This window comes from Bubalus kerabau, chromosome 8 (genome assembly GCF_029407905.1).
Source record: "Bubalus kerabau isolate K-KA32 ecotype Philippines breed swamp buffalo chromosome 8, PCC_UOA_SB_1v2, whole genome shotgun sequence".
NCBI lineage: Eukaryota > Metazoa > Chordata > Mammalia > Artiodactyla > Bovidae > Bubalus > Bubalus kerabau.
Window position 1 is genome coordinate 31,929,599 of NC_073631.1, and position 144,179 is coordinate 32,073,777.

Sequence of the window (144,179 nt, forward strand, 5' to 3'; positions counted from 1 at the left end):
TTACTTTTGTTTTTATTTCCATTACACTAGGAGATGGATCCAAAAAGATACTCTGTGTTTTATATCAGATTGTTCCGCCTATGTTTTCCTCTAGGAGTTTTATAGTATCCAGTCTTACACTCATGTCTTTAATCCATTTTGCATTTATTTTTGTATATGGTGTTAGGGAGTATGCTACTTTCATTATTTTACACATAGTAGTCTAGTTTACCCAGCACAAGTCATTGAAGTCTTTTCTCCATTGTATATTCTTGCGTCCTTTGTCACAGATTAATTGATCAAAGGTATGTGAGTTTATTTGGGGGCTTTCTGTTCTGTTCCATTGATAAATATGTCTATTTTTGTGTCAGTACCATACTGTTTTGATGACTGTAGTTTTATAGAATAGTATGAAGTCAGGAAGCCCGATTCTTCCAGTTCCATTTTCCACGCAAATGGAAGTCAAGATAGCTGGAGTAGCAATACTTACATCAGACAAAATAGACTTTAAAATAAAGTCTGTTATAAGAGACAAAGAAGGACATGACATCATGATCAAGGGATCAATCCAAGGGGAAGATATATTTAACAACAATAACATAATTATAAATATATATGCACCCAACATAGGAGCACCTCAATATGTAAGACAAATACTAACACCATAAAATGAGAAATTGACAGTAACACAATCACAGTGGGAAACCTTAATACCCCACTTGTCAAGAAGCATTTAACAGGAGGCTTCCTGTGTGCTGTTTTGGATCTGTCAGGAATCCTCCGTTCCTTATTAATTCCTGAATATTCAGGAATTAAGAGGAGAGGCAAGCCTCTCCCGGGGCTGAGGAATCCAGGCATTTCCTTCGTTAGTTTTTCAATACGGTGATAAGCACCCTCTTCCTTCTTATGAACCATACGGCAAGGTGATTGTTTACAAATCTCTCTCTTTAATATGGATCTCCTATGTTTTGTAAGTCTGGAATTTTAATCTTTATCTTTGCTGAGAATAACTACCTTGTAAGACAGTATATATGCCCACACCATGTTGATTAAAACACCTTTGCTCCATCAAAGCTTTGGTCCCCGTGTCTTGCTTTCATTCTCTCTCTCTCTCAGGCTAATCCTTTGGAGTGCAGAGACCTGTAGTGCTCATTCTCCTGCCCAGGCTTCTAAGACCCTCTCGAGAAGGCACCAATGCACCTTCACCCCATCAAGAGGGCGCCAGGTGCCTCCGTGAGCAACACAAGCCCTGTGTCAAAGGACTTAATGGGTTTTCTGTGTAAACCAAGGAATATCAGCCTCTCTTTCTCTCTCCTTTACTTATTGTCGACTCTGGACCACCAGTTTCCGGTCCATTAAAGGACCTCAACGCCCACTTACATCAATGGAGAGATCATCCGGACAGAAAATTAATCAGGAAACACAAGTCTTAAATAACACATTATACCAGATAGACGTAACTGATATTTACAGGACATTCCATCCAAAAGCAGCAGAATACACATTCTTTTCAAGTGCACATGAAACATTCTTCAGGATATATCACATGCTGGGCCATAAAACAAGCCTCAGGAAACTTAAAAAAGCTGACATCATTTCAACCATCTTTTCTAACCACAATGCTATGGGTTTAGAAATTAACTACAAGAAAAAAAGCTTTAAAAAAACACCACAAACATGGGGTGGCTAAGCCATATGCTACTGAACGACCAATGGATCTATGAACATAAATCAAAGAGGAAATCTGCTACTGAACGACCAATGGATCAATGAATATAAATCAAAGAGGAAATAAAAAAATACCTAGTGATAAAATGACAATGAAAAGACAATCCCAAACCTATGGGATGCAAGAAAAGCAGTCTAAGATGGAAGTTTATAGCAATAAAACCTTTCCTTGGGAAACAAGGAAAACCCCAAATGAACAATCTAATTTTACATCTAAAGCAACTAGAGAAAGAAGAACAAACAAAACCCAAAGTTAGAATAAGGAAAAAAAAAATCACAAAGATCAAAGCAGAAAGAAATAAAATTGACACCAAAAAATGAAAGAGATAAATGAAATTAAAAGCTAGTTCTCTGAAAAGATAAACAAAATTGAAACCTTTAGCCAGACTCTTCAGGGGAAAAAGAGCTCAAATCAATAAAATCAGAAATGAAAAAGAGAAGTTACAACTGATATCACAGAAATACAAAGAACCATAAGCATCTGTGCTAAGCAACTGTATGCCAATAAAATGAACAACCTAGAAGTAATGAACAAATTCTTAGAGAGGTACGATCTCCCAAGATCGAACCAGGAAGAAGTAGAAAATACAAACAGAGCCAACTACAAGTACTGAATTTGAACCTGTGCTTAAAAAGTTCCCAATAAACAAAAGTCCAGGACCAGATAGCTTCACAGGCAAATCATAACAAACATTTAGGCAAGAATTATGCCTATCCTTCTGAAACTATGTCAAAAAATTGCAGAGGAAGAAACACTTCTGAACTCATCCTATGAGACCACCATCACCCTGATATCAAAACTAGACACAGATATAAAAAAAAGAAAATTATAGACTGATATCATTGATGAACATAGGTGCAAAAATCCCCCACTAAATACTAGCAAACTGAGCCTAAACAATGCATTAAAAGTACCATACACCATGGTCAAGTGGGATTTATTCAAGGATGGAAAGATTTTTCAATATCCACAAATCAGTGTGATACACCACATTATCAAGTTGAAGAATAAAAACCAAATGATCATCTCAATATATGCAGAAAAAAGCTTTCGATAAAATTCAACATTCATTTATGATAAAAATTCTCCAAAAAAATTCTCCAGAGCACAGAGGAAACACACCTCAACATAATAAAGACCATATATGACAAGCCAAGAGCTAACATCATACTCAGTGATTATAAGCTGAAAGTATTTCCTCTAGTTTCAGGAACAAGACAAGGATGACCACTCTAGCCACTTTTATTCAACATAGTTTTGGAAGTTCTAGCCACAGTAACCAGATAATAAAAAAAAAAGAAGAAAAAGAAAGAAATGGAATCCAAATGGAAAAGAAGAAGTAAAACTATCACTGCTGGCAGATGACATGATACTAAACACAGAAGATCCCAAAGATTCTTCCAGGAAACTACTAGAATTCATCAATTAATTCAATAAAGTTTTAGGATACAAAATTAACATACAGAAACTGGTTACATTTCTATATACTAATAACAAAAATCAGAAAGAGAAATTAAGGAAACAGTCCCATTTACCACTGCATCAAAAAGAATAAAATACTGAGGAATAAACCTACCTAAGGATGCAAGAACCCTGTACATAGAAGACTAAAAGACACTGAGGAAAGAAATTGAAGATGACACAATCAGATGGAAAGATATGCTATGTGCTTGGATTGGAAGAAACAATATTGTTAAAATAACTATACTATCCAAAACAATCTACAGATTCAACACAATCCCTATCAAATTACCAATGGCATTTTCACAGAACTAGAACAAAAAATCTTAAAATTTGTATGGAAACACAAAGAACCCCAAATAGTCAAAGCAATCTTGAGTTTAGATTTGTATTTTTGAAGGAAAACTCTCATAGCACTGTGGGGATGAGATGGCTGGGAGTTCAAGAGAAAGATGAGAAAAACCTGAACTAAGGCAGCAATAAAGGAATTACACAGGAAGGAAAAGACTGCAGGAACTTCACTAAAGTGGGATTAATAAAATTTGTTAACTAATGGAAGACAGGTGTTATTCAACATATATTTCTGAGAGAACAGTAATATCTAGGGCATGCATAAAACACGTGATACTCTTCTTTGCTGCTTTAGCTTTGAAAAGGGTTCTTTTAGTGAGTGAAAAACAGTTTGCATTTTGTTGTTGTTGTGATTTATGTCATATTGAAATGTCCATCTTTATAAAAAACTTTATTTATGAATCTTTCAGTTCAGTTCAGTTCAGTTGCTCAGTCGTGTCCAACTCTTTGCGACCCCATGAATCTCAGCACGCCAGGCCTCCCTGTCTATCACCAACTCTCGGAGTTCACTCAGACTCACGTCCATCGAGTCAGTGATGCCATCCAGCCATCTCATCCTCTGTCGTCCCCTTCTCCTCCTGACCCCAATCCCTCCCAGCATCAGAGTCTTTTCCAATGAGTCAACTCTTTGCATGAGGTGGCCAAAGTACTGGAGCTTCAGCTTTAGCATCAGTCCTTCCAAAGAAATCCCAGGGCTGATCTCCTTCACAATGGACTGGTTGGATCTCCTTGCAGTCCAAGGGACTCTCAAGAGTCTTCTCCAACACCACACTTCAAAAGCATCAATTCTTCGGCACTCAGCCTTCTTCACAGTCCAACTCTCACATCCATACATGACCACTGGAAAAACCATAGCCTTGACTAGACGAACCTTTGTTGACAAAGTAATGTCTCTGCTTTTGAATATGCTATCTAGGTTGGTCATAACTTTTCTTTCAAGGAGTAGGAGGCAAATTTTCCAGATAGAAATTAATGTTTCAGATATTTTATCTCCAGGGGATCTTCCCGACCCAGAGATTGAACCTTGCTTTGTCTCCTGCATTGCAGGCAGATTCTTTCCCATCTGAGCCAGATTTTATTCAGTTCAGTTCAGTTGCTCAGTCGTGTCCAACTCTTTGCGACCCCATGGACCATAGCACTCCAGGCCTCCCTGTCCATCACCAACTCCCGGAGTTTACCCAGTCTCATGTCCATTGAGTCGGTGATTCCATCCAACCATCTCATCCTGTCGTCCCCTTCTCCTCCTGCCTTCAATCTTTCCCAGCATCAGGGTCTTTTCAAATGAGTCAGCTCTTTGCCAGATTTTATTACACGTTGTCAACTAATTGCAAGAAAATTCTAGCCAATTTACCATTCTAACATTAATGAGTTCCTATTTCAACCTTCTACTGTTAGACTAATGTCATTTAAACATTCTTTGAGCATTCAATGGGAAAAAATGGCATCTGTTTTTTCATTAATAATTTTTGGATAACAGATAACCCTGAACCTTCCCCCATGTTTTTAAGCATTTGTATTCCCTATCCTTAAAACATATGCTGATGCTTTTTTGCATATATGTCTATTGTAGACTACATATTTTCTTATCCATTTGTATGAACATATTCTGTGTTAAGTATTTTTACCCTTTTTTGAAATATTTATAAACACCTAAGTTTTAAAGAATCATCATCAAATTTATTGATTTGTTCTTTTGAAATTGGATACACTATTTCTACATTTAGAGATAACTTTTGGTACCAATGCCAGAAAAAAAAAATATATATGTATGTATATATTGTCTTAAAAGTTTTACACTAAGCTCTTTAACCCATCATGAATGCATTTTGGTATAAAGTAAGTTTCTAGTATAAAATAGGTAAGCAACAGGATATATTCTACAGAACATGGAAATTTAGCCATTATTTTATAATAACTTTTTTTTTTTTTTAAATCACTCAGTAAGGTCTGACTCTTTGCGACTCCATGGACTATACAGTCCATGGAATTCTCCAGGCCAGAATACTGGAGTGAGTAGCCTTTTTCTTCTCCAGGGTATCTTCCCAACCCAGGGATCGAACCCAGGTCTCCTGCATTGCAGGCAGTAGAGTTTAATACATAAAATATTGAATCACTATGGTGTACACCTGAAACTAATATAATACTGTAAATCAACTATACTTCAATAAAAAAAGAAAGAAAAGGCTTAGTTTCAGATGGAAAAATTAAAATTAAAAAATGCAATGTTTACAAATCCATGTTGGTTTTTTTCGAATTAACACAATTGTCCCAAAGCTATTTATTTTTTATTCTCTCTGCATTGATATTCCAAGCAGATTTTGTGTTATATTACATTATCATGGATATTAGATCCTATTTCTAAGCTATTCTATTTACCAACTCAGTCATCTTTTTTTTATTTTTGCATATCACTTCCAAATCAGGTTCTAATATCTTCTAGAAAAGGAACTGGGTTTTACTAATGCTTGTATTTTCCATAGGCCCTATCACTTTACATGTAGTAAATGTTCAATAAATATTAACATATTTATTACATAAATGTTTAAATTGAATATCCTGCATGCAATTTGCAAAGAATTTCCTCACCACTGTAAAAGGCTACATTCTTCAAGGTGAAACATGAAGTAATTTTGAAAGTGGAGAAGGGGGATGAAAATGGAAGCATTCCAAGTTTTAAAATGCCATGTGAATTTGATTAGAATAATTTAAATTTTGTAGTGACTTCATTCTCCAGAGGCGATGTGATCATGAGAAAATACTGAGAGAGAGAATTTTAGTCGTGGGCTTACTCTGAATTACCAAAGCTCAGAAAAGCTTTAAGCTGTGTAATGATGTGCAAATCAGTCCACATACCATTGTGGCTCAACAGATGAACTATGTCAATGGTGAAATGTTGTCTTTACAATGTCTGCTGATACCTTTATTTGGGAGAACCAGCTGTGAATCCTTAACACTGCTATACATTTAGAGTATTAAGCAATAAAGCAATAAGATTTAAAATATATATTCATTTCTCCTCTTGACTGCATTTGAGTTTAAATGTGCTAAATGTTAAATAAAATCAGTATTAAGTATGTTGTCCCTGTCATGTACAAATATGTGAAGTTTTCACATAGTTATTATATCAAATTGTACAGGATGACTTCAGGCTGAAAAGACTGCGAAACAATCTGTTTGATTAAGAAGACATTAAACTAGGCCATCATAAAGAATGCTAGGATTACAAACTTCTATATAAAGACATGCTCACTACATCTATTAATGTGGGTAAAGAACTGTATAGTTCCAGAAAAGGAAAGTTATGTATTCAGTAAAGCCAAAGATATTTGATGTTATTTTTATGACAATATGCAAGTCTTGAAATAAGTATTTATGTATTTTCAATGTTGTTTACATTGTAAAATTAAAACAACCTAAATTACCATTACAAAAACTCTTGGGATAATATGTGATGGATTCTAACATGTTTCATTCCCCTTTGATTCTCTTTTTAGAGTAGTTTTAGGTTCCCAGCAAAACTGAATGATAAAGTACAGAGGGTTCCCTTTTGCTCCATACCCTCCCATATTTTGCTTCCCCGACTATTGACATTCCATTTCACAGCAGTACAACGGATGAACCTACAGTGACATACCAGTATCACCCGAAGTCCAAGGTTTACATTAGAGTTCACTCTTGCTGTATTTTATGTGGAATGTACAATGAAGACATCCACCACTGTAGCATTATACAAAGAAGTTTCACTGCTCTAAAAATCTCCCATGTTCCATCAATTTACCCTTCCCTCCCCTTTTAACCTGGCAACCATCTTTTTCCTGTCTCCATACTTCTGCTTTTTCCAAAGCATATTGTATGGTTGGAATCATAGAGTATGTAGCCTTTTCACATTGCCTTCTTTTACTCAAGAACATGCATTTAAGGTTTCCTCATGTCTTTTCATGGGTGGATAACTCAGTTCTTTTTAGTGCTGTATAATATTTCATCATCTGGATATACATTGTGTATTTATCCATTCATCTGAAGGATATTCTGGTTGCTTCTGACTTTTAACAATTAAATAAAGCTGCTATAAATGTCTCATGTGCAGGTTTTTGTGTGGAGATAAGTTTCCAACTCCTTTTGATAAATAGCAAAGAGTACAAGTGATGGATAATGTGAGCAGGGTGTGGTTTAGTTTTGTAAGAAATCACCAAACTGTTCCAAAATGGCTCTGCCATTTTGCATCCCCACCAGTAGTGAATGAAGGTTTCTGTTGCTCTACAGCCTTATAAGCATTTGGTGTTGCCAGTGTCTTAGATTTGGGACATTTTAATAGAAGTGTAATTGCAATTTTGATAGCTATTTTAATTTCATCAGTGCATAAATGAATAAATTCAGTCTCAAGGAAATTAAATAATTTGCCCAAGATTCTACAGCTACTAAGTAGCAGATTAAAAATTGTTTTTTTAACAGATTTCAAAGCCCTTGTGCTTTTTATTCTGCAGGTTGCCTGTTAACTAGACAAGAATAAAATTCAAATTCACATATGGAGAATACCACAGAGTAGTTTCCAGACTGATTATTACTTGTTTTAGTTTAGGTTCCTCTAGAAGAGGACCCTGAGATAAGGAAATATCAGGGAACAGTGGAGAAAGGAAGGAGGGAAAGGCAGTGAATGAAGGATGTTTGAATACACTTATCTCTATGGGCAACTGCAGCTTAGTCCTACAGGGAATCTAGGGAAACAGTGCTCAGTATTACTCAAAATACAGTGTGTGACAGTACCCGTGTTTGAACACATCCAGGAAAAATTATATATATAAACTATAAGCAATAACTTAGAAACTTTGATAACAACTTGACATTTTTATAACATCCATTTTTCTAATAATTCATTTTACTTTTTTTCCAATCCATGATAGATTGAAAATGAAAAACTGGTCCCAAAATCGTTTGAGAAGCACTAATATGAAACACAAGGCCCAGCGTGACTCCTTTCAAGAAACAAGGGAGCCGGGGTATTTACATGTCACTTCCCATCAGGTCAGGCCTTGAGACAGTGTTCAGAAGTGCCCGTTTCCCAGCACTTCTGGTGGGATGAAGCGATATGCCTGCGGTGGCACAGGAATGTCATTAACAATGGGGTCTGCTACAAACTTGGTCAATAAAAAATTTCACAAAGCTAATAAATTAATTAAAACATCACATCTCTATAGTCATCCTGAAAATGAATTAAAGGCTAAATATGCTTCAATTTGCTACATGCTACATAGAGAAAGATAATAGGAAGCTAGAATTTGACTTTGCACAGATAAAATATTTCATTCAAAAGCACCCATGAAAATAAACAACACTGCCAACCAAAGCATTGGTTAGTGGGTAGGGTAGCTAAATTAAAGCCATACCATGAACAAAATCCAACTGTAGTGTAAAGGAGCAGTCCATGGAATTCAGGCTATCTGAGTAATGAGTATTTGTCACTTTACAGGGCTTCCTTCAGCAACCTAAGATAATTTTGTTATCAGCTTGTTGAAATATTTTATTTTCCACTAAGGAAGCCAAAGGCAAGAGTTATTCCTTCCTTCTCTCCACTCTCAGAAAGCCAGAGGACTGGCATGTGAATAAAGACCTCAAAAATTAGATATTCTCACCAGGATTCTGAACCTCGAGCAAGTGGTCCAAAGACGAATGGATGAAAACAAAGCATTCTTATTTTTTGGATACTTAACTGCTACTAGTTACACCTTCCCTGGTTTCTGGCCTATTTAATCCTAGGCTCTCAGTCTTCTGCTGATTCTGTGAGCTCTGAATTTCCTTACAATAATTTCCTTTTTTTAACTTATGACAGTCTGACTCTCTTACTTGAAACCAAAAGTCATCACTGATATGAGGTGGTGGTGAAGAGTCAGAGCTCTGACTCATGCCGGCTCAGTAATTCTCTTGAAGAAGTGAAATCAGTCTCATCACCAAGTTGTTTTTCAGTTTCCACATTTCTACAATCGTTTCAGTTCAGCAGTGTTCTTTACATAAAATTAGTCTGTGAGATGTTCCCTGAATAAAGGATTCTTCCTTTGGAGAATCTATTTGCATGTTGGCCTATTTAGTGATAGTTGCTCAGTTATGTCTGACTCTGCCACCCTAGGGACTGTAGCCTGCCAGGCTCCTTTGTCCATGGAATTCTCCAGGCAAGGATACTGGAGTGGGTAGCCATTCCCTTCTCCAGTGTTTCTTCCTGACCCAGGAATTGAACCTGGGTCTCCTGAATTGCTGCTGACAGATTCTTTACCATCTGAGCCACCAGGGAAGCCTATTTAAGTTCCTGAAAATTTTTCCAGCAGAGGATTTAAATTTAACCCAGCATCTCCTTAAACTCAACAATGGAAGTCTTATTTCCAAAAATATTAACATCTCATACAATTAATATCCATAATATCCAAGGTATTTTCATCCATAAACTACCTTGGAAAGAGACACTGGCTCCAGCAGTTCATTTTTCTTTGTCTTTGTGTCTGACACTGGAGTTTATCAATAAGCACACATAAGTCCTTTGAGGAGTCTATGCATTAGTCTATTATGTTAGGGGCTCTTAAACCACAGTATATAAAGCACTATTTGAGAAGTTAGTAACAATGCATATTGCTGGGCATCACACCACATCTACGAATTCAGTATCTCCTGAAATAGTAAAGAATCACTCTACAGGTGATTATGTTATAGGCAATCTTCAGTTCACAGCATGAGGAACACTGCTTTCTGTAACATTTCAGTGAAAAGTACTTCTTGATGGCTTCTATTCTTTATTATTGGAAGAATCTAGAAATCATAGTCATAATAATATATCCCACTAGCTCAATCATTCATCTCTGAAAAGTTGTAGATGAAACAAGTTCACAGACAACTTGAGAACATGAACTTAAAACCTTTGAATAAAACTTCGAATATCTTTGATCTCGACTTCAGAAAGATACAATATTAAAATGTGAATGTGGCTTTGGCTGTAACTATGGGGTCAATGGGCTTCCCCAGTGGCTCAGTGGTAAAGAACCCACCTGCAATGCAGGAGCCAGAGGAGACACGAGTTAGATCCCTGGGTTAGGAAGATCCCCTGGAGGAGGGCATGGTAACCCACCCCATATTCCTGCCTGGAGAATCCTAAGGACAGAGAAGCCTGGTGGGCTACAGTCCATAAGATTGCAGAGTCAGACACGACTGAAGCAACTTAGCAGAAGCAGCAATATCCAGTTAAAGGCTGAACACAGACTAAAAGGAGTAGTCTCTCAGATGTCTCTCTCACCCCTATTAACTGTCTGCAGCATATTCATTTCTCACCATAAACTGAGATATCAAGGTTAAAGGAGTAGGTTAGAAACTTAAATCACCCAGTCGTATGACTTATTACTACTAAATGATTCTGATTATAGGAAGCCCAAAATGAATAGCTAAAATGTTTTTAGACTATACGTGAATTTCATTTGCTTTCATTAACATAAATAATGAAATATCAGCTGTCAGAAATTTCAAAGACAGCAGAACATGATAGAAACAAAAATTACTCAGGTAACTATCTTCTTAAGCATTGTTTTCTTTGTTAGAATTCTTCAGGTAATATATGAAAAGGACAATACTGCATTTATTCACAATAAATACTGTGCATTTTTCTTACAGGAAAAAGGTGAGTTGTGGTGACAGTCTTTTGTTGTAAACAAGCAAACTTTGCCCCAAGCGACTAGTTATATTTGGTCTTAGAATATGGGGAGGGAGGAGGGTTCAGGATGGGGAACACATGTATACCTGTGGCGGATTCATTTTGATATATGGCAAAACCAATACAATATTGTAAAGTTAAAAAATACAATGAAATTAAAAAAAAAAAACAAGAAAGAAGTGAACTGTAGTGTTTGCTGATTTGCAAGATTTGGGAGAATTCACTTTTGTCTTTGTAGCCCCAAATGTACATATAATTTGTTAGTAAATAGCTTGCAAGGATCACAGTCTTGCAGCTGGAATATTCACTTATTTTGATAACCAGAATTATGACCTCTTCGCAATTGGGGAGTGATGATATATGGAGTTGTGCTTATTCTTCCATGTCTCCATAAAACTGGCATCTTGACATATATTTGCATGAGCTCCATATAACACAATATGAAACTCTTTCCAAAGGGCTTCAAATTTACAGCCTTACAGATTTATATGTTTGTTTTATTCCTCTTGCTACACAGTTGTGTTGACTTAGTATAGAGCATAGAGACATCTAACAATACAGAGTTTAAAAATTTGTACATACCTTCTCAATTTCACATTCTCATTATTATTTGCATAAATTTATCTTATTTAATATGTAACTTCCATTTACATTTCTAGCACTAAGAGTTAGACTTTAAAATGTTATGAAACTTTGATGTGATAGTCACTCAACAACGCAGTGTACTTATATTAACACATCCTTACAGAGTTTATGGATTGACCTTTTTGTTTTATTGTAGCACTGAACTGTCTCAAAGGTGGCTGCATTTCTTAGAATTCCAAAGAACTAATCTCTGGAAAATACACATGCTGCTTCACCAAAGAGTCACTAATCCGAGCTTGAGTATGTTCCTTTTGTGCTCCAATTTCAAATCTTCATCCCCATTCCAGCTGTTTCTCAGGATCTGTCCTTTAGGACCACCAAAAGCAAAACTATAGTTGTTCAAACTTGGAAGTGAGGAAAGAAAAAATGAAGCTAGGCTGAATATAATTTTATCTACTTAGAGTTCATTTCCAATAGTGGAATTATATTTATAAGTATCATTTTTTTTTTCAAGTTTGGGTCATTCATTCAGTCTCTCAAAAGGGCTTGCTTTGTAGATCCAGAGCACTTGTAATTAATTTTCGAACTAGGTTCCTGGCTTGCTTAGCTAACTAATACTGTGGGCCCCAGTGTACAGTCCACACCTGAAAAGGGGGAGTTTTTAACGTCGTGGTTTATTAACCAGGTACTTTCCATTCACTCAGTTAACAATTAGAAAAGAGAAAGAACAAAAAGAGAGAGAGAGCGAGAAACCCTCCTACTTGTTTTTTTACTCCAAATATGGAGATGGAAACTATTAAACAAATAAGAAGGAGGGAAACTCCCGCATATTTCACCTTGACCTGGCTGGAATGCTGATGCTTGTAAGAGGTGGTGCTCTATAAAAAAGATCGGGCTGCTAGTGGACAAATGAGAGGTCAGACTTTACCACAGGGAACCTCTCCTGCCCCTAGAGGAAAAAGAGAACCATCAGACTGTCTCAAATTGGAAACAGCGCCTTGTTTTCAATCAGGGGGACTGGGTTCCCTCCCTCGGCCTAACGTCGTAGTAATGCGACCCAAAGAAGCGCGCGGCTTTCCTGACAGTTGCCGGGCATAACACCGCCTCCCGGCTTGTACCTAAATCTCTGAGCTGTAAACAGGCAGAAAGGTCCTCCCACCTCCTCTCCTTAGCCTCACCCTTCTGCTTCGCCGCCCTTTGTAATTTCTTTGTTCCGTTTATTCCGAAGGTGACGCTTAAGGTCAAAAGATCCATTGTGACTAGCAAAAGCCCAGGGCCACCACGAGACTGTGGGAAGAACAGGGCTGTCCAGCTCAGGGCTGAGGCTCCAAGTAGAGAAGGAGCCGTGAGAAATTTCAGCCGCAACTCCGGGTACAGCCCCTGCGGACCGGCCCAACTCTCCAAGAGTTGGGAAGACGCTCGACAATCTTGCGGTGGGGCAAAGGGTGAGCTACTAATTCTGCAAGCAAAATGGGCAGCGCGCACCATCGGAACAGAGGGTGTTGGGGGCAGGGAGAGGCCTCTAGACTCCACTTAGTCTGTGGTAGCGGCCGAGCAGTGAGTATCTCCCAACAAAGAGGCGCGCAGCGTCGGGGTCAGAGGCTGGGACTTTCGCGCAGCTGCCATTCTTGCTGAGCGTGTCTCCGCGCTTGCTAGGCGAGCATTGGGGTGCAAGGATTCCGGGAGGAGGGGGAAAGAGAACGGGCTGTGCGATTCCTGCTGCGCGGCTACGCATCAGGAGCTCTAATGAACGATGGGAATGGCAACTATCAGAGCCAAGGGGGAGAAAAAGAGCTGGAGTGAGCAAAACAAAGAGCGAGTGTGGGCCGTGGTGACTTCATGCCTCACCAATGTCCCGCCCACGCTGCTCCGAGCTGTTGCTGCCGCCGGAGCCGCTGCCGCCGCGCCTGCGGGCGGCCGGGGCAAGGAGCTCTGTAGCGTGGGGCGGTTTCCTAGCAACTCGCCGCCCTAACGCTCCTAGCTATCCACACTTTAGGAGCCCCAACCCCCCTCACCCCAGACGGGGGCCGGGACAGGACCATTCCTCCCCTCCCCTCGCCAGCTTCGCCTCTCCGGAGTGCACCCCAGAGCGCGACAGCTGTCCGGGCTCTGGACGGCGGCACGCCTGAGCCGCACACTGGGGCCAAGAGAACCAGGGCACGAAGCTCCCGCCCCGTGAAACCAGGCTCCTGCGCCCCCGCGGAACCTCCCCTCCTGAGCTCTCCGTCGGTCGTGCGCTTCACTTCGGGTCAAGCAGGGAGCTGCGATGCCTCGCACTGTGTCCGCCGACGCCGGCGGGGGCTTCTAGAGCGCTGGGGGCCGCCTCCCCTGGTTGCTGGCACCTCAAGCTTCCTCCCTCGCTAACCAGGACGCTGTCGTTTCGACTTTGCCCGCTGCTCAGCTGACGAGGCTGCAAAGCTACAACTAACTGAAGTTGGCCTCCCTACCCACCTGTGGAAGAAGCTCGAGCTGATTGATGCGCCATCGACTTTTTTCCCCTTCGGCCTCGCCAACGTCCCCTCCCACAGATGCAGCATCACCCACTGAATGTACATTAGGCTGGTTTTTCCCCCAGCTTCGGGCTTTGTTTGGGTTTGATTGTGTTTGGCTCTTCGCTAAGCTGATTTATGCAGCAGAAGCCCCATCGGCTGGGGAGAGACAAAAGCTCTTTTCTTTGTCCCAGAGCGGGCTGCGGAGCCTTTGCTGGCGTCGCCGCCTCCGGCCATTGGCCGTCGGCGGAGCTGCTTCTCGCGGAGCTCTTGGGACCCGCAACATTGCCGAGCTGGGAGGGCCGCCGGGGCCCTGAGATGCCGAGCTGTGACCAGGCCGGCGTACCTGCAACGTTTGCTCCGAGCCGCGGGGTCCGCCTGCTGGGCCTGCTGGAAACGTCCTAGCAACACTTGGCACTTCGCGCCGCGAAGCGCGAGCGCGCATCCGGTTAGCAGCCAGGCGGCGGGCGCGGTGTGGTGCGGGCTGCTTTGCATTATGTGCCGCTCGGCCCTGGTTTTTTTTACTGCCACATTAGTCTGCCTGCAAAACTGCAGGCCAGGTCCTGTCCCGTTCCTCCGGGCGGCCTGGATGTTTTCAGTTGTTCTTGGACTGGGCCAAAGTGGTAAGTTGTTTTGTTTTCTTTTGTTTTCTTCCTTTTCTCAAAGGTCTTGGGCTGTCAAAAAGAGCATCCCAACCAGGTAAGTGGCCGGGTGACAGCCTCCAACTGCGGAGAACTTAAGAAGGGCGGGTGTGTGGCAGCATTCTCCATCGCAGGCAGCCCAAGGGAGGCCAGGTGTCAAGCAAGCATTTCCTCCCTGGAGTGACGGCAGTAACTACTTGTATCAGGAGACACTATGAGTTGCTCAAGGAGGCAGTAGTAACAGAATGAAAGTTTGGAAAGGTGGTGGATATTTACAGAAGCCAGTTTAGCTGTTCCACTTCATCTTTGAAGGTGTCCTCCTTGAAGGCATCCTTGAAGATGCTCCCACATGTTTCTAGCATTTGGGGTCCACTACCCACTAGCTTGCATTTGATTCAAGCCTGAGAATCAACTGGTATAATGAGAGTGATGGTCCTGTTTTTGAGTCCCTGAAGGAAAAGGATAGCAGCATACGTTTATTCTACCATAGTGCTTAGCCTGAATGAACTGAACACATATGAAGAATATTCCTGCTTTAAGTCACTGTTTTTTTCAGCTCAAAAACCAATTCCCAGCTAAGTGATCCCTCAGTGAGATCAATGCCTGAGACTGAGACTCTGAGACAGAAGCCTAGAGCAAGATTGCCAGCTTTCATTCCAGGCAAGCCACTTTTGTCAGAACGACCTGATTTGGAAAGGATACTGCTTTATAAAGGATATCATCTTCATTTTATGAATCACAAAGAAAAGCTCAAGTCAAATAGCGTATGAAAAGGTGTTTTGGCACTTCTGAATTATATACAAATTTAAGGTGGTAGTACTGGATTGTTAACAAACAGTAAGACAAAGTAAGTAATAGCAATAATCATGAATTTAGGATAAGTTCTTACTGGCATTAAATATAAGGCAAATATTTATTTTTACCAATGCAGTGATCATTGCCATACTTTTTAGAAAATGTTACTTTATCTGTGTTTGGTCATTGAACCTTTAAATTCTATTAGAGCCTTTCTCTCACCTCTCCTGTTCAAGGAGACTTGTAATTGTTTTGTAGACTAAACTGTTCCTCTATGCTTTGAATAGTCAAATTTCTATATGATTAAATAGAAATTAAAACCATCAAGTCATAACCATATAAATAAGAGTCTATAATGGAAAAATGCTATCAATTGGTTGCATATATAGCTGTCTGACATTTGTTTCAAAAGATTTACCCAGCTATGTGAAATAAGAGCAATTAGAATTAATTTTTAACTTGTGGTTGTTTTTTTGGCTTGTAAGTTAATTTTAAGTGAAACTTAAGGCAAAGGGAAATGTAACATCATTAATTGTCTCAAGTAAAATACTTATTTGTTGCAAATTTCCCACTGACTATAACTCCATCCTATGTTAATAAGTAACAAAGTATTTTTCTGGCTTTTGTAAATACACACACACATACATATACATTAGTAAAACGATCAAAACTTGTGTCAACAAAGTATATTTTGTCCCCAGTAGGTAGACAAAAGAAAAAGCCATACTTGCCCCCAGATTCTGCTAGTAATAGTGAGTTTTTTAAAAAATATTCATTGTGTTTGTTAAGATTAGTCAGGTTCACCTCTAATAGCTGTATTTCCATCCAGTGACTGTAGCTGATTTGAAGCAAATATTATGAATGGGCTCCCTTGCACCTGCAGTTGTGAAAAGGGAATGCTTATCTGAAATCAGAACAAGGCATCCTTTTCCCAGTCTCTGTCAATATACAAAGGTTTCTGATGTATACTGGTTTGCACTACAGTTACAAACATGCAAAAAATTTAAATTATAGCCAGGACAAGTCAGAAAATTAGAGATCAGCGTAAACTGTTGTACTTTTGTGATATAGCTACAAGTCTCAAATTATATGTCTTCACAGTACAAATTAGATGCTTAAAGCAGAATAGAAATTTAGGTATCAGTTACAAAGGAAATCTTGTTCCCCTGCTTGGTAGTTTACACCAAGGAAATGTTGAGGGCAATAAAGCTAAACAACAACAACCAAAGAAACCAACTGCACAACTCTGGGTTTAATTTTCGAAGTAGAACTTACAAGTCCCAAATATAATGAATATAGTGAGCAAGGGGGATGTTATTAGTAAAATCTGAACATTATTCTGATCTAGAAAAAAAATTATTGGAGTTTGTTTTTCAACTTTCGTTGGTGGAAATTACCGACAATCAGAGAAACAATAACACCATAAAATGGTTAATGAGTAACTGGAAAACACTAAAGAATACCTAATGGTTAATATTTGAAGAGTTAATGTAGGAACACTGCTTTTTCTACATTTGTTAGTTTTGAAAGGCTAAAAATCATTTTAACCTAAATTTCCATATAACAATATGAGTAAAAAATTTCAGAAATTACCATTTCTTTTTAAAAAGTGGTAGCTATTACAATGAGATTTCATATTCTGTGTATAATCAACTATTCTTTTACATAAAAATCAACTGGATTACCATTGTTTTGTAAATGTAGTATTATTTTTACCTCAGAACATATTTTATAGAATAAGTCTTTTCAGAATTCTTTATGCTTACCTAAAGTGAAAGGATATTTAAAAGAACTGATGCTTAATTTTTAAAAATCCAGTTTTCCAGATTATTTACACAATAAGCATGCAAAGTGCTTCTGTCTTAAAGTAACTGAGATACTTTTTGATAAAAAGCTTATGCTATATATGAAAAGGGCTTCCCAGGTGGCTCAGTGGGTAAAGAATCCACCTGCAATGCAGGAGATATAAGCAGACATGAATTCTATCCCCGGGTCAGGAAGACCTGGAGGACAGCATGGCAACCATGCCAGCATTCTTGCCTGGAGAATTCTATGGACAGAGGAGCCTGGTGGGCTACAGTCCACGGGGTTGCAAAGAGTCGGACACAACTGAAGTGACTGAGCATGTACAAACACACGTATATTAAAAGGCAATGTTTGTGCTGTATATTTTCAAATTATATAAGTAGCTGTTATGATTTGGATAATGCCATACAATTTCTGAGCCCTCAAACTTTGTTCACCTATTATCAAATTATCAGAAATTTCACCATTTAATGGATTCGTTTGGATTAAGCATGGTATTGACACTCTGTTTCTTCTAATTTTTAACTATATTATGGAAATTTTCAAACAAGCACAAGAAGAAAGAAAGGTGTAAGGAATCACCATAGGTCCATAACCCAGCTTCATCAACTATCAACTCAAGCCAAACTTCTTTCATGTCTTCCTCCCACTCATTTTCTTTTCCCAACAAGACTCTTTTGAAGCAAATACCTCATATCATTTTGTCCTAAAATATTTCAGTAAATCAAAATACTACTAGAGGAGAAGCACACATTTAATCACCACAACATGAATTTTTTGGGCTGAAATTTAGGGCCACAAGAACATCCACTATCTTCAAAGGGAAGAATGTAGAAGTGAGGGAGGCAAGCAAAGACAAAGACAGTTTTAAGCATTTATTTTGCAGTGGTTCTATTATATAGTTCCACTAAAAATATTTGTTAAAGTATCCATGTATGTGAAAAAAAATGTAATTACTTTATTCTAATTGAATCACAGCAGGTATACCTTGCTTGAGTTTCAGTTTTAAAGACTGTTCCCCTCTCTCTTGAATTGTCATTTTTCTCCTCTAGATCATTTATAGCATATGCATATCCATACATGCTGTAATAACTCTCATCTTTAATCTCAGTCTCCTTCATAGTAAAAATTCTTGAAAGAGTTGTCCCATACTTGCCATCTCCAATTTTCCTCACCTTCTCTATTAAACCACTGCATTTAGGATTTCTTTATCATCTCTGACGTTATGCCACTCTGTTATGATTACAGTGACCTTCCTGTTGTCAGATCTGATGATCAGTTCATCGTTTTCATTTTTCTTGACCTGTCATTGGTCATCGAGTTGATACTGTTGATCACTCCCACCTTTGAGGCACTCTCCTTGACTTCCTGGACCCACATTCTCTTGGTTTAAGCTCCTTATCCATTCCTGATGCTGCTTCTTTCTCATGTTCCAGCCTCCAAATACAGGAGTGGCCCAGGATTCAGCCCTCAAATGTTCTTTTCTAGATATATACTGGGTCTCAGGTGGAGCAATCCAGTCTTGGGTCTTAAATATCATTTCTATACTGACAGCTCCAGTCCTGCCCTCTTATCTAATCTCCAAAGGGTCTAGCAAACTGCCTATTCAATACCTCCACTGTAGGTCTAGGGCTTCCCTTGTAGATCAGCTGGTAAAGAATCTGCCTGTAATGTGGAAGACCTGGGTTTGATCCCTGGATTGGGAAGATCCCCTGGAGAAGGGAATGGCTACCCACTCCAGTATTCTGGTCTGGAGAATCCCAAGGACTATGTAGTCCATGGGGTCACAAAGAGTTGGACATGACTGAGTGACTTTCACTTCACTTCACTGTAGGTCTAAAGATAACCTTAAGATATTCAAAACTAAACTTCCCATTTTCTGCTTCAAGCTTGCTCCTTTTACAGTCTTCTTCATCTCAGTAAGTGATGTCAGTCTCCCAGTAGTTCAGGATAATACTTTGGCAGTGCCCTTGGCTTCTCTAACACCTTCACTGTCGATCCCTGGGTTGGGTTGATTCCTCTGTTTCTCCCATATTCAACAGTCAGTTCACCACTTCAACTGCCTAAAAAGCTGACTTTGCGGTCATTTTTTTTTTTTTTTGGCCCATTCAGAGTTGATGAAAGTTGAATTAATACTGTAAACTTTTTTTTTTTAAATATAGGATATCTTCAAATGGTAGAATGATATATAACACTCTATAAAGAATAAGAGGACTGACCAGGTAGAAAAAGTTCTTAGAATATTACCAGCAGATAATTTTTTAAAATATATTTTTAAAAGTATGTTTAAGTCTTAAAGATATATTATTTATTCATGAATATATATGTGTACTAAGCTAATTAAATCTTGATTGGACTGAAAACATAATTAGTTAATAACAATAAAACAAGGGAAGTAAGAGGATATAGTTTAGAAGAGAAAGGGACATTGTTAAATGGGATTTAATGTAGACAATAAGATAATCAGTTTCCATTCCAATTTGATATTTTTATGATATGTAAAAGTATATGATATATATGATATAGCAATACTATATTGCCTTTTCAGTTTTCCTGTACTCCATTTTGAATGATCCTTCCTTGAAGCAACAAAGTATTTGAGATAATCTGGTTTGTGTTTAACAGTTTAGAGCCTTTTCTGTCCCACCTGTTAAATTTCATTTATCCAGGTATAGTTTATGTTAAATTTCTTACTTTGTTCACCATGCCTTTCCCCAGGGCCATTCTGTTGACCACTAGATGGATGTCAGAGGGTACAGTTTTTATCTAAAGTTCTTTAAACTTTAATAAATGGGGCCTTATATGCAGAGACAATCCAGCTTTCTTTAAAAATGTAATAAACTATTTGCCTTGTGATACAGTCTTCCTCTTGTTTGTACTTATTAAGCAAAGATGCTCAAAGCTTCCTCCTTGAAAGTGCCTGTTGTATAGCAGTCTCCATTATTTACCTGACATCTTTTCACAGGTTTGATAAGTCTGTGTGGAACTTACATAAAAAAAATATTTTTTATACTATTGAATCTTACCTTACCAAACTGACACAAGGAAATAGTCTTTTTAATATGTTCACTGAATGACCTGAAAACAGTCATAACCAATCCTGTATTGTTTATGCTCAGTCCTCCTTTGTCCTCAAAACTCTAGTCCAAGTCTATACATTTAGAGAAGTTTTGCCAGCATGAGGACTGTGAGGCCCTAAGTATCTTCTCCAGTTCTATATGAGATATATTCTGTAAGCTATTTATTGATTATAAAAGAAGCTATAGAAAAAAAAATAATATTTTATGCTTATGCATATTGCATTTTATTAAACTGAACAATCAGTGAGCTTAATAAGTAGGTGATCTAATTGTTAACCTCTAAAAATGTAACTTTTCCATTTGTATCCAAAAGATGTCATGTTAAGTATGGCTTCTATATGTAGTGGAAAGAAAGTGTAATGCTTATGTAATTTCACAAACAACTGGGTACTCTCTCTCTGTACTATGCACTGATATAAATGATTTAAATGACATTAATTTAATCTTCATAATATATCACTGTGAGAGAGGTAGATTTGTTATTCCTGTTAAAGAAATGAGAAAACTGCTGAAACATAGAAGAGATAAGTAACTCATTCAAAATCACCTAGCTAGTAAGAAGAAAAGATGGGATTTGAACTCAGTCAGGCGGCCTCATAATTAATTTTAAAAAAGTTTCTAGATGTTGCTTAAAGTTATACCTTCAGTGTGACTATCAGATAGAGGGCATTGTAAGGAGGCCCATGGCATATTTGGAAAAAGGTCTTTCATTCATCCCTTCTCAACTGTTGGTGTGCAAAGGGAATTGTGGTGGAAATCTGGGTGTTTTAGGGTTGTCCAGGAGGCAAGAAAGTGATGGCCATAGGTGAGGGCACATGTGAGAGCACAGAAGCCTAGAAACAGAGACTAGGACTCCTTCTCTGGAGACTGCTGGATGCTCTATAATGCTGTTGCCCTCACAAAATAACTGAAGAGAGGAGGATAAAGACTGGAGAATCGGGGTGTGGTCAAAATATACTTTCAGTGGAAGCCCTCGAATGCTCCCCACTCAACCCTAAATGCTTCTCACTAAGGTTGTTTTCATATGGGAGCAAGAAAGGGAGAACACAAGTGGCCTTATGAGAGTAATCTGGAATGAAACTCTGCCTCCCGAAGGATTTCCAATATATTAAAGATGTGTATGACTTGTTATGAGACAGAAAGGAAAAGGGAAAGTTCAAAGAAACAAAATCATGATGCAAGGCATCACATAATTGACCAACATAGGGCTTATCACATTCCTAGCCACTTGGAGCCATGCTATTATAGAGCTTGATACTCTATATTGTTTAAAATATTCGTATTAGTTTTTCCTCCCTGCATTTTTACAAAGTAGGTGTCCCTTCAGCTGTTAAATATTTGCAGTGATTAGTCACAACCAACAGTCTAACAGTATTGGTCATTTAGAGCATGGCATTTCTGGTGTGTGCCAGGCTCAAGGCATCTGCTGCTATACTTTCTTCAGGCAGAAGTTTTTGCTGTTTTTGTGTCTTTATGTATTTGAGTGTTTTCAGTTTTATAACTATTAGACAATCAGCAGTTAGTTCACATCTATGTTGACTGCCTACAGATTTCTGACAGTGGTGACAGGTGATCAACATGTAGAGCTTGTTTAGTGAAACTTCACCCTTGTTTCCTGGACAACCACATAGGAATATGGTATGGGACACTCCTTATTTTTTTGGTTCAGTCAGCTTTGTTAAATCTGGTATCAATGCAGATGTCTAGCGTTCCCACCTCCTTCATGGCAAATTTCCAGATATCTTTGAATGTCCAAAGGTCATGCTTCTTTTAAAGCCTACTTCATATATGCACAGGATGCTGATGGTTTATTTTCTGGTCACCACCCCACTGATGGCAGAATTGCCCTCTTGCTCACCAGTCTTTTCCATGGGAGTCATCCAAAAAGAGCAAGATATTGTGACTCTTCAGGCATAAGTTTAATGCTGAGACATCGAAAGCTCTATTTAAGCACTAAGAATACAATGATGCTTACATTCTAATTGAAGAGGACAAATACATGTTATATATCATGCATATATATGCATGATATATTAATATAATTACAATTTATAATATAGAATATATATCATACATACATGTATATGTGTGTGTATATATATATGTGCATGTATATATATATATATATTTGTGTGTGTGTGTGTGTATGGTAAAATGAAGAAAAAATAAAGCAGAGTGAAGAAAGTGTTCTGAGAATGACTGGACAGACTATTATATACAAGACAGAGTAGGCCATTCTAATAAGGTAACATTACATTTCTTGAATGTTTTTCTTTCTATGGTAAACTTAATATATTTTACAATCTTTCTTATGGTTTAGCTCCTTCTTGAAAATGGGAGGCAAAAAGATATGCTAGATTTCTAAGCTGTTAACAGTAATAGGAATTTTTTCTCTTTTGCTATTAAAGGGGATCAAATTTTCACTTATGGCTAGGAAGAAGAGAGTTCAAAGGTCATGAGGGGGTGACAAGATGATAAATAAGTGGGTGATTTTAAGATGACTAAAGGAAAATGGAGGTTTTTGGTTTTTAGCATCAATTCTTTGTTCATAATGGCTTATCAAATCTATCCCCTCCTTTTAATACAATGCCACTAGGGTAGAGAAAGCCTGAAATAGCCTTCATTCCAGGAGGCAAATCTTTTGGCAAATTCTATGCGTGTCCTAACCAGTCTCCATTATTTCAAACCTTTGTCCACATTTTATCTCCCTACTCAGAACCTTCCATGGTTTCCATTGTCTTCAGGCTCCTCTGTATGGTATGCAAAGCTCTTCCGGAACATCCCATGCCTAACATTGTGGCTCCTTGTTCATACCCTGTCTCCTGATCAACCTGTGACCTCCTTGAGAGGAGAAATTGTTCCTGTTGATTCTGTGTTTTCAATGCCTGGCACGCAACAGGCCCTAATAAATTATTTGAAGTAAATGACTCAATGAATGAGGTGAGGATAATAGTGATCAGTTTTAAATCGGGTAGGTAAGCAAATAAGCCATATTTAGCTCTAATTCTCACTAGAATTTGATTTTTAAGAAATATACTTTTCTTTTAAAAGTGAGTTCTACTATGAAAGGTTTAATACTATAAAAGATGTTTGTTTCTGCATTCCCAGTCCACTCTGAAAAAAAGTCTCTTGACTTGATAGGCAAATCTTTAGCAAAGATCAAAACAGAGACTTGGTACTTTTTAATCTACTTTTTACAAATCTGTTTTGTTTTTCAAATTTCTGTGATTATTTTCATTGTTTTTAATTAAATATGAAAAGTAACCCTCATCCCTTATCCTCAATGTATATTTTTAAATTGATAACTGTTTAGATGATAGAAACTGAAATTTGTAGTCATTTTAACCAAATACTAAAAAAAAAAAATGTAATAAAAGACTAGCTATTCTAATAACTTTAATCATTATTCATCCAGATTTTCTTAAAGCATCTATAGCTTATAGTTAATATTTGCAAAGTATATTCTGTATGCAAGACACACTCCTATATATGTGGTATGAAAATATATTCTTTAATGCCCACAACCCTCTGAAGTATAAACTCTGATAATTGCCATTTTATAGGTAAGCAAACTAAAGAGTCACTGGGTAACTTGTTCAAAATCTCTCACTTAATAAGTAATGGAGCCAGAATTCAGACCTGCATGCGTTTGACTCTGCACTCTAAATCATCACTACAGACTATTTTCCAGGAGTAAGAAGAATCTGTATCATGGGCCTTTGGGGCCCTGCTCTGGATTCCTGGATTCCCCAAGGAATCCATGGGGCATGCCTATCCAAAGTCTTCAGTTCCCTTCTAGATCATCTTTAGAATTCTCTGCCCAAACAGCCCCAAACTACTTTCTTTAGACTGTGCCATCCATATGCCAATCCCTAGGAGAGGGGAAATAAATAGAACTTGGACATGCAGGCTTGAGTATCCATGCAGGTAAGTTATAGGCTATTTGTAATGCAGAATAAAGCTAGAAGTGAGAGAAAAGAGGAGAAGATTGAGGGCTGGAGAAATAACACACTGCCAAGTTCCCAACCAGAAATCTTAAAGAGTTCAAAATTCTAAATTGAGACCTAGCCTTCGAGGTCATTATCAATGCATGCTTATCAATGTAGGAAAACAGAACTTATTTTACTTAACAGTTTCTTAGCCTGGGTTTAAACTGTTAAATATTTAATCCTGTTATGCCTGCCATCATTTGTGCTCTGGTTCCTGGCCTAAAATAAGTTAGGGACAGGTCTGTCTAGTATATTAAATATTACTGGGGTGAGGATGACAGACAACGAATACACCATACATCACTGAATAAAGAGAACTACTTTATGTCAAGGTAGTTTTGGTAAAATTCTTAAAATGTGTACAGATTACACTGAAATTTATTTTCTTATAATTAGTATCATAGAGTCTAGTGTATGTAGATTTTTAATTTAGTTTTACTTTTTTATTTCCCCTTATTAATTTAAAACATTATAGAAAAGAACATTTTACTGACATGAATTAGCCAATTTGGTTGAATTATTTAGTTGGCATATATATATATATATTTAATATCTATAAGTAAATTAATGTGTACAAAAAATACTGCCATATTGCCTTTATGGACTAAAAGTGCTAGTTTTCAATTTAAAAATCAGTTTTAATGTGACTTTCTGTTTTTACATTAAGTAAGTTAGTATAATTTACATATCAAAGGAAAATGTATTAAAAGTCAAAACGGTTTCCACTGGGATTTTATAATTTAATTAAATACTGTTCTACCTTTCAACATAAGGACGAAGATCAATCCTGGTACTGCTGCTGCTGCTTAGTCGCTTCAATCATGTTCAACTCTTTGAGAACCCATGGACTGCAACCTGCCAGGCTCCTCTGTCCATGGGATTCTCCAGAAAAGAGTACTTGAGAGGGTTGCCATGCCCTCCTCCAGATCTTCCCAACCCAGGGATTGAACCTGGGTTTCCCGCATTGCAGGCAGAGTCTCTACCACTGAGCCACCAGGAAGCCCAAATTCTTGTGAGGAAACTGCTAACATTAAACAAAAATGTATTAAAATGATCTTCTCTGACATTTTAAAAGATTCCCAACTGAAATTAGTTCAGGAAATAAGCATAAGATCATTAAATTAAAACTGCAGTGTTAAAGTATAATGGTCTTATTGGATATATACTCTTCAGATGATTCTAAAAGACACTTTTATTTTGAATACTATTATTCAAAGTATTAGCAGTTCATATTTTAAAACAGCACACAAAGTCTTAAAAAGTGGTCTTTCATGCTGACCTTATCAATGAGCCAAATATCATTACTAATGTTGTTTTGGAAAGAGTTGTTGCTCTCTTTCCTAGGTGTTTTCGTTGATGCTTCATTTTAATCTACATATACTGTTACATTTGTCAGAGTCGGTTGCCATTCCAGATCAGCAGTGGTACATTTTGATTATTCTAGAGAACTTCCCCAATAATCACAGCCTCTACGTGGTATAGAATGAGAAATCCAGAACAGTGACCAAAGGCTATTTCAAGCTATAGTCCATGGGAGACACTGAATTTGGAAGGGCTGAAAATGGGAAAGGCTGGCAATGAAGACAGAAGAACAGGAGACTAGAAATATGTTAGCCCTGAAGAAATGTGACAAATACTTATTAGATATGTGAGGTGTGCAGTGGCTTTTGGTCAGGAATGTTTTGATGTTTTGGACTCAGCCTCCTTTTGGGATTGAAAGAGTTAATATACTGATAGTAAAATATACCCACAGTCAAGGTAATGTTACATATGGTAACAGGGTTCTATCCTTAGAATTGAACCACAAACATTTTTCAAGGCAGAAGCATTTTTCCTGATTTCAACGGGGGCCATATATTCAGTATAATTTCCTAGTAACTGTTGCAGGTACTAGGTAGGGAAAAGAGCTTCATCCTTACACAATGAGGGATGACCATCATCCTCTGAAGGAGCTTCAGAATATTATGAGTTTGAACAAAGAAAATATTAAAAATTTAAAATTCTACAGGATCTTAAGAAGGTCCTTAAAAAGTGCCAGACTAGAGAATGTCTTTTTTAATCACCTACTCAAGTCAGCCTTGGAGCTCAGGCTGGCTACACCTAATGGTGTAAGGTATTCACTGATTGCAGTAGAACAAAGACTACAGGAAAGTTTTGAGGTGTGCAGAAATTGCTGTAGAATTGGCTGTTCTAGTTGAAAACAAAGAACTCATTGTAGCAGAACTGAATTATTGGCAGAAAAGAGTCCTAGCTGATCTCTTTCTTAATATAAGGCATACCTCCCAAGGTATCACTCTATTATTGTCTTTCATGCATTTGGTTTTGATTTATATGGTGAACTGAGGACAACTGAACCATAATTTGCAAAAGAAAACCCTCTAGAAATGATACATGAGGCTCAAGTTCCAAGAAAATGGAAGATGATAACACTGAAAAATACACTTAAGAAGGGAGTCAGTTTCAGGTATCCTGAACTTTGGTTTAAAATGTCCCTTTCAATGAGTGTTTCATCCAGCATTATCTAGAACCAGAGCCCTAAGGTGAAGCTTAATATGTATAATTACAGTGCCCAACCACTGAGGTTGGTAATGGAAACACAAGGACTAAATATTATTGGTACCAGTATTTAGTTCAGAGGATATAGCTTGTTTGATGCCTCTTGAAGACTTGAAGACCACACCAGCCACCAGATACTTGGTGTCATCTAATGGAACTAAGATGGGGTGTTAGAAGGGATTAGGCATCCTGAGTATGTACCTGTGCCCCACTGAAGAGAGCATAGCACAGATGCAAAATAAAGCCCAGGGCCCCTGTTAGGGAGCACATGTTGCTGACCCTTGGCTACTTGGAGGTCAGCAGAGCATTGATGCCTGAGATCATTGTTCTTGGAGAACAGGGCTGCCAGATAGATTATCTGGTGGTAGACTTGTTGGGGTAGAAACCAACTTATAGGCATTTTCAGAAATCACATGTCAGGGATTTTGGAACAAATTTGCCCTCTTAGAAATGTGTTTTGATTTTGAAGTTAAAAAAAAAAAAAAAAGACAAGTGCTGTTTATGACTGAATTATTTGGTGGTGCAGAAATATTTGGTCAGTTAGACCTATAATTGGATATTACACCCTGCTTTCCCACAGGGCAGACTTCTCAAATACTACCCAGATGACATGGGTTTTTTTTCTCTTACATTCAGTTCAGTTCAGTTCAGTCGCTCAGTCATGTCCAACTCTTTGCAACCCCATGAACCGCAGCACGCCAGGCCTCCCTGTCCATCACCAACTCCCAGAGTTCACCCAGACTCATGTCCATTGAGTCAGTGATGCCATCCAGCTATCTCATCCTCTGTCGTCCCCGTCTCCTCCTGCCCCAATCCCTCCCAGCATCAGAGTCTTTTCCAATGAGTCAACTCTTCGCATGAGGTGGCCAAAGTACTAGAGTTTCAGCATCAGCATCATTCCTTCCAAAGAAATCCCAGGGCTGATCTCCTTCAGAATGGACTGGTTGGATCTCCTTGCAGTCCAAGGGACTGATTGGGCACCTATAAATTCCTTTGGGTTTAATTTTTTAAACAGAAAAGACCATGTACAGAACTTGGATTTTCTTGGCCCTTTAACTAAATTACATACCTTGGAGATATTTTGAGTTTGATTTCGGACCACTTCAATAAAGCCAATACTCCAAAAGCAAGTCACAAATTTTTGGCTTTCCCAGTGCATATAAAAGTTATAATTACACTATTCTATAGACCATTAAGTATGCAAAAGCATTGTCAAAAAAAATTACATACATTAATTTAAAATACTTTATTGCTAAAAAATGCTAAGTATTATCTGAGCCTTCAGTGAATCATCATCTTTTTGCTGAATGGGGTCTTGCCTGGATGCTGATGTCTGCTGACTGATCAGAGTGGTGGTCGCTAAAGGTTAGAGTGGTTTTAGCAGTTTCTTAAAATAAGACAGCAGTGAAGTTTGCTGCATCAACTGACTCTTCATTTCATGAAGGATTTCTCTGTAGCATGCAATGCTGTTTGATAGTAGATACAGCAGTATTTCTTTCAATCAATCCTGTCAAACCCTGCCACTAGTTTATCAACTAAGTTTATGTAATATTCTATGTCCTTTGTTGTCATTTCAAAAATCTTCATGGCATCTTCACCAGGAGTAGATTTCATCTCAAGAAACCACTTTCTTTGGTCATCCATAAGAAGCAACTCTTCATATGTTAAAGTTTTTTATCATGAGATTATAGTGATTCAGTTACACCTTCAGGTTCCACTTTTAATTCTAGTTCTCTTGTTATTTCCACCATTTCTGCAGTTATTCCTCCACTGAAGTCTTCAGTCCCTCAAAGTGATTCATGAATGTTAGAATTAACTGCTTCCAAACTCCTGTTATTGATATTTTGACCTCTTCCCATAAATCACAAATGTTTTTGATGGTATCTAGAATGGTAAATCCTTTTCAGAAGTTTTCTATTGACTTTGCCCAGCTCCTTTGGAAGAATCGTTATCTATGTCAGCAATAGCCTTATTGAAATACATGTAAGAAATGTATTCCTTAAAGAACACTTGAAAGTTTAATTTACTCCCTTACTCCATGGCTGCACAATGATCTTGTGTTAGGAGGCATGAAAATGAATTAATCTTGAATATCTCCATCAAAACGCTTAGGTGACTAAGTATATTGTCAATAAGCAGTAATATTTGAACAGAATTTTTTTTTGAGCAGTCAGTCACAAAAGTGAGCTAAAAATATTCAGTAAACATGTCATAAGCAAATATGCTCTTATTCCAGGCTTTGTTCTTCCACTTATAAAATGGAATAAGTGCAGGAGATATATCAAAATTCTTAAGGGCCCTAGGATTTTTCAAATAGTAAATGAGTATCGGCTTCAACTTGAAGTTACAGTTGCATTAGCCCATAACAGGAGAGTCAGCCTGTCCTTTGAAGCTTTAGAGCCAGGCATTGACTTCTCCTCTCTAGCTATGAAAGTCCTAGATGACATTGTCTCTCAATATAAGGCTGTTTTGTTTACGATGAAAATTTGTTGTTTGGTGCAGCCTCTTTTATCAATTATTAAATGAGCTAAATCTTCTGGATAATTTGCTGCAGCTTCTATATGAGCACTTGCTGCTTCACCCTGTACTTTTATTTTATGGAGACGGTCTTTCCTTAAACTTCATGAACCAACCTCTGCTAGCTTCAGACCTTTTTTTTCTGTGGCCTCTTCACTTCTTTCTGCCTCCAAAGAACTGAAGAGAATTAGGGCCTTGCTCTGGACTGGGCTTAGGCTCCAGGGAATGTAGTGGCTGCTTTAATCTTTTATCCAGACCATTAAAACTCTCTTCATATCAGCAGTAAGGCTGCTTCACTTTCCTATCATTTATGTCTTCACTGGAGTAGCGCATTTGATTTCCTTCAAGAACTTTTTCCTTCTATTCACAACTTGGTAACTGGCACAAAAGACCTAGCTTTCGGCCTGTCTCGGCTTTCAACCTGCCTTTCCCTACTCAGCTTAGTCATTTTTAGCTTTTGATTTTTAATTGAGAGGCATGAGATTCTTCCTTCACTTGACTGCTTAGAGGCCACTGCATAGTTATTAACTGGCCTAATTTTATTTCTGTAGTGTCTAAAGGAATAGAGAGGCCTGAGATGAGGGAGAGAGAGAGGAGAATGGCATGTCGGTAGAACAGTCAGAACACACTTAATATTTACTGATTTTATTGTCTTATATAGGCATGGTTCATGGTGCACCAAAACAACTATAATAGTAACATCAAAGATCACTGGTCACAGATCATCATAACAAATATAATAATAATGAAAAAATAAATATTGTAAGAATTGCCAAATGCTGCACAGAGACATAAAGTGAACAAATGTTGGTAAAGTGGTACTGACAGACTTGCTTGATGCAGGGTTTCACAAACATGCAGTTTGCAAAAACACAGCAACTACAGAGCACAATAAGATCAGATCAGATCAGTCGCTCAGTCGTGTCCGACTCTTTGCGACCCCATGAATCGCAGCACGCCAGGCCTCCCTGTCCATCACTAACTCCCGGAGTTCACTCAGACTCACGTCCATCGAGTTAGTGATGCCATCCAGCCATCTCATCCTCTGTAGTCCCCTTCTCTTCCTGCCCCCAATCCCTCCCAGCATCAGATAAAGTGAAGTGCAAAAAGGTGGGTGAGACTGTAGATGCTTTTAGCTCTACGTTAAAGAATTCAAGCTTCAGAGTACTCCAGAATTGGGCCTTTGAGTCCTATGGAGCTGCCGCAGTGATAGAGGACCTACTGACTGGTCGATCCAATTTAAGATATTTGTTAGAGGCCCTTATTGACAAGTACAGAACACCCAGAAAAATCCCAAGAAATATGGGATTACCTAAACTTTGGTAGTATCTCTCCAGCATAGCAGCCCTCCTATATATGACTTACCTACAAGGAATTTGGGTCACCAAGAACTTTACACTTAATAGAACAAATTCACCTTTCTAAGGTTTGGGGGATGCTGTACAATAAGTGGCCTGAGAACAGTCTGAATTAGCTGGTCATACAAAGAAGGCTATTGTATGTTGCCGAGATATATAGTGACCCCCTCGATCTAAAAGATCACAGGAGATGCTACATGAACACTGGGAGACTAGCAAGGAATTCTAGAATCTGAGAGGGCATTATCAACAACATATATAACTTAATTTAGATATTAAAAATGGCATATTTAGTAAAAAAAAAAAAAAAAAGGCCTTTCATTCATCTCCCTTTTTAACTGTTGGTGTGCAAAGGTGAAGTATGGTGGAAAACTGGGTGTTTCAAGGTTTTTTAGGAGGCAAGGAAACAATGGCCACAGGTGCACTTGCATGTGAAAAAGAAACCTAGGAACAGAGTTTGGAGTTGGGTTGTTGTTTGTTTGGGAACAGAGCAGAACCTCCCAGGGAAGAAGGGGTAGATAAACTGACCTATCTCTGCACACTCAGTGGATCTGAAAAATGGATCTGACAAGGTGAAGAGGCACTCAGGAGCCCGGGTCATGCTGAAGAAGCAGCTCCTATTTACCATTCAAAAATAATCGTACTTGATTATATATTTAAAAGGGCTTCCCTGGTGGCTCAGATGGTACAGAATACACTTGCAATGCGGGAGACCTGGGTTTGATCCCTGGTTTGGGAAGATCCCCTGGTGGAGGGCCTGGCAACCCACTCCAGACAGAAGCCTGGCCGGCTACAGTCCATGGGGTCAGAAAGAGTCAGACAAACGACTGAGCAACTAACTACAAGCACATATATTTTAACAGGTAGCTTGGGAGTCTTTAGCAGAAGCACAAATGTGGAACGTGAAAGGGGTGAGACATGAGGTCCACGGGAAACTGAGTGAAAAACAGATTGGTTCAGAGATTAGACCTGGGGTGTTGCAGGATGATTTAATATTTCTGAATGGAATGCTGCTGTTTGCCAGCATTAATTGATCCAGCTGAATGGACTGACTTTCTGTAGCAACTCAACAATACTGTGTGATCTCTAACAGATAACATATATTTGGGAGCCAGACAGAATAGAGATGTAATCATGTAATAAAAGGATCTAGCAAATTCTTCAAGGAAGTTTTTACGGATCTTCCCAGGCTCCCTTTTAGGTGACATCCTCCCATCGTTTGCCACCATTGCACCCAGCCTGTTCTTTTCATAGCACACGTGTGATATGTTAGTTTTTGCCATTACTCTATAAACTTTACAAGACAGAAGATTAAATGCCATGATTAAACAATTAGATATTAAACAGTTGGCAAATAATTCATGAATGGACAAATGCCATCCAAAAATTCCTTGAGAAGTAGAATTTTCTGCTCTCTGTTCCCAGATGATAATGTCTTTTCCTCTTTTGACCAAATCTTTGTCCATTCTCTTGCTTCTACTCAAAAAATCTTTTAATAATACCAGCAGTTCTGCCCACGAGAAGGTGAGAAACAGTTACAGTAAAACCCTGGTTACCTACAGTGCATGTGAAAGGTAGTATCTTAATTAAATCCATGGTCATTCATATTTTGATGCTTTCTTTTGAAAATCTTTTAAAGATATATTTATAAACTTTTCTGTCTTGGTAAGTACATCATTCAGACTGAGAGATCTGAGGAAGCCTCAAAGTTACTATTCAATCAATAAATCAAAACAAAAAGGTACTGTTTGAGCACCTACTCATACTAGTATACATACAAACTAGTAGCATTTGTACTAGTTGCTGTGGGAATGGAGGAGAAGTAAGATACCATGCAGGTGGTTTAGCTGAGCCTAGAAACGGTGTGGTACATAACACAAAATAGTGATGTGGGGCTGATGTGGGTGATCTAGGCTCATTAGTGTTGCAGGGCTTTTGACTTCTCCTGAATCAGACAGGATATAGGTTAAGTGTATCCTGATGGCAAGAGAGAACGTTGAAGTCCCTTCTAAATATTAATACTTAATTTTAACATTTCCTGTGCTTCAGCAGAGAATTAAAGTGGAGAGCCTTGATTAACTGAAGGTTTCAACTACTTAGGTTTTACTATACATATGGTTCACCTTTTTAGGCACAATGTATTCCTCGAAACCATCATAAAGTTCATCAACATAAAGCAAATTCAGGCTGTGTATCTCTTACTCTAAAGGTATATGTGATTTACTTGCACTGTCTTTAGTTATTAGCAGAAATTGTTAAGTCAGTGTATATTTCAGTCTTTGTCTAAGACTATAAGTCAGTCTCTCAAAGAAAAATTTGAGTTAACGTAATTTAGGTATTCTCGGTAATATAAAGGTAAGGTTGGATCATATCTTAAGTATGAGGACTTGGTAGAAGCATTTGAAGATTTGAATAGAATTAGAATAATGAACGTGAAAAACTATGATGGAAAGTCAACAAGAGATGAATCAGCAAGGCCTAGGGGTTAGGTTCAGTTCAGTTCCGTTCAGTCGCTCAGTCATGTCCGACACTTTGTGACCCCATGAGTAGCAGCACGCCAGGCCTCCCTGTCCATCACCAACTCCCGGAGTTCACTCAGATTCATGTCCATCGAGTCAGTGATGCCATCCAGCCATCTCATCCTCTGGCGCCCCCTTCTCCTGCCCCCAATCCCTCCCAGCATCAGAGTCTTTTCCAATGAGTCAACTCTTTGCATGAGGTGGCCAAAGTACTGGAGTTCCAGCTTTAGCATCATTCCTTCCAAAGAAATCCCAGGGCTGATCTCCTTCAGAATGGACTGGTTGGATCTCCTTGCAGTCCAAGGGACTCTCAAGAGTCTTCTCCAACACCACACTTCAAAAGCATCAATTCTCCAGTGCTCAGCTTTCTTCACAGTCCAACTCTCACATCCATACATGACCACTGGAAAAACCATAGCCTTGACTAGACGGACCTTTGTTGGCAAAGTAATGTCTCTGCTTTTCAATATGCTATCTAGGTTGGTCATAACTTTTCTTCCAAGGAGTAAGTGTCTTTTAATTTCATGGCTGCAGTCACCATCTGCAGTGATTTTGGAGCCCAAAAAAATAAAGTCTGACACTGTTTCCCCATCTATTTCCCATGAAGTGATGGGACCAGATGCCATGATCTTCATTTTCTGAATGTTGAGTTTTAGGCCAACTTTTACACTCTCCTCTTTCACCTTCATCAAGAGGCTTTTGAGTTCCTCTTCACTTTCTGCCATAAGGGTGGTGTCATCTGCATATCTGAGGTTATTGATATTTCTCCTGGCAATCTTGATTCCAGCTTGTGCTTCTTCCAGTCCAGCGTTTCTCATGATGTACTCTGCATATAAGTAGGTGAGAAAGAAATTTGGAAGGAACAGTGCCCCACAAAAACAGCTTCAGATGCTGATATAAGTTGTTGCTTAGGGGATGCATATACACTGCTACTGCCGCTGCTGCTGCTGCTAAGTCGCTTCAGTTGTGTTCAACTCCTAACGACCCCATGGACTGCAGCCTATCAGGCTCCTCCGTCCATGGGATTTGCCAGGCAAGAGTACTGGAGTGGGTTGCCATTGCCTTTTCCACATAAACACTACTACTGTGTATTTTCAACTTTATGTTTAGAATTCTTGGTTCAGGAGCCTGCCTTCTGTCTCATCCTCTGGTTCCTCCTGAATTTGTCCTTTATCTTACTTCTTTTGGTCTTTGGGTCTAATAACTCACTCATGGTTTCATGATCCATTGGCCTCAATAGCTCGTGAGAATTCCCTGCTGCAGTCCTGGACCTCGGGGATTCCCAACAATTCTATCTAAGGTGAAGGTAGTGAGAGTGATATGGGTGATTTTATGGATTTGGGTAAGCTGAAAATCATGAGCAAGATAATGAACACATTGTAAACTTTAGAAAAAGTGCCTGGTGATAATAACAAAGATTGGGAGGGGCATATTAAATAAGAGCTATGAGCTTGGAAAGAATAGAAGTTGATACATCTTGGGAGGCAGGGAGGTGAGGAATTGGGGGGAGAACCCTACAAATAGTAAGAGCAAGATTAAGGTGTTGGTTGAAGATTTACCCAAAGAATCATGGAATTCTCTAGGCAACAATACTGGAGTGAGTTGCCATTTCCTTCTCCAGGGGATCTTCCTGACTCAAACCTGGGTCTCCTGCTTTGCAGGCATATTCTTTATCATCTGAGCCACCAGGAAAGCCCCCTGAAGAATGATAAATTCTAACAAAGCTGAGTATTGACAAAGCGAAAGCAATAGCTGCGCCATTTGGGGAAATATGGAGACTATGGAGTGAGAATTTCAAAGCACAATACGTACTACAGTTCATGTTAGACTATCAATATAAAATGTCCTGAATTCCCCAACCCTTGGTGGTTTTTTAAGAAAATATCCTTGTCCTTGGAAAGTACACCTTGAAGATTATGAGGTGAAGCACTGATCATTGATATACATGTATAAAGAAGTACTTAGTCAAAGTCCAGCCCATGGAAGTAAATTGGGCAATTAACTGAAATCATTTCAGTAATTTAAAGACTATAAAATATTAAATTTCATTCCTACAAGATAGAGCTAGGTGAAAATTTTAAATCATAAATCAGAATTTTCTTTGCCTCAGTTGAAAAGTAAAATGAATATTATAAGAGACACTGAAGTATTTAGAATCATCTTGAGCTAAAACGTAAGAGAGATTTTACTGTAGAGAACAGAATATATTATTATTAATGTGTACATCAAACTATAGTAGAAACTAATACTAATTACTAATACTAAGTAATAATATTAGTACTAATTACTAAGATACTTAAATCTTACACTTGGTGTTAGTACCCACTCCTTTCAGTTTTTCATGCTGCTGAAGGCTTGCAAGAAATTCTAATTAAATTATAAAAAATAATTTTTGAATTTTAAAACTATTTTATCATCTCACAGCTGAGCTCAATCCATTTAAAGGAGCGTTACAATAATTCACCCCTTGATCTGAACAGAAGTTATATAAGCCAGGTAAATACAGTATAGGGATAAATGACTTTAGTTAATTGATTGATTAAATTGATCTGTAAGCCAAAAGATTTATATAATGTGCCACTGACATACTTTTTAAAAATCACATAAAGTAATTTAATATTTTTATATGTATTCTCAAGAAAGGAATCTATTTCCCCATTGTGCTATGATTGTCCTTTATCTAACAAATAATACTCCATCAAATTTAATTTACAATATTAATCTTAAACTTATTGACAAAATTTACATCAATAAGTCAACCTTACTGATAAAATATATATCATTTAAAGTGCCAACTGAACAGTTTTTGAGTTATGTATAGACCTGCCAAACTAACACTGGAAACAACATACAGAACGGTTTCATCCCAGCCAAAATTTGTTTGTGCTTCTTTGCTGACAAAGTTAAAATATAAAAGAATAAGTGATTCTGTGTTACAGCCAACTGATGAGTAACTAATGTATCTAACATGTAGGGTTTTGGATGACCTTTTAAAAATACACCTTTCATATTATAAATTGATCTTAAAATGTCCCCACAAACTAACAGGAATGTACATGCTATAAAGCGAGAGTTTTCTGCTATCATATCATTTAAAGTCATACTCCACTTTTTAAAGTGTTTTCACAATATAGTGGATGAATACAGCATTTAAGAGGAGGAGCAGTTTCCCTACTTCATCAGCAAGGAAGCAAAACCTCAGCAAAGTTAAATTATGAAGCTAAGGTCTGAGAATAGCCAATTAGGGCAAGAACAAGTTGCCTGCTTCCCTGTTCCAGATTTGGCTTCCAGGGTAGAAATGGAAATTCACAAATGGAAACTGCAACTGCAAACACCATTTCAAGTGCTTCTGCCTAATTAGAATGCAGCCCAGAACTGTCCCCTGGCAAGAGATTGGGGAAACACAGTTGTAAAAGGAGAAGCTCTCCCCTTTGCTGAAAAAGTGCCAACCAATCTGATTCAGGCACATGGAAAGACATTCAAGCTGAGGCTCTGGTGTTAAAACTCAAAGTTTCCTTGTGCATAGAAATAAAATGAATTTTGAAAAGGGCACCGAAGTACTCAGGGAAGTCTTTGGCACTGAGGACAGAAAATAATTCTACTGGGGAGAATCTAACATCCTCATCTCCAGAGTTGGACTGATGATAGGAAAAGTAATGACATGCTACTAATATGAAAGAACTGTCTTCAGCTACATGGGAATTATTATTGAGTCATCACTTAAGAATTAATAATAGTACTAATTAACAAGGGTTTTAAAGTCATACTTTGGTATAATTGTCTTTCTTTATGTTTTCTTCTATTCAATATAGGACAACATTTAAGAGAAAAGACTCTGTAGTCAGAATAGGATTCACACTTGTTCTCTGGGCTTTCTAGTTATGTGACTTTGAAATGAGACTTTACCTTAGTTCCTCTTCTTTAAAATGGGTATAACAGTGCTTTCTCCATAAGACTTTAATAAATTTTTAGTGAGATAATACATATGAAGTGCTTGGTACAGGGCCCAAGAGAGAATAATCACTTAATAAATATTTGGAGTTTTCCCCCTTATTTTATCCTATTGTATATATAAGAGCGGATTTTCAAGTGGCAGAGTCAATTATAGATACCTTTTTGGTCTCCGAAATGTAATTACAGGAAAACCAAATGCTGAATGAGCTAAAGCTCACTCTTTGAGTTTTAATTTTTTTTTTTATTTAGAACAAAATTCTTTACAATACAGTGTTTCTCTGCTGCTCTAATCAAATGCACACCTGCAACATGACTTCAAGATTAAAAGATATAATGAAAAAAATGTATTCCTATTATCCTTTGGCATTTTTCTTTACCTCCTTAACTAAGAAATGAATAGTACTTGATTTTTTTTTTTTTTTAAGTAGGAGAAAGGAAATTCATGCATGCCAAGAGTTGGAGAGGAAAAACCCCTAGAACTCTAGTGTGCTAGGTTAAAAAACATTATTTAGAGGAACAGAGTGGGAAACCGGTGAATATTTTGGCTTTTATAAAAAGGGAGTGTGCCTCATAAATAGGACAGTTGGAATGTATGGAAAAGTTCCAGTTAAAACAAGACACAAAGCACATGACTAATATTGCTTTTCCAAGTTAGACAAATGCAGCTTTAACCAGAATTTGCTTCAGAGGGGCCTCTGGAGCCCTCCTTGAATCTTGAGATTTTCATCTTTTTTCAAGTTCCAAGTCTGAAATAGGAAAGCCATACTGAGATAGGCTGTGTTTTTGTCCCTCACCTTTCTTTCTGAGTTTCCCTCGCTTTGTCACAAATTCTCACCAGGTGAGTGAATGTCAGAAGACAAACTGATATACACAGGCAAAGAAGCAAATGCAAAACTGGATTTGAGCCTCTTCAGGAACTATCTTGTTTTATGTTGGATACCTGCGTAGCCCACCAAAAGAATATTCACTGTTTAGGAAATAATATGAACTGCAAAGTCATTTTCAAATGCAAATGACAAATATTCTTTATAGTCTTTCATCTTCTTGCCATTTCAAAGAAGATATCTAAAAAAACAAACAAATTTTCAGCCAGATTTCTGTATGTTACCCATCCTTCAAACCTGATGGATCTTCCTCAGTGTGAAGAGATTCCTTTAATAATAATTCATGGTGTTTCAATTCTCCTTTTACATTTTCCATCACCTGAGCATGAATTGCCTTGTGTTTTGTTATTATTTCGTGTTCTATGCACGAAACAACTGTGCATTTAAGATGACCTGAGGCCTCAGCATGCCTAAGGAGTTTCAGTTTACACCTGTTTCACCAGTGTAATTAATAGTTCCCCCTTTCAAGTTAAAAGGTACAGCATAAGTTATACAGTCACCCAAGGTGGTCTGCAATCAGAACTTTTTCAAAGCAAAGGTGGTTAAAATGTATATAAATGAGCCACAATAAAAGTCTTGATATGACCCTTCCAGATTAGCCTTCTTGCTGTGCCCATTTCAACACAAATGAGTGCCATCAGTGGCTTCACAATGGTTCTTGTAAATTCCATCATGAATTAGGGTTTTGATTTCTGTCATTCCAGCACACTTTAAATACTGACTCATGTTGGGATTGCCCCAAACAGGGCAGGGCAGACTAATGGAATGTGAAGTATTGCCCTAACATTTCTTAACCTGCCCAGTGTTTAAAGTGGCTTTATTTTCTCCATTTATGCTCCAAAAATTTTTGTGCTAGCATAAAACTGTGTTGTATTCACATGATATTTTTTGCTGTGTAACAAGAAGGGTTGAAATTTGTCCCTGAAACAAGGATTATATATAATAAAAGCCTAATAAACCTAGTTAATGAGAAGAAAACATACTAGTGCTATTTCCTAACATTTGCATTATAAGGAAGTTCTGCTCAGTAAGAAGTTACTCAATCTCACAGGGGCAAAGAACATTTGCTGAAATGGAATTTGATTTAGATCTGAACAATAAGAAAAATAAAATAAGGGCCTCCCTGGTGTTCAGTGGTAAAAACAAAATCCACCTGCCAGTGCAGGGTACACGGGTTCGATCCCTGATCCAGGAAGATTCCACATCCCTTGGAGCAACTACTTATCCTGCTCTCTAGAGACCCTGATAGCTCAGTTGGTAAAGAATACACCTGCAATGCAGGAGATCCCGGTTTGATTCCTGGGTTGGGAAGATCCACTGGAGAAGGGATAGCCTACCCAATCCAGTATTCTTGGGCTTCCCATATGGCTCAGCAGGTAAAGAATCCACCTGCAATGCAGGAGACCTGGGTTCAGACCCTGGGTTGGGAAGATCCTCAGAGAAGAGAAAGGCTACCCACTCCAGTATTCTGGCCTAGAGAACGCCATGGACAGTATAGTCCATGGGATCACAAAGCAGCAGACTGAGTGACTTTTGCTTTCACTTTCACTTTCTAGAGACCAGGAGCCCCAACTACTGAGCCCATGTGCTGCAAACTGAAGCCCATGCGCCCTAGAGCTTCTCTGCAATAAGAGAAGCTGCCACAATGAGAAGCCTGCTCACAGCACCTAGAGAGCAGCCCCTGTTCTCTGCAACTAGAGAAAGCCCAGACAGCAATGAAGAACCAGCACAGCCAAAAATAAATAAATAATTTTTTTAAAAAAGAGAAAGAAGGCAAGTGAATTTGATAGTTTTGCATCTGATAATGGTAGCATTCAAAAGTGCTATTTCAATTCAGTATCCTTCCATTGGGAAGATCCCCAGAGGAGGAAATGGCAATCCACTCCAGTATTCTAGCCTGGGAAATCATGGACTGAAGAGCCTGGTGGGCTGCAGTCCATGGGGTCGCAAAGAGTCAAACAGGATTTAGTGACTAAATAACAACAACAAAACTCATTTCATCACGTTTTCAAAGTTCTTTAGAAAGAAAGTAACCTTGCTTTTAAAAAAATCAGCAGAAATATTATCAGAAGACCAATGTAAGGAAAAGAAATTTGTCACTATAGGTATATTTGGTTTTTTTTTCACATTTGGAAACATCAACATAAGTTCATTCAGATGTGAAATATTAAGTAAACATAGTTATATTGCCTTTTGCAAAAATATGTTTGAGAAAGAAAGATTATTTAAAAATGCAAATAATCAGAGCTAGAAAGACTTCAGAAATTAAATAGATAAACTCAATTTAGAATATCAATTATTTGGGCGTCCCTGGTAGCTCAGCTGGTAAAGAATCTGCCTGCAATGCCTCATCACACATTTATTAAGTGTGTACCAGGTGCTAGGCTCACACACTGAGGAAAGAAAGAAAACAAATATAATCACCTGTTTTCTAGGAACTGACAGTCTAGTAGGTTTACTTTTCCAAGGTAAAGCAAAACATGAAAAATCAGTCTCTTTATGATAGATGATCTGTTTTTTTAATGCTATGCTTAACATTTCTAAAAGAATATTTACATTAATTCTGCTCATCTTTCTCTTATTTTTTTCACTGATATATAGTTGATATATAATATTGTAATTTACTGATATACCACATAGTGATTCACTATTTTAAATGTTGCATTCCATTTATAGATACTGTAAAATATTGGCTATATTCCCTGTGTGATACAATATATCCTTGTAATTTTTTTTTTAATATAATAATTTGTACCTCTTAATCCCCTAACTATATCTTGCTCCTTCCCCGCTTCTTTCTCCCCACTGGTAACTACTAGTTTTTTTCTCTATATCTCTTAGTCTCTTTCCTTTTCATTATATTCACTGGTTTGTTTTATTTTATATATACCACATATAAATTATATCATACAGTATTTATGTTTCTCTGACTTATTTCACTTAGCATAATACTCTTCAGTTCATCCATGTTGTTGCAAATAGCAAAATTTTACTCTTCTTAATGGCTGAGTAATATTCCATTGTATATAATAGAAGATATAGAAGATGTGTTACATATATAAATATATATAACATATATAAATATATAAATGGAATATTTATACATATATATAGGTTTCCCTGGTAGCTCAGTTGGTAAAGAATCTGCCTGTGGTGCAGGAGACTCAGGTTCGATCCTGGGGTCAGAAAAATCCCCTGGAGAAGGAAATGACAACCACTCCAGTATTCTTGTCTGGAAAATCTCATGGACAGAAGAGGCTGGCAGGCTATACAGTCCATGGGACTGCAAAAGTTGGACATGACTAAACAACTAACACAGTTTCTAAATCCATTCATCCATTGATGGACACTTACATTGCTTCCATATCTAGGCAACTGTAAATGATGCTGCTATGAATATCTTATTAATTTATCCTTTGAAACAGATGAAAAATTATCTTAGTCACTGTGTTCATCTGCTAGTAAAAGGGCCTTTACAAACAGTGACTTAAGTAAGATTGGTGTGAATTTTCCTGTTAATGTCAGAAACAGTCCTGAGAGACAACCCGGAAAGAGGGGAGCAACTCCACAGAGATGAGCAGCTTGGGCTCCTTTACTTTTGCAATCTTTACTATCTGTCTGTCTGTCATGAGACAGACGGACTGTGGCTGTCATGAGAAAGGTTACCTCAAATCTGAAGATTGCTGCTACTGCTCGGGACATCACATCTATGTCCTAGGCAGGAAGAAGGAAGACAGGCATAAGGCAAAAGGGGCCTTCCAGCTGAATCAGCCCTCTTTTTTGAGGAACTCTAACAGAACCCCCATTCAGCAACTTCTGCCTCATCATCCTAGTCATCAGAACTAATCATATGACCACATAAGAGAGGCTGGAAAAGGTGGTGATCCAGATCTTCTCAGTGCCATATTCAGCAAAACTAGGATACTGTTAGTAAAGAACCAGGCAGGCAAAGATCTGTCCTCTGCCTGCTATTCTAATTATTTATTGCTATTTAGGGTACATCATTATAGGAGATATTGATGGCACCCCACCCAGAGTCCTTTTATAGGCTAGCACACCATCCCCAGCTACTTTGAGTTTTGGCTGTTAATGGCTCCAAATGCCACCTTCTCAGAATTGGCTTCCACCGAAGTGACCCACATGGCTCAAAGATAAATGGGACTTTAATCCACCCTGTCTCCTTCCTATGCCCTCCAGGCTGCCTGAAACCAATGAATGACTGGTATTAGGGTATAAAAGTCAGACCACCTTTGCCTCAAGGTGGAAAAAACACTGTGGTATCAATTTGCTATGACTTCTGGGTGGGATTAGGCTGAGATCAGACTTTGCACCAACCTATTTGCTAAGCAAATGAGCAATTCAATTTTGTATTATATATATGAACTCCTAAGGAACAAATGAGGAAAAAGAGAAATACCAATGGCTGTATTACTTCCTTGCTCTCCCTCTTTTGAGATACTACCTCAGGCACTAACTTCCTTGTAATATATTTCTAAGCTTTACCCAGCTTCCCTACCCAGATCCATCTTTTCCAAAGCGCTTCCCACATTTCCATCTTTTCTCTGTTGCCTCTTTACTTAATCCTTATTAAAATTTAACAGTGAAAAAAAAATTAACTGTGACTTTGGTGGTTTGTTTGCTGTGCCTGATTTTCTAAGGAAGAGTCATAAATCACCTCCTCCCTCTCTATATTTTTTGAGGGGCCTTTAGTAAACAGTTCTCAATCAAAACTTGGAATAACCAGATAATTGCAAGTGACTAGAGCACAAATCTATTTCTTTGTTTTCATTTTTATATCAAATGATAGTACATTAAATTTCATGTACGTGAGAGCTTTCGGTAATCAGGTAATATATTTCAAAAATATCTAACATTTACATGACTATGATATACATCGAGAACAAAGAAACTCTGAAGTTATATTCCAAACTTTATTGTGTGTGCTCAGTTTGCCTAGTTTTGACTGTTATCAAAGTAGAATAAATATCCATTATAATATGATTTGTTTTTTTTAAAGGAAGCAGTTTTATATAATTACCCATGTTTAATTTAATTTGTATAGTAAATGCAATCAAGAAAAAATGCAAAAAAATGCACTTATGCATTTTTCACAAATTATTCTATCTAGAAGTAACAGGAGAATCTAAAATGATTAATTCTAGATAACAAGTACAATAATCTTTATTAGTTTTCATTGTTCCTTATTTCAGATAACTATGGACATCCTTTGAAATTTGTTGAAATTCTGTGGTCTAGACTTTAGAGCACAAAAATGTTTCCTAAACTTCCACTTGATCTGATCATTTGATTTATGGAAAGATCCCAAGTTAAACACTGAAATTTCTACTGTCTTTAGGTTATTTTTTCCTGGTCCAGTTTCTTCCTCTTTTTTACTTCTATAAATTAAACATTCTCAAAATAATATTAATAAACATATCATTTAAAACAAAATACATAAATGAGTGTCATGAGCATGTAATTTCTTGATTTTGTGTACTTTATCCTATTGATGATTACTATTTATTACAGTTCATGACAGACAGTTACTGAGGCTTTCTTCACATGTATCCTAAACACTTAATTCTGGGAAATGATTCAAAAATTATTCAGATTAAGTCAATGTTCACTTTTTAAAATTTGAACAAAATGAAGGTGTTCTAAGAGATTTTCAGAAATCCAATTAGAGTCATGCCAAATTGTAATAGATTGGACTGATATGCATATATTTGACTAAATTGTTCAGTTTTTCTGTAGTTGTGGCAAGCAGGGGTTACTCTCTAGTTTCAGTGCATGGGCTTCTCACCGAGGTGGCTTATTGGGGAGCATGAGCTCCAGAGTGCATGGGCTTCAGTAGTTGAGGCACATGGGCTTAGTTGCCCTGTGGCATGTGGAATCTTCCTGGGCCAGGGATTGAACCCATATCCTCTGCACTGGCAGGTGGATTCTTAACCACTGGACCACCAGGGAAGTCCAGGACTTTCATTTTAAAGAAAACCAGTTACATTTTAAACAAACTTAAAGACACACAATGCCTTAATTTTTTTTTTTTGAAAGCAGAACTAAACATATATACACAGATGTATGTGTATCCATTAGTCACTCAGTCGTGTCGGACTTTTTGTGACCCCATGTATTATAGCCCACCAGGCTCCTCTGTCCATGGAATTTTCCAGGCAAGAATACTGGACTGGACTGCCATTTCCTTCTCTGGGGATCTTCCTGACCCAGAGATCAAACCTGGCTCTCCTGCATTGCAGGCAGATTCTTTACTGCCTAAGCTACCAGGGAAACCCTACACAGATGTGTGTATGCAAACATATAAATATATATGTATAAATATATACATCTGTATATATATATATATATATATATATATACACACATATAACTTAAATAATAACATTACAATAATCCCTTTATTGAGTGCCTAATATTTGCCAAGCACTATTCCTGGCATGCTTGTACTTGTGATGCATCTCATATAAGTATTTTGATACAGGTAAAGTTAGCCCCATGTTACAGTGGAAGAAATGGAGCCTCAGAGAATTTAGGTAACTAGCTTAAGGGCACATAGCTGCTAAATGGTAGTGCTATGGAAATCTGGTACTTTGTTCGCAGTAACCAATTAACCATGCTACCTCATCACATCTGTCACCTCCAGGTGTAACATGATGAGAAAAAGTAAGACTTTCCACTCATGCTCATGCTGCTGCTGCTAAGTTGCTTCAGTCGTGTCCGACTCTGTGCGACCCGATAGACAGCAGCCCACCAGGCTCCCCAGTCCCTGGGATTCTCCAGGCAAGAACACTGGAGTGGGTTGCCATTTCCTTCTCCAATGAATGAAAGTGAAAAGTGAAAGGGAAGTCGCTCAGTCGTGTCCAACTCTTCGCGACCCCATGGACTGCAGCCTACCAGGCTCCTCTGTCCATGGGAGTTTCCAGGCAAGAGTACTGGAGTGGGGTGCCATTGCCTTCTCCGACTCATGCTCATAGATCAAGGAATTTGACTTATTCAGAATGTATGCAGTTACTGACAGTATGATGTTAAATCCTTTATTCATTTCTGTCATGGCAGCACACTTTCTAATAAAATAGGGTGTGTAAGGCACTTAGGCCTAAAACAAATGGACACAAAAGAGAGTTCTGAGGATATGTGGTTTATGATATTATTATTCTGTTTCCACTGGCTTAAGCATTTAATTAGAATCCATTAAAAATCCTTAATTGGAACAGAGTATTGGAACATAAAGAACAAGGTGATTAAAGCCACATAACTGGACAAATACCTGGATAAGTAGCCACCACTACCATAGAGGAGGGGGAAGAACCACTCAAGCACACCCTTTAATGAGGTGTCAGCTCTGAAGGCTGCTAGGAGACTTTTGCTGGAAAGCAGCCTTCCTGTGATGCTGACTCAAGGATGGGAATAAACTGAGAAGATGTGGAGACTGAGAAGATGTGGAGACTGATCACACACACACACACACACAAACTCCTAACACTTGGTGTCTAATAGCCCACATAGTAGCATGACCATTCAGTATAAACAGCTGCTGACTAATATGATAATTTTATGTTAGGTATTAACTTACTTGCATACTTTAAAATTAAAAAGGAAATCCATAAAATTATGCTTACCAAAGTGTATCTGACTAGTCTTCTCCAAAGTCTAACTATGACACTCTCTAGGAGCCTGGTGGGCTGCAGTCCATGGGGTCGCGAAGAGTCGGACACGACTGAGCGGCTTCACTTTCACTTTTCACTTTTATGCATTGAAGAAGGAAATGGCAACCCACGCCAGTGTTCTTGCCTGGAGAATCCCAGGGATGGGGGAGCCTGGTGGGTTGCCGTCTATGGGGTCTCACAGAGTCGGACACAACTGAAGCGACTTAGCAGCAGCAGCAGCAGCAGCAGCAGTAATATTTGACACTATTCCCGTGGAGTTCAATTTATGGCCTTAATCCAGTTCTGGAGAACCAGAGGCCCACCTCCTTTATATCCATATATGGGATCATTTTTCCCGTAATTAAGTAGACTCTGATGTTAGCCTTGGAACCTAGGAAATATTAATAGAACCAAAGTTTCTATCTCTCTTGGTCATCATCCTTAGGTGACAAAGTTTGAAAACAGAAGTTGGCATTAGAACTTTTGAAACAAAACAGTCAGAAAGCAAAATTCAGAGACAACAGATGTTTGCTTATAAATTCATTATTTACTACATGTGCTATAGAAGTAACAGCCTGACTTGAACTTGAACTGTGTTAACTTAAGACAGAGTCAGACAACTATTAGAAACAAAGACCAGAGTCAAAGAATCTGCACTTTCCCTTCTAGGAGACTGCGGTCTTCACTGCCAGAGCAAAAGTCTCATCTATTAAATGAAATGCATGGTCAAATCTGATCTGAAATAGGCTTAATTCCATCTTCCAGTTGGGTCAAGCTTCAGTTCAGTTCAGTTGCTCAGTTGTGTCCTACTCTTTGTGACCCCATGGACTGCAGCACACCAGGCCTCCCTGTCCATCACCAACTCCCGGAGTTCACTCAAACTCATGTCCATTGCGTTGGTGATGCCATCCAACCATCTCATCCTCTGTCATCCCCTTCTCCTCCTGCCTTCAATCTTTTCCACCATCAGGGTCTTTTCCAATGAGTCGGTTCTTCACATCAGATGGCCAAAGTATTGGAGTTTCAGCTTTTAGCATCAGTCCTTCCAATGAATATTCAGGACTGATTTCCTTTAGGATTGACTGGTTGGATCTCCTTGCTGTCCAAGAGACTCTCAGGAGTCTTCTCCAACACCACAGTTCAAAAGCATCAATTCTTCAGTTCTCAGCTTTCTTTATAGTCTCACTCTCTCATCCATACATGACTACTGGAAAAACCATAGCTTTGACTAGATAGACCTTTGTTGGTAAAGGAATGTCTCTGCTTCTTAATATGCTGTCTAGGTTGGTCATAGCTTTTCTTCCAAGGGTCAAGCTTAAGAGTTGGTAAAGGTCAAGTTAGGTCTGCAAATGTGCTTGATTTATAAACCTAAACTGACTTCCATTCTGGGGACAAAACTAAAAAGGTCACTCCTCTCCTAAATACTTTGGAAATAAGCAGGCTTTACAGTTTTGGAGGATAAGCCAAATGAAAAGTTTTTAGGTTATGGAGTCTTCATAGTTGGAAACCACACTCATAGTAAAGAGAGCCCAAATATTAGTTATTTTTTTAGTCTCTGGAACTCTAGACTAGTAAAGAAAATTCTAGGCCAGTGCATCTAAATCAGGGAAGATGTTTTGGATAGTGTATTTTATTTTATTTATTTATTTTTTTTGTTATTCCATTAATTTTATTTTTTTTTCAATTTTATTTTATTTTTAAACTTTACATAACTGTATTAGATTTGCCAAATATCAAAATGAATCCGCCACAGGTATACATGTGTTCCCCATCCTGAACCCTCCTCCCTCCTCCCTCCTGATATAAAGTCAAGGAAAAAGGATGAAGGGGACATAGAGAGGGATAATAGAACAATGAGACACTAGGAAAAAATGTTTTTAGCTTAACTCATGGATGTCTGGGAAAATACAGGGAAGAATGCTCACTACCACCCCAGGTTAGCACCTCTCTGCTGTGTTTACTCTCCTGTATTCCTCTCTCTCTTCACTGCCAATGCCCATCCCACGCCACCTCCAAGTCAGAAGATTCTAGAATGTTGGGGCAAATTGAGAGAGAAGAAAAGAAGAAACCAATTAGATGGGGACAGATAGAGATTTTGTAGGTTCTATCCACTTACGTGTGTGATTGGACACACACAGTCTTTTTTTCATGCCTTTTACATATTTAAAACAGAGATAAACACAAATGAGAAGAAACAAATTGAGATGGCAAAGAGACATGCTATGTATCACTGCCTCTGGGGAGCCATCCTTAAACTTGCCCTCTTCTCTGACCCCTGCCCTCCCCTCTAAGCAGAGAGAGAAGTTCCTCACTGTAGTCCCATAGTGCATTGGTGATATTTTGTTACACCTATCACTCTGTATTTTATTGTTTGCTTATATGGTTTTTACTCCACCTGGATTGCAAACTACTTAGAACCAAGATATCTATGATATGTACTGTGTCTGAAGTAATGGGTAGAATGCTGTGATTTCCCTACATTTTACTACATTTCATAGTAAAGGATGAAATATAGGAAGCATGTAATTGTTCCAATAAAACCTTATGATAAAATAATTTATGACTCACTCTTTATTATATTTTAGGTATTTAAGTTTATAGCGATGAGTCTCTTTTTAATGATCTACTAAGTAGTAGGTGGCTAGAAGGATAAAGGTAAACAGTATCCCAGCTCAACTATGTTATTAACACACAATAGAAAAGTGTGGGTATCTATGCAAAAGTGAATTGGTCATGATATTAAAGTGGTTCAGTCACAGAAATTAAATTAGGTTAACTAAAACAACTCATTCATTTTTGCCATTTTACTTCTAAAATGATGAATCATGCCATTTTATCTGATTCTGATACCCTTCAAGTCAAAATAATCAATATTAATGCAGTCAGAATGACCAAGTGAACTACTCTGTAGGTCCATTAAGATTGTTTCACAGAAACTTCATTCACTATGACTCAACACATATTTACATGTTGAGATTGAAGTCTGTACATGATTATTTTTATAGGAAGAATTCTAAATCCAAAACCACCTCATTGGTTCAGATAATATGAACTATGGTGAAACTTCAGCATGCTAAAAAATTTGGAGGATCCTCTACCATTGCAACAGAATTTCAGACCAAACACCCAAGACTGACTAAAGTCATATTTTTATAACCTCCTTCTCCCTAATCTTATAAAGCTAGATAACTAACTATCCAGAAAATATGGCATATATTAATTGCAGTGATCAGGTTAACTCTTCTCAAAAAAATTATATATTTTTGTTGTCACATATTTATAACTATGGGTAAGCTTATTTCAGTTTTCAAAATACACTTTGGTCTAGAATTGCACTTAATTCCCAATGTGAGAGTAAACCATAATGCCTCATTTTATCCTCCATTACAGAAGACAATAGATGTGCATCTTCGAATGCAGTGTCCTGCACCAAGTGCCTTGCGCTGGGTCCGGAATGTGGATGGTGTGCTCAAGAGGTGTGCCTTTTTCCTTTCTTTTCCTTTTGGATCCTTTGTCTTTTCCTGCATGATTTCATTGACCTAATATTCTCTGCCTTGAAGATGCATCAGGAAAAAAAGAAAGATATTGTTGAGCATCAGGAAAATGTTCCTTGGTTTTATGCTTGGAAACAGCATGTTTGGCTGACTATAAGTATAACCTTTTTATTAGGAAAATTATGGTAATTTTAAAATGAAGTGCAAACCATTTTATGTTTTCCATCTGTTCTATAGAGAGAATTGGCAAACACAGATAGTAACTTTTGATGGGTCATAGGCTTTGTGTGAAACTCATGCTGCAGCTTGGGGCATTAGGTTATATATCCAAGTTGGATCATTGTTTTGTGCTTGCTTATTAAAGAAAAGCAAGCTAATTTATTATTCCATCTCATTTGTTTTTATTTGAAATACTTGGAGATAAGTGATTTGTTCCCTTTCGTCACACTGAACATCAATTCACTGGCTACTTATGGAAAATTTGATGCTTTTGTTTGACATGTGACCCTATTCATGCAATATTGTGTACATTTAAATTCTGTGACATACAAAATAATCAGAAAATGTTTATTCTTCAAAATTAGTATTTTTGTAGTCAAAGAGAAACATATCCCAATAACAAACTTTTTAGGAAAACAAGTATAGTGTTTTCCTTCCGTGTTGGGCTCTAAAGTTGTTTTCAGTTATTTCTTTTGTTGGTAATTTTCAATCAAAACTACCTTATATATTAAGTTTCAGTGAAGAAACCATCTGCTAATTTGGGGTTTTTAATGAGATTTCCTAGGTAACTTACAATTATTTATGTAGTTCCTGAAAATTGAAACTAATAGACTTTTAATGGCCTTTTGTTTGGCGTAAAGAGAAATCTCTAGCTTTTGCAACTTGTTGATTTAGTTGAAAAAATGGTACCTATCATTATCTTTACCATCTCTCTTGTTACTGCTTGCCCTTATGCATCCCCCAGGAGGAAAGAGAAATATGAAAAGTAGCAAAGGATGATGGTCAATACTTTCTTCTATGCAGCAAGTCAGGGAAAATGCAGGGGAAGGGCTCATGAATAGTAACCATATCTGTAAGTAAGCAGTCCCCCTACTGACAGCCTGAAAGCTTCCTGGATGTACTATTGGCTTTATCAGTCAGAAAAACAGATGCCACTCAAAACTAGGCAGTGCTTTGCCAGAACTCATGGAGCCACGCAATGTAACAGGACAATTCCAGAGTTTCCAGGATCAATTTCATTCCTCCTATGATCCAAATGACCATGCAGAATTCACTCTTTTCTCTGAGCCTCCCTTTCCTCGTCTCTACAGCCTAAAGTTTGGAGTTTCTTTCCAGGTTTTCCTTGTCAGGTATGCTTGATATTCTTTGATATGTTGATATTTCCTGACCCTCACCCAACATTCCATTTTAGATTTTTACTGCAGCACTAAGAAAGATGATTGCCCTGGAGAAGGAAATGGCAACCCACTCCAGTATTTTTGCCTGGAGAATTCCAAGGACAGAGAAGCTTGGCACGTTACAGTCCATGGGGTCACAAAGAATCTGACACGACTGAACACAAGGCACATGCTGAGGATACACAAAGAAAGATTATTACAGTTGTGAAGACTGTGCCAACTTAACTTCAGTTCCTTAGAACTTTAGTGATTATAGTTTAGAGGAATTTTCAAAACATGGTTCAGAAACCCAGTTGTCAGCTAAGTGCAACATGCCAGCCATACAGAATCAGTCAGCTTCCAGAGAGCACCCTTCTCCATTTCACACCTCTACTGGCATGAAAAATTGTAAGAGTCACAGTTATGGGAGCAGCAATGTCAGTCCTGCCACAAGGGAGGGATTTTGTATATTCAGAGGAGGAATAGGTGGTCATGTGGAAGGAGGTAAGCCAAGAAGGAAAGGTGGAGTGGCTTCCAGAGGTGTTTGCTATCGGTCCAATCCTCAGAAGGGGATCTCAGAAAACACCCAGAAATGACTTGGCTGTTCATGTCCCAAAATATTCTTCTATGTGGTACAAGGTAGCCTAATATTTGTATTGAAAAAACGGGCTCTGAAATGAGATCAACTGGGATTCAAATCCCAGTTCCATCAGTTTCCAACTATGTATACTTGGCCATGTTAACCTATGCACTGTGAACCTCAGTTTTCCCTAATTCTAAAATTCTAATTCTAATTCCCTAATTCTAAAATGGAAATAATAACTGAAACTATGACAAGTGGTGGAGTTTAAATGAAACTGTATGTGGGAAGCATTTGGCACACAGGCATTCCTTAAGTTACTATAAGAGCTACAGTGAGACTCAAGCAATTCATTCAGACTTAAGAAAATCGCCTGAATTAAGAACACATTAGAGGAAGCAACCTGTGTTAAGACTGTCACACTGGAAGATAAGATATTTGGTTTCCTTTGTTTGCTGGGTCAATCTGTTGTACTTTATTTTTGTTGGACTGTTTTGATTTTGCTTATGTGTGTATATTCAGTCACAAGTGTGTATATTCAGTCACATGTTTATATTCAGTCACAGTTTTTATTGTTGTCATAAACCTCAGCCTCTTCATTGGGCTTTTGCAGTTCTGTGCAGTTTTCCTTTTTTTTTTTTCTTTCTTTTTCCTTTTTTTATAATTATAATTTTTAATTTCTTTAAACTTATTATATTTTTTCTACATTTATTCCTTTCTTTGCTTTTCCTACTGTACTTTTCCCCTTGCAGTTAAGCCCCTAACTGGGCTTTTGCAGTTCTGTGCAGTTTTCCTTTTTTTTTTTTCTTTCTTTTTCCTTTTTTTATAATTATAATTTTTAATTTCTTTAAACTTATTATATTTTTTCTACATTTATTCCTTTCTTTGCTTTTCCTACTGTACTTTTCCCCTTGCAGTTAATATAATCTATATAAATCTTCATCTACCTCTATTTAACTTTGCATATCTATTCTTTCTTTTCTTCCTCTCAACATATTTGTTAGTTTTGTTTTCATTGCTTTATTTCCCACTTGGCACCTTGCTTTAGTTTTGTTTTCCAGTTTGTGCTTTAGTTAGTTTTGTTCTTAACTGGTAAATATAATTTTTTATTTCCTATTTTTACTGAGTCAATCTACTGTACTTAATTTTGTTGAACTGTTTTTACTTTGCTTATGGGTGTGTATGTATATGTGTATATTCCATTATTTTAATTTTTATTTGCCTGATTTTGTAACTGCAATTTATCTGGGGTTCAACTTTGGTTTTTTGGTTTTGGGTATTTGTTTTAATCTCATTTAATGCCATAACAAACCACTTGTGGAATCTTAGTTCCTGACCAGAAATCAAGACCTGAGCCTTTGGAGTGGGAGCACTGACTCCAAGACCCTAGACTACCAAAGAACTAACTCTAGGGAGTATCAAATAGTTAGAACTCACACAAAGGAAACCACTTAAATATAAGACTAGGTGTCACCCAACCACCAGTAGCACCTTGTACAGGACACCTCATCTAAACAACAAACAAAACAAAAATACAAACCCAATCATCAGCAGACAGGAGTACCACCTCACTCAGCCTTGCCCATCAGAGGAAAAACAAACAAAACTCAGCATAAATCTCACCCTATATGAAGCTTACACAAACCACTGGACCAACTTTAAGAGGACAGAAACCAAAAGGAAGAAAGAATTCAGTCTTGAAGTCTGGGAAAAGGAGACCTCAAACACAATTAGTTAAAAAAAAAAAAATGAAAAGGCAGAGAAATATTACACAAATGAAGGAACAAACTAGAAACACAGAAATCCAAATAAATAAAGAGGAAATAGGCAAATTACCTGAAAAAGAATTCAGAATAATGAGAGTAAAGGTGATCAAAAACCTTGAAAACAAAATGGAGAAAATGCAAGACTCAATTAACAAAGACCTAGAAGAATTAAAGAATAAACACACAGAGACAACACAATTACTGAAATTAAAAATACTCTAGAAGGAATCAATAGCAGACTGTCTGAAGCAGAAGAACAAATTAGTGAGCTGGAAGATAAAATGGTGGAAATAACTTCTGAAGAGCAGAATAAAGTAAAAAGAATGAAAAGAACTGAGGACAGTCTTACATACCTCTGGGACAAAATTAAATGCACCAGCATTCACATTATAGGGGTCCAGAAGAACAGGAGAAAATGAAAGGGTATGAGAAAATTTTTGAAGAGATTATAGTTGAACATTTCCCCAACATGGAGAAGGAAATAAGTCAATCAAGTCCAAGAGGCACAAAGAGTCCCATACAGGATAAACCCAAGGAGAAACATGCCAAGACACATACTAACCAAACTAACAAAGACTAAACACAAAGAAAGAATATGAAAAGCAGCAAGGTAACAGCAACAAGTAACATACAAGTGAAACACTATACACTTAACAGCTGATCCTTCAGAAGAAATTCTGCAGGCCAAAAGGGAATGGCAGGATATATTTAAAGTACTGAAAGGGAAAAATCTACAACCAAGATTACTGTACCTGGCAAGGATCTCATTCAAAATTGATGGAGAAATAAAAAGCTTTTCAGACAAGCAAAAGTTAAGAGAATTCAGTATCACCAAACCAGCTTTACAACAAATGTTAAAGGAACTTACATAGTCAAGAAATACAAGAAAAGAAAAAAGATCTACAAAACCAATCCCAAACAATTGAGAAAATGGCAATAGGAATATATATATATATATATATATATATATCAATAATTACTTTAAATGTAAATGGATTAAATGCTCCAACCAAAAGACACAGACTCGCTGTATGGATATAAAAATAATACCCATATATATGCCATCTACAAGAAACCCACTTCAGACCTCAAGACACATATAGACTTAAAGTGAGAGGATGGAAAAATATATTCCATGCAAATGGGAAGCAAAAGAAATCTGGGGTAGCAATCCCATCAGACAAAATAGACCTTAAAATAAAGAAGATTACAAGAGATAAGGAAAGATACCACATAATGACCAAGGGGTCAATCCAAGAGGAAGACATAATAATTGTAAATACCTATGCACCAAAAATAGAAGCATCTCAATACATAAGACAAACACTAACAGACATAAAAGAAGAAAATGATAGTAACATAATAATAATAGTAGTAGACTTTAACACCTCACTCACACCAATGGACATATCATCAAAACAGAAAACTAATAAGGGAACCCAAGTCTTAAATGATATATTAGATGAGATGGATCTTACTGATATCTTTAGGACATTCCATCCAAATGCAAAAGAATACACTTCTTCTCAAGTAAACATGGAACATTCTCTAGGATAGACCACATCTTGGATCAGTAAATTTCAGAAAACTGAAATCATATCAAGCATCTTCTCTGACCACAACACTGAGACTAGATATCAATTATAAGAAAAATCTGTAAGAAACACAAACATATGGTGATTAAACAACACATTTCTAAATAACCAACAGGTTACTGAAGAAATCAAAAGGGAAATAAAAAATTTCTAGAAACAAATGACAATGAAAACACAACTCAAAACCTATGGGATGCAACAAAAGCAGTTCTAAGAGAGAAGTTTATAGCAATACAATCCTACTTCAAGAAACAAGAAAAACATGGAATAGACAACCTAACTTTACACCTAAAATAATTGAAAAAAGAAGAACAAAAAGCCCCCAAAATTAGGAGAAGGAAGAAATCATAAAGATCCGAGCAGAAATAAATGAAAACAAAATGAAAGAAACAATGGTAAAGATTAATAAAACTAAAAGCTGGTTCTTTGAGAAGACAAACAAAATTGACAAACCTTGAGCCAGACTCTTCAAGATAAAAAGGAGAATCAAATGAACAAAATTAGAAATGAAAAAGGAGAGGTTATAACAGACAATTCAGATTTACAAAGGAATATAAGAGGCTGTTATGAACAACTATATGGCAATAAAATGGATAACCTGGGAGAAATGGACAGATACTTAGAAAAGTTCAATCTTCCAAGACTAAACCAGGAGGAAAGAGAAATTATGAACAAACCAATTACAAGCACTGAAATTGAAGCTGTGGTCAAAAATCTCCCAAAAAACAAAAGTCCAGGACCAGACAGCTTCACAGGAGAGTTCTATCAAACATTTAGAGAAGAACTAATGCCTGTCCTTCTAAAACTCCTTCAAAAAATTGCAGAGGAAAGAATACTTCCAAACTCATTCTATGAGGCCACCATCATCCTGATACTAAAACCAGACAAAGACAACACACAAAAAAGAAAACTACAGGACAATATCACTGATGAACATAGATGCAAAAATCCTCAACAAAATTTTAGCAAACAGAATTCAGCAACACATCAAAAAGCTCATACACCATGATTAAGTTGGGTTTATTCCAAGAATGCAAGGATTCTTCAATATATTAAAATCAATCAGTGTGATACACCATATTAACAAATTGAAAGATAAAAACCATATGATCATCTCAATATATGTGGAAAAAGCCTTTGACAAAATTCAGCACCTATTTATCATTAAAATTCTTCAAGTAATGGGCATAGAAGGAACATACCTCGACATAGTAAAGGCCATATATGATAAGCCTACAGCAAACATTATTCTCAATGGTGAAAAACTGAAAGCATTCCCCCTAAGATCAGGAACAAGACAAGAGTGTCCACTTCCACCACTGTTATTCAACATTGTTCTAGAAGTCCTAGCTTCAGCAATCAGAGAAGAAAAAGAAATAAAAGGGATCTAGATCAGAAAAGAAGAAATAAAGCTCTCACTGTTTGCAGATGGCATGATACTGTACATAGAAAACCCTAAAGATAGTATCAGAAAATTACTAGAGCTAATCAATAAATTTAGCAAAGCTGCTGGATACAAAATCAATACACAGAAATCACTTGCATTTCTATATACTGTCAATGAAAAATCAGAATGAGAAATCAAGAAGTCAATCCCATTCACCATTGCAACAAAAAGAATTATATATCTAGGGGAAAAATCTACCTAAGGAGATAAGAGAACTGTATACAGAAAATTATAAGACACTAATGAAGGAAATAAAGAATTACATAAACAGATGGAGATATATTCCATGTTCCTGGCTAGGAAGAATCAATATTGTAAAAATGACTATTTAGCAAACTCCATCTACAGATTCTTGCGATCCGTATCAAATTACCAATAGCATTTTTCAAAGAACTAGAACAAAAAATTTCATGATTCAGATGGAAACACAAAAGAACCCAAACAGCCAAAGCAGTCTTGAGAAAGAAAAATGGAGCTGGAGGAATCAACCTTCCTGACTTCTGATTATACTACAAAGCTACAGTCATCTAGACAGTATGGTACTAGCACAAAACATAAATATAGACCAATGGAGCAAGACAGAATGCCCAGAAATAAACCCATGCATTTACAGGTACCTTATTTTTGACAAAGGAGGCAAGAATATACAATGGGGCAAAGACAGCCTCTTCAACAAATGGTGCTGGGAAAATTGGACAGCTACATGGTACTGAAGAATTTATTTACATGGCAGCAATGGAGAAACAGACATAGAGAATAGACTTATGGTCATGGGGAGAGGGGAGGAGAGGGGGAGATGTATGGAAAGAGTAACATGGAAACTTACATTACCATATGTAAAATAGATAGCCAACAGGAATTTGTTGTATGACTTGGGAAACTCAACTAGGGGCTCTGTATCAACCTAGAGGGGTGGGATGGGGAGGCAGATGGGAGGGAGGTTCAAAAGTGAGGGGATATATGTATGCCTATGGCTGATTCATGTTGAGGTTTGACAGAAAACAATATAAGTCTGTAAAGCAATTATCCTTCAATAAATTAATTAATTTTTAAAAAGTCACCGGCCATATCATTAACAGAAGGAGCTGTCCAGTCCCCACATGCTGACCTGATATCATTGACAGGAAAAATGCTATGGTTATTTTTTAAAGATCACCCACCATTAGGCACATATGCAACTGATGGTTTTATTTCTTAGCCAGCAAGGGTAGAGGGACAAGAAAGGAAGATGCACTTTTTTCTCTGTGCATGATCAGAAAAGATAAGCAAAAATAACGTAAGCCTGGTTTTTATAACTCTCAAAGCTGGACAAAAGTAAAAGTTCACTAGAAAATTGACACAGCGTATAATCAAATTGAGTGCATTCTTGTGTAGCGTGTTAATCTCTGATTTTATATATTTTGACTTCTCTTTCTCTCCATGTTACATAAATATAACTGGAAAATACTTAGAACAGACAAGAGTGTATTAATATTATCTAGTTCAATGTTTCATATTCCTTTTAACATATGTGAAAGACTTGACATATCTATGTCAGGAAAAAGAGACACACATATCTGAAAGTTTTAAAGGCTTCTCTTCCTTTTCTGCCTGATATGTCAGACACAGGTTGTGACTGCATAGCCAGAAGTTTTCAGGTCAGCCTTGGAACATAATTAAACTATAATATTGGGTTGGCCAAAACGTTCATTCAGATTTTTCACGTCAGCTTACTGAAAAACTCAAACAAACTTTTTGGCCAACCCAAAACAAAGAGCTTTCACTGTTAAAAAGGAAAATGATAGAATCTTTTCATTTCTATGAAGATTTCCATGCTTGGAGCATAGAAAAGACTCAGAAATGAGTACAAGAAAAACCTTTTCCTATTTATATCTCCAGATTACTACATTAAATGGATGAAAGTAACAACTGATGAAAAGTCAACGAGGGTAATAACTTCAGCCTGGGTGTATCATTCTCAAGTAGTTTTAGATGCAGACAGTTGGGAGGATGATTTTGCTTGAGTATTTCTTGTAAAAAAAAGTAAAATATAAGAATTAGAAGACATTAAAATGACTCAAATCACCAAAAGTTAAAAGGGTGTGGTTTCAAATTCTTTTCTTTTATACAAAGTGGAGAGCAGGCCACAGTGGGTAGAGGCAGCATTCCATTCTTTGTTTTGATGCTACGATCTGTCTGATCTTTTCTTCCCTTTTCAAATCTGTCAAATTGGCAACGTACTTCTAACTTAGTTTTTACAGTAAAGTAAAAACAGCCATGCTGATTCAGACACTGCAAAACAATTGAGACTTTTTTGCCTATTTCAGCAAAATGATTTGACATTTAAAGGTCAAATGATATAGCTTGATGTATAGTTGCAGTGAATTAACCACCCTCCCTTCTCTTTCATTCTATATATATAAATCACAAAATTCTGGCCAAAAAGAAAAATCAGAGTCTTTTGGACCATATTTACTTTCCTAATTTGAAGTCCTGCAGTTTTCACTTTTGTAAAACACATGTGGCCTTTGGTCTGTGGCCTGTCATGGGAGGCATGAATGAGCATACATGTACCAAAGTCTATATGCCCTCAGTATTCTCCAGGCTCTAAAAACAGATGAGATCCCCTCATCTAGCCCCATAAATCTAGCAGCATATGCCACCTTTCTTTGAGTAGCTCCAAGTTGTTTAAGAACTAAATCTTACATTTTGTATCCCTAAGTTTTATCAATAAATAGGATAAATTTGGTAATGAGAAATTAAGGCTTTAAACATTTTAAATTTCAGGCTAAAATCTAGGTGTGTGGCCATCAGCAAGGCAATTGTTTTTATTCCCATGAAGTCATTCACCAATGCCACCTGGAGATTTTGATTGAAAAGAACATATTCTTTCTTGTCTTTTAATTATATTTTTACTTTAACTGTGCACCACACTCTAATTCAGGATCGGTCTTGTGAAGGGTAACATACTAAACATTTTTGTGCCACATACTGTCTCTGTTGTGCACCCTTCTTCTTTTTTATTGTTTTCAGTTCAGTTCAGTTCAGTTCAGTCACTCAGTCATGTCTGACTCTTTGTGACCCCATGAATTGCAGCACGCCAGGCCTCCCTGTCCATCACCAACTCCCAGAGTTCACCCAAACTCATGTGCATCGAGTCAGTGATGCCATCCAGCCATCTCATCCTCTGTCGTCCCCTTCTTCTCCTGACTCCAATCCCTCCCAGCATCAGAGTCTTTTCCAATGAGTCAACTCTTCACATGAGGTGGCCAAAATACTGGAGTTTCAGCTTCAGCATCAGTCCTTCCAAAGAACACCCAGGACTGATCTCTTTTAGGATGGACTGGTTGGATCTCCTTGCAGTCCAAGAGACTCTCAAAAGTCTTCTCCAACACCACAGTTCAAAAGCATCAATTCTTCAGCGCTCAGCTTTCTTCACAATCCAGCTTTCAAACATCCATACATGACCACTGGAAAAACCATAGCCTTGACTAGATGGACCTTTGTTGGCAAAGTAATATCTCTGCTTTTGAATATGCTATCTAGGTTGGTCATAACTTTCCTTCCAAGGAGTAAGCGTCTTTTAATTTCATGGCTGCAGTCACCATCTGCAGTGATTTTGGAGCCCCCAAAAATATAGTCTGACACTGTTTCCACTGTCTCCCCATCTATTTCCCATTAAGTGATGGGACCAGATGCCATGATCTTAGTTTTCTGAATGTTGAGCTTTAAGCCAACTTTTTCACTCTCCTCTTTCACTTTCATCAAGAGGCTTTTGAGTTCCTCTTCACTTTCTGCCATAAGGGTGGTGTCATCTGCACATCTGAGGTTATTGATATTTCTCCCGGCAATCTTGATTCCAGCTTGTGCTTCTTCCAGCCCAACGTTTCTCATGATGTACTCTGCATATAAGTTAAATAAACAGGGTGACAATTATACAGCCTTGACATACCCCTTTTCCTATTTGGAACCAGTCTGTTGTTCCATGTCCGGTTCTAACTGTTGCTTCCTGATCTGCATACAGGTTTCTCAAGAGGCAGATCAGGTGGTCTGGTATTCCCATCTCTGTCAGAATTTTCCACAGTTTATTGTGATCCACACAGTCAAAGGCTTTGGCATAGTCAATAAAGCAGAAATAGATAGCATATTAAAAATGTAAAAGGTATTTTTTAACACTCAAGCCATACATCTATGAGCTATGGTTGTGTTTGTCTCACTGTCTCTAATTTTCCAACCCTTGTTCTAAATTGAGAGAATTAAATTAAAATCCTTATATGAATGTTTTTATACTGCCTACGTCCATTCCATCTAATTCTGCATCAGTGCTAGGGATCTCTGTATTCATAATTAGTGATCTCACGTTCAAGTAATATTAAACTTGATAATCTCCTTTCTCCATAACTCTATGACATTCTTTGCTTCCTCTAAATTGAATGCCTATCAAAAGCAGAGACATTACTTTGCCAAAAAAGGTCCATCTAGTCAAGGCTATGGTTTTTCCAGTAGTCATTTATGTGGATGTGAGGGTTGGACTGTGATGAAAGCTGAGCGCCAAAGAATTGATGCTTTTGAACTGTGGTGTTGGAGAAGACTCTTGAGAGTCCCTTGGACTGCAAGGAGAGCCAACCAGTCCATCCTAAAGGAGATCAGTCCTGGGTGTTCTTTGGAAGGAATGATACTAAAGCTGAAGCTCCAGTACTTTGGCCACCTCATGCGAAGAGTTGACTCATTGGAAAAGACTTTGATGCTGGGAGGGATTGGGGGCAGAAGGAAAAGGGGACGACAGAGGATGAGATGGCTGGATGGCATCACCGACTCGATGGATGTGAGTTTGAGTGAACTCCGGGAGTTGGTGATGGACAGGGAGGCCTGGCATGCTGCAATTCATGGGGTCGCAAGGAGTCGGACACAACTGAGTGACTGAACTAATTAACTAACTAATGATAATTAATTAACTCACTTAATGGTTGAATTCTCTGATGGTCTGCTGACTTAAACAGGGATTCTATCCATCTTGTTCCATTCTGCATCCTCAGTACCTAACAAAAGTACTGTCCCTGAGTTAGTATTCAATCAATACTCGTTTGATTGACTGAATAATTGATTGGAAATGCAATTTTTTGAATCATTTGAACTAGAGAAGGAATGACTGAATGCCAGATCAAAATAACCACTCCCAGGAAGATCACTAAGCAAATATTCACCTAATATATATAGCAAATATCCCAAATAATTCAGGCCAACATTATATGTAATAAACTATATTTCTATACTTTTCAATACATTTTCTGTTCTTAGGGAGAAAAACTGGTTACATGAAAAATAAAAATATTAAATTTTTCTCAATCAAGATAAATTTTAAGCTTGCTCAACTAATTTCCAAGTTTATTGGATGGCTATGGAATTAGCATGAACTAACCAATGCTGAATTGTAATGAAAGTTCAAGATTCAGTTGCAAAATCAGGAGAATCTGAGCTGCAATTTTATATCTCCCAGACTCACTGTGGCATCTTCCTTGGTTTACTGAATTATTTACATGCTATTACGTGTATAAGAAGTGAGGGAATTTTCAGTCCAAGAAATATAGATTTCCAGTTCATTCTTTTATGAATTTTGGTACCTAATTAGGCACGTGATTTCTGAGGACTTGCTCCCACATTCTAAACATAATAGAATATAGTAAACATACCAGTTGGGTTCTTTGAAAATTAAAGCTTAAGTGCAGAACCACACTGAATGGTCTATTTTGCCTAAATTTTCTTCTGGAGCAGTATTTCCAAAGTAAAATATTTAGAAGGAATTAAATTGGTATAATTTTACAGTGATCAGTTAATAATATTTAAAGTACTTGGTTTAAATCTCCTTTTTAATATTCATTTTTTCTTTCAAAATAAGATTTAGAAATTAGACTTATTTAAGACAAATTTGCCAGTATTCTTCTTGGAAACATGCAGCTATTCTTAACAGTCATATAATTTGTACAATATTGGAAGATGGTTTCTTGGTAGTACTCAGTATGTGGTTTTCTTTGGTTATAACTGGGATGATATGCACTAAAACATCAGTGATTTTCCTTCTTTTAAACAGGATTTCATTTCAGGTGGATCAAAGAATGAACGTTGTGACACGGTTTCCAATTTAATACACAAAGGCTGCTCAATTGATTTAATAGAATACCCTTCTGTGCGTGTAATGCCAAGTGAAAATGAAATTAATACCCAGGTGACACCAGGAGAAGTGCTGATCCAGCTGCATCAAGGTACGGTTATTTTCAAATATATCAGCGTTTATTCTCAAGTTAGAATTGTATCTAGCCTTTGTTGCTGTATATGTGCTCAGTCCTGTCTGACTCTTTGCGACCCCATGGACTGTAGCCCACCAGGATCCTCTGTCCATGGGATTTCCCAGGCAAGAATACTGGAGTGGGTTACCATTTCCTTCACCAAACGATCTTCCTGACCAAGGGATCAAACTCATATCTCCTGTGTCTCATGCATTGGTAGGCAGATTCTTTACCACTGAGTCACCTGGGAAGCTCCTGCTACTAAGTCACTTCAGTCGTGTCCGACTCTGTGCGACCCCACAGACGGCAGCCCACCAGGCTCCGCCGTCCCTGAGATTCTCCAGGCAAGAACACTGGAGTGGGTTGCCATTTCCTTCTCCAATGAATGAAAGTGAAAAGTGAAAGTGAAGTCGCTCAGTCATGTCCAACCCTCAGCGACCCCATGGACTGCAGCCTTCCAGGTGCCTCCATCCATGGGATTTTCCAGGCAAGAGTACTGGGAAGCTCCTAACTAGCCTTATTTGTTCATATTTAACATTTTATGACAGGCAGTATTGTTTCTGTAGAAATAACAGTGGGCTCAGAATCAAGAAATCAGAATTCTAGTCTTTATTGTGCCTATAGCTAGCTAGCTGTGTGGCCTCGGACATTCTCTGCAAACCTGACCACGCTATATTATAATTATGTGTTTCCAGTCTTGATCACATTATACTATAATTGTGTTCCTAGGACACTGCCAGCTCTGTATAAGAAGAAGAACATGTTTTATTCCATTCTGTTTTTCCAATGCCTATCAGAGTGCTGGCATGTAGTAAGCATTCCATAAGTGTTTGCTGAATTTGTTAGTTGATTAATTAGTAAGAGATGTGAATTAGTCTTAGAGCCTCTGTGATAAGCTTTTAAAAACAAAACTATAATTCATAATTATCATAATTAACTTGAGCTGCTTTAGTCCCTGAGAGTAACGCACACTTTTCCTCCTATACTTCTCTAATACTTGTCCCTCCATACATTTGTATTCCACAGTTTGGCGTATGTAGTAGGCCGCTGGAAATTATTCATTTTCTTTAGTGCCAGAGAGTCTCAACGAGCAAACTGCACATGGCAAGATAAGTTCAAGTACAAAGATATGCATCACTAAATTAGATACATTTAGTTTTAAGTGGTATGCAGTTGCCTTGAAGCCTTCATTATTTCATTTTGGGTGGTCTTGTCCTGTTACTAAATTTTTGAATAACCATTATCGACAAATGCCCTCCCAATTCCAAGCTATTTTTCTCAGACTCTTTGATTACCAGAATAACAAAGTCCATTTCTTTCTTGGCCTTAGGCATACTCCCAGCTTCCAATTAAAACTGTGCACATCACCATATCAAACAATTATACAGACTAGTATGAACATATGAATGCCAGCTGCAAAGGGATACACAAAAATGAAAGTAACTAGGTTGGTATTATGACACTTGTCACCTTCTATTGCTGCCATAACAAAATACCATATAGTAAGTAGCTTAAACAAAAGAAATTTATTTTCTCACAGTTCTAGGACCTAGAAAGTCTGCCATCAAGGCACTGCCAGATTCAGTTTCTGGAGGGGGAAAGAGTGATAGATAGAAAAGGAGGGCTCTGTTGCATCTACATATAAGTGCACTGATTCCATCATGAGGACCCGACCCTCAGAACATCATCTAAACCTAATCAACTCCCAAGGGCTCCATCTCCAAGCATTACCATATTGTGAGTCAGGGCTTTAATATATAAATTTGCGGGGGGTGGGGGGAATTCAGTCCATAGTCCTTGATATATAAAATAATATTTTCAAAGTCCATGAAATAGTTTTAGAAATTAATTTTATTTTATGCAAAAAAACTGAACTCCAAGTGAAACTGTTTTTATAGGCCAACATCTCTGAACACCTTGCAATAAAATTTGAAGCCAATATAAGATGATTAACAAATATTAAATAATAGAGAAACTAAGGAAAGCTTCTCCTAAATAAATTCTATTTCCAAGAATAAATCAAAATTCTACTCATAGACAATTTAATAATAATGATAATAACAACAGCACACATCAAAACATAATAGGATGTGTTCAAAGCTGCTCTCAGGAAAACTCAGAACTTTAAATGCTTTTATCATTGAAAAAAAATGAAGCATACAGATAAAGATATAGGAACAACAAAAACAAAGAAATTAATTAAGAAAAAAATGAAATGAAATAAAAAATAGAAATTAAAAAGGAAATGAATGTATAAATCTAATAGCTAAATTGATGGCAAAGATAATTAGAAAAGAAGACCCAAAGCAAATGACCTGATTATACAGACTATGACCAGAGAAAAAAATATTGGGGGAAAAAACTTCAATATATTAAAAATGGTAAAATATATAAATTATGATAAAAATAATTTCCTAGGAGAATATAGAAGACTAAAATTGACTCAAGAAGAAGTAGAACCCTAAGAAATCTAATAAAGATATAAGAATATGGACTCTGTGAGAGAGGGAGAGGGTGGGAAGATTTGGGAGAATGGCATTGAAACATGTAAAATATCATGTATGAAACGAGTTGCCAGTCCAGGTTCGATGCACGATACTGGATGCTTGGGGCTGGTGCACTGGGACGACCCAGAGGGATGGAATGGGGAGGGAGGAGGGAGGAGGGTTCAGGATGGGGAACACATGTATACCTGTGGCGGATTCATTTTGATATTTGGCAAAACTAATACAGTTATGTAAAGTTTAAAAATAAAATAAAATTAAAGTACCTGTTTAAAAAAAAAAAAAAAAAAGAAAAGCAGAGACATTACTTTGCCAACAAAAAAAAAAAAAAAAGAAAATTCTAAAAGAAACTCTCCCTAAAAACATTAGGTCTAAATATTTTCATGGGAAATACACTTTAATGTTCACCTAAACATTCAAGGAACACATTATCCCTAGGCTACATAAATTCTCCCATGGTTTTTTGAGAAGGCATGGAAGCTACTCAATCTTTACAAGTTATCATAACTTTAGGATCAAATCCCTAATAACATTTTAAAGAATCAAATTAAACTTCATGTGATAATAAGAACAATAAGAACAATGTCACCATACAAGTAGATTTAACCTGCAGTAGTTGATTATCTTAAAATCAATGTATTTTTTGTCATCTTAGTTTGCCAAAAGAATAAAAATATATATTGTTATCTCAAGATGCCAGAAATCATACAATAAAATTTAGTGTCCATTCCTGCCCAAATGAAATTGAAGAATACTTTGTTAATATACATTAAAATCCTTCTGAAAGTTTTATATAAAAGCAGACAAGAAAACCAAATATAAGCTATAAACATATTGAAAAGATAAAGCAAAATTAATCTTATATGTCTACACAGAAATCCAAGCAAATCAAACAAAACTAACACTAAAGTTAAAAGGCTGTGAAAGGAAAATTTTTAAATATTAAATGTAATCTAAAAGAGATCATTTCAAAGCAGCAACCTAAAACATAAACTGTCTGGCAATAAACATTCTAAAAAATGTGTAGAGTCCATTGTGCTACCTAAAAGCCAGTATGAATAAATGCAGAAAAATTCTATGTTCCTAAAAAGGAAAATAATATTATAACAATTACAGTTTTATATATATATATTCCAGTAATATAACAAAATCTAAGTGAATCAATAAATGTAAGACAATCCCAATGAAACTTGAATGCACTTTGTTGGAACAAATATTCAATGATACTCATTATACATGTATGTATCTATATCTGTCGGTCTCTCCATGAATATATAACAACCTATTTATTTAGGATACATTTCTAGTCATAGATTTACTAGGTTATATATATTATTAGATTATTCACACAGAAAAAAATCATATCCAGTTAGGCTTTCCAGAATCAACTTCGCCTATTTCTCATTCTTTTTAATCTCTTCAGTTTGTTAGGTGTAACTAGTCCATTAGCTATTTTCATTTGTTTTGTTCCTAGTACTAGAAAGCTTGAACCTTTTTCTTAAGTTTATTAACTATCTTTACCTCTCTATTTTGTGTGTGATTTGCCCATCCATACAAATTTGCTTATTTTTCAACAGCTCACAGATGAAGCTTATCATATATTGTTTGCCTCTAAAAATATGACTAATAGCCTTTAAAAATATCTTGCTCTTTTTTAAATACTTAAGATTTGAAAATTACAAGGTGCATTTTTCTACTTGTATGTTACATTTAAATTTATACACTTACATGAATTTAGTTTGTTCTCTTTTGTAGACATAATGGTGGCTGAATCCTCCTGAAACTATAAAATAATAGTTCAAAACTTGAGAAATTGTTTCAGTGCTGTAGATAAGCAATGGCAGTGGTGGTAGCGATGCAGGAGAAAAATGGCCAGACTTGAGAGATAATGTGGAGGTTTTGTCCCCAGAGATTGGTGAAATCATTATGGGGCTTGATTTTAGTCAATACTAATGAATTTGTGTATGAAAATACTGTAACTGTCAAGTGTGTATAAGTTATCCTTCCTATAGCTATGAAAAACTATATTTTTATAATCTGCATATATAGCAAATAATTATTAAAATAGGTATAATAAATTCATCTAAAAATGCACTGTGGCATCAAAGACATGCTAGCTTTGGGGCATAATATATAAAGCTGTATCTGGAATTTTACCAATTCTAGATATATATATAAACCTCATTCCTTATGATGTAAAACTCCTTTACACTCTAACACAGAGATGAGAGTTGAGGGTCTGTTATAATGCATACTATGTGTAAAATATGTTTATTCCCTAATCTGATATTTATTTGTTAGATTGATTTATAGACAATCACTTTATTTTTTGTATGATTAAAAACTCATGACCTTCTATGTAGCATCTATTAAGAATTTTTAAAAGCTTTTATGGATATTTCTATTATATCATATACTGACTAAGCTTTTAAAAGAATATTAACAATATGTACAAAATACACAAAATCAAATATTTTAAGTGAGATTTTAAAAGGACACTTTCTTTTACTTTATACTTCTTAAACTATACCTCTTTTTCTTATTTTCACCTATCAATCTTATGGAGAAATAATAACAGAAATAGGCCACTGATCCTAGTTGGTATTCCCTAAGAACAGTGAAATGAGATGAAATCTTTAGGAGGGTAGGGAAGAGAAGAGAATTCTCAATTTCTGCTTCAGAAGTAATATATGACAGTGATTAGTATAATTTATATTTCACTAACTGAAGAAAATGTTTCAAACTTGATTCATTTTAATAATGTAAAGGAAAAACTGATTTAGTGTAGCTTAATTTGAAATGTAAGATTCTTCAGGTATTCTTGAATTCAAAACTTAAAAAAAAAACAAACAGAGTCATGCATTTTTCCTCAACACCTGGCCCGTATCCCTTATTTTACCCCTACGGAAATCCAGAAATGTGCCGGAGTCTGTACCTTGATGTTTCAAACCTGTCTCATTCTTGGACCTTTTCCTTCCCCTGCTCAAAGACAATGAATAGAAATTGGCAGCTCTTTTTTCCTTTTACATGTCTCCATATTTTCTTACGAGTTGTTAGTTTCATCTTATGCAGAATATATTTTAGTGTTTTTTAGTGTTTTAGAATCTTTTCTTAGTGTCCAGACATGTTTATTGTGACTAGTTCTTCAGAGATGCTCACACCATTAGTTGAGTGATTTAAAACTCATTCTAACAACTTTAGTTCTTTGGTCTATTCAAACCAACATTGGCAATAGCTGTAAGTCGGTCTCAACTTTCCTCCAAGTCCCCTTTCTTATTCTATGTCACAAACTTTTTTTTTTGCCTTTGAAGTTAATCAAGGGAATAGGATTAGAGCCTTTAAAATCTCAAAATATGAAGATGAAGCTTTCCTGTAGCTAACGTAAGTGGTGACATAAATATTTGGGGGCCAGATGATCTCTTTTCCTCCTACAGAGAGAAACTACTAATATTTAAGATCTCCTGAACTATGCGAAAGAAATGATAAATATCAGCTTCTTACTATGGTATACATGTGGGCCCTTTCAAATACTGTATGAAAATATTCTTCAATTATAGTTTAAAGAACATTAAATGGCAGCCCACTCCAGTGTTCTTGCCTGGAGAATCCCAGGGACGGGGGAGCCTCGTGGGCTGCCGTCTATGGGGTCGCACAGAGTTGGACACAACTGAAGCGACTTAGCAGCAGCAGCAGCGTGAGTAGCTATGCATGTACCAAATCAGAGGCTTCAGAGATGAATAAACAGTTCTTATCCTAATGTTGCTTAGAATCTAGTAGTAACAATAATGGTAATAATTACTAACGTCCATATATTTGCGTGTGCGTGGTAAGTCACTTAGTCGTGTCTGACTTTTTGCGACCCTGTGGACTGTAACCCTCGAGGCTCCTCTGTCCATGGGACTCTCCATACAAGAATACTGGAGTGGGTTGCCATGCCCTCCTACAGCAGATCTTCCAGACCCATGGATCAAACCAGCATCTCTTATGTCTCCTGCATTGGCAGGCGGGTTCTTTACCACTAATGCCATCTGGGAATTTACTAGATACCAAATATTGTGGTAAATATTTTCGATAGATCACTTCAGTTAGTAGCTCTTACTCACTAAAATAATCCACCCCCATGTAACTCCTCTCTCAGAGCAGCATATAAGACTTTTCTGCTGGACTTTATATTACAATGGTGATAGCCACAGATATTGTTTTATTTTTAGATTTGATTCTTTCTCATTCAGTATATTCAAAACCTTTTTAATGTAATTTTCCCTTTGAGCCCAGTGTTGATGGAACCCCACTATGAACTGAATGAGGATTTTATCAAGGGACATAGTATCCATATTCCCATGAAAAGGTATTTATATCTACTGCCTATATGAAGAGAAGGTTTCTGCTTCATATCCAATTATCCAATCCAAAGCCAACTTGAGAGCATAACAAGGGAGTGTCATGGAGTGTCATTTGCTCATCAGCAAAATGTGGTAATCTAAGCTTGGCCCCTTCAGCTTCTTCCTTAACAAGCAGAGTGGTCTGGGGTCAGCCTATTTAGGGCTGCCCACCTTAAGCTCACTGCTTAAAGCTAATGCCAGCATCTATGTAATCCGAAATCAAGCCACAGCAGATTGCACCCTCTAAACCTGGTCACTTGGCAAGGGTTCCTAAAAGCTGTCTTCTTTACTGAGGCTAGTGAGCCTAGGATTTGCTTGCTCAGCTGTGAGCAGTTGATATATGCTGAAAAGCAAAAGTGAAGTAGCTCAGTTGTGTCCGGCTCTTTGTGGCCCCATGGACTATAGCCTACGAGGTTCCTCCATCCATGGAATTTTCCAGGCAAGAGTACTGGAGTGGGTTGCCATTTCCTTGTCCAGGGGATCTTCCTGACCCAGGGATTGAACCTGTGTCTCCTTCATTGCAAACAGGTGCTTTTACCATCTGAGCCACCAGGGAAGCCAAGGCCCCTGAATGGCTGGAGTTCCCTGAATAGCTCAGGCCTCCAAGGACTGTGCTTTTGTTGATTCTGTACAGACTCTGCCTGTGGCTGCGATAACCAACCAACAATATAACAACTCACACAATACACTGAATATCTGATGTATTTTTCAGTGACTCTGTCAAAATAGGCAGCCATTCATCTTTAGGCAAAGCCAACATAAACTACAATGATCCATCAAGGTGAAAATACCATGTGGCCAGTGCCTAATGCCTCCAGCCATATGCCTAAGTCAACAGTTAAAAAACAACTACACAAATTAAAAAAAAAATTAAATGCTGACCTACATATTAAAACACAAGTTCCTACACATGAACTACACTTCCCAACATACACCATTTCTATTTTTCATCAATTCAGCTCTGTCTACCTGATTCTATCATTCTCCTGAATTAAACTTCTCTACCCAAACTTCAGGTCACTTCCATGGGTAGGCTTTTTCATCATATACTTAGAAAGCAGAACTGAATATCTGCTCTCTGTAGGCAGCCCAGCTTCTAAAAAAAGGGAGTGAGAAAGTTGACTGGGCTGGGCTATGCAAACCCAATTTCTCCTCCCAAACTCAGGCTGATGAAACAGAGATGTTATAATAAAGAATTTTCCTGCATGTAAAGGCAAATTTAGGAATAAGTAAATAGCCACTTTCTCCCATAATTAATATTAATAAACCAAAAAGCTTACTATTTTGAATACATTCCATAATCTGGCTGAAAAACATTTGAACTATTAAATAAGTTTATAATGTTGTTATTCTTATGCTATATTTTGTTATTATGCTTAAAATATGCTATATATTTAAGCATATTAAGACTGAAAATGACTTGATAAATTATAGGATTCTTTTTCATAAGTAGATCAGGCTACTAATTATGTACTCGAATTGGTATTTATTCATTTTTTTCCATTCAAAATATTCCCCATATACAAATTATTAATGACTTACAAAGAATTTGCTGTATTGTTTAAAAAAGTAAAATTCACAAATTGTCTGTATTTAAATTGATAACTTTTTACCACGTACTTTAAAAAGTTAAGCACAGAAGTACTCATTCTGAAAGGTAACAGATCTTTGTATCACATGATAATGGACAGAGAACTAAATAAAACTGTAATGCAAAGACAGCTGTCTTTTGGAGGCTCCAACAGTTCTCCTTATGGTGACTTTCTCTTCTCATCCCGTTCCTTTGCCTCTGTGATCCCTCTTCAACATATATGTTTATTAAGCACTTATTATGCATTAGACAAATGCATTCCCCTACATAGCTTAGGTTCTCAGTGTGGCTGCTGCATATCATTCTTTAGACCACTGTCTCATTTTTTCTTACAACTAATGGTTGGGAAGAATCTTACCAAACAACTCATGATGAGGTAGTAAGTATTCTGAATAGCTTAATGCACTTCTTAGTACCAGGGTTTCTGCACCTCATACATAAATATGCCTTAACCCCAAAGAATTAATTTACACTTGCATCCAATAAGGGGTAAGTTTTCTTAGAATGCCTTTCTGGATGTCTTCAAACCTAAAAGTGACCTGCAAAAAACACATTCTTCTAGTCTCTCATAATAGAATGCTGCTTGATGTCTGGGCTGTGCTTTACTAGACACTAGAAACGCAGGTTCATATGGTGATAAATACCTTCCCTATTACATTTATACTGAGTTGGTCTGTTTGCTGTTATCTTTGCCCCATAGAATTATGAGAAATGCTTTGTGGAAGTTGGAGACTAAAACATTGGTATGTTCTTCTAACTGCCTTAAAATTATTCCAGAATATTCCCAATTTCCTTCATTATGCACAAATTAGTGATCACTGTTCTATATCTAAAATGTGACTGATTTATTGATGGCTTAACCTGAGATGTTAAAAATGAATACTACACTATGTTTGTCTTTCTTTGAACTAGGAGCTGAAGCTAATTTTATGCTGAAAATTCATCCTCTGAAGAAATATCCTGTGGATCTTTATTATCTGGTTGATGTCTCAGCATCAATGCACAATAATATTGAAAAATTAAATTCAGTTGGAAATGATTTATCTAGAAAAATGGCATTTTTCTCCCGTGACTTTCGCCTTGGATTTGGCTCATACGTTGATAAAACAGTTTCACCATACATTAGTATCCATCCAGAAAGAATTCATAATCAATGCAGGTATCTAATACTAGACATGGACTTCCTAATGCTAAACAAGTTTAAAACCTTGTAAAATCTCATTTTGGTTTTATATCAAGGCTTACTAAATTATCTATTTTTGTTTTAATTAAATGAGAAATAAAAATATTTATAGAGGAAGGACATTCCTATCTGAAAACTTCTAATATTGAAGGGGGCTTTTATTTTTATATTTTTTCACTTAGTTTTTATTACAAACATTCAATAATCAGGCTACCATATATATAAATACCTCTTTGAATATTCTGTATTTCTCTTTTTTTATTGCTCCAAATTTGCCGAAGCAAGGCTTATCAATTTTAAAGTACTTATTTTGCCAGTATTGCACCTACATTTCCATTACTGTATTGTGACTGTGTTTATAATTACATTGCTTATAATGTTATTTCAAAGAAAACTCAGCTAGCACATGGAGGGTAGGTAGGTCAAAAGATGAGTATTTGTTTGCTAAAAAGAGTTCTTTTTCTTATCATTTTGGAAGGCTGATTATAAATAGTGTATGCCCTACAAAGAAAGGAAAACCGACCTTTAAAACACGAATTTCTCACACAACATTTAGCCTGTTGAATTTTCGGAGAGCAAATATAAATGTATCCAGTTCTTCCTTAACAAAACATTTAATTTTATCATCTTCTTTCCGACTTCCATACGTTGCCCAAATCACTTTACAGGGTATACCTGTATACCAAATTTACCAAAATTTGGTATAATTTGCCAAAACAGCCCTGCTGTCTGTTGTAGTGGAAAAAGACTGATGCAGCTCCATATGGAGCTTCATACACCTTCTCCCCAAGCACAGATGCACCTGAGAAATAATCCTTACCTTTGAGGACATTATGGAATTCTCAAAACAATTTTTATGAATTTTGACCATTCATCAATGATTCTACAAGAATCACTTTAAAATTAGCAAAATATTTTAAAATATCTAACCAAAGTATAGTATTTTAACTAAATTCCTAAAAATATTTCCCCAAAATGTTTTTCAGTTGTTCCATGAACCAATGTGATAGGAAATCACTGAAAATTCTCATCTCCTCTTAAAAATTAATAGTCTATATTAGCATAATAAAAGCCCTTAGTTGTCCTATATTAAAGGAACATGCTTAATCTTCTTTATGTTTTGAAACCAAGCCATTATATTCCTACCTGCAAAGAAATATTCAGCAATATTGAGCTTTTCTCTGATTTTATAAAATACAGATTTTTCTCTAATAAAGTTTTATTGGCAAAAATAAAGTATTCCCTTCTCACATCAGCCACACACTTTTACATGAGTAATATTTCGGGTCTTTGAAGGACACACAGCAGAACAATTTGCATTTCTTCTTTACCCATACAGTGACTACAACTTGGACTGTATGCCTCCCCATGGGTACATCCATGTGCTGTCTTTGACGGAGAACATCACTGAGTTTGAAAAAGCAGTTCACAGACAGAAGATCTCTGGAAATATAGATACACCTGAAGGAGGTTTTGACGCTATGCTTCAGGCAGCTGTCTGTGAGGTAAGAAGTTTCATATTATTGAGTGTTTGCTCAGATATAAAATTCCCCAAGAATTTATGATTTCTCTGTGATTTGTGGAGTGAAACATTGCATAAAAGAATACATTCTTCTCCTATCTCTTGTTTGTCACCAATGATACTCATTTTGGTATGTGTGCAGGACAGAGGGACTAAATTAGGAGAAGTTTATAAATAGGAAAAGATGTAAGGGAAAGAAAAACTTATGTTCTTGGAAAATCATTTCCAAAAGGGCTGCTCTTTTCTCTCACTACTCTGCAAGGAAAAACCAGAAATAGCTTGTTGTCCTACTCACATCACATTAGACAGTCTGAACTTTGTAAACCTGGCCTTTTCTTCCTCTGTTGGAACACCAGAAGTCTCTTGCCAGGAACTAGTGTGGTTTAATGGCTGTGGAAGAGGATATACAAATAAAAGTTAATGCTATTTGTGAAACAGCATTGAATTTATGCACATAAGTCTAGCCTGACTTAATGTTCGTTAACTTATATTTAATGTTTACTTGAGGTACAGACCACAGTAAAGATCTATCTTATTGTACAAGATCTAATTACATGTTTATTTTAAGAGTCATATTGGATGGCGAAAAGAAGCTAAAAGATTGCTGCTGGTGATGACAGATCAGACATCTCATCTTGCTCTCGACAGCAAATTGGCAGGCATAGTGGTGCCAAATGACGGAAACTGCCATCTGAAAAACAACGTCTACGTCAGATCAACAAGCATGGTAGAGTAACAATAGCCTATTAGTAATTATGACTCTTTGGGTTAGTATAAGTTTAAATTGGCAAATTCAGCTGTCCCTGTACCAAGAAATTACCTAAAGGGTCATGATCCAGAGTCAGGACAAGTCATGAGAGACAAGTTACAGAACAATGCAATCTATAAATTTTGATCAATAAAATGTAAGGCTGAAATACATGGATAACATCTAGTAGCTGACTCGCCAATATCCTACAAAACAATGTATAATTTATGAAAATAAAAGTGATAGAAAAGCTTACTTTTTTATGCAACTGAAGAACCTTCAAAGGAAAAGAGCATATACATATACCTTTGCCTGACTACTTGTAGCTAGTTCTACAGGGTTAGTATTGAAAAACATATTAGAGATGAAGAGAAGTGTATTTGGCCTGAGGAATCCTCAGAGAAAAATAGAATCTAAGTATAGACTAGGGGGAAAAAGGAGTAAAACAAGGTTGGCTTTCAATATTTTATATTTCACTCCTTCCTTCTGAAGTTTATCTGTATTTGGGCTTCCCTGGGTGGCTCAGATGGTAAATAATCTACCTGCAATGCTGAAGACCTGGGTTTGATTCCTGGGTCGTGAAGATCGCCTGGAGAAGGGAGCTTCCTGAGGGTTAGTTTCACCTCTGAATCATATATTTAAATACAATCTCCTAGAGCCATATTTCCCAACATTAGCTATTCTACATGTAGAAAATCAATTGCATAAAGCATCATTTATTTTTGATGTGATCCCTGTTTATACATGCATGCAAATGTTAGAACAAAAGCTTCCAAATTTGTGGCACCTAGCTCTTAGTAAATCTTTACCCTGGTACACATAGGCAAAACAAACAGACAGCCTGACAGTTCTGTTTATTAAGTAGTTAGGGCCAAATAACATAACTATTTATGTTCTAAAAACCTAGTAGCCAGTTAAAACAATAATATAGATGAATCATTTGTGTCATTCTTAGTTATAATGGGAACTTCCCAAGCCTTGGAATCAAACAGGACATAGCCACCCTCATTTTCTGTTACATACTGATTTTCATGCTGCTTAGTTTTGCTAAGATATGACATCATGTAAAAGAACAGAGCCAAATGTAATCATAAAGCAGTGAACCACTTCCAGCTGGTAGTTCATGGATACTTGACAGATGTCAAGTATTACTATGCTTCCCTTAAATATTTAAGATATTTTGCAGCACCCTGGTGAGTGTACCACAGTGCTTGAAGACACCTCATGCACAGTTTGGGAAATGTAATATCAGAAGCATATAAATTATGATGAAATGTGTGTGGTTCCTATAAGTGAAATTTAAATAGTTTTAGTTAGTTCATCTTAAATGCCCTACCAGACTTTTTGAAAGTCTAAAGGAACAACTGCATTACCACATAAAACAAGATCAACCCTTGGTTGGTTTCGATTCTTGAAAGCAACCTCAACATTTAAAGATTTTTAAAGTAGCTAGAATATGAATTTTAAAATCTAGGATTTGGAATTATTCCCTTAGTGTCTTTCTCATTGTTGATTCTCTCCTACTCAGTCACATTTCACTTCAGTAGATTCATCCATTTTAGTCATTTCTTATCTTTCCTTCTGTTCAATCTCTTTTAATCTGAGATAGAGTTCTAATTCATTTACTGGGAGTTGAGAGAAGACAAGAGGAACCATTCTATTGTGAGAAAAGTACAAGCTTTTTTGAAAAATAATAATTACATTATTCTCAAAATGCATTGCAATTATCCTTTTAAAGTTTTGCCAAGTCACTGAAGTCAGCTCTCCACAACTGTACTTTAGATGGTGCTGCTGCTCATCTAGGAAGGATTCCTTAAAGCAAAGAAATGTTCTCATACTTTTAGACATATTCCATGCCATATAACCTTATAGAAACAAAGTATAATTCTGGTGGAATTTTACACAGTGTTTGGACTCATATATCAGGAATTTGGACAAACTATCATGAAATGTATTTGTCTTCTTGAACACTGTTTTACCTACTTAAAAGAATGAACATGTCACTGATACCTTCCACATGTCACTGATAGCTACTGAATAAACCAATATTGCTACTACCTTAGAAGAATATTTTACCTCATTTATCCCAGGCCTGTGTTTTAAGGATGCCTTTCCTAAGAAGTCTTATTCCCTTCATTTCCAGGGACACTGCCCTAAAACAAAAGAAACTGAAGCATTTTGATTGATCCCTTGACTGTGCATTTATACACACAAGATGTACTACTGCTCTGAAACCTCCTCTATCCAAAGCTACCCTGAGCCTAACTCGAAGCATATTTATCTGCTCATATTAAAATGACTTCTATTCTCTCCTATTCAGCCATTATAGAGGAATTTGAAAAGATAAAGTTTAGATAAGCAATAAAATATTTTGCTTCTTAGTTTCATCTCCAGCAGCCAATACCAGTAATGTTGAATAGTATCTGGGCCTCTTGGTCCAAGACTCTGGTTCTTTCATTTATAAAAGGTAATAATTGATAAAAGGCATTTCATATGTCTAATTTACATCATCCAGAGTTCTACTGCTTATTCACATAGCTATTTCATGAGGATCAATGTGAATTTCAGAATAGTAACATCTACCATGTTTTGAGATTTTATTAACTGAAATCACTGTTGCTACATACAGTATCAGTATAGTGCATACTATATGAAATTTATCTTTATAACAACTTGGTAAGGTAGTCATAAATATCTTTCTTTTATAAACAGAAAAACTGAGGGTATAAGAAATTAAGAAACTTGACTGAGGACACACAGCTAAAAAGTTAATCAGTGGCAGAATCAGGGTTTAATCCAGTTCAATCTTTTAATAAATACATATTCTTAACTTCTTTGCCATACTGTCTCAAGGGATACCTAGAAGAAATAAGGTGGTGAAGTTCTTGGTGTAAATTTTACTCTACTTTCTAGTTGCAGTCTTACTTATAGAATAAATAAATAAAGTAGATAATTTGTCTTATATATATTACATGATGAGATAAAATTTTAAATAATTTATATTTAAACATTGCTATATTTTATATATGACCATTGGCAAATAATGTTATAGTATTAACTAAATTACATTTTCCACTGCTTTTTCTCCAAGTGCCAGAATGAAAAACTTGAGTAGTAATATAGTTTTATAATTTACCAGTTATAATTTATAACAGTTTAAAATTTAAAAATTAATTCTAAAATGGTAGAGGTTAGTATAAAAATTATTAATGGTGTAGAAGACAAGTTGTTGATACTGAGGCTTTAGAATTTCATCCTGTTTCCCTACCCAGCTCCTCCAGGGTGATTCCCAACCTCATTCAGAGCCCTCTTCACAACCATTCACCCCCACCCTCAACTACGAGTAATGCCAGAGTCTCCAATAACAATGAAACGGGCCCAGGGAGCAAGTATTTGGAAGAGGCAAACAGGTCACACAACAAACCATTATTAATGAGATTTTTAAATATTGCTGTGACTCTCAGTCCTCATGGAGAGATGCAAATAGGTGAGATCCTACCACACTGCTAATTGTATTTAGTAGCTTAGATTTGGTGTTTCTGTCTCTGAACCTTTTTTTTCTTTTTGTGCCTCATCATTTTAAGGTCAGTGATTCTTCACTCCTCCTCTCATTTAACTCCCCGGAAGTCCTTTAATTTATTTAGTCTCATAGAAATTACTAATATGTCATAAGAATAATAAAGTTAATTCTAATATGGCTAAACTAAAGCATATAATCAAAACTTTCACCCTATTTCCTGATTCATACTTCATTTTTCTCTGCTTAACACTGTATAAAAAAATTTCAAAATTAAACAGATAAGATTAGTTTAGACTGTTAGCACCTCTGGGTTTTATGAACATGCACCATCAGCAAAGTAAAGGGAATTTCACCCAGGCAAAAAGCACCTAGAAAGTTTTAAGTTTATATGCAATTTTTTTTTTTTTAATACTGTTACAACGTTTAGTTTAAGGTAAGAGAGAACTGTCAGCAAGAGAAAAACAGAGTCACATACAGGGACCACCCATAAGGCTATCAGCTGATTTTACAGCAAGTTTTACAAAACAAGGGAGTGACATGACACACTTAAAAGTGCTGAAAGGAAAAAAACCCTACAAGCTAGGATACTCTGTACAGCAAGTTATCATTCAGAATTGAAGGATATATAAAGAGCATCTCAGATAAGCAAAACTAAGAGAGTTAATCAATATTATCCAAACTTAAATGTTAAATGAAAAAGAAAAGGCTGTAACAAAGAAATAAATTATAGGAAGGGGGAAACACCACTGGTAAAGGCAGATATATAGCAACATGGTAGTTCAACTACTTAAATAAGCTAGTGAAAAGGTTAAAAGACAAAATTATAGAATCAACTAAAACTATAATAAGTAGTTAAGGGATAGGCATGAAAATGTAAAACATGATATCAAAAACACAAAAGGTAGAACGGGAATAGTAAAAAATTTAGCTCTTCTACAGTATGTTTAAACTTAAATGACTATCAGCTTAAAATAAGCCAACATAGTTACACATCAACATGTATGAACTCCATGGCAACCACAAATCAAACACCTACAATAGGTATACAAAAGCTAAAATGAACAGAGATGAACTAAAGTCATACACATGTATACCTGTGGCAGATTCATTTTGATATTTGGCAAAACTAATAGAATTTTGTAAAGTTTAAAAATAAAATAAAATTAAAAAAAAAAGAAAAAATAAAATAAAGTCTACTACTAAACTAAAAAGAGACTAAAACTAAAAAGAGATGAACACAAGCATACTACTTAAAGCAAATCATCAAACTACAAAGGAACAGACTAAAACAGACAAAAACAGAGAAACAACCAGAAAAAAGTAACAAAATGGCAATAAGCACATACCTACAAATAATAATTTTGAATATCAATGGGCAAAATGCTCCAATCAAAGGGCATAAGGTGGCTCATTGGATTAAAAAAAAAAAACAAACTATCTACATGCTGCTATAAGACACTCAAGTGAGAGCTACAGATACACAGACTGGAAGTAAGGGGTTGAAAAAAGATACCCTATACAAACGGAAACAAAGGAAAGCTGAGGCAGCAGACCTGTATCAGACAAAGTAGACTTTAAAAGAAAGTCTGTAACATAAGACAAATAAGGGCATTAAATATTATATAATGTAAAGGGATCCATACAAGAGGAGATTACACTTATTAACATATATATGCCCAATACAGGAATACACACACACACACACACACACACAGAAATAAAGGAAGAAATGGACAGTAATACAATAATAGTAGGACACTTTACCATCCCAATGACATCACTGGGGAGATCATCCAGACAGAAAATCAATAAGGGAACAGTGGCCTTAAATGAACCATTAGACAGTTGTAGGTATCTACAGGACATTCCACCCCAAAATAGCAGAATGCACAATCTTCTCAAGTATACATGAAACATTCTCCAGAGACCACATGCCAATTGCCTCAACAAATTTAAGAAGATAGAAATTATATCAAGCATCTTTTCTGACCACAATGACATGAATCTAGAAATCACTTACAGACAGAAAAGTGGGAAAAGAACAAAGACATGGAGACTAAACAATATGCTAGTAAGAAATCAGTGGTCAATGAAGAAATTGATGAGGAAATCAGAAAATAAATTGAAACAGATAAAAATGGAAACACAAAACTCTAAAATCTATGGGATATACCAAAAGCAGTTCTAAGAGGGAGGTTTATAGTACAGGCCTATATCAAGAAATTAGGAAAAATTTAAATAAGCAGCCTAACTTACCATCTAAAGGAATTAGGAAAACAAACACAAAGTCCAAAGTCAGCAAAAGGAAGGGTATAATAAAGATTAAAGCGGAAATAAATAAATTGATGTTTATTTAATTTATTAAACTACAATAGAAAAGAACAACAAAACCAAGAGCTGTTTTTTTTTTTAAGATAAAATTAATAAACTGTTGACCAGGATAATTAAGAAAAAAAAAGAGAGTACCCAAATACACAAAATAAGACATGAAAGAGAAGTTCTGCTATAATCACAGAAATACAAATGATCATAAGAGAATACTAAGAACAGTTAATACCAACAAATTGGACAAACTAGAAGAAATAGGTAATTTCCTACAAGTACATAATATTCCAAGACTGAATTAGGAAGAAATAGATAATTTGAACAGATCACTAACTAGTATTGATACTGAATCAATAATCAAAACCTCCCAAACTAAAGTCCAGGACCAAAGAGCTTCAGGAGAATGCCACCAAACATACAAAGAAGAGTTAATATCTATCTTTCTTAAACTATTTCCAAGAATTGAAAAGAAAACACCATTTCCTGAGCAACTTTCACTTTCATTTTTTTCACTTTCAAACACTTCCAAATTAATTCTATGGGGCCACCTTCACCCTGAAACCAAACTCAGACAAAAACAATACCAAAAAAAAAAAAAATACCAGTCAATATCTCTGATCAACATAAATCATTATATCACTACATGCAGATAACATGATACTATATATAGAAAACCATAAAGTCTCCATCAAAAAACTATTAAAACTAATAAATTAATTCAGTAAAATTTCAGGATACAAGATTAATATACAAAATCTGTTACTTTTCTATACACTAATAATATATTAGTATATATTTTCTCAGGAACAGAAAGCAAGACAACAACTTTATTTAAATTTGCATCAAAAGGAATAAAAATACCTAGGAATAAACAACCAAGAAGGTGAAAGACCTATGCTCTGAAAACAATAAAACATGATGAAGCAAATTGAAAATGACAGAAAGAAATAGAAAGATATCCCATGCTTTTGAGTTGGAAGAATTAGTATTGTTAAAATGGCCATACTACCCAAAGCCATCTACCCAAAGATGTAATGCAAATTCTCAATTACCAATGGCATTTTTCACATAACTAAAACAAATTATTCTAAAATTTATATACAATCACAGAAGACCCCAACTTGCCAAAGAAATACTGAGAGAAAAAAACAAAGTTGGAAGTATCATTCTCCCTGACTTCAGACTATACTACAAAGCTACGGCAATCAAAACAGTACGTACTGACACAAAAACAGACATATAGATCAGATACATAGACAGTCCAAAAATAAACCCATGCACATATTGTCAATTAATCTATGACAAACGGGGCAAGAATATACAGTGCAGAAAAGACAGACTTTTCAACAAATGGTGTTGGGAAAACTGAGAGCTACATTCAAAAGAATAAAACTAGAACATTCTTTTTTTCACATCATATTAAAAAATAAACTCAAATGGATTAAAGACCTAAATGTAAGACCAGAAACCACAAAACTCTTAGAAGAAAACACAGGCAGTATGGTCTTTGATAAAGATCTTAGTACTATTTTTCAGACCTGTCTCCTCAGACAAGGGAAACAAAAGCAATAAAAACAAATGGAACCTAATCAAACTGAAAAGCTTTTACACAGCAAAAGAAACCATCAACAAAATGAAAATGCATCCTACTAAATGTGAGATGTTTGCAAATGATATGTCTAACAAGGGGTGAATATCCAAAATATATTAAGTTAATACAACTCAATATCGAAAAACAAACACATGTATTTTAAAAATGGGCAAAAGACCTCAATAGGCATTCTTCCAAATAAGAAATACAGATGGCCAACGGGCATGTGAAAAAAGATGTTCAACATCACTAATCATTAGGGAAGTGCAAAATAAAACCACAGTGAGATATCACCTCATACCTGTCAGAATGGCTATTATCAAAAAGACCACAAATAACAAATATAGAAGAGGAATGTAAACAAAAGGGAATCATAGTGCATTATTGGTGGGAATTTAAATTGGTACAGCCACTATGGAAAACAGTACTGAGATTACTCAAAAAATTAAAGATAGAACTAAGATACGATCCAACAATTCCACTCCTAGGCATATATATCTGAAGAAAATGAAAATCAAAAAGATCTATGTACCTCAATGTTCATAGGAGCACTGTGTTCAGAAGTCAAGATAGGAAAGCAATCTGGCCATCAAGAGATAAATGAAGTTTGTGGTGTGTGTATATATATATATATATATATTTTAATGGAGTCTTACGCAACTCTTGAATGAACTATTGCCATTTGCAATAACACGGATGGATCTAGAGGGTATTATGTTGAGTAAAATGAGTCAGACAGAGAAAGACAAATACTGAACATTTTCACTCATATGTTGAATCTGGAAAAAGAACAAATGAATGACTATAACAAATCAGAAACAGATTCACAGATACAAACTGGTAGTTACTAGCAGGGAGAGGGATGATGGAGGGGCAAGATAAGATAAAAGAATTAAGAGGTACAAATTATTAGGTATAAAATAAGATACAAAGATGTAACGTACAACACAGGGAATATAGCTAATATTTTGTAGGCTAGGCTATTATAGCTAATTGCTTATAATCTATAGAAACAGTGAATCACTATGTTGTACACCTGAAACTAATATAATATTGTAAAGCAACTATACTTCAATTAAAATAATATGTACATGTGTGTGTATCACAGCTTTTAAAACTAGCAAAATGCCTGATTTTTAGCTTGCTACTCTACGATCTGTTAGAACTGTAAATGCCATGTGAACAATAAGGACTTCAATAATAAAATTAGAGTAGACCTAATTTGAATGCTTCTCATGCTTGCAGAAAACTAGCCAGGAAAGTATTTCTGCGAACAGTATTTAGGTGTTTTTTTTTTTTTTTTTTTTTTTTTTTCCTAAAAAGTGAAAGCAAAGTTGCACATAGAATCACCTGGGCTAGGCTCAAAGTAGACTCACACTGCTTCTAATGCCCCTAAAAATGAGAAAAAATAATGATTTCGCAAAGTAACTCAACAAAAACAAAAACTGATGAACATATTTATGAAATAGAATGTTGTAAATAAATTATGTTTGGTTAAATCATGTTTAAAAATGCAGAAAATTTTTTATTACCATTCTCATTGAACAGCTTACAAAAAATAATTAGTCCATGCCCCTCATTCACTAACTAAGGATATCAAGAATGCAGCGGACACCATGTTGACAGGAGCCACAAATTCAAACACTTCAGGAGCCAGGTGCAAAAGGTAAATACATGAGGCAAGTCAAAGCATATCCAACAGCCCAGCATCTAGCCTTTAGTGCTGCTGCTGCTAAGTCGCTTCAGTCGTGTCCGACTCTGTGCGACCCCATAGACGGCAGCCCACCAGGCTCCCCCGTCCCTGGGATTCTCCAGGCAAGAACACTGGAGTGGGTTGCCATTTCCTTCTCCAATGCAGGAAAGTGAAAAGTGAAAGTGAAGTCGCTCAGTCGTGTCCGACTCTTAGCGACCCCATGGACTGTAGCCCACCAGGCTCCTCCGTCCATGGGATTTTCCAGGCAAGAGTACTGGAGTGGGATGCCATAGCCTTTAGTAATGGTCTCCAAATGTCTTTTACTGAAAGCTGTCTTTTATTAAGCAGCTACGGTATTTGCTCCTTTACACTTAGGGAGCACCATCCAACATCCCAGTGAAGTATAGATATTGCTATTACCTCCATTTTATAAGTGAGAAGATGGAAGCACTAAAAGAATCAGGAACTTGTCTGTGGTCACACAGCCCAACATAGCAGTGTCTAGGTAAATGACAAGCAATGTGACATCAGGACATGAGCCCCTCAGTTCAGTTCAGCTCAGTCACTCAGTCGTGTCTGACTCTTTGCGACCATGAACCGCAGCACGCCAGGCCTCCCTGTCCATCACCAACTCCTGGAGTCTACCCAAAATCATGAGCCCCTACTTATCATTAATTTGGGCTTAATAATTAGAAAATGGTAAATTAAACACGTGTTAACCCATTTAATCCCCACCATAACCCTGCGAAGTAGATACTAGATACTAGTATTTATACCTCTTTTACATATATAAAAACTATATCACAGAGAGGTAAAGACAGATTCCTAGTGTCATGGAGCTAATAATTGCAGAACCAAGAGTTGAAGCCCCAAGTGGTCTATTTCCAGGGCCCTGCTCCTGGTATGGCTCTCAGCCAGAACAATTTTGTATCCTGCCTCCATGAAGATGTTTCAATGTCCACAGATATTTTGGTTGTTACAACTAGGGGAGGAGGGACATATTGGCATCTAATAGGTAGAGGCTAGGAACATCGCTGAGTATCTTATAACACACAGGATAGTCCCACACCACAACACAAAATGTAAATAGTGCCACTGATGAGAAACACAGGCTTATGAGATTATCACTGTGCAGCCATATAGATAGAAAAACAGGCCAATGGGAGAGATGGAGACTGACAACACATAAGTCTTCATCTTTAAATAAATCTGTGCTATCAGATTGTTTTCATGCTCTGTCATCTAAAAATCGATTTATAAAAAGTAATGAAAAAATAATCCAGATAATTGAGTGCTTTCACTTAACCAAGACATTTTTTCATATCTTATTATGATATGCAATACTTCAAATTCTATATTATCATATAACTTTTTATAATGAATCTCAGTTTTATGGAGAATCTTAAATGCTTATTTTTTGTCACTACATAGGTACATTATTAAAATTCATACATCTCTACACAGTTATTTCTTTAACCAAAACTGTTTCCGTTTAATCTTTCTTACCTCCTCTTTCCTTCTGACATTTTAAGTTATTTCTCACAAATCACAGTGAAGGTGTTGGTGAGGAATAAAAATGTGAAAGGAATCCTTTTGCCCTTAACTACTTAGGTGCTGCTTTGGCACATTGCTTTCTCTTCTCCCTTTTGGCCATGAAATTCTTGTTATTTCTATTAATTTTTTTCAACATTTAGAGAAACAATATGTAATGGGTTAGATAGAGGGGGAGTTACGGAGAAGGCGATGGCACCCCACTCCAATACTCTTGCCTGGAAAATTCCATGGACGGAGGAGCCTGGTAGGCTGCAGTCCGTGGGGTCGCTAAGAGTCGGACACGACTGAGCGACTTCACTTTCACTTTTCACTTTCCTGCATTGGAGAAGGAAATGGCAACCCGCTCCACTGTTCTTGCCTGGAGAATCCCAGGGACAGGGGAGCCTGGTGGGCTTCCGTCTATGGGGTCGCACAGAGTCAGACATGACTGAAGTGACTTAGCAGCAGCAGCAGCAGCAGAGGGGGAGTTAAGGCTGAGGAGTAGTGACATCACCAAACCAGGACAGCTGGCTGAGAGGGAGTATTCCTGCTAGTGAAATACAAGACATAAAAGGTAAAATACTTAATACTTAAAAGATACTGTGCTTCATGGGAGAAAGGGGAAAGGGTTCAACAATGGCCATTAATCCACAACTCTCTTGTTAACAATGGTTTATTTAAACATCTGTTAAGCATTTGTAACTTTAACAAATTGGCCTCAAGGTACTTAAAATTTTCTTTTAAAACAGTTCTTTCTAGGGTTAAAAAATGTGTTCTTTTAAGCTTAAAAATACACTGACCTTCTTAATGATCTTCTGAGAAAAAATAATTTTCCCTGTTTTTGAGGAGGAGAAAGAAATTAAGAAGGCTCCAAAAACTGCTTACATTTTGGAACTGCTTTTTTTTTTTTTTTTTTTTTTTTTTTTTTTTTTTTTTAATTTTATTTTATTTTTAAACTTTACATAACTGTATTAGATTTGCCAAATATCAAAATGAATCCACCACAGGTATACATGTGTTCCCCATCTTGAACCCTCCTCCCTCCTCCCTCCCCATTCCATCCCTCTGGGTTGTCCCAGTGCACCAGCCCCAAGCATCCAGTATCGTGCATCGAACCTGGACTGGCAACTCATTTCATACATGATATTTACATGTTTCAATGCCATTCTCCCAAATCTTCCCACCCTCTCCCTCTCCCACAGAGTCCATAAGACTGTTCTATACATCACTGTCTCTTTTGCTGTCTCGTACACAGGGTTATTGTTACCATCTTTCTAAATTCCATATATATGCGTTAGTATACTGTATTGGTGTTTTTCTTTCTGGCTTACTTCACTCTGTATAATAGGCTCCAGTTTCATCCACCTCATTAGAACTGATTCAAATGTATTCTTTTTAATGGCTGAATAATACTCCATTGTGTATATTGATTTTATGTGTGTTAAGTATAAGCTGGTCAAAAACATGTGGATTAATTTTTCCATAAAATATGAATGGTTTTAAAAATTAAGAAGGGGGAATGCTTGGCAAACTCTGATTATTTTTTGTCAAAGCAAAAATATTTGAAAAGCAGTTGTTGCCATTAGAAAATATTCCTAGTACAGCTAGATACAATTTTTATCATAAACTGATAACCAGGATTTGAATACAGGATTTTCTTCTTTTAAATAGATTTTGTACTACACCATGTTACATAGCAAATATATATTGCATGCATGCATGCTAAGATGCTTCAGTTGTGTCGGACTCTGCAACCTTATGGACTGTAGCCCAGCAGGCTCCTCTGTCCCTGGAATTCTTTAGGCAAGAATACTGAAGTGGGTTGCTGGGCTCTCCTCCAGGGGATCTTTCCAACCCAGAGACTGAACCTAGGTCTCTTGTGTCTCCTGCATTGGCAGGCAGGTTCTTTACCACTAGCGCCACCTGGGAAGCCCATCAAATATATATGCATATATACATTAATATATTTGCATTTCAACACTTGTTACTGAATTTCACCTCAGAATGTGATTGTCACTAATATGTCTCTGTTTCTGAATATTAGATAATCTTTTAATTATGTCACTTGGAGTCCAATGTTAACCTAAAAGGTACTAAAGACTTTGTACTATGTTGGATGCAACCCTCTTCATTTTTCTGAGCTTCTGATATTTTTATGGAAGTTTTGTCTTTAAAATATCCTTAATACTTTGATGTTAACCTTATTTTTTTAGTAATTTAAATGCCTCTAGTAAAACAATAATCCTTCCCAACCCAATACATTTTTATGTTAATCATACAGTTCTCCATATAACAGATGTTTGGAAGTGTATGGAACTGATGCACTAAATTTCACTCCCTTCTTTATCTCATTTTCTCATTTCTCATTACAGGAACATCCCTCACTAGGCCAACTTTCAGAAAAGTTAATAGACAACAATATTAACGTCATCTTTGCAGTTCAAGGAAAACAATTTCATTGGTATAAGGTATGTTAACTCCCAAAATGTAAAAATTAAAATGTTTGCATCTGTAGTTAAAATTAGAATACTTCTCAGAACCCCAGGTAAGGATTCTGGGGTTCTTATACTTTGTACAATCTAAATTTAATACTATATTAACTAATGTATACTACACAGTGCCCTAAGTTAACATTTAAGTATAAATAAATACAAATTCTATGTTTGCAAACCTAAAATTAGAATCTAGTGAGAAGGCAATGGCACCCCACTCCAGTACTCTTGCCTGGAAAATCCCATGGATGGAGGAGCCTGGTGGGCTGCAGTTCATGGGGTCGCTAAGAGTTGGACACGACTGAGCGACTTCACTTTCACTTTTCACTTTCTTGCACTGGAGAAGGAAATGGCAGCCCACTCTGGAGTCTTGCCTGGAGAATCCCAGGGACGGGGGAGCCTGGTGGGCTGCCGTCTATGGGGTCGCACAGAGTCGGACACGACTGAAGCAACTTAGCAGCAGCAGCAGCAACAGAGGGCACTGATAGTACTTGGTACTGAAGTGAAGTGAAGTGAAGTGAAGTGAAGTCGCTCGGTCATGTCCGACTCTTTGTGACCCCATGGACTGTAGCCTACCGGGCTCCTCCGTCCATGGGATTTTCCAGGCAAGAGTACTGGAGTGGGTTGCCATTTCCTTCTCTGGAGGATCTTCCTGACCCAGGGATCAAACCTGGGTCTCCCACACTGTAGACAGACTTGGTACTGACTGTGACAATGTTGGAGAAGACTTTCATCAGGTGAAACATAGTTCACACCCCAACTATACCATGTCCACATTTCTGCTTATTCTAATCCATGGGCATATCTTTATAATAGATTAGATTGGGGAGCATCAGTATTTTTCAACAAATCTAGCACCAACATACCTAGATTTTGTCTAGGTCATCTAATAAAGGAATAAGAGGAGCCATGGAAGTGGCTGACTCAGTCAAAGCCTTCCTACATAAGAATAATTTTGGTTTTGTCCAGAATCTTTTTAGCCAGGTGAGTCCTACAAGCAGAATAGACATTTGACACCTGTGTCACTCTGGCAGCATCCCATGGGATTCCTCCTGTCACCCCCAATATAGAACTTCTGTGATCCTGCTAAAGCTTTCCTTGCAGTCTTTTAGATTCTTTTTTCCAGGAAGCTCTCTTTTCTTCATTTCTACAATGGCGTGATACCCTAATTTTCTTTACACATGTCTATTCACTGGATCTTCATCTCCTTTGTTGTCTTTGCTTTTACTTTGTACCCACAATGTCCTTTACTTATTTTTTTTTTTAGTATTTCAAATAAACTATTTTTTCTTTTGGTTTCAACAGCTACTTGAATTCATTTGCCTTTGCCACAAAGCTGGTGTTCCCGTCACCAGTTTCCCTAATATCTGACTACTACATTTATCATCTGAAAGTGCTACTTTAATTATATCATTTCATCCCTTAGCAATTGTATCATTTCTTTCCTACAGTGAAGATGTAATTCCCTGTTTTCCAAAATTTACATACCATGGAATTCGTTTTAAGGAAACAGCTGTTATATCCACAGAAGTAGAGCTTGGACTCATATTAAATGCCCAAATCACTTTACTAACAATAGTAACAGCTTCCACTTTTTGAGTACTTACTGTTGTCAAGCACTGAGTTATTAACATTAATTCATTTGATACTCTTAAAACTCTTAACAAAAGGAAAATATTACTAATATGCCCACTTTAAACATGAAGGAAACAAATGCATTTAGGGAGGTTATATACTTTCCTAACAGCCTAAATCCTGTGTTCTTAACCTCTAAGCTTAAAATTCAAATTGAATTTCACTCACATAGAAAAGAAATGCAAAAAAGCAAAAGACTGTCTGGGGAGGCCTTACAAATAGCTGTGAAAAGAGGAGAAGCAAAAAGCAAAGGAGAAAAGGAAAGATATAAACATCTGAATGCAGAGTTCCAAAGAATAGCAAGAAAAGATAAGAAAGCCTTCTTCAGCGATCAATGCAAAGAAATAGAGGAAAACAACAGAACGGGAAAGACTAGGGATCTCTTCAAGAAAATCAGAGGTACCAAAGGAACATTTCATGCAAAGATGAGCTCGATAAAGGACAGAAATGGTATGGACCTAACAGAAGCAGAAGATATTAAGAAGAGATGGCAAGAATACACAGAATAACTGTACAAAAAAGATCTTCACGACCCAGATAATCACGATGGTGTGATCACTGACCTAGAGCCAGATATCCTGGAATGTGAAGTCAAGTGGGCCTTAGAAAGCATCACTACGAACAAAGCTAGTGGAGGTGATGGAATTCCAGTTGAACTATTCCAAATCCTGAAAGATGATGCTGTGAAAGTGCTGCCCTCAATATGCCAGCAAATTTGGAAAACTCAGCAGTGGCCACAGGACTGGAAAAGGTCAGTTTTCATTTCAATCCCAAAGAAAGGCAATGCCCAAAAATGCTCAAACTACCACACAGTTGCACTCATCTCACACGCTAGTAAAGTCATGCTCAAAATTCTCCAAGCCAGGCTTCAGCAATATGTGAACCGTGAACTTGCTGATGTTCAAGCTGGTTTTAGAAAAGGCAGAGGAACCAGAGATCAAATTGCCAACATCCACTGGATCATAGAAAAAGCAAGAGAGTTCCAGAAAAGCATCTATTTCTGCTTTATTGACTATGCCAAAGCCTTTGACTGTGTGGATCACAAGAAACTGTGGAAAATTCTGAAAGAGATGGGAATACCAGACCACCTGATCTGCCTCTTGAGAAGTTTGTATGCAGGTCAGGAAGCAACAGTTAGAACTGGACATGGAACAACAGACTGGTTCCAAATAGGACAAGGAGTTCGTCAAGGCTGTATATTGTCACCCTGTTTATTTAACTTATATGCAGAGTACAACATAAGAAACGCTGGACTGGAAGAAACACAAGCTGGAATCAAGATTGTCGGGAGAAATATCCATAACCTCAGATACGCAGATGACACCACCCTTATGGCAGAAAGTGAAGAGGAACCAAAAAGCCTCTTGATGAAAGTGAAAGTGGAGAGTGAAAAAGTTGGCTTCAAGCTCAACATTCAGAAAACGAAGATCATGGCATCCGGTCCCACCACTTCATGGGAAATAGATGGGGAAACAGTGGAAACAGTGTCAGACTTTATTTTTCTGGGCTCCAAAATCACTACAGATGGTGACTGCAGCCATGAAATTAAAAGACGCTTACTCCTTGGAGGGAAAGTTATGACCAACCTAGATAGCATATTCAAAAGCAGAGACATTACTTTGCCAACAAAGGTTCGTGTAGTCAAGGCTATGGTTTTTCCAGTGGTCATGTATGGATGTGAGAGTTGGACTGTGAAGAAGGCTGAGCGCCGAAGAATTGATGCTTTGGAACTGTGGTGTTGGAGAAGACAGACTCTTGAGAGTCCCTTGGACTGCAAGGAGATCCAACCAGTCCATTCTGAAGGAGATCAGCCCTGGGATTTCTTTGGAAGAAATGATGCTAAAGCTGAAACTCCAGTACTTTGGCCACCTCATGCGAAGAGTTGACTCATTGGAAAAGACTCTGATGCTGGGAGGGATTGGGTGCAGGAGGAGAAGGGCACGCCAGAGGATGAGATGGCTGGATGGCATCACTGACTTGATGGATGTGAGTGTCAGTGAACTCCGGGAGTTGGTGATGGACAGGGTGGCCTGGCATGCTGAGATTCATGGGGTCGCAAAGAGTTGGACACGACTGAGTGACTGATCTGATCTGAGCAGCTTTTTATTGTTTTGCTCTTTTTTGTCTGCTCTTTATTACTTCTTGATGGTGATATTGGCTCTAGCAGTTTCTTCCTACTCCTTTAAGAAAATTTCTACTGACTGTTAAACCATAAAACCCGGTTTGTTATTAACTGAATTGCATGCAAAGTAAAAATCAACAGATTCTAAAAGCGTAACAAGCTCTGCTGAGTCCTGTGTATGCCATGCAGTCACTCAATTTGGTTGCTCACAGACATTTTTATTAATCACCTTTGTCTGAGTTGTAACAGCTTCCTAACCCATCTCCCCAATCCTGGCTGCAGGATGAGCTATTTGAATCACACTTCGAGTAAAGTGCTCCAGTGGTTTCCTCTGATCTAGAGGATCAAGCCTTTTTTATGGCACATGAGGCGAGTGGGTCCCTGCTTGCCTCGCGGACCTCATCCCCCAAAGCTGACTGCCTTAAACTTGTCCCTCCAGTCATGCTTCTAATTCCTCTGTGAACACACTCACCAGGCTCTTTCTTTCCTTTGTAACTCTGTTCTTGCTATTTATCTCCCATCCCTGGAAGCCTTTCTCCATTATTAGTTGATTAACTCTTACTCATCCTTGAAGACACAACTCATGAATCACCTCCTCCAGGAAACAGTCCCTGACAAATTTCCCCAGCCCTCAAATGCCTGCTCAGTATTCCTCGCATTAGGGTCCATATATATGACCATTGCTTCATGAGAACATTATTTTTTGAAACTGTCATTTACATTCCTGTGAGATCCTTAAGGGTAGAAACTATGTGGCCTAATAATTTAGCGTTTCCAAAGTGGCATATGATGCTAGTTAATAAAAGTTATATAAATGGATTTTTAAAATGTCTGACAAATATATCTCCCTTGTACCTGAGGTACTAAATTATTTGTAGTAGCATATTGTTCAAGTAGTAGCTGGCATACAGCAAGAACTCAGTGATACTTGTAAATGATAAAATGATATATAAATGCATTTCAAGACTTTTCATAATCTGATTCCATATAAATATGCAGCATTCACTCTAGTAAAACTAGTTACTTCACTATTCTTAGTTAATCTACAACTTCGGTAAACCTTTAAGCCTTTACTAATTCTCCTTTTCTCTCTAGGAATACCTAGAGTCCATTTTTTATGGACCATCAGAACACCTGTTCGATGAAACTTCCATTTGTGACTTTGATTTTTTTTCTCCTGTCTGGACAAACATGTCCTAAAGACCTCTCCATGGAAAAGCAGTTCTGCAAAATATTTATGTTACATGAGAAAACAGTTTTGTAATTAAGTAAATGTTAGAGAATGTGGCAGTTATTATAATAATGCTAAATTATTTCTGAATGGCAGGGGTATACATTTTGAGTCTCTATGTAGAAGAAACCATATGCAGAACTTATCAAATTTATTTGCCCTCAGAACCGTTTTCATTTTAAAATCTCTTGGGACCAGGTTCTGTGGTCTATACTTTAAGGTTTAAGTCAGCATGTAACTTGAGTACTCACACACACTCATGCACATACAAATACATATCATTTCAGGTATATATGTTTTAGCTGCTTTAGTTAGATGCTTATATTTTTTCTTGTGTTTTAACTTTTATTCATGCAATGACTCATCTTCCATTGATACCTATAAGATTTTTAAATATTTCTTGATTGCTAAGCCACTGTACATAGTTGTAATTTAGTGAATGCTATTGGTATGTTTTCTAGGACCTTCTACCCCTCTTGCCTGGCACCATTGCTGGTGAAATAGAATCAAAGGCTGCAAACCTCAATAATCTGGTTGTAGAAGCCTATCAGGTATGTATATATTGTACACATTTTTTTTTTCAAATAAACTTTTAATCCCAATTTCTATAGCAAGGTACAAACTAATGCTCTATCATCTTGAGAGGAGTGGTGGAAAAACATTAGATTAGGAATTAGGAAACTGAGTTAGCCCTGGCTCTACCACTAACTAGTTACAGAAACTTGGTAAAGTCATTTCAGCTTTCTGTGTTTCACTATGTCCTTTGACACAGTTTACTAAATTCAGGTTGAGCTGCTGCTGCTGCTGCTAAGTCGCTTCAGTCGTGTCCGACTCTATGCAACCCCATAGACGGCAGCCCACCAGGCTCCCCTGTCCCTGGGATTGTCCAGGCAAGAACACTGGAGTGGGTTGCCATTTCCTTCTCCAATGCAGGAAAGTGGAAAGTGAAAGTGAACTCGTTCAGTCGTGTCCGACTCTTTGCGACCCCATGGACTGCAGCCCACTAGCTCCTCCGTCCATGGGATTTTCCAAGCAAGAGTACTGGAGTGGGGTGCCATTGCCTTCTTGAGCTAAAGACTACTAAATTTCCTTCCTTATTAAATGTTCTGAGAGTCACTAAGTCACAGCCATAGAATATACTTTATTACCAAGAAATATCATAATTTCCAGTGCCATAATCAATCCACTGTGTTATTTAAATAGCAACTTTCCAGAAAAAAATGAACTGAGATATGGAGACTACTAGGAGAATTTTGTTGGGGTGTCCTAGATCATCACTAGGTTGTTCAGTTTGATTCAAAGAATTACCTTAAGAGATATACTATTTTATTGAGATGACAGTTGTACACTGTTCCCAGGTTGTGAAGAGTAGGTGCTAAATACAAAGTTAAAGAAATACCTGTACTCTCAACCTAGGTCATTCCTGGATAGAATAATCTCTTTTAGGACACTGTTAAAACAGTAACTGTCATTTTAATACCACTGCTGCTGCTGCTAAGTCGCTTCAGTCGTGTCTGACTCTGTGCGACCCCATAGACGGCAGCCCACCAGGCTCCCCCGTCCCTGGGTTTCTCCAGGCAAGAACACTGGAGTGGGTTGACATTTCCTTCTCCAATGCATGAAAGTGAAAGTGAAGTCGCTCAGTCGTGTCCGACTCCTAGTGACCCCATGGACTGCAGCCTACCAGGCTCCTCCGTCCATGGGATTTTCCAGGCAAGAGTACTGGAGTGGGATGCCATTGCCTTCTCCATTTAATACCACTACAAACTAGTTATTTTCCATACATGACCTCATTCAATCCATTCAACCAACCTATAAGGCAGTATTAGTACTCCCATTGTGTATTTGTAGAATTTCAAAGAAGCTAAGCAAATTAACCAAACGTCAAACAGCTAACAAGCAAAAGAAGCAGAACCAGAACCTAGGTTTTCCTAAATTCTAACTTTCAGATGCTTCCTTCTGTATTATATAGTCTGTTTTCTTTTTTTACATGGTGTTCAAAGATATGCTTTTTCTATCTTATATTTATGTGCTATTGACAAACTCTCCCTTCTTCAAATTCTCTTATTGCCTTCCTGACACAGTAGAGTTGAACGGTATTAACAGTAGCCCAAGTATTGTTAGAAATCTCAGGCGTCACATTTTCTTTATGGAACATCTGCTTTCAACTCAGGTACAAAAGAAAAAGGCAGAAGTGGATACAGAATAGAAAGTGAAGGACTTGTCTAAACTTTCTTTCTTTAAAAGGAAAACAAATCTTGCAAGGTTTTTTGTTTGTTTGTTTGTTTTGCAAGTAATTGTTCTATGTCTCAAGACTATGTTGGATGAAATAGGAAAAGCATCTTTAATTACAACTTTTTTCTCACTGTTACCAAAAAGAAAGCATTAATAGGACTGGAGGGACATCTTGACTAGGAAAATCAAGCCTGTGTACAACTCATTACAACTACAACAGTAGTTTGCTCCCAAGGATAATCAAAGTAAGAAAGGAGCTTACAGTATTAGAAGTCACCCTATTTTCCATAATATGAACCCACATATTACCCCTTAGAAAAAATATAAGTTGATAAACTTTCCTATGTATCAAATTACACCCATGGAAAAGGAAACAGTAGCTTTTTTTTTTCATGTTCTTTATTTGCTAGGTTAGGTCTGTATGCATTATCGAATTGTAGTTCTGAATAACCTTAAACAATTTTGAAACTACTAACAAAATCAACAAAACTCTGACTAACCAATATCCTTAAGCTGGGATCCTGTTATAATTTTATATGTCTGTACTTTAAAATTTTTTCTGAAAATTCATTTCATCTTCATAGTCCAATGAAACCATTCATAGTTCATTGAAGAAAAAAACTAATATTTTATTCTACTTTGTAATTCTTTGCATTTCATTTTTAAGACTTTTGTAAAATTACATACAAATTTAGTACATGGTGAATGTGATTGCATTTTATTTTTATCCTTTACATTGCCATCAAAATTAAAACTATATAAAAATTAAAACTAAATAAAAACTATATAAATTAAAACTATATTAAAACTATATATATATTAAATATATAATTACTTAATCTTAATTTAACTGAAATAAAATATAAATTATATTGAATAAAAGGAATTACACTTCATAAAAAATAAAGTCTGTCTCTGCACCTGTTAGATATTAAAAGGCAAGCTTAAGACTGTCTGAAACTTGGGGAGGAAGGAGGGAAGGGGGTTCGGGATGGCGGATACATGTATCAGATCAGATCAGATGAGTCGTTCAGTCGTGTCCGACTCTTTGCGACCCCATGAATCTCAGCACACCAGGCCCCCCTGTCCATCACCAACTCCCGGAGTTCACTGACACTCACGTCCATCGAGTCAGTGATGCCATCCCGCCATCTCATCCTCTGGCGTGCCCTTCTCCTCCTGCACCCAATCCCTCCCAGCATCAGAGTCTTTTCCAATGAGTCAACTCTTCGCATGAGGTGGCCAAAGTACTGGAGTTTCAGCTTTAGCATCATTCCTTCCAAAGAAATCCCAGGGCTGATCTCCTTCAGAATGGACTGGTTGGATCTCCTTGCAGTCCAAGGGACTCTCAAGAGTCTTCTCCAACACCACAGTTCCAAAGCATCAATTCTTCGGCGCTCAGCCTTCTTCACAGTCCAACTCTCACATCCATACATGACCACAGGAAAAACCATAGCCTTGACTACACGAACCTTTGTTGGCAAAGTAATGTCTCTGCTTTTGAACATGCTATCTAGGTTGGTCATAACTTTCCCTCCAAGGAGTAAGCGTCTTTTAATTTCATGGCTGCAGTCACCATCTGTAGTGATTTTGGAGCCCAGAAAAATAAAGTCTGACACTGTTTCCACTGTTTCCCCATCTATTTCCCATGAAGTGGTGGGACCGGATGCCATGATCTTCGTTTTCTGAATGTTGAGCTTTAAGCCAACTTTTTCACTCTCCTCTTTCACTTTCATCAAGAGGCTTTTTGGTTCCTCTTCACTTTCTGCCATAAGGGTGGTGTCATCTGCATATCTGAGGTTATGGATATTTCTCCCGACAATCTTGATTTCAGCTTGTGCTTCTTCCAGTCCAACGTTTCTCATGATGTACTCTGCATATAAGTTAAATAAGAAGGGTGACAATATACAGCCTTGACGTACTCCTTTTCCTATTCGGAACCAGTCTGTTGTCCCATGTCCAGTTCTAACTGTTGCTTCCTGACCTGCATACAGATTTCTCAAGAGGCAGATCAGGTGGTCTGGTATTCCCACCTCTTTCAGAATTTTCCACAGTTTATTGTGATCCACACAGTCAAAGGCTTTGGCATAGTCAATAAAGCAGAAATAGATGTTTTTCTGGAACTCTCTTGCTTTTTCTATGATCCAGCGGATGTTGGCAATTTGATCTCTGATTCCTCTGCCTTTTCTAAAACCAGCTTGAACATCAGAAAGTTCACGGTTCACATATTGCTGAAGCCTGGCTTGGAGAATTTTGAGCATGACTTTACTAGCGTGTGAGATGAGTGCAACTGTGCGGTAGTTTGAGCGTTCTTTGGCATTGCCTTTCTTTGGGATTGGAATGAAAACTGACCTTTTCCAGTCCTGTGGCCACTGCTGAGTTTTCCAAATTTGCTGGCATATTGAGGGCAGCACTTTCACAGCATCATCTTTCAGGATTTGGAATAGTTCAACTGGAATTCCATCACCTCCACTAGCTTTGTTTGTAGTGATGCTTTCTAAGGCCCACTTGACTTCACATTCCAGGATATCTGGCTCTAGGTCAGTGATCACACCATCGTGATTATCTGGGTCATGAAGATCTTTTTTGTACAGTTCTTCTGTGTATTCTTGCCATCTCTTCTTACCCGTGGCCAATTCATGCCAATGTATGGCAAAAACAACCACAATATTGTAAAGTAATTAGCCTCCAACTAAAATAAATAAATTCGTTTTTAAAAAAAGAAAAAAAAAGACTGTCAAACAATTTCTTAATCTCAAAACTGGGCAAAATTTTAGATATTTGTCTTCATATCATGCTTGAAAAAACACTGATATAACTAGCTTAAGGTTATAAGGGAAACAGAATTTCAAAAGGGCAAAAAGAACACTGATGGTATTCAGAATTTCCTTCTGATTTGTCAAATCATCACCATATCAATACCATTAGTATACCATCCACCTGGGAACCCCAGGTGGCTCAGTGGTAAAGAATCCACCTGCAACACAAGAGATGTAGGTTCAATCCCTAGGTTGGGAAGATCCTCTGGAGAAGGAAATGGCAACCCACTCCAGTATTCTTGCCTGGAGAATCTCCATGGACAGAGGAGCCTGGTGGGCTACAGTCCATTGGGTGACAAAGAGTCAGACATGACTGAGCAGGAGAAGTTTTCTATTTTTTCCTGAAACTGTTTAATTAAGTGATTACAATGTATGGATTCTCTGGTTGATAAAAAATGTGACTGATATAGTCTTACCTAATTCAAATAGAATTTACTAATTTGAGGAAGTATCTTACTCTAAAGATTTACTACCATAATTCCATGATCAGTTATTAATCTCTTTGTTGTCTATACAGTTGAAAAAGAAAAATTACTCAAGTAAAGAATTAGAAGCCATGGGGATATCTTTTTCCTTCATACCATGTTGCTCACTCTCTTTTCTTACATACTTCATCTTTTCCCTTTCCTTTTGTTTACAAAAATAAGTTAAGGATTTTTGCATGTGGTAGACTCTTAGTTTTATCAGATGAAATTCACACAGATCTACAGAACATATTTAATATAGCTGTAACTTTTGGAACTGAGATGGGAATAAATTAGGATGTGCTTGATACACATAATCAGCATAACTGGCAATACATACATGTTTTTTGAATGACTGTATATATAAGTGAATAAATGAGTGAATGATTTTCTGCCCAGTAAGAGGCCCTATTTCAGTATTAAGAACTGAAACAATAAGCAAGCTCCAGGGATTTGGCAAAAATCCTAGGCCATTCTTGGAGAATTTACAGGGCCATAACTGGCAGGTATTTCTTATACCTACAGTATAGAAATGGCCTCCACAAAATTTACCTTTCAATTCTGTGTCAGTAAGACATTTTAGATTCCATGATAGTCTTAAGTATCTGAAACTGAAATATTGCTTTAATAGCAGTACATGTCAGAAGCATGTTCCAGATTTTAAGCTGTTAAGATTTATGTGCTATGATGTATCATATTGTGTATGTATTCTCAATGCTTTCTTCAAATTTTATCACAAAATATAAATATTATTGGATTAAAATGATTATTTTTGTAACACAGGCTGAGTGAGAAATGTCTCTGAAGTGATCAAAATGCAGTCATGGAAATACATGAAAAAAATAGAGCAGTTTAAATACAGATAATGTAATCCTTTAGTATTTTTTTATGTATTTCAAATGTAGCTAGGTCATTATGTGGAAATACTATTTTTAATCAAGATTTTATAAAGGCAGACTCTTTGATTTAGTTAAAAAATTAAATCTAGAATGATATGATAAACATGACTTTTGTTTAGTTGCTTACATTTGAAACTGCTATAGTATACAACTAAAAAATGTCATCTCTGCAGAAACTCATTTCAGAAGTGAAAGTTCAGGTGGAAAACCAGGTAAAAGGCATCTACTTTAACATTACTGCCATTTGTCCAGATGGAACCAGAAAGCCAGGCACAGACGGATGCGGAAATGTGACAAGCAATGATGAAGTATGTGGGTGTGCGTTTTTCCGATTTAAAGTAAACTAACTTGTTTGGCATGCTTTCTCACAGAAAACTCAAACCATTCTGAAAACTTTGCTTACTACTGATCTTAAGAATCTCATTTACACTTCAAAGTAACTTTCATTGTCTATTCCTAAATTTCCTACTTGTCGTAACTCCACTGACTGTTCTCTCAAATTCTCTAGTACTTATTTTAAAATAAATATGTATCATATTAAATACTTATTTAATAATAATAACTTTATTATTATTGATGACACAGCCAGTATATGTTAGGAAATCACATCTCCTGGAACAATAAGTGTCTCTTCTTATATGATGCTAATACCTTTTTGTTTCAAGTCTGAAAATTCTCAGAGTAAATGTGAAAGCTGAGGGTAAAAGCAATACAGAAGAATGGGAGTGATGGAGCTGTTGATAAGGATTAAGAATTATAAAATCTTTCACTTTGTGACTGTCCCAGGACACTTATATTATCTCAATATAACAATCTAGGAAGTAGGGAAATTTGTTAAGGACAATAAAAAGAAGTGTCATCATTTAACTAAAAAGGAATGAAATATGGAAAAGAGATTCAGATTATAGCAGCATGAGGAAATAGGACCATGGAAGATAGGGATTCTCCCAGGATTTGCACAAGAGAGAGTAAACACACAGAAATATACTTTAAAAAGAAATTCTTGTAGAACAAAGTGATTTTCAGTGAGTCATTTACCTCAGTGAGGCATCAGTTGCTTCATTTTTAAATAAATAACTTGAACTAGAATATTCTAATCACTCTTCCATCCATCTCCAAGGTTCTATGATGTTATTAATTATTTTAATATCATGCTATACAGAAAGAGCTATTGAAAGATTAAAAATACTACTATTCTGTTAATAAGATTGAATAAAAGAGAATCTTCCTTTCTTTCTAGTTAGAATATACTTTTCCCTCTTGGGAAGTTTAGAATCTGCAGATAGTATAGTTGCTCCAACAAACTGTATATTTGAAATTAATTATTTCAAATTCAAGTTCTGTTGGCTTCTCCATAATCACTCCTTGAATTTTGTCCAAAAGACATTTTATACCAGCTTACAAAAAATATGTTTTATTTACACTGAATATAGAGAAACTTTTTCTTTTGTGCTCACAAAAAAATAATGCAGTTATTACTTTTTGAGAAAGGATTACCCTCTTAGAATAAGCTCTTTCTTTCAAAATCAATTTTGGCAGAATGGTTTAGCTTACTTCTTTTTCTTTGTCTACATCCGTTTTTCCCCTCATTTTCAACCAAGTGGTATAAACAGTTTGACTGTCAAGAAGAGTCATTTGACCTCTTAATTATAGAAATCCCAAGTTTTGCTCTACTTAATTTTGGCAGTGACCACATTATCTTACAATCTGTTACTCCTTAATATTTTAAAGAGAAGAAAACATTTCAAGTCTGACATCAATTGTACTGATTTTAATATTATGAGACTAATTCTAATTCTGCATGGATATAGATAACATATAAACCTAAATTTAGATCTTTCTTATTGTGTGTGTGTGTTTGTGCTTGTGTGTATATGTATTTATGTTAGGCTTTTTGGTTGGGATGGATAATCTATATACATAAGAAAGAGGAAATCTCTATATAGTCATATATATCTCTCTCTCTCCATATATATATATATATATATATACACACACACACACACATATATATATATCCATCCATATCTATTTACCTAATCTATCTCCATCCCAACCAAAAAGCTTAGCACAAATTATTTTTAAATTGTAATATATCTCAGTCTAACATGGAAGAAAACTATAAACCTTGTTTGCCAAATTACCTGAAGATTATAAGATGAGTTAGCAAATATAAATACACACACTAAGCCAATTGTGTTGTGGAGAAAAAACTGAGAAGAATTTGGCAAGAGAAAGCAATTATGTAGTTTCATGGGGGAAACCAATTCCTGCCAGGCCAGATCATTAGTTGCAGACTAACATCTCCACTGAGAAAAATGTATGACCTTGTATTGAGATCTTAGGACTTTAAAGTTGAGAGTCCTAAATCTTTTTCCCTTGAGTAACATCAGGGAAAGCCCCATATTTTCCTCTTAACATTATGTGTAAACTAAAATTTAACTCCAAAACTTTACTTGGGCTCTAGGAAAAGAGAAACAAAATAAAAATTGTTCATTTGACAATTGTTCATTTCAGGGTTTTAAACCAGTAGAGCAGAAGCCCTTGACTTTAGTTTATTTGATCTATCTCTAGTGCCAAATATTTGCCATAACTCCACAAGTTAAGGACTGGATCTAGAAAATGGTCTGTTCTCTCTCAAGTTTGCTAAGAAATCATCTGAGGATATAAATGAATGATTAGAAGTAGATACCTTTCAAATAGGTTTGAATCCATGTCCATTTAATGGTGTATGATAGGCAAGTCTCAGTCATTGTATCCTTTAACTCTCCAGTTCCTTAATAAGGAAATAAAATGAAATTAAAAGGTAATGTTATGTCTACATATGAAAAAAGAATGCATGTGTAATTTATAAATATAAATTTCTTATAGATGGTATAATATTAACTTAAAATATCATTAACATATATAATATTAGTAATAAAAACAATCAAAGTATATAAATGTATTTTTTTTCCCTCTCACCCACAAATTTAGGTTCTTTTCAATGTAACAGTTACAATGGAAAAATGTGATGTCACAGGAGGAAAGAGCTATGCAATCATCAAACCTATTGGTTTCAATGAAACCACTAAAATTCATATACACAGAAACTGCAGCTGTCAGTGTGATGACAGCAGAGGACCTAAAAGAAAGTGTGTAGAAGAAACTTTTCTAGATGCCAAGTGCTTCCAGTGTGATGAGAATAAATGTCATATTGATGAGGATACATTTCCTTCTGAAAGTTGCAAGTCACACAAGGATCAACCTGTTTGCAGCGGTAGAGGAGTTTGCATTTGTGGGAAATGTTTATGTCACAAAATTAAGTTTGGAAAAGTGTATGGAAAATACTGTGAAAAGGATGACTTTTCTTGTCCATATCATCATGGAAATCTGTGTGCTGGTGAGTATAAATATGTACATGCAGTTATTTATTAAGCTAGCATATATGTTAAAGTATCTTTAAATCACACCTTTATAATTACCAACCCTGAATCTGAATCTGATATTTAAACTTTCAAAGTCTGTGAAATTAGGACATAGCCACAAATATACTGCACATAATTCTGATATTTATATTTTAAATTATTTTGTTCAGGAAATACTTAAAAATTAAAACCAAAAATTAGTTATTATTTTCAAGAATGCCGTGACCTTGTAAAGACATATACCAGAAAAGGAAATTACTGACAATGTCTGACAGATTTTCTATAATCTGTGTATTCTTCTAGAAGACTCTGATTTATCCTCATAAATGGTCACTCCCCTCATCTTGTTCAGAGGATAGTTAGCTATAAAAATATACTTTCAATTCACTGTAAAATTCTTAATGTGTTATTAGAGATGGCATTATAAATCTGTAGTATGTAAACCTGTCTACTTTATTTTTGGAATACCAGCAACAGAATTGTCAAAGGACAGTACTCTTCAAGAAAATACAGGTTTCATAAAAAATCAAGATAAGTCTCAGAGGCCACATACAGACCAAAATTTAAAATGAAATAATTTAAAACAAAAAATATCAAAAGTATGTTTTGGCTAATTCAGTTTACTGCCACCTAGAGGTTAAATTCTAGAAAATATATGCAACATTTGAAAATTAATGCAAAATACTTTTTTAATTAATTAATTTTTCTATGGTAGTGTACTAAATCCATTTATTATTAAAGTACCTTTTTAATGTTTGCATTTTGGTAAGCAAATATTAAATTATTGATAACATGAAATATTTCATTGTAGTAAGCTTATAGAAAGTAATAAACATACACAAAATAAGTTTTTATTCTTGTATAAATAAAAAATGTGCCCTATTTCACATAAACATGGGATGGAAAATTTCCTTTATATCTTATGCACATAATATTTTATATTCTAAAACATTTATTCAGTGTACTTGGCATCTAGGTAGAAAGGGTTATAGATGACTTTAAAATAAACCCACAATTATTGTCTAAGTTTTTCAGTGCTAAAACTGATTGGGACAGGGAAGAGAAAGAATTCTGAGGTCATCATTTTCTATAGCTGTCAAGCTCTCAATGAAGTCTGAAATATTGAGACACTGAGAATCCCAGTCTCTGTTAACAGTAAAATATTAAAAATCAATGTATTGGTCCTTCTACATGACTATGATAACTACTGTTACAGAGGAAATTGAGAATCTGCTTTGAATTATTTGTATATAAATTATAACCAGAAACTGTAGGCTGACAAGTATTTTCTTCACTAAGGTCCTTTGAAAATAATAACACATGTTCACAGATCAGCGGGCTAGTATTAGGCATGTAGCCCATATATAGAAAATTGAGTCTGGCAGGCATTTGCTTGGCCTGGATATCATTAATTTTACAGTTAACAAATTGAGCTGATCCAACAGTAGAGGCTATGGAACAGTTACACTGTGAGATGCTCCACAATAAAAGGAGAGAGGGCATAAGCCAGAAATGAGGGAACAAAGAAAAGGAAGGGAAGGAGGAGGGAGGGAGAAGAAAGGAAGGAAAAAAGGAAGGAAGGAAAAGTCTTTGGTCAGATAAACTTGAAAAACATTATACAGCCCTGAAAATGTACCCTCTCTTGAAAATTTCTAGTTCACATTAGCATATTAAATTTTGGCTACTTTCTACAGGCTAAAACCCACTTAACTAAGTATAATCAGTGTTCTTCCTCAACTCCAACATGCACAAACACACCACCCTGATTTCTCTCTTGCTTTCTCTCATTTACCACCTAATTACATTTCACAACATACCTTATTAAGACATGCACCACTAACCTGCTACATAATGTGCTGAAGATGTGAAAGGATTACTTCAACTTCCCTGGAGATCTCATCTTTAATCAAGGCACTAGCAGAACTGAAGCTCTTAGAAGAGTTTGCCCAATGGACATTCAAAGTTATCCCAGGCCCTTAGCAATAATGAGCGACTAGGAGAGAAAATTATGGAAGCTATTCATAAAATACTCCTTTCTTTCAAATTTCAAATCAGACAACATTACTTCAGCCTCTGTTACTTCTTTATATCTGTGTCCTTTTACTTTAGAACTGAATATACGGTGAGCTTCAAGTAGCTGGGCAGCCACTGCAGCAGGGCAGATTTCACAACTGCCAGCACAATAGATTAGCATGGGGAGATTATCTACACTAGGACAGCTTTAAAAATAGTCAGTCCTAAGTCCTGGGATTGTTTATGTCAGACAAATAGGAAATGATGCTGCTTCCATTCACTTGACTGTCAGTGTGTTTCCATGGGATGGAAGGGAAATTCATGTTTGGAAATGCTTCACAAAGTCAGTGATCTCGGTAACTTAGATCTCGGAGTATCTTTGTTGCAGGGCATGGAGAGTGTGAGGCGGGCAGATGCCAGTGCTTCAGGGGCTGGGAAGGGGATCGCTGCCAGTGCCCATCTGCATCTGCCCAGCTCTGTGTCAGTCCAAAGGGCCAAGTGTGTAGTGGGAGAGGCACATGTGTATGTGGCAGGTGTGAGTGCACTGATCCCAGGAGCATCGGCCGTTTCTGTGAACACTGTCCCACATGTCACACAGGCTGCAGTGAAAACTGGTATGTGTTTTCTGGTTCCAAACCTATGTAAAGCAGTCCTTCATTTAGCCATGTTGAATCTTTGCTATTTTGCCTACCTTAACCAAAAAGTTGCTGGATCTTCTCCAGACAAATTATCATCATGCTAAAAAAGAACGGAATGAGGAATTTAGGAATTAGAAGACTTAGACTCCAATCTTGGATCATGCATGAGAATTTATCTAGGTATTCACTGCCTTTTTTGAAAGGTTTTTTTTTTTAAAGAATAATATTCAGTGTTAATAAAGATTCAGTGGGGCTGTCCCCCCAACTTTCTTGAGATGTAATTGATGTATAATCTTGTGTAAGTTTAAGATGTATGTTATGATTTAGGAGCTGGCTGCTTCCCAGCTTACTATTAATTAGCTTTTTGATCTAGGACAAAATTGTTTAAATTCTCTGCACCTTAGTTTCATGATATCAAAAATGCAGATAATAATAATACTGTGCTATAATTCTGTGAAATAATTAAATTAGATGTTCATGCAAAAAAGCCCTAAACTTTTGTACTTGGTGCACAGTAATCATAGAATAAATGTTAACTGTTATTATTGTTTTATTTTTATTCTTTTAAAGATAAAAGAGTAGTAGCTATGAAGCACTCTGAAAGAAGTGATGGATAAGTAAAAGGTTACATTAAATAATGGCAGCATTGTTGTTTTGTGCCAGTAATTAACTGCTCAAAGACAACTACTCAAAATATAACTATGGCTTACAATTTGTTTTATTCATTTTTTAAAAGATATTCTCCAGTTTTCACAATTATGCATAAGAGGTTATGTAACTCATTAGGAAGATAATGATGGAGGTATTTCTAGTCAACTCAATCAAAATTTGAACTGCATATTCATTGCAAAATTTTTCTAGTAGTATCATAATATTCATCTTCTAAAACAGCTGTGCTAGCTGGTTTTGTTTTTGATTTTATAGTAAGACTATCTTATTCTTTTCCTATAAATTTTATTTTCAATACAAAAAATATCATTATGTTGATTTTATACATGACAGTATTTTAAGTGGCTAGAATGTAATTTTGCTTGGTATTAAATTCAGCCAAGATTACAAATAAATGTCACAGGTTTCTTTCCCAGTTTAACAAGTCTGCTGTCCTAAAAAAAGTACCCTATTTTGTCATTTTATTGTTTACAGAAAATACTACAAGCTACAACCTTTTAAAGAATTAAACGTTTTCACTTCTATTTCCCCTTATAGGAATTGTGTGCAATGCCTTCACCCTCACAATCTGTCTCAAGCTATACTTGATCGGTGTAAAACTTCATGTGCTCTCAAAGAACAGCATTATGTGGACCAAACATCAGGTAAACAAAAGTTTAATAATCAAAGTCCTGAAATCTGTCTCAAGCTATACTTGATCGGTGTAAAACTTCATGTGCTCTCAAAGAACAGCATTATGTGGACCAAACATCAGGTAAACAAAAGTTTAATAAAGTCCTGAAGAGTATCTGTAGAGAACCATGTTCTCCCAAAAAGCTCAACCATCCTAAAAAAAAGAAATAACTGCTTCAATGTTTACAGTCTCCCAGAAATGGTACTCTATAAAACCATTTGAGGATATTTGCCATGGTATGACTAAACTGTTCGATCTCTCATCTCAATTACCCAGCTAAATTCACATGCTATGCAACTCCATGGAATTACACCAAACAGATTTTCTTGAGAGACCTCATGAGCCAAGAATAGGCGTTTCCTATGTAGAGTCCATTTCACTTTTAAAGACAAGGTCTCAGTTCAGTTCAGTTCAGTCACTCAGTCGTGTCCAACTCTTTGAGACCCCATGAATTGCAGCACACCAGGCCTCCCTGTCCATCACCAACTCCCAGAGTTCACTCAGACTCACGTCCATCGAGTCAGTGATGCCATCCAGCCATTTCATCCTCTGTCATCCCCTTCTCCTCCTGCCCCCAATCCCTCCCAGCATCAGAGTCTTTTCCAATGAGTCAACTCTTCGCATGAGGTGGCCAAAGTACTGGAGTTTCAGCTTTAGCATCATTCCTTCCAAAGAACACCCAGGACTGATCTCTTCAGAATGGACTGGTTGGATCTCCTTGCAGTCCATGGGACTCTCAAGAGTCTTCTCCAACACCACAGTTCAAAAGCATCTACTCTCCGGTCTATGGAGCCATAATTATCCTTCACAACCCAAACCTGCATCCAGTCATAAGCTTCCTCATGTGAAACTAACATTTACTTTCATGTTTCAGGTGATGCAAAAAAAAAAAAAAAAAATTCTAGGTAGTAATGATCTGCTTTTGAGAAGTATATAACTTCAAAAGGCAGTTCCTTCCTTCAAAAGGCAATAATTTTCATTCTGATGCAAATATAATCTAGAGTTGAATGAGAGCTTCCCAGGTGGCCCTAGTGGTAAAGAATCTTCCTGCCAGTGCAGGAGATGCAAGAGATATGGGTTCCATCCCTGGGTTGGGAAGATCCCCTGGAGTAAGAAATGGCAACCTGCTCCAGTATTCTTTCCTGGAAAATTCCATGGACAGAGGAGCCTGGTAGGCTACAATCCATGGGGCTGCAGAGAGTCAGACACAACAGAGCAGAGCACAGCTTTTTTTCCAGGGTGAATAAATATAAAGATGGCACAATGGAAATGGTATGGAAATTTTAGTCTGAAGAACTTAGCTTAAGCATGTTTATTGATACTCTTAATAGTAGCTAAGCAGTATTAACCATCTTACAAAATTTCCCTGAGCCTCAGTTTTCTCATCTATAAAATGAAAATAATATCAACCTCAAAGAGTTGTGTGAATTAAGCCAGTGAACATTAAAAAAATTAAACGATGATATATGAATGAAAGAAACATGTGAACTCTGCATTCAAAGACCATTTTGGACAAAAGTTAACTAGAACCCAAATGCCAGTGCCCTCCTTTTGTTCAGGTTTAAGATGTTAAACTATATAAGAATTCGAAATGAAGCCTGAAATTATGTATACATTGAGAACATTCCTACTGCTACTATTATTTCTGGTCTCTCTTCCAACCTGTAAGAATAATTCTAGGTCTTAGAGAGATTGCACAGAAGAATAAACTTTCTCCAGAGTTTTGTTTCCTCTCCCCTCATGTCCATACTAACCTTAGCCCATAATACATTTAGATTTGAAAAGAGCCCATGTGCTGCCAGATGGGGCTGCAACAATCACACCCAAAAGCCAAGTGCCTTTTCTAATAAATAGAGCACTGATTGTCAACATGTAATTTATTATGTTAAGTAAATAAACCTATTTTGACCTAAGTGTGGCTAACAAAATGTATTCCCTTAAAGCTCCTTAGGAAAATCCCTTGCTTGACCTAAACTAAGAAAAGAGGCATGGCTGGAGCTAAATTTTTGGTTCTCCAAAATTAAAAATTTTTAAATGCATACAGATTTGAATCCTGAAAATGTCTTCCATCCTAAACCATTAAAAATATTTATAAAATATATTGGTATTAATAGCTAGAGGGCTCCCCTCCCCTTCACAACTCTTGTGCAAGGAGAGGAAAAAGGGCATTTGTTAACCACCTCTATTATCTATCCACTTGATCACACTTAAAGGGTTATTTTGCTTTTCCTGGCTAAACTCCTACTAGGAAAGAAGCCAGAAAGTGAGATCAAGCCACGCGCCCCCTTAGCTGATTACTATTCTAAGCCGGCCAAGGGAAATGAAAGGCGTGCATGTCACGAACCTGGGCACTACCAAAGGTAACACCTTTTAATAGAGCATCTTGGATTCTCTCTATGTATGAGACCATAACACAGGGGGACTCACACTTGGATTTGGTGCTTCTACTCCAGTTAGTTGTCCTCCAGCCTCCTTTTAGCATTTCTTTCAAGGAACCTTAACATTATGATGAAAAAAAAAAAAACTGGCTCTAAGTCTTCCCACTTGGAGATGAGCCCTTGCCCTTTTTACTGAATTCTTGGCTGTTTAAGAGCATGCTTGGTCATTCGGGGGAATTCAAACAGAAATCACTCATGACTGGGTGACTGCTTTTCTAAGTCTTGTTAGGTCCCCTCCCGAAACGCCTTCTCAAGGAGACTTTCAGACAGTTAGATGAAGTCCCCAAAGTCTGGAGAATGTGCAGAAAAGCACATGGCACTTTAGGCTGGGAGGTAACTCTGTGAGTGTGGGGCAGCTGATGAGTTCTGTGGAATACTTGTGTATTATGCAACCATGTTCCTCTTAGATTAGGGTAATACCTCTGGCAGCCACAGAGGCTGTAGACTTTCCAACTAGAGCTTGCCAAAGGTCTAGTGCTAAAACAGGGACCTAGCCTGCCCCTCTTGATACAGCATTTCCTTTTCCAGCTAGTAATTATCTGCTCTTAAAAAACAAAAAGTGGTATTTTTAGAAGCAGAATATGATAGATTTAGTTAAAAGACAAGTAAAAAATTAATTAATAAAAATTGAGGAAAGAGATTTGGGTATTGTCCCAAATTGTACACTCCCATTTCCTGGAGAAGCTATGTGTAATAATAATGAAAACTTACACTACAGTTTCAAAGGAAATATTTATTCATCTAGTAGAGTAGTACTAATTTTAGCTTCTGCAGATGTTTACTTTATTTTCCATTACTGATGTGTAACAAATGAGGAGTAAGCATAACAAGAAAAACATATGTTAATGCACAGAGCTGTTAAATAATTCTTATATCCTATTTTCCACTTAGTGATCCACATCATACCACAAAAACTGTCCTTCTCTCTGTCGTGGTTGAAATCACATTTAGTTAAGGATTTGGAAATATTCTAGTTAGTACAAGAATCAAGCTGAAAAGAAATAATCTTATTGAATACCTTAATTGTGGCTATTCTCTGAAGGAGAGTTTTTTGTTAAAAATACTTGAATAATAAATGTGTAATAATAATTAGTTTACTTTTGAATCAACAACAATGGAAGTCCTTCGTTTTGAAAATGTAGATTTGCAAATATCTCTGATCCTATTAATTGAGATGATAAACATTATTTATTTCTAATATTACTGTTAGAATCCTTTGATTTACTCATTCCAGTTTTTTAAACCATGTATTTATTTTCTTCTTTACAGAATGCCTCTCTAGTCCAAGCTACTTGAGAATATTTTTCATCATTTTCATAGTCACATTCTTGATTGGGTTGCTTAAAGTCCTGATCATTAGACAGGTGATACTACAATGGAATAATAATAAAATTAAGTCCTCGGCAGATTACAGGGTGTCAGCCTCAAAAAAGGTCAGTGAATTCTAAAAATGAATTACTATCAGTGTGTTATTGTCTACTTTCAATATTTAGGCTCTTAATTAATGATAATATTTCTTCCTTATCAAGGATAAGTTGATTCTGCAAAGCGTTTGCACAAGAGCAGTAACCTACCGACGTGAAAAACCTGAAGAAATAAAAATGGACATTAGCAAATTAAATGCTCATGAAACTTTCAGGTGCAACTTCTAAAATGATAAAAAAAAAAAAAAAAAAAAAGAAAAGTACCTTATGGGAAACTGGATTTTAAATAATTGCTCCTAAAATTTATTATTTTAGAAGTCACAGGAGGAGACAAACTTGCTAGATCATGCCAGTTGCTGGTTGTCTACTCGAATGAAGACTGACAAGCATCCTCATCATCATGTGACTCACACTGCTGCTGAAATTTTCAGAGAAAAATGTGTCTTACTACTGTTTGATACTAGTGTCATTGTAGCACTTTACTGTAATATATAACTTATTTAGATCAGCATAGAATGTAGATTATCTGAAGAGCACTGACTACACTTTACAGGTACCCGCCATTTGTACACTTCCCAGAGAGACAACGCTGTGAGATAGTTTTGGCATTGTGTCACTACAAGGCTACCGTAATCCCTGCACCAAACATGCAGACAAGCGAATAATGCAGTTATACTAATGTTGCCAAGCACTTCAACAACTGGCGGCAGTGAACAGACAAGACCAGACAGATGAATAAATGATTAGTGTTTCATTCGTTCAAGAGATAAACAGATAAAACCTTAATCTTGAGGGATATTGCTTTTGAAATAGTAGTTTTATGCATGTGTGTTTGTTTTCTTTGACAAGATGGATACTAATTCTAACATTCTTTCCTCTTTGCCTTTATATTTTGGTTTTCTTTCTTACAGGATAAGTTTATATATGTCACAGATGACTGGATTAATAAGTGCTAAGTTACTACTGCCATAAAAAACTAATAATAATACAATGTCACTTTATTACAATATTTTTCAAAGTTCAATGTTTAATAAGGGACACTTCAAGTAACATCAAAATCTGAACAGCTTCATTGTTTGCTGATGCAGAGTTTTAGATCTTCTTACCTGGTAAACTGGATGGATTATTTTACCACTTCATTTGTCTAATCATCAAGTTGAAATTCACAAAATATTTAGAAACTCTGCCTCAAGCAAAGTGCCACAGTTTTGAATGTGATTTCTCCAATGTTTATTCAAAGCAGATAGTAATATTTTTCAAATTAAAACTAAATTAAGCTATATTATTTTTGCCCTTTGAAGCAGTCTAAGGATATTCTTTCCCTGAATCCCCTCAATCCAACTCACCAGAATTCTAAAAATACACAATTAGAGAAGAATAGACAGTATCTTTAGAAATAAGCTAATTCACCCTTGTGGTTATTCAGGGGAACTGAGGCTCAGAAAGTTCAAATTTTTCAAAAACCCCTCAGTGACCAAGTGGCAGCACTCAAAGAGAACTATTTTATTGCCAGGCCAGTGCTCACTGAACAATGTCATACTACCTCTTGAATCTTTAAAATAGTCAATTGGCAAGTATTTTTAAATGTGATTTACTGAAGTCTTAAGTGAATGAGCATGAGAATTCTAAAACAAAGCAGAAAAAAGTAATTCAAACCGAATTGTCCATGGTTGGCGTCCAGACTTTCTGCTAATCAGCTTCTAAGAGACTGCAAAATGGCCTAACTAGCGGAGAAGGCAATGGCACCCCACTCCAGTACTCTTGCCTGGAAAATTCCATGGACGGAGGAGCCTGGAAGGCTGCAGTCCATGGTGTTGCGAAGAGTCAGACACGACTGGGCGACTTCACTTTCACTTTTCACTTTATGCATTGGAGAAGGAAATGGCAACCCACTCCAGTTTTCTTGCCTGGAGACTCCCAGGGACGGGGGAGCCTGGTGGGCTGCCATCTATGGGGTAGCACAGAATCGGACATGACTGAAGCGACTTAGCAGCAGCAGAGAGAAGTCTATTCACACAGGCTGTGTGAACAGCATTTGCCCTGGGGTCGTGCAGTGCTCAGTCCAAGAGCTTGATACAGAGGTGATGAACTTTTATCTTCCCTAACAGGAACTTCATCACAACTACCATATCCTTACAGAGTTATTCACTCTGATTTTATTGGCTAGAAGTCAAATAGTCCTGTGTACAGCACAGAGCTTTGCCTATGACAACAAAGGAAGTTATTTTAAATTCCTTTTAAATGTCCTCTTACAATCAGCTTCCCCAATTTTCTGTCTTCCAGCACTTGAGTTAATCAAAGTGCCAGATATCTACATTTCAATGAAGACTATATCCCATCCACCCTAAAGAAGATTCAAAAATGTATAATAAGTTGTTCTAGAACCAAAAGACACAGTAGTTCCATCAGCCATCCCCTGAAGCCAGGCAATTACGATGCTAAATTGAGCAGTATTTCCTTCCCCAAATGAGTGATCAGCGGCACTGACATAATTCAGTATTGTGACTCACTTATGTAAAATACCTTTGATCACCAAGGATAACATAATAATTGTTTTAGCAGCTTGCCTGTCACACATTACATTCTTTTAAAAAAGGAAATAAATGAATACCTGTCAGCCCCCAAAGGAAAAAGTGGAAAATATCCATTCATTGAAATACTGAAAACTTTGACACATTTAAAATTTTTAAAACATTACAAGGTTCATTAACTAATGTCTATGTGGGCCGAATTATCCAAAAGAGGATAATAAAATGAAATCCTTAAAATAAAGGGATGGATATTTGGACACTCTCATTAGTTTGCACTAATTTATAATGAAACAAGTCTCTTCTCATAGGAAGGGACAAGCTTCCTGATAGGCAGTTATGCTTGTGATGTCTTGTGCTTTCCTTTTTTATTTAAAGATCTAATTCTTAAAGATTTTAGAGCTTATGTTTACTTGAATAATTGATATTTTCCTTGTGAGAAGATAATTAATATTTGATTAGTTAGAATTAATGAAAAGTTAAGGGAAAACAGGGTATTCTTAGATTAAATAATTTATGTAAACAAAGCCTATTTCAACTAATATGACCACAGGAGCGTTTTGAGATTCACTGATATTAAACACAAGTAGTGAAACTTTAAATGGTTAACGAAGTTAAGAACTTGAACAACTCTTTTGGTACGACAGCATTTCTGTGCCCTAAAGTACGTCATGATTTAGAAATAGGCCATATATACACTACAATATAACTGTATGAATTTTACTTCTCTGGGGATATCTTTATACTGCAATATGTGTGGATTTATAAGCATCTTTTTTTAATTTATTAATATTTATGTACAGACATTCTCTGAAAGACTCAAAAATTCACTAAAACTCTGATTATGTCCTAAACGTTCAATTTAGTTTGATTTGAACAAATACAAAAATCTAAGATTACATAGAATAGATTTCTCTAGAGGCAAATTTATCAAAAAGTCAAAATTAAAATTAGTGGATGCATCAGATGCAATACTCCACTAAAGAATAAATTTCAAACATTTTGAATATACACTTAATCACTATTGAAGATATTCTTATGCATGACAATGGACATCCATACAATGTTGAAATATAATTATGATGGATTATGAAAATTTTTCTCCATAGAATTATATTCCTTATGATACCTTTATAATAAGTTAAACTCAATGGCTTTTCCTTCCTTTTCTTACCCCTATTTTTTTTCTACTCACTTTTCCTAAGAGATTGCCCCCAAACTTCAAGTTCAATTAGCCTAATTGTGAAAAATAACTGCCTATAATAATATAATGAAGTTCTTCATTTCCAAATATCTCTTAATGATTTTAAAAGTCATTTGAATCTATGTACCTAAACAAAGACCCATTAAAAACTGAGAATTTTAAATGTTTACAACTGTTCAAGCTTATTTCAATTTTAAGGGATTTGAGATCCATATATTTTAATAAAAGTATCTAATGTAATACAGGTACTTGGAAGTTCAATCTTGTGCATATTATATTGTTTTATTTACTCTTAACATTTAATTTACAACTACCATTATTTATACTGACCTTAAGAACTCCACTTAATGCAATGCAAGCTGAGACATATTTTCAAATAAATATGAAACTAGAATTCTTTCAGATCATTCCCCTTTTTTCTTATAATTCTTCAATGGCCAATTAATTATGGGTTATACATGTTCATATTTCATTAAGTCTGAGATATCTACTTTTCAATTTAACATCTCTGAAATATATCTTGTGATTATTGGCCTCTAAGATGCAGTTTTTATAATTTTACTTAAATAAATATTACACTAATTCATCTTTAACTAAATGTTCACGGGTATAGAGACATTCATTTCTATATAAATATTTAAGAACACACGTACAATAACACATGAAGTCAGTTTTCAGTACATCTGAATCACATTACCACTTAACATGGAGCCTAACCATCTGATTATGAGTTTAGATCCTGCAGACCTTTAAGTTATAAAAGCTCTTTCAACCTTCTGTTTACGCTTCAGCAAACCCTAACCTAACTGACAAGAATGACTGAGTTTCTCCCAGGTTTGTTAACAAATGTTTATTCTTTCTATTACTCTCTAAAGAATACTTTCATGTGATCATCTCACTCTTAAACAGAATTAACTGGAAACATATTACATAAAATCATCACATTTAGATTTAAATTTTTGCAATTTTAAGATTGAACCATTTTATGTGTCTTATGTCAATGACAGGAGAAAAGTATCATACAACCAATCAGTGTTGTAAGGAAATTTTCCCTTAAAGTCCTCTTACATTTTTATTTTTCTATATCCTTTCTGTTCTTTTGTTTGATTTTTCTCTTTGGCTTTCATAAATTCACCTTAAGCCCATGTAATGACTCATAAAACTGCATATTTAAATTATTTGACTTACATGAAACAATTGTTCAGCTATCTGGGCAGCTGTCAATGAAATACCTGAGAGTAACAACACTACTCCTTTATCTACCTGGATTACTTTCCCACAAAAATTTATCTTCATAAACTATCTCTATTAATCAGGTTTCTAAGCTCCACAGCCTATTTCAGTTAAAATCATCTATTCAACAATTAAAAAAAAAAAACTGCAGTCATCAAGGATGGAAATGTATGATTTGTGTAAAAAAGTCTTTACCAACTTTACACTGTACCACAGATAAATGTGATTTTGATAACAACTCCATACAATGACAAATATGGCACATAGATTTTCTTTAAAATACTGAATATAAAATATTTTAATTCTAAATTATAATAAAATATAAATTTGCACATATTAATATAGAAATTCATTTTGTATATATTTAACATAAGTTTAAAACTATTTTACATTTACCAGTTACTTCATTAAAGTTTTTTAAATCTGCAAAAAATTAGTAATGTTTTTAAATTATCAGTAATATACCTATGTGTTTCATTTAACAACTCCTGCCTCTGTAGAAAACATTTTAATATAGAGTGTATTTTTAAATTAAAGTATTTGAAATCAAAATAGTTCTAAGAAAGAAATTCTCATTAAACAAGTTTCTTACTATTTCTGACTTTGAATTATACAGAAATTTAAATTGCCTTAAATGACATAGAAAATTGGGGATACAATAATTTCACTTAGATACTATGAGCCTGTTCATATAATTCTGATTGACTACTAACTTTGGTTTATGTATTTATTAAAAAGCTGATACTGTAGTTTGTTGTGAGATGTTTATTTTTCTAACAGAGCTTATAACAGTTATGACAAGGCATTTAATTAATGCATCATTTTGTTTAAAAGTAGGTGTTAACCAATATGAAATTCTATGTTTCAAAATAAAAATGTGAAGATCTAAGAATGCACAGGATGTTTCTTTATTTATCATTGTATGCTACGTGACCCTCAGCACTGCCAGGAAATAGCACACTGTCACACAAGGAAATGTAGTAACATTCATACATTGTCATCCATAGAGGACATCATATAATTCCAAAAAGCTCCTATTACTGGAAAACTGTAGAGTCAATAATAAAGATGTAAGGTCATTCTCATTGATCTATTTTCCTTCCATAGCTGCCCAATGGTGAAAGCAGAAGAAATATCCTAATTACAAAGAACTGAAAAATTAGCTAAAAGACAAATTGGGCTTTTTTTTTTTTAGCAACCAAAGGCTTCTACCATAACCTTGATACAAACATAACATGTTCATTATCTTTAACTGCACATTCTCCAGAGTCACATTTAAACAAGTGAAATTTATGGGATACCCTTGTGTTGTGATTTTTCTTTGTTTAATCTAGTGGAGAAGGCTCTATTTATAATAGCCAGGACATGGAAACAACCTAAGTGTCCATCAGCAGAGGAATGAATAAAAAAGATGTGGTACACATACAATGGAATATTTGAGTGTGTGGGTGTGTGTGTGTGCTTAGTCGCTCAGTCATGTCCAACTCTTTGGAACCCCATGGATAGTCTCCTCTGTCTATGAGATTTCCCAGGCAAGAATACTGAAACAGGTTGCCATTTCCTTCTCCAGGAGATCTTCCTAACCCAGAGATCAAATCCACATCTCTTGTATCTCCCGCACTGGCAGGTGGATTCTTTACCACTGCACCACCTAGGAAGCCCTAGAATGGTATATTACTCAGCCATATAAAGGAAAGAAATGGATCATTTATAGACACGTAGATGGACCTAGAGACTGTCATATACAGTGAAGTAAGTCAGAAAGAGAAAAAAATATCATATACTAACACATATATGTAGAATCTGAAAAAAAAATGCTATAGATGATCTTACTTACAAAGCAGAAATACAGTCACAGAGGTAGAGAAGAAACCTATGGATACCAACTGGGGGTACAGGAATGGGATGAATTGGGAGACTGAGACTGACATGTATATATTATTGATACTATGTATAAAATACATGGGCTTTCCTGGTGGCTCAGATGGTCTCAGACAGGTGAAAAATCCACCTGCAATGTGGGAGAACTGGGTTTGATCCCTGGGTTGGGAATATCCTCTGGAGGAGGGCATGGCAACCCACCCCAGTATTCTTGCCTGGAGAATCCCCATGGACAGAGGAGCCTGGCAGGCTACAGTCCATGGGGTCGCAAACAGCTGGACACAACTGAGCGACTAGGCACACACATAAAATAGACAGCCAATGAGATGATGCTGTGTAACCCAGGGAACTCTACTCAATGCTCTGTGATGACCTAATGAAAGTAAAAGTGTTAGTTACTCAGTCGTGTCCAGCTCTTTGCAACCCTATGGACTGTAGCTCACCAGGGTTCTCTATCCATGGAAATCTCCAGACAAGAATACTACAGTGGGTACCATTCCCTTCTCCAGGGGTTCTTACTGACCCAGGGATCGAACCAAGATCTCCCACATTGCAGGCAGATTTTTTAAAGTCTGAGTACCAGGGAAGCCCTAAATCAGAAAGAAATCCAAAAAAGAGGGGGTGCATTCGAACTGTGCTCCCGGAGAAGACTCTTGACAGTCTGTTGGACTACAAGGAGATCAAACCAGTCAGTCCTAAAAGGAAATGAAAACCCTGACTATTCATTGTAAGGACTGATGCTGAAGCTCCAATACTTTGGCCACCTGATGTGAAGAGCTGACTCACTGGAAAAGACCCTGATGCTGGGAAAGATTGAGGGCAGGAGGATGAGATGGTTGGACAGTACCATTGACTCAATGGACATGAATTTGAGCAAGCTCTGAGAAATACTGAAGGACAGGGAAGTGTGGCATGCTGCACTCCAGGGGGTCACAAAAAGCTGGATGCAACCAAACGACATAGGTATATGTATGGTTGATTCACTTTGCTGTACACTAAAAACTAATACAACATTGTAAAGCAACTATATTCCAATAAATTTAAAATAAAAAATAATAAAAGAAAGTAAAGCAGATGAGAGAATACACTGCCAGCTAAATAAGTTATGTAGCAAATTCCCTATCTTTAAAGAGTTGTAAGAATTTGAGGGAAAGGGTATGTGTAGCATGAAAGTGAAAGTCGCTCAGTCGTGTCTAGTTCTTTGTGACCCCATGGACTATACAGTATTCTCCAAGCCAGAATACTGAAGTGTGTAGCCTTTCCCTTCTCCAGGGGATCTTCTCAACTCAGGGATCAAACCCAGGTCTCCCACATTGCAGGCAGATTCTTTACCAGCTGAGGCATCAGGGAAGCCCAAGAATACTGGCATGGGTAGCCTATGCCTTCTCCAGCAGATCTTTCCAACCCAGGAATTGAACCAGGGTCTCCTGCATTGCAGGCAGATTCTTTACCAGCTGAGCTACTAGGGAAGCATGTGTAGCATAGATAGACACGTTTCACTGGAGAGATCAAATGGGCCATCAGGTTTAACAAGGCCCTTGTTTTTGAGTATTCATCTCATTTGGCTTTGGGTTACAGTCTTTTAGGCTCAGAATACTGGTTTTGGTAGGAGTGCTATTTGGGCTCATTGTTGTCTTCCCTCCTTGGCAAAAGGACCCAACCCCTGAGTTTGAATAGAGCACACAGCTGAGACTTAACCATCTAGACTCCTTTGCAGCTAAATGTGGTTACAGGACTAAATGTTGGCCAATGTGACAGATCGGAGAGGAACCTAGGATCTCACTTCATCTCATCTCACTTCATGTTTGTTATCTGGACAACTGGAGCTATCTTGGCAAAGGAAACCCTGTACTGAAATATTCAGAACTTTCTCTTCAGCCAACAACTGCTGTCCTCAACTGAACCCTAGTAGGGAAAACAATCTGTTTCAGCTAAACCATAACATTTGATGTTATAGCAGATAATTTGTATAAATAAATAATGTGCTATTTATAAAACTATCTCACTAATTCTTCAGCAATACTAAATATCATTTCTGTCAATTTTTCAAGGGAAATGAAGGCACAAGAGGTTAAGCATCATGTCTAAATGCGCACAGCCTATAGGCAGCCAAGGCCAGATTCACAAACAGATTTGTTTTTCAGTCCATAAATTACTGATGATATGCTTTGTGAGAACAGATTTTACTAAATTAACTAGTTTTACTAGTTTAACTATGTCCTTATGAACCAAAAAACATGTGCAATAAATAAAGTTGAAAAGCTAATATATGCACAGAAAAACTACACAGAAAGAAGTGAATGGAGTCTAAAAATGAAAAACAAAATGTTACGTGCACTCAGATGTTGTAATTAGACTAACGTAGGTCCATGGAGATTAGCATTTGGCCTAGGCTTTGCAGAAAAGGTGAGTGTAGACATGCAGAAAAGCAAGGTCAGGGAGCGGTAAAGGAATGGTAAAGTAGAAAAGAGTGGGGATTCTAACCAAGGACATTGAAAGCTTGTTGAGATGCAGCATTGGATAATGAAAAACAATGATCTGCAGGTAATGGTCTATGGAAAGCTTGCTTCGCTCGTTAAGCAATTCAAAATTCGGTTACAAGGAAAAAGCAAGCTCTAAAGTTTTTGCACAGAAAAGTAGTATTATTGGAATTACACATGGTTTGGCATATACTAACATAAATTAAATATAATCTTTAATTAAACATTAATTTTATCCCTTCTAATACTAAATATAAATACTACATAATAATACTAAATATTGATTTTTTAATGATATTCAACTTTTAAATGCTATTTAATAATCAATTTAAATACTATTTAGTACTAAAACTGAAATATATAAAAGGAGAAAAAATTGAAAATCCAACTTCCTAACAGCAATCACTATTACACATAGGCATATTTTCATTTTATTTTTCTATGCCCTTTATAACTTATTATGCAGACAACACATATTTGTTGTAAAATATCCAAAAATACCTAGACATTAAAATTAAAATATTTTTCCAATCCAACCACCTAGAGTTGACCACTGACATATATTATGTGTGTGCATTTGTAATCAAGAAAGAACAATGTCATAAATAGTATAGTATAAAGAGACTTTTTCTTCAAAAACATTTCAAACATTTTTCCATGTCAAGATTTAAACTATAGTTTTAATAGGTGGATATTATCCCATCCAAGAATGTGCCACAATCATAGCTCTAATGTTCAATGAGAAAATGAATGACCAAGAAATGATACCAAACATGAAACAATGGTTAACAATTTTAGTATTCAATAGGAGGAGATTGGTTAAGTAAATTATTTTTGAGTGTGAGAGATCTGCCATTTATAATGGCAGATGAGAAGGAGCCAACAAAATGAGAACTGTTTATATTGGGAAGGTTTGCATTGGTCTAAGGTAAAATAGGGGAGTATTTCAAATTATGACAAAGAGGAATCAGTGAAATGAGCTTGGAGAATTTTCATGAGGAAATAATGGTTTAGACAAAAGTAGACAAAAGGGAACAAGAGCTACTGTTATGAGGAAGATTAGCGAGAACATGGAGACTGACTAGATACAGCTGACAAGGAAAGAATTAAGTTGAAGAGAATTCTTATGTATAGTCTAAAAGTCACTACAGATGTCCACCAAAATTGGATAAAACCCCAAATCTGGTCTCACAAACCCATTGTTTTTGCCATTCCATGACTTTTAGACTAAATTCTAACTTTATCAAAATATTTGGCCAGACAAAACTAAAGCTGAAAAATTTTAAACCATGTCTGTGGTAATGCTTTCAATATTATCAAAATAAGCCCAAATGCAATATAGGCATATTTCCCTCTAATCTTGTTATTTATATATGAATATTTTGATCATAATTAGAAGCAGTGTCAGGCTGCACAAGAAAAATAAATGGCACCTTGACTTTCAACTTTGCAATCCTTCACCACTTATTTGGACTGGTGCATTGTTTAGGGCACAGTGCTGTTTAGACTTCTTCCAATGAATTGCTTAAAGTTTGCTAAAGAAAAAGAAAAGGAAAAAAGTCTGTCTATAATAGTGAGAGGAAAACACTTTCTTTATTGGGCTTTGTCATACTTCGTGCTATTTTTCCATTGTTACGACTACAAAATACATTCTAACCATCATTAAAGTCATGAATAATAATTATCCACTAAAGAAAATCTTAATTTGCCATTAACAACATTTTTTTAACATTCTGTTAAATTAAGGATAATCTTTATCAGTCCATGATTTTCAAAGAGTAGTTCCTTGACCAATAGCATCAGTGTCACATGAAAACTTGTTTGAAATGCAGATTTTTAGTCTCTACACCAAATCTTCTGAATCTGAAATGGCCCAGCAGTTTTAACAAATTCTCTAAGTAATCCTGATGCCTGCCAAAGTTGAAGAATCAATTTTCATAAACAGTATAAGTAAGCATCAGGAAACCAAAAGTTATAAATTATACTTTCTCTTGTACAGCGGTCAGTACCTGATACTGAAAACTCAGTCCAAGTACTTACTTACTAAATGCTGAGTGAATCAGTAATGTTCTGTTTTCTTTGAGCCCTTCAGAAATGCCCCTTTGAAAAGACTGTGCTTAAAATCTGTCATTTGTTACATTAATAGTAAAAATCAAAGTAATATTGTCTGGCATGTTTAAAAAACAAAATTGACCTCAATAACTCTTTCAAACAAGTCTAACATATTCAGTATATGTAGAGGAAGCCCACATTAGAAATTTCTATTACCTATTCCTGTTATCCATCTATAATTCTTTTTTTTTTTCTGTCACTTAAACACTCGCTGGGCTTCCCTGGTAGCTCGACTGGTAAAGAACCTGCCTACAATGCAGGAGACCCCAGTTTGATTCCTGGGTTGGGAAGTTCTCCTGGAGGAGGGACAGGCGATTCACTCCAGTATTCTTGGGCTTCCCTGTTGGATCAGATGGTAAAGAATCCACCTGCAATGCAGGAGACCTGGGTTCGATCCCTAGGTTGGGAAGATCTCCTGGAGGAGAGCATGGCAACCCACTCCAGTTTTCTTGCCTGGAGAATCCCTGTGGACAGAGGAGCCTGGCAGGCTATATTCCGTGGGGTCACAAAGAGTTGGACACAACTGAGCGACTAAGCACAGCAAACACTCTCTATTCTCCTCAAAAGTTAAAGGCATGTAGATACATGTGTGAGTATATGAGATAGCAGAGAATCTCTACCACAGCCCTAATTAATTGGAAAATTCCTAACATGGTCTGTGAAGTTGCATCTTGGTCAGAGGACTAAATCTTCTCCTCACATTCTCATGTCCACCAAAGTATACAATTTCTCTTTTCCCTCTTTGTCCAGAGACACTTGCAAGTATCCAGGTCTGTTGGCTGTCTATCAAAGACAACTAGGTATAACATCCTTTCCCTTCCACTCCCTGGTCACTGGAGTAGAAAACCCTTCTGCTCCCTCTTACTTTGAGGAATCATATTTGTTTACACTTCTCTGGAAAAACATCTATGTCACTCCTTTCTCCCTTATCCCAGATCTAGTTTTATCTCATCTTTAAAAAAAAACAAGTAGCTTTATAGTCATGTGTTCAAATTTATCTCTAGTCCTCCAAATTTTTCACTTAGTTCAGTAGTATTTCTGCTTTAGTGTTGACTTGGGCAAGGGAAAACAACCTGTACAGTAACAATGAATAGAAAAAAAGGAAATAAAACACATATACATGTACATAGGAGTCAGATAAACCCAAGTATTAAAAAAGTGGTACTGAGAACATATTCTGGGACTCTGGACCCCTCAGGCCAAGTAGGATATAAGAGAAGGCAGAGACAGGAAGAAATGGTTATTGTTAAAAATAATTTCTGAGGGACCTGTATTTGAATCTCCACTTCAGCTCTCTTTGGGGGCTAGGATAGCATACTCCCTCCAACTAACAGCCTAGTGGGACTTCAAGAGAACCCTTAGGACCTTTTAAATGTAGTCCCTGTACCTGGGAGACACAGAAGTCTGATGCCTGGCTCATGCCAGAAAGAGGCTTCATCATAGATTAGTGCTCGTAACACATAAGGTTATGGCCTGGGTCTTATCTCCTGCCAGGAAAACCAGAGGGGATCAATGACTAGTACTAGGTATGTCTGTCTTAATTCGAACAAAGTGTGATTCTCACTCTAGAGAATACATATATATGTATACACACACACACACATGCATGCTTTTATATATATAATTTGAAACAGTGCCATTTTCTTTCCTCTCAAATATCAAAACAATACTATCAGACTCTTCTCAAAAATGATGTTATATGTAACTTAAACTCCCTCTCCCCTGACCAGAGAATCTGAAAACAACAAAAAAACACGTATTGAAAACATTTTCAACAATGTTTATTATATTTTATAACTATTTGAGTTCATTTTTAATACATTTAATATGTATGAGGTTACTGTGCATAAAAAATATTCACCTTAATCTAAAATTGATTTTGCAAATATTGGTTACCTTTTACTTGGCAAGTTTCTCACTTCCTTTGGTTTGACTAAGGTTTTTATTGTTTTCAAAATTACAAATACAGAATATTATTCAACATTTAAAGACCACCGTTCTCTCTTTTGTCTGTGGAGAATTTGTGAATAGGCCAATTATTAAGCTTTAAGATTTCATTATTTTGTCCTTTAATGACATTGACTCTATTTGGGTAAAGAAAAATATGTAGGGCTCTTTAAGTCAAAATTGTTTAACCAGAATGGTAGCTATTTATGTCAGCTTTTAAATTTCCTTTATTAATCAAAGAAATATATGCAATTTAAGCTTCTTCCTAGCTCTTCAGTCAGATAGTAATAATAAGCATATATCTTAAATCTCTATTCTGGTAATGAGTAGATAATGGCCTAATTAGTCAGTAAATCATGTGAAAACAAAAGCCAATAGAATGAAAAAACCCACACACTTCCAAGATATGAGGAGAAAGTAAATGCATTCTTTAAAATGATGGTGGGTAAAGATATCAGTGAGTTTTTATGATGGGTGTAGGTGGTTCAAGAATAAAAGAGAGACAAATGGTGAAGAAAAATCGCAGCAGGAAAAATCTCCATCACTTACATACCAGCCCTTACACACACACACATACACACACTTACTTAGGAGTAGAACTATTAGGTCAAATGGTTAGAGTACAGTTGTTGTTTTCAGAAACAACCAATTTGGTTTGCAAAGTGGTTATACCACTTTACATTCCCAGCTGCAATAGATGAGTATTTCAGTTGCTCTGTGTCGATGTTAGGAATTTGTAGTGTCAGGTGTTTCTTTCTTTTTTTTTCAAAACTTAAAACTTTCCATTTTGTATTGGTATAGCCTATTAATAATGCTGAGGTAGTTTCAGCTGAACAGCAAAGGGACTCAGCATTGCATGTACATGTATCCATTCTCCCCTAAACCCTCCTTCCAACCAGGCCAGCATATAACATTGAACAGAGTTCCGTGTGCTATATAATAGGTCCTTGTTGGTTATCCATTTTAAATATTGCAGTGCATACAAGACCTTCCCAAAGTCCCTAACTATTCCTTCCCCCAAAAAACCTTAAGTTTGTCTTCCAAATCTGTCTCCTTCTGTTTTTTAAGTTCATTTGTATATTTTCTTTTAAGATTCAATATATAAGGGATGTCATACAATATTTCTCCTTCTCTGTCTGACTTACTTCACTTGGTATGACACTCTACATCACCCATGTTGCTGAAAATGGCATTATTTTTTTTAAGTGGCTGAGTAATATTCCATTGTATACATGTACCACACCTTCTTTATCCATTTTTCTGTCAATGGACATTTAGGTTGCTTCCATTTCTTAGCTATTGCACACAGTGCTGTAATGAACACTGGGGTACATGTATCCTTTTGGATCATGTTTTTTCCCTGGATGTATACCCAGGAGTGGTATTGCAGGATCATACATAGCTCTAGTTTTAGTTTTCTAAGGAACCTCCATACTGTCCTGGATAGTGGTTGTACCAATTTACATTCCCACCAACAGTGTAGGAGGGTTCCCTTTTCTCAACACCCTCTCTAGCATTTGTTGTCCATGGACTTTTTAATGATTCTGATCAGCATTAAGGTGATATCTCACCATAGTTTTGATTTGCATTTCTCTAATAACTAGTGATGTTGAACATCTTTTCATGTGCCTATTTGTCATCTGTATGTCCTCTTTGGAGCAATGTCTATTCAGGTCTTCTGCCCATTTTGTGACTGGGTTCTTTGTTTTGATGCTATTAAGCATTATAAGCTGTTTGTAAATTTTGGAGACTAATCCTTTATCAATCACATTATTTACAAATATTTTCTCTCGATTTGTGGGTTGTCTTTTCATTTTGTTTATTGTTTCCTTTGCTATGCAAAAGCTTTTGAGTTTAATTGGGACCCATTTGTTTATTTTTGTTTTTATTTCCATTATTCTGGAAGATGGATCAAAAAAAGATGTTGCTGTGGTTTATGTCAGAGAGTGTTCTGCCTGTGTTTTCCTCTAGGAGTTTTTAATTATTGGTATCACATTTAAGCCTTTATTCCACTTTGACCTTATTTTGGTGCATGGAGTTAAGGAATGATCTAATTTCATTTTTTTACATGTAACACAGGCCTTAAACAACACTTTAGATGAGTTGGACTTAACTGATATTTTATAGAGCATTCCATCCAAAAGCAGCAGACTGCATGCAGATCCTTCTCAAGTGCACACAGAACATTCTCCAGGACTGACCACATTCTGGGCCACAAGGCTAGCCCTGGTAAATTTAAGAAAACTGAAACCATATCAAGCATCTTTTCTGATTACAAGGCTATCAGATTAGAAATAAATGCTATGAGATTAAGAGTAAATAAGAAAAAAAAAACCTCTAAGAAACACAAACATGTGGCAGCTAAACAATATGCTACTAAACAGCCACTGGATCACGGAAGAAATCAAAGAGGAAATGAAAAAACAGCTAGAGACAAATGAAAACAAAAGTACAATGATCCAAAACTTATAGGATGCATAAAAAGCAGTTCTAAGAGGGCAGTTTATAGCAATATAATCTTACCTCAAGAAACAAGAAAAATCTCAAATAAACAACTTAACTTTACACTTAAAACAACTAGCGAAAGAAGAACAAATAGAACCTAAAGTTACTAGAAGGAAGAAAATCATAAATATTAGAGCAGAAATAAATAAAATAAAGACAAAGAAATCAATCACAAAGATCAATGAAACTACTGACAGAAAACAACAAAATTCTGTGAAGCAATTATCCTTCAATAAAAAATTAATTAATTTTTAAAAAGATCAATGAAACTAAAAGCTGGTTCTTTAGAATAATAAACCAAATTGATAAACCTTTAGCCAGACTCATCAAGCAAAAAAAGGGAGAGGACTCAAATCAATACAATTAGAAACTAAAAAAGAGAAGTTACAACTGACTCCATACAAATATCAAGGATCATAAGAGACTACTATGAACAACTGTATGCCAATAAAATGGACAACCTGGAAGAAATAGGCAAATTCTTAGATATAGTCTCCCTAGACTGAACAGGAAAGAAATAGAAAATATGAACAGACCAATCACAAGTACTGAAATTGAAACCATGATTAAAAATCTCCCAACAAATAAAAGTCCAGGGTCTGATGGCTTCACAGGCAAATTTCATCAAACATCTAAAGAAGAGTTAACATCTATCCTTCTGAAACTATTCCAAAAAGATGCAGATGAAGGAAAACTTCCAAACTCATGTTAATGAGGCCACTATCACCCTGTTACCAAAACCAGACAAAGATACCACATAAAAAGAAAACTACAGGCCAATATGACTGATGAACATAGAAGCAAAAATCCTCAACAAAATACTAGCAATCTGCATCCAACAATACATTAAAATATACAATGATCAAGTGGGATTCATCCCAGGGGTGCAAGGATTTTTCGACATCCCCAATTCAATCAATGTGATATACCATATCAATAAAACTGAAGAATAAAAACCACATGATCATCTCAATAGATGCATTAAAAAAGCTTTTGACAAAATTTGGCACCTACTGATGATAAAAACTCTCCACAAAATGGGCATAGAGGGTACACACCTCAACATAATAAAGGCCATAGAAGACAAACATACAGCTAGCATCATACTCAATGGTGAAAAGCTGAAAGTATTCCAAGATTAGGAACAAGACAAGGATGTCCACTCTCCCCACTTTTATCAACATAGTTTTTAAAGTTCTAGCTACAGCAATCAGAGAAGAAAAATAAGTAAAGGAAGTTCAAATAGGAAAAAAAAAAGAAGTTAAACTGTCACTGTATACATATGACATGATACTATACATAGAAGATCCTAATGATGCTACCAGAAAACTACTAGAACTCATCAATGAATTTGGTAAAGTTGCAGCTTATAAAATTAATACACAGAAATCTATTGCATTTCTACACACAAACAACAAAAGATCAGAAGAAATTCAAGAAGCAATTTCATTTAATAACACATCAAGAAAATAAAATACTGAGGAATAAGCCTACCTAAGAGACAAAAGAGCTGTCATTTGAAAACTGTAAGATGCTGATGAAAGATATAGAAGACATAAACAGATGGAAAGATATACCATGTTTGTGAACTGGAAGAATCAATATTAGCAAAATGACTATACTACACAAGGCAATCTACAGATTCAATGCAATCCCTATCAAATTACAAATGGCATTTTTCATAGAACTAGAATAAAACAAAAAATCTCAAAGTTTGTATGGAGATACAAAAGACCCCAAATAGTCAAAGCATTCTTTAGCGAGAAAAACGGAGCTAGAGGAATCAGGCTCCCTGACTTCCAACTATACTACAAAGCTGCAGTCATCAAAACTAGGGTACTGGCACAAAAATAGAAATATAGACCAAAGGAACAGGATAGAAAACTAGAAAACCCAGAAATAAGCCCATGCACCTATGGTTAAATAATCTATGACAAAGGAGGCAAAACTACACAATGTTGGAAAGACAGTCTCTTCAACAAATGGTGCTGTAGTGTCAGGTTTTTCAAAACCCTTCTAGTATCTGTGTACTGCTCTATCTTGGTGGTTTTAATTTGTACTTCCCTAATGTTTAAAGGTGGAGAACTTTCCAAGTGCTTCTTTGCTATCTGCAGTGGTCAGCACCCAAGTCGCCCCCCCACCACATGATCCTGAGATACTGGTATTCACATCTCTATGTACTTTTCTCCTAAATTCAATAGGGCTTTGTAGCAAATTTGATTTTCATGAATCAAATCATGAAAATGATTCAACGTGACTTCTGAGGCTAAGTCATAAATGCCACTGTTGCCTCCTCGATTGCTCTTAGCTAACAGACTTTGAGGTAAGCCAGCTGCCATATAATGAGGACATTCAGAAAACCCTGTGGAGGGACTTTACTTCCACTGCACATGCCAAAGGTTCAATCCCTGGTGGTGAAACTAAGTTGTTCCCACATAGTGGACGTAGAGGCTAAATTAAAAAAAGAAAGCTTAAAGAGGAAACCCTATGGAGAGACCCACCTGATAAAGAACTCAGGCCTGCAGACGCTAAATTACCCAGCACCAATTTGTCAGCCATGTGAGCCATTCTGAAGGCAGATCCTCAAACCCCAGTTAGGGTTTCAGTTAACTGCAGCCCCAGTCAAAAAAAAAAAAACACCACCAGTTAAACTGCACCAGTTAAACCACCAGTTAAACACCACCAGTTAAACTGACTCCTTGATCTACAAAAGCTGTGAGACAAATTTTTATTATTATTTTAAGAAATCAAGTTATTTAGTAAATTATTATGTGATAGTAGATAATTAACACACCGTTCCTATATCTTTTCTTTGGTAAAATGTATGCTCGTGCCTTCAGTCTATTGTTTTTAATGGGCTATCTTCTTGTTAATGAGTTAAAAGATTTCTTTATATATATCCTTTGGGTGTAAATCCTTTTTAAGATAGGTGTTTATCAAATGTTTTCTCCCAGCACTTTGGCTTGCTTTCTTTCATTTTCTTAACAGACTCTTTCAAGAAAATAAATTTCATATTTTGATGAAGCCTAATTTGTCTACATTTTTACTTTGTGGTTCATGTTTTTGGTGTCATAGCTAAGAAATCACCCTATGAAAGGTCAAAACAGTTTTCTCATATTTCTTTCTGGAATTTTTATAAACTTAGGTCTTACTTTTAGATATACAATCCATTTTTAAATTCTTAAAAAATACAGTGCTCATTTTTTTCAGTCTAATTATTCTAGCAACATTTCTTAGAAATACTATTCTTTATCCCTTAAATAAATTTGGTATCTTTGTAAAAAAAAAAAATAATAATCAATTGACTGCAGTAGACTCTCAAACAATGCAGGGGTTGTGGGAACTGGTCAGTTGCACAGTCCAAAATTTGGGCATAATTTATAGTCAGCCCTCATTGTGCACGATTCCTCCTTGTCTGTGATTTGGTATCTGCATGTTCAACCAACCATGCATCATGAAACACTACAGTATTTACTACGGAAAAAAGTCTATGTATAAGTGGACCTGAGCAGTTCAAACCCAAATGTTGTTCTAGGGTCAACCATACATGGATGTGGTTCTATTTCTAGTCTCTATTCTATTTTGTTTGTCTATTTGTATATCCTTTACCAATATTTTATTACTCTAGCTTTAGAGTACAAATCTTGAAATCACTAATGATTTTCCAACTTTATTTTTCTTTATCAAAAGTTCTTTGGCTATTTTTAGTACTTTGTTTTCCACATGCATTTTATAACACACATTTTTCAGTTTCTGTAAAAAACCCTGGTGAAGTTTTAATCAGGACTCTATTAAATATATAGATCAATGTGGGGTGAATTGAAATCTTTACAATCTTGATTCCTCTAGTACATGAACAATATACATCTCTCCACTTATTTAGATGGTCTTTGATTTTTCTCAATGATTTTTAGTTTTCAAAATAAAAATCCTACACATATTTTATTAGACTTATCCCTATGCATTTTTTATTTTATTTTTTATTATAAACTTATTTATTTAATTGGAGGCTAATTACTTTACAATATTGTATTGGTTTTGCCATACATCAACATGAATCTGCCACGGGTGTACACGTGTTCCCCATTCTGAACCCCCCTCCCACCTCCCTCCCCATACCATCCCTCTGGGTACTCTCAGTGCACCAGCTCCAGGCATCCAGTATCGTGCATAGAACCTGGACTGGCGATTCATTTAATATATGATATTATACATGTTTCAATGCCATGCTCCCAAATCATCCCACCCTCTCCCTCTCCCACAGAGTCCAAAAGACTGTTCTATATATCTGTGTCTCTTTTGCTGTCTCGCATACAGGGTTATCATTACCATCTTTCTAAATTCCATATATATGCATTAGTATACTGTATTGGTGTTTTTCTTTCTGGCTTACTTCACTCTGTATAATAGGCTCCAGTTTCATCCACCTCATTAGAACTGATTCAAATGTATTATTTTTAATGGCTAAGTAATACTCCATTGTGTATATGTACCACAGCTTTCTTATCCATTCATCTGCTGATGGGCATCTAGGTTGCTTCCATGTCCTGGCTATTATAAACAGTGCTGCGATGAACATTGGGGTACACATGTCTCTTTCAATTCTGGTTTCCTCGGTGTGTATGCCCAGCAGTGGGATTGCTGGGTCATAAGGCAGTTCTATTTCCAGTTTTTTATGGAATCTCCACACTGTTCTCCATAGTGGCTGTACTAGTTTGCATTCCCACCAACAGTGTAAGAGAGTTCCCTTTTCTCCACACCCTCTCCAGCATTTATTGCTTGTAGACTTTTATCCCTATGCATTTTATATTTTAATTCAATTTTAAAGATTTTTAAAATTAGGTTTCAATTTTAATTTTCCATTCTCAGTCTAGAAAAATGCAATTGATTTTTGTGCATTCACCTTTTATCCTCTGACTTTTCTAAACTTACTTCTTAGTTTTTGCACTTTTTTAGATTTTTTGTGACTTTCCATTTAGGCAATCATGTCACCTATAAATAAGGATAGTATTTCTTCCTTTCTAATTTGTATGGCTTTAATTTATTTATCTTACCCAACTGTACTGGCTTGGATCTTCAGTACGATATTGAATAGGAATAATGAGAATATGCACTTTGCTGTTTCCAACTCTTGGGCGAAGGCATTTGTCTTTCACTGTTAAATAAGTTATGAGCTGTAGACTTTTATATTTATGCTCTTTATCAACTTGAGGAAATTCCCTTCTGTTCCACATTTGCTATGAGTTCCCTCATGATGGTTGTTGACTTTTTCAAATGTCTTTACCTCATCTATTGACATGATCATATTTTTTTTTCTTTCAGCTTGTTGATATGGTTATTTACATTTACTGATTTTTTGAATGTTAACTAACCCAGCTATTTGTAAAGACCCTCCACAATATAACCTTACACTATATATATTCAGCCAAATTTTGCAGAAGCTGCAATCACAAACCCTAAGCTGTGGGACCTCCCTATCTTGATCAACTGATGCTCACCCTGACTCATAATCCTCTTTTTCCTTCACCTATCTGGATCCCTGTCTCCCTTCAAGGTCCAAGTCAATTCCACCTTCTCCATGAGCCTTTCTCCAGTTATCTAAGCTCTCTCTCCATGGGCCAATTATTTGAACATGAGCACTCCTCCAAATATTTTATTGGCAAGAAGCAATATCAAGAAGAAAGAAAAATTGCTGGGGGTCAGTAATGGAGATAAATGTCAGTAGAAGAGAGTAGGGTATAATAATATCTGAGTATCACAATTGGCATTTTTCTCCTAGTACAATAATACAGGGAATTTCTAGTTCTAGTTCTGGGGAGATTCCAGTCATGTTATGCTCATAGATAATCCTCCTCCCACCCTCACTGTTCTTGGAGAAATTCTGAAAGATTGTGCTCATTTGCTTTTTTTTTTTTTTTTTTGGTAGAACTGTAAAGACAAAGAAAACCTCCTGTTTCTCTGAAAATCCTCTGTAAAAATATGGATAAAATAAAGATAAAATACTGCATTTATTTATTCAATAAATGCCCAGCAGTACCTCGTATGAAACACTGTTAAATTTTGTAGGGGAAACAAAGATAAAAACTGTTTGGCATCTCTGAATTTAAATTACACATAATGCAATTTATGTATACTTATGTTTACTTATTCTTTCTTGTGTTGAAATCTCTATTCCTCTGTAGTTCCCCCACCCCAGAAACACACAGCTTCCTTCCACCTATGAAAAACTACTATTCAGTATAAAAATACTAAAATATATTATCACATAAACACATTATTAACATCTATTTTGCATAGGTTTACAAAGCCAGTTTTATTATCAAACTATTGTGAAATATAATCCTTAAACTTTAAAAATCATTTTGAATATTTTGTCATAATCTTTGAGTAGAAAACCCACTTAAAACATAGCGAACTGTTTTTAATAAAAATTAAAAAGAACCTTGTTTAAAGCCAGCTTTTAGAATTAAAACCATATGGGAACTCTGATAGTGCAGCTTTTGGCACTGTCAGGATTCCCTGTGATGAAACTGGCACCTGTTTTCATGGAAGTATTTTGCCACTTATGCTTTTGGACATTTGCGGTTCTGGCCTTAATAACAGTCTCCAGATGATTATTAAATTACCTGGATAAGGAACTGCAAATTGTTAAATATTTATTTTTTAAATTTATTTGTCTTAGTGTGACAAACATAGTACAGAGTAACTGCCTGAGCAAACAAATATTGCCAAATGCTGGATTAGCACTACCCCCTCAGATCAGAATCTCAAGACACAACAGTAAAACTTTGGTGATTTCCATGATCCAAGATGAAAAACAAAGAAGAAAGTCTGATACTGTAAATGATAGTGGGGATTTTTCTCCTTTATATTAAAACTCCACTAATTAAAGTTCAGCTGGAATTTACAGTACTCAATGGTCAAAATCAAATGCATGACTTGAACTACAAACAGAAGTCAACTGCATTGAGTTAGTTACAGACCAGGATACTGGATGAATCCCAGCTTTACATATTACTCACTATCAAATTCTGTGTGCAAGTCTTAATTCTACCTTGAATAATTTAGGAATCATCTGCATGAAAAGCCTGTGTGAACATACTTTCTGCTATCCCCTGACACTCTGATTTTCTGCCATGTTTTTCTAGTTAAGACTTATCAACTTAAAGTAAATAATTCATTAGTTACAGTTAAGATATGATGGTAAAAGAAGAAATAACATAAAACAGTTTATAAAAGGAATGGTTCAAAAGTCTAAGCTATGTAGAGTCTTCTTCAGTCACTATCTATAAGTCATCCATGAAAACCGGTATAGAGAGTTCAGAGTATTTCACCTGAGAGGGAATATAGGAATCACCCACAAGAAAGAGAAATACCTTATTCACCCTTTGCCAGCTCCTGCAGAGCCATATCACACTGAGGAGGAAATAATCTCCACAAATGCTGTCTTCCCTAAATATAACCTTTGATTCATTCCTATAAGGTGTGTTTGTTAGGTATGTTTAGTGTATTATTTAAGAATATTCAATTCTTCTATGGAAGACAAGGAAAGCAAATGGAATCAATGAAACTCATGAGAACTATTAAATATAAACAGTAAGTATTAAAGTAGCTGTGAGACACAGGATTAAGCATAGATTGTAAGTTAGTAACCTGTGAGATACACTGGACACAGATAAAATAAGAAGGACATAATGATAAATACAGGTAGAGATATAAAGAACAAAATACCAAATATTCATATGGCACATGAGACACTAAAACTTAATACTTTACCTAATATTTATGAGGCAAAAGAGAAACCAAATATTTATGAGATACTCAATGCTCATGGGCTTTAAAACTGCTCCCCACCCACTGGTGACACTCATTCTGGCTCACAAGACCTCTGCAGATAAAATCTACAACTGCTCAGCCAGCTATTGGGCAAGTTACAGTTGTGGCCAGAAATATTTGCCCCTGTGTCTCTCCTATAACATAAGAATTTATTGACTTCAGGCACTTTTCATTGGCTGAGTTCCTTGCTTACTCTCAACTCTGGTCCTTGTAATTACCCTAACAGCTGACTGACAAGGCAGAGAGAAAGATAAGACATAGAAAAAAATGTATAGCACAGAATTCACAGAAAGTGGTCCTTCCAACTCTCTACCCTTTCCTTAATGTATAAACCTATCCAATCTCTCTCATTTCTCACTCTTCGTTTTAAGTTGATTCAACAAATCCTAAGCTTTGATGATTTGAGTTTAGTCTCCGAGTCTTTCTGCTATGTGACCTCTGGGAAGGCTTCTCTGGTTGTATACTTGCAGGCTTCCATTGAATCAAGGTAACTTTCCCATATGACACCCCATCCCCACCACCTCCAATGTTGACTCTCAGCCTTGCTGTCCTGTTTGGTGTAGAATATGACAGGTATCTAAGGAGTCCAGGAAGTTCTTGTTGATGCTGTTGAGCTCTGGCCTTAGACCCTCTTGCTGTCATCTGTACCTAAATAACAAAGCACTTTCCTATACTTGAGGCACTTTTTATGTAAGTAGATTAATTTTCCTTACATAATCTCCCATTTCTTTCTGAAGTTTAGGTTGCCAGTTTTCCATTTTATTAGTGTTGTCATAAATATTTTTTTATATTTTAGATCATTATTGGAAAAAAACTTTTATTAATTATTGAGAGTCTTCCTCCCACTCCTATTTCTAGTCACACAGTTTCCTCCTCCACAAAGACCAAATATTTTCAGTTTTTTGAGTAGGAGAAAGTAGACCAAAAAGAATGACCCAAGTCACTCAACCAAATTTAATTTTTACATTATTCCAAAGTCTAGAGAGGAAAAAAGGAAATAATTTAACCAATTTATACCAAAAAACATTTAAAGCATTTTATTATTATAGAAATAGTTAAAAGTGGCTTTTTGGTAATTTGCATCATGTAAAGGAATTTTCAAATTATGTTTTGATAATCATTGAAACTCCTTGAGATAGAAATATAGTAATACTAGATGTGCAATCAAGTTCCTTAACCCCTATGTGCCTCAGTTTCCTCATTTATTAAAAATGAATATACTGATAGTACCTATCTCAAAAGGTTGTTATAAGTATTAAAATAACTAATGCATGTGAAGTGCTTAGAATAAATGCTTAGTACTTAATCATTTGAATCTTTTCTTTTGTAAATTGTTCCTATTCTTTTATGATTTCTCTAGACATGTTTATTTTTTAAAATAACGCTGTAAACATTCACCATTTATAAAAGACATAAACCAGTTATAAAGATAATAATACTTAGAATTAGACTTTATTGAACTCTTGCTATTTCCTAGGCATTCTGCAAAGTACTTTATCTAGGTAATCTTATTTAAAACTCAAAACAACCTTATGAGTAGATATGTTATTATGTCACTTTAACAAATAAGAAAATGGAGATTTATCATGTTTAATTAGTTTCCCCAAGGCCTCAAAACTGGAAAGTAAAGACATCTTACACCAATGAATTTATCAACTTCTGTCTCTAAAGTTCATAGTATTAATATTGTGTTTAGTGCCCTTTGTCAAAACATTTTCTTTTTTTTTTTTTTTTTTTTTTTGTGGAGGCACCGCATAGCATGTGGAATTCAGTTCCCTGAACAGGGATCAAACCCATGTCCCCTGCAGTACACTTAACCACTGAACCAACAGAGAGGTCCCTATCAAAACTTAAATATTTCACACTCTATAATTTGCCTTTTAGCTTTCCTTAATTATGACACACAAATGTTTCATTTTATGTAGTAAGGTCTAACAATGTTTTGTAGTTTCTTTCATTGTTTTTATGATTAGAAAGTCACTTTCCACCCTAAGATAAGATATTCTGAAATATTTTCTAGTTGCTTTAGAGTGTTTTTAAACCACATTTAATTCATTGATCAATTGGTATTTATGTTTTTAATATGAGGTTAGGGATAACTTGATTTTCACCTCCAAATAATTAACCAATTGTCCCAGCACCATTTATCACATAATTCTTTCTTTTACTAATATGTGAATTCACTGTAATCACACAAACTGAAGGTACATTTTTCTTTATAAATTTGAATTACAGGAATATGAAAACATTAGCAAAGCATCATTTGAGCAGAAAATTCAATACCTACACTTTAAAATCTCAGAAGAATATGGTAATTGCAAAAAGAGAAGTAGGAAAAAACGATAGACCATCTATGTCCCCATGCTGCAGGGTGCCTATAGCACAGTGCCGTGTATTCTTAAATGATGACCCTGGCCTGTGCAACTCTGGTCTGTGAAGCCCTGTAAACAGCAGCTGGTTAGTTTGGGCTCCCCCAGAAGACACCTCCCTCTCTCCTCAAAATTCAAATGGAGGTGGTTTATTTGAGAGGTAACCTGAAGAAACACTGGTAGGCAAATGGGGAATTAAAAGAGAAATGGAAAATGACCAAGGAAGAATGCCTTATAAAACTCTATTGCTATGGGCAAAGTTTAAGCCTAAGTCATGGTAGACCTCAGTCCTTGGAAATGTCTACCCTAAGGATGAGGGACCTGGACATTTTATGCAGCAAGTCTCATCAGTCTGGGGTTAAAATCTACTGGCAGTGGTGTCACTTCAATAAGTCCAGATGCCTCTGGAGACAGACCTGGCTTCAGCAGCCAGATGACTGCAGAGAGAATGTAGGGTGCACTACAATAGTGAGCTCGGGAAATTGGGATAGGGACTTCGGGCTTCTTTCTACTCCACTGCTAAATAAAAATGCCATTAGTCAGCGTTCATCTCAAATGAGTTACTGAATTATGAGAAACCTTTAGGAATGAGTCCCTTGTGATTGCAGTGATAGAAATATGACTACTTTTCAGTATGATCTATCCATCTACTTTACCCATTCTATCTATTCTAGAGTGATTACTTATTCTATCACTCTGTCAATCAGCTCTCGTACTACTTTGATATTTTAACCACAGCAGTTAGGTATTTTAGGACAAATCCTTCTTTTTTATATTTTTCTTCAGAATGTTGTTAGTTAATCTCATTCTTCCAAATGAAAATCAGATTTTTTGCCTCAAGTCCCACACCCATCAAAGACAGAAATCCTGTTAGGGATTATATATTAGGATTTTTTAAAAAAATGAATTTAGTAAGAATTAACCTCTTAAGGGACAAAATCAATCTTCCTGTACAAATCTGCAAATTGAACTCTTTTTTTCTACCTCTTAATATATTGTTGTAGCTTTATTCACAGGACACACAAATGTTTTGGAGGATTATTTCTGGATATGGTATATGGCTTTCTTTTTCGCTATTCAGTAAAGAATATCCCATACCCTCTCTGTATTATATCTTTTAGTTAGGTATAAAGCTGCATATAAGAAAGTCATTGATTTTTAAAACTTCCTCTTATTTTATCCAATCTATCTTTTTAATTCTAAGCATTATTTTCATGTGCTTCACTAGGTTATAACCAAATCATATGTAAAAATTATCATCTTCCACCTACATAAAATTCTATCATTGTTTATTTCTTTGAATCAAAGCAGTGTCTCTAAGGAGTAATATCCTTCTGGGATAGTAAGAACTTATTTGGGTCTTATTAAAATCATTATCAGTTTATTAGTGTGAATTTACTAATCAGATCCTTTATAGGAGGATATTTAATTGAGATAATGTATTAAAGGAGAAAGAAGAAAATATACCAGTATTAAAAAAAGGCTGGGGTTGTTTTAAGCCTGTGGAGGTAAGATACAAACAAACCTATTAATGTTGGCTGGGGAAATACCAAACAAATCTGTTCTGTCTTCTACAATGATAATTAGGCAAGGCTCTGATCTCCAGTGGCCTCCCCACTTATCAACCTGGCCCCTGTCCAGGTCTCCATCTAGCTACTGCTTTCACTCCATTTGATGACAAGAAAGAACAGAGCAAGAATTGCTTTCACAAGGAGCTTGGCTCAATACCCACACATTTCTGAACTGCCTCGGGCTGCATGCTTGGGATATGAAGAGTATAAAATTCTGGATCTGATTATTACACAGCTAGATTATAAAGCATTTTGCTAAGCTTCTGGAAGAACGCTAGGCATAAAAAATAAAGAGATTAAAAAACAGCTTCATTATTTTTATTCAAGAATACTAAGTATTGAGTATTTTTTTCAAAAAGTACAGAAATTTAACTTACAAAGAGATACCTTTAGGTAGAATTTTAGCAGCATTTTAACTAACTGTAAATGACTAGAAGGAAGAAAGTCTCTATTTGCAAATTCAAAACTTCTCTTACTAAACACTATTTCATTGAAAATAAGGATGGAAGGAAAGGAGGGAGGGAAGGAAGAAAAAAAATGGAAGAAATTCTTATATAACCAGTAATTCAAGTGATTTTTTTTCAATGAAAAAATTAGATCTAATTCTCATTTTTGTATTTTATTTTCCTTTAATCAGTATGCCTTTCTGTAAGACATCTTCCTGAATATCTTTGAGGGAAAATTACTTTGGGGATTCTCCGGATGGAAGTACCATTCTGAAAGCTAAAAAAAGTTTGAGAAAATCATCACCTTTAGAAAATGTAAAGCCTTTGTGTGTGAAATGACTGACATGCAAAACTTGTTTTTAGACCCAATAAACTAAGATTTTCCAAAATTATTCAGGACTAGTTTTAAGTCTTTGGTAAATAAGATTAACAGTCCAATGTTTTGGAAATCACTAAACAGAAAATAGAAAGTCCTAAAATGTAAAGGTAGAAGCACATATTTCTTAATTGGAACCAAATTAACACTGTCTGTATGTTTTTATTCAGCAAAGGCAAGCCCTTAAAATCCCATATATTAAAGAATAGTTTATTAGACAACAGTATATGAAATGTTTAATTACAGATATTTAAATATAAAACTCAATGAATAAATATCATTAAATCATAATTTAAATATATTCATTTTTAATAACTTTCAATAGATCAGAGTTCTTATGCAAAATGTCAGAGTTTGAATCACAAAATGTTGATGAACACAAAATAAGTCAGAGTTTGAATCCTGACTTGCTTTCAAAAAACTCAGATTAACTTACACAATGAAGCCAATTTCAAATCAAAAGCTCTTTTAAATATATTTTACTGAAAAAAGTTTTCCATATTCTCTAATCACATAAAGACATCTAACACTTTCAGTATTTTGTGCTATTTTAGTAATGCAAGTCACTCTTTGTATAATGAAAATGGACTTTGGACACTGGAAACTCTCAAAAATAACAGAGCTATTAAAATTTTTTTTTTTCCTACCAGTCAGTGCAATAAATGCCTAGCAATACCTTCACCTTGTAGTTGAATTCATTAAGTGCTCCAGAATAACTTTCACAATTGTAATTACACAATTAATCTAAAAACTCAAGTGTAGAATCACATTTTAAAATCTTTTCTTTATAAGGCTACTATTCTATAATATCTTGGTTCCCTTTCATTTAATAATGAATTTGTCTGGCCTTCATCCCTGGTTACTAGGAGGTATCCTCTAAAGCTTTGGATTTTTTCAGTTATGGGGTATTTTTGCTATCCATGGTGAGCCTTTAAAACCACACTCAAGTTTACACTAATTAGGTGACTCTTGGTAGATCCTTTGATAGTTTACGCCAACAAGATGACGTGGGTTGGTCATGCCAGAAAGACAAACAATGTGATTAGAGGGTTAGTGCTTTTAGCCAGGTGACACCACCTCGGCCACTGAAGAAGAGAGAGGGACTAAAGACTGAGTTTAGTCATGTGAACAGTGGTGCAATCAATCATTCCTATGTACTGAAACTGGAATGAAAATACTAGACAAAACTGGGGTGAACTTTGCTAAGTGGCAATACATATATTGTCATATGCTACTGTGCTGGTAAAGTAACATGTCCTGACTCCTCAGGGAAAGGACAACTGGAGTATTGTGTTTGAAAACCTCCCAGACTTTACCCTTCAGATCTCTCCCTTTGGATGGATGTGATATCCTTTGCTGTAATAAAACTATAATAATAAGTATAGCACTTTCCCTGTGTTCTATAAGTCATTCTAGCAAATTATCAAATGCTGGGAGGAGAGAGGGAGTAAGAATCCCTAAATTGGTATCTAGCTGGTCAGAAGTGAAGGTGGTCTAGAATTCCTTTGTAGTCTATGTCTGAGATTAGGGTAGTTTTTAAAGAGGACTATGAGACCCACCCCACTCCAGTACTCTTGCCTGGAAAATCCCATGGACAGAGGAGCTTGGTACGCTGCTGTCCATGGGTCGCTAAGGGTTAGACAGGACTGAACGACTTCACTTTCACTTTCATGCATTGGAGAAGGAACTGGCAACCCACTCCAGTGTTCTTGCCTGGAGGATCCCAGGGACGGGGAGCCTGGTGGGCTGCCATCTATAGGGTTGCACAGAGTCGGACACAACTGAAGCGACTTAGCAGCAGCAGCAGCATACTCCTAATCTGTGAAGTTAGGCTTGGTTGGTATCAGAATCCATTGCAGTCCTTTTTAAATTAAAATCATGTCCCATTCTACTTGTATACTAAATTCTTATGTCTTTTCTTCTTTGCTTTCTTTCTTCTATTAGTGATTTAATAGCCAACTGTAAGACTGGATATAGTGGGCTTTTTTTTAAGTATAATTGGGTTAAGGAGGTCACAAATGGTACTGTTACTTTTCCCTGTTTTCTTCCTAGGTGGTGGGGTGATATTCTTACATCAGGATTAATTTATCTAAGCCATGTTTCTACACAGCATCTTACCTAAATAACTATCTCAATCTCCTAAGCATCTTACCTAAGTAACTATCTCAATCTCCTAAAGATAGCTTTTTAATCTTTATTTTTTAGAAACCCTTTACTTCTAAAAGAAGCTTCTAATCATGATTTCTTATGATGATTATCAAATAAACTGATTTTAAAATATTTTTCTTATGATTTAGCATTCTTTTGCTAATTTATTAGATCAGCTCTATGTCAAAGGAGAAATTCTTCTGCCTGACAGCTAAAAGAAATGTTTAAGTATACTATTATTTTAATAAACAGATCTTAATTTGTATCAATAATATACAGTAATAAACAAATAGCAATAGTATAATGAACCTCTAGAATTACTCCATCTCTTTTCTCTGCTAGAACACTCAGATATTACCTAGGAAAGTATTCAAGTTACAATAGTCTCTGAGGTCCACATGAAATATATATGAACTCCTGGCTAAAAGAAGTAATTTGCCATTGATGGGAAAATGCATGAGATTTGAAGTTCCTTAGGTTATATAAAAGGTTCCCTTATCAAATAGTGTTCTCAAGGAAGATTCTAACTGCAAGAATAAACAAAGAGATCCTGGCATTTCCCCCACCATTATCAAGGAAGTTCATTTTTCTGATTTTATTTTTTAAGACAAAATTTCAAAAAAGTAAAAGATCAAAAAGCCTTACCATGTATAATAGGATCAGAGAATGTAACTGTCTTTGATATGGGCACAAGGAGCAGTCTATCAGGAATGTTAGCAGGAGCACACAGTTCACTTACCCAAACCAAAACCCAGTGTCAAAAGTTTTGTTTTCTAAGAATCTAAAAATGATGAACCTATGTGATTCATGTAAATGAATTTAACAACTGTGTCAGGAAATGTTTGTTATTTAATTCTCACTCCATTTTTGTGTCTAGTAACTTCAGTTACACCAAGGGTTTGAAAAATGAGGAACTGAGAAGCAGAGTCATACCAACTTTATAGAAGCAATTTAACATTGCATATTGCTTCATTTCTCAGGAGATGAATCGCTTGAAGTAGTTGTTTAAGGTTAACTGTCTAAGAGGAAGAGAATGTGGAAGATTGACTAAAGCGTGGACCATGTGCCTTCTCATTAATGGCTAGCTTTTCTTTTTTCCCAGCTTGCTTCTTAGACAAGAGGTAAATTTTCAACAAGTGCACTCACACCTTCTTTTTCTGCCCAGCTAACTTTTACTTCAAATAGTCATAACTGTAGCTCGGTTGGTAAAGAATCCGCCTGCAAGGCAGGAGACCCCGGTTCAATTCCTGGGTCAGGAAGATTGTTGGAGAAGGGATAGGCTATCCACTCCAGTATTCTTGGGCTTCCCTTGTGGCTCAGCTGGTAAAGAATCCACCTGCAATGCAGGAGACCTGGGTTCAATCCCTGGGTTGGGAAGATCCCCTGGAGAAGGGAAAGGGTACCCACTCCAGTATTCTGGCCTAGAAAATTTCATGGACTCTATAGTCCATGGGGTCACAAAGAGTCAGACACGACTGAGCGAATTTCACTTTCACTTTCAATTGCAGAATACTGGAGGGAAAACAAGCAAGATGATCAATATTGGGGCATACTTATCTCCGTTTAGAGTAAGAAATTTCAACATGCCTTGGTAAACCTAAATCTTTGTTCTTCATGTTTATTTCATCTTCCCAAAGACACTATTCCTATTTATTTGGTTTGTTTGCTCATGAAGTCCTGCCTTCTTCATCAAAGGAGTTGGAACACTTTAAAGCCAGAATACACCCAATAAAAATACCTATACAGTATGAATGAAAAGAGAAAATCTACACAAACAAGCATGCAAATAGACAATCTAGACCAATAAGCAATCTTAGTTCCCTTAGTTGGCTTCTGAGTTTCAAGGTAAAATAAAAGAAGAATATAATCACTCAGTTCTCACTTAAGAGAAAGAGAAGGTCACAAGTCAGGTTCTCTAGGAAGGAGACTTCCAGGCTAAGATTTGTATTTAGGAAGTTTAATGACAGGGGCAGGTGCTCCAGGGGAGTGAGGGAAGTCCAGTGGACAAAGACAGAAGTTGGACTGTGAAGCCAACAAACATAGACTCTCCTGTGGGGAGCACTGAAGCTGGGGTGGCTCTTCAGAGTTCCAATTGGATAACGCAGGCTTTATACCTCTCATTCCACCCCCTCAGATTGGGCTGTCACTGATGCAAGCTGTTTCTGGGAAGTGGAGTAAAGTTAGGCCAGGTGGCTTGCTTCAACAGAGTGCAATGAGGGTAGATGGGAAGGGCCTTAGCTGCAAGTCATCAGCTGTCAATTCTCCCAGGAGATTTGTTATGTGGGCTTCAATCCTGAGGGTCATGGTTTTGGTTGTACCCGTACTGTTTACTTACAAAAGAAAGAAAACAGATTACTCTCTCTGGGAAAGCAAAGTTATTCCAAAACAGGATGAAAAATAAATTATTTTCATTACTTGGTATACAGAAAACAGAGTAATATGATGGAAAAAATTCTCACCAATTGCCCTACAGGAAACATGGTTAACAGATTTCATGGGATTGTTTTCCACGGTATCCTTGATAAGAGAATGACACTAATATGCCTCTCCATGAGATTCTATAATGGTGAATCACAATCCTGGGACCAGCTGGTGATCCAGCTTCATTCATTCATTCATTTGTCCCTCTATTCAAGAAATATTTACTGAGTTCCCACTGTATACAAAGCACTTTGCTAGACACAAGAAAAATTATGAGATGGGGGAAAGATCCAAAATTGCAGAGTTTAATCAAAGAATCACATAATGCTGCTGCTGCTGCTAAGTCGCTTCAGTTGTGTCCAACTCTGTGCGACCCCAGAGACAGCAGCCCACCAGGCTCCCCCGTCCCTGGGATTCTCCAGGCAAGAACACTGGAGTGGGTTGCCATTTCCTTCTCCAATGCATGAAAGTGAAAAGTGAAAGTGAAGTCGCTCAGTCGTGTCCGACTCTGTGCGACCCCATGGACTGCAGCCTACCAGGCTCCTCCGTCCATGGGATTTTCCAGGCAAGAGTGCTAGAGTGAGTACAAATGTGAAATCACATCTTTTAAAATTATACACAAGAGAGGGTCACTCTCCAGTGTTATCAAAGCTTCTAACAGTGAAAACTGACCTGGTTATGAAGGTCAGAGATGCCTCACTAAGGAAGTTGTTATTTTTCTGAAAGGTGAAGGCAGAGTAGGAGCTAGCCAATTGTAGCAGAAAAGGGCAACAGACTCAGCATTAGAAGGGACCACAGAACACCAAGAA

The 144,179-nt window shown here is 36.4% G+C and overlaps 1 protein-coding gene across 1 annotated transcript; it reads left to right on the top strand.

Moving 5' to 3' along the window:
• Window positions 1-12,964: 12,964 nt before the first annotated feature.
• Window positions 12,965-116,167, top strand: ITGB8 (integrin subunit beta 8). Its single transcript, XM_055589952.1, has 14 exons — window positions 12,965-14,901; window positions 49,432-49,517; window positions 62,367-62,538; window positions 71,952-72,198; window positions 73,562-73,727; window positions 74,313-74,471; window positions 87,527-87,622; window positions 93,096-93,185; window positions 99,225-99,359; window positions 102,028-102,433; window positions 104,860-105,085; window positions 106,316-106,422; window positions 110,159-110,322; window positions 110,419-116,167. Exons 1-14 carry the CDS (start codon window positions 14,775-14,777, stop codon window positions 110,539-110,541), a joined length of 2,304 nt encoding a protein of 767 aa, XP_055445927.1. The 5' UTR covers window positions 12,965-14,774; the 3' UTR covers window positions 110,542-116,167.
• The last annotated feature ends 28,012 nt before the right edge of the window (window positions 116,168-144,179 follow it).

Excerpts from the sequence above, each read along its gene's own strand:
- ITGB8 (XM_055589952.1), top strand. The coding sequence starts at position 14,775 with ATGTGCCGCTCGGCCCTGGTTTTTTTTACTGCCACATTAGTCTGCCTG. Across the intron at positions 62,539-71,951 it reads GCTGATCCAGCTGCATCAAG|GAGCTGAAGCTAATTTTATG; the intron begins GTACGGTTATTT and ends TCTTTGAACTAG. Across the intron at positions 72,199-73,561 it reads AGAATTCATAATCAATGCAG|TGACTACAACTTGGACTGTA; the intron begins GTATCTAATACT and ends TTACCCATACAG.